The sequence below is a fragment of the Hyaena hyaena genome, unplaced genomic scaffold, assembly GCF_003009895.1.
Source record: "Hyaena hyaena isolate Hyena2069 unplaced genomic scaffold, ASM300989v1 scaffold_374, whole genome shotgun sequence".
In the NCBI taxonomy this organism is placed as follows: Eukaryota; Metazoa; Chordata; class Mammalia; order Carnivora; family Hyaenidae; genus Hyaena; species Hyaena hyaena.
This window is the reverse complement of record NW_024081007.1, coordinates 299153-432682: the sequence shown is the minus strand read 5'-3', so window position 1 is coordinate 432682 and position 133530 is coordinate 299153. Positions and strand designations below refer to the sequence as shown.

Below are 133530 nucleotides of genomic sequence, written 5' to 3'. Positions count from 1 at the left end.
GTGTGTGTGTGTGTGTGTGTGTGTGTGTGAGTTTCTTTGTGGGAAAGGGTTTTTTTTTTTTTTTTTTAATATCCTCATGACTTGTAAATAGGGCCTTGGCTGATTTTCCGACTGGTTTTTAAGAACCTGGAAGGTACCAAGTTTGGTGGGCTGTCTAGGTCTCTGGTTGTCTAGTGTAAGTTAGACTCCAGCCCCCTGTGTGCCAGAGCCGTCATAAGGTTGGTGAAATAAAAAGATGAAGTGCTTTGGGTGTTCTTAGACAAAAGGTATGAGGGAGAAGACACAAACTCACCTCCTGAGTGTTGGCGGCTGGTGTAAACAGATTATTTAATCTTGGGAGAGCAAGGAGCACAGAAACTTAATATAATTGTATGAAGGGAGCAGAAATTCTAGTAAGAGACTATTGTCAGAAGACCTGGGAAGGTATTTCAGAGGGTGCTTTTGTCCTGGCACACAGGTCATGCATTTAAAACGGAAAACGTGGTGTGAGGCTGCTGTCAGCATAAATGGTAACTTCATTTTGCATCGCAAGTGTGGTTTTAAAAAATAAAGAATTGATGCGTAATTTTGATTGGGAGACGGAAGGAGGTCAGAGGGGGAAATGAAAAACTGGTTAAAGTTAATCTTCAAGTCAAGTTTTGGCACAGAATCTTTCTAATAGGAGCTCTAAAAAGATTCTTGTCATCCAGTGTGTGAGTCGAGTGTGAATGAAAAGGAAGATAGATGATGACCTTTGTGTTTGTTAGTAAAACACGGTGTGCTCACCTAGGAAGGGCGGAAACGTACATTGTTTTTATTTTCTTTTGGGTTTTGAATAGTAAAGCTCTTTCTAGAAGTGTGTGTAAATGAGGCGCTTTTTACAGACACAGGATAGCATTGTAGGAATATGCATCAAGGAATAGTACAAAAACCAGCATCACAAGTTAAGAGCCCTTCCTCGCCAGAAAACCTAGTGGATTTTTAAGCGAAGCAGTAATCGTGTGATAAATGTTGTTGTATCCTCTGAAGATAATCGTGCTGTATAAACACATTTTCTCTGGTTCTGAACATGTTATTTCAAAATCACTTTTATGGTCTTCGTCCCCTGTCCTTATATGGTGTATGACTGTATCTCCATGTACCTTACTTTATCTAATTCTGATTTTCTCCTAATTGCCTAATATCTCCCAGTGTGTGGAAAGTATTTATGATTACACTCTGGCTGTTAATTTCTCAGTTAACGTGCGCTCAGCTTTATTTTTGAGCTGGAAGGCGTATAGAAGTCTTATTTAAATTAAGCCCTCTCCCCGCAAGGAGCTTATGGGAAATATAATCCCAAACTAATTGTGTACAGTAGAAAACAGTGTAAACAGGGCTAAATCGGTTTGTGAGTGCCATAGGTGTTTATCAAAGGGACGCCCAGGGATGGCTGTTAAGTCATTGCTGGTGTCTCTGTATTCTCTGGCCAGTATTAAATGTCATAATCCCTTTTTACTCACCTCTCCTCAGTGAAGTAAGGAACAAACCTACTTGTGAGCTAATATATCAGTGCCAGTAAGACCATCAAAGTGGACTTCGGCGTCATCTTCAGTTAAAGGGACGTATTTAAGAAGATGGTTGTGTATTTTCATATGACTGTAGAGGCTTCTATGTTCTTTGAAATATTAAGGACATAACTAAAAATACTCTTTCACTGCTAGAAATGTTTCAATTTAAACAGGGCAGTTTTAAAAACCATCTTTGTATGCTGTTGTCGTTTTCAGTTAATATAAAATTTTGTTTAGTCATCTGTGAGCATATTTGGATTTTGTATTCTTGAGAATATGTAATGCCTACCCCATGTGTGTCACTAATATATATTGAGGATAAATTCAGAGTTTCAAAAGAGGTGTGTCACACCACTAATCTCCTGTTACTACCACTGCATCTAGTAGAGTGAGCAAGAATTGCTTTTCTTTCAGAATATTCTGTGTGCACTTTTTCAGGAGTTATTTTCCTAGGTGAAGGGATTTGTGTGTGCCTTGTTCTAGGCCTGAAATGGCTAAATACCACAGAACAACCAATGATGAACCTTCATGCAATCATCACTCCATAACCAGGTAGAAAAGACATGTTACAGAGAATAGAATAATTAATTTATGCAAAATGTGTTTGATTTTTGGTTGTAAAGAATCCAGAAAAAGAACGGGTATTTGAAATGGTTTTTTTTTCTTCTCTTAGATTATACTTGGCTAGTTCCAGCATGACTGTAGATAATCTCTTACCATTACTCGTAGGTGCTTTTCAGTGAAGCGAGATAAATTGTTTTTCCGTGTTTTAGAAGAACTCTGATCGTGCTGATTTTGATGAATCCAAAAGGCCCAGACTAGCTCTCAATGGTGAATTTTAATCTATGTATAGAGAAAATGGATTTGACTCCTTCTGGGAATGTTTTGGCTCCACTTATTTTGAATCTTTTTTTTTTTTTTTTTTTATGTTTTATTTATTTCTAGGAGAGAGAGAGAGAGACAGCATGAGCAGGGGAGGGTCAGAGAGAGAGGGAGTCACAGACTGAAACAGGCTCCAGGTTCTGAGCTGGCAGTCAGCACAGAGCCCGATGCGGGGCTCGAACCCACAAACCGCGAGATCATGACCTAAGCGAAAGTCGGACGCTTAACCGACTAAGCCACCCAGGCGCCCCTTGAATCTTTTAATAATAAAACTTTTGAAGGTGATTCTTTGACTAGATGTGAAACTCACTCTGATGAGTATGGCAGGTGCTTAGCGCGTCTAAGGCGCCATCAGTAGTTTGCACTGTGGGAACATTGTTTAGTCGTGTGGAAAGGCAGGAGGGAAGCATGCCATTGCCCCCAACTCTGGGTCTCTGTACCCTGTGCGTGCCTCCAGTCACACAGTAGCTACCACACGGCACCCTAATTGCTGGCTTCTTTTGTCTCTTTTACTCTGTATCCCCAGCACCCAGTCGATAAGAACATTCCCCTTTTGAGTTTTTTCATTTATCACCAAATTATATTAGTGACACTGGGAAGTTATGGTCAACGTTGCAGAGGCCGAAGCCTTCAGAAAGTCAAGTGACCGCCCAAGGTTATGATCCCAGACGTGTTCCGCTGGAGCTGTACTCATGCGATTGCTTCTTAGGGGTGCTTTTTTGGTTTTGTCTTTGTCTTAGACATTTTAAAAGAGTATATGAAATGATACAAAACACATTATTAGAGAGAGAACGGGCTATGCCAGGATCATCTTTATTTTGAACCGTTGCTATTTTCTCTGTCTCGAGTGCCCTGCTCTTTCCGCCTTATCCCGAACTCACGAATCTTTTAAGATCTGGCTCATGCTTCTGAGAAGAATTCTAATACGGTTGCAGCAAGCATTGCTGGCGGTGCTGGAGCTGAACATCTGTCTGTCTGCACAGTCCGCACTCCTGGTCTGCAGGGTGGGCGTGCAGTACACCCTGTTGTCCAAAAACATCTCTACCTTCTAGTCCTTTCTGAGCAAAGCGCTATTATTAACTCTTCTTTTTTTTTTTAAAAGCCCAGATTGTTTAAAATCAACAACATGGTTTTTAAATTATTATTTTTTCACCATTTCTTCCTCCTCCTCAGGCTTTACTTTGGGTGTCATTTTCCCTTTTCCCAGTGAACACCTTTGAAGTTCTTTTGGAGGATTGTTAGTCATAAACTTTCTTTTTTAAATCTGAAATAGATCTCACCCGTATTATTCAATGATAGTTTTGCTCAGCCTCCAATTCTAAGCTGACAGTTATTTTCATTCATTGCTCAGAAGATAGTATTTCATGGTCTGCTGATTTCCATTCTGTTCAGAAGTCACCTGCCAGTAGCTAGGTGATCTGTTCCATCTGCCTCTTTAAGATTCTCTGCTTTCTTTAGGTGATGGACTGTTGCTACGGCATGTTTACGTGTGGGTTTCTTTGTTTCCTTCGTGCTTCCTGTGTCTGTGATTTCCTGTCATTAGTTCTGAATACTTAACCAACTTTTTGAAAATAGCCTTGTTTCTGCTCCCTGTAGAGGTTCACTTGGGGAGTAGGATTACATTACATTACATAACTCCTCGGTGTGCCTTAACTTCTCATTCGTTTTTCCCACGGGTTTATTGCCTCTTTGTATTACAAGCCGCGTGATTTGTTTGGACTTATCATCTGTGAATTTATATCTTTCATCACTTCTGGACCTGAATCAATCATTCTGTCTTTAAATAGTAACTTACCTCTGTTCTCTCTAGTGTTTCCAGTGCTCTGATTAGATCTGTTAAAATTTCTCACTCTATCCTACATTTGTCTTAAACTCTCCTTTTTCCCCGTTTCATTGTTTCTCTGTACTATGCAACAGTTTTTTTTAGCTGTGCAACAGTTATGGTATGTAATGTTTAGATTTATCTTTTCGTTGGCTAAATCTCTTTAGCCCTGTGTCAGTCAGTTAATCTTTCTGTTAAATTTGTGTTAAATTGTGGTAAGAAGCACATAACGTGAAATCTACTCAAACTCCTAAGTACAGTATTGTTGACTGTAGGCACAGTGTTGTACAGTGGATCTCCAGAACTTTGTCATCTTGAATGACAAACTTTATACCGTGGAACAGCAGCTCCCCCATTTTCCTCTTTCCCAAGCCCCTGGCAACCACAATTCTACTCTCTGCTTTTGTAAGTTTGACTGCATTAAATGGAATCATGTAACATCAATCTTTCTATGATAGGCTAATTTCACTTAGTGTAGTGTCCTCGAGATTCATCCACAATGTAGCATGGCAGAATTTCCTTCCTTTTTATTGCAGAAAAATACTCCATTGAATGTGTATAACACATTTCTTTATCCATTCATCCATTGATGGACATTTGGGATGTTTTCATACTTGGCGTTTGTGAATAGCGCTGCAATGAATGTGGGATTGCAGATATCTCTTTGAGATCCTGATTTCAGTTCTTTTGAATAAATATCTAGAAGTGAACTGCCAGATTATAGGTTCTGTTTTTACAATTTTTGAGGAACCTCCATATTGTTTTCCATAATGGCCGCACCATTTTACATTCCCACCAACAATGCACAAGGGTTCCAATCTCTCCACATCCTTGTCTGTTTTGGTTTTTGATCATGGCTCTCCTAACAGATGTGAAGTGATCATCTCACTGTGGTTTTGATAGGCTTTCTCTGATCATTAGTGATGTTGGGCATCTTTTCAGATATCTGTTGGCCATTTATATGGCGTCTTTGGAGAAATGTCTACTCGTGTCCTTTGTTAATTTTTTAAGAATCAGGGTTGGTTGTTGCTGTTGTTTTTAAATTGTAGGAGTTCCTTCCATATTTTGGTTATTAACCCCTTTCAGATATATGGTGTATAAGTACTTTCTTCCTTTCTATAGATTGTCTTTTCACTGTGAGGATTGTTTCCTGTGCTGTGCAGCAGCTTTTTTACTTTGATGTAGTCTCACGTGTCTAATTTTTGCCTTGATTGCCTGTGATATTTGTGTTAGATCCACGAAATCATTTCCAAGATCCATGTAATGAAGCTTTTCCCCTATGTTTTCTTTAAGGAATTATACAGTTCAGATGTTATATTTAAGTCCTTAATGCATTTTGAATTAATTTTTGTGTATGATATAAGATAAGAGGTCCCATTTTCATTCTTTTGCATGGGGAGATCTGGCTTTCCCAGCACCATTTGTTGAAAAGACTGTCTTTCCCCCTTCGTGTATTCTTGGTACTGTTATCAAAAATCATTTGACCATATGTATAGAGATTTTTTTCCTGCACTCTCAGCTCTTTTCCATTGGTCTATATGACTGTCTTTATACCAATGGCATACGGTTCAGATTATTACAACATTGTAATATGCTTTGAAGTCCTAAGTGTGAAGGCCTTCATCTTTGTTCTTCTTTCCCAAGGTTGCTTTGAGGAGTGCCTGGGTGGCTTAGTCGGGTAAGTGTCTGACTTCAGCTCAGGTCACGATCTCGTGGGTTCAAGGTTGCTTTGGCTTCAGGGTCCTTGTGGTTCCTTATGAATTTTAGGATGTTTTTTCTTTTTCTGTAAAAAATGGCATTGGGGTTTTGATAGAATTTTGTTGATCTGTAGATCTCTTTGGGTAGTGTGGATAGTTTATCCGTGTTACGTCTTCCAAATCGTAAACTTAGATGTCTTTCCATTTATTTGTGTCTCCTTTAATTTCTTGTAGTGATGTTTTGTAGTTTTCAGTGTACAGATTTTTGCTTCATTAGTTAAGTTTCTTCCTAAACATTTCATTCTATTTTAATGCTATTGTAAATGAAGCTGTTTTCTTAATTTTCTTTAGACCTCATTTGTTGTTAGTGATTTTTATTTGTTGATTTTGTAGCCTGCAACTTTATTGAATTAGTTTATAGTTCTTTTTTTAAATTATTTAATTTGAGAGAGAGGGAGTGCAAACAAGGGCGAGAAGCAGATGGGGAGAGAGAGAGAGAGAGAGAGAGAGAGAGAGAATCCCAACCAGGCTCCATGCTTCTTGCAGAGCCCGACACAGGTCTCCATCCCATGACCCTGGGCTGGGACCATGACTGGAGCCAAAATCAAGAGTCAGCTTTTCAACCTTCTAAGCCACCCAGATGCCCTGAATTCGTTTGTAGTTCTAACAGTTGTTTCTGTTTCTGGGTGGAGGTCATAGGGTTTTCTACATAGAAGATCATGTCATTTGCAAACAGAGATACTTTTACTTCTTACTTTCCAGTGTGTATGGCTTTTATTTCTTTTTCTTGCCTAATTGCTCTGGCTAAGATTTTCAGCACTATGTTGAATATAAGTGGCAAGAGGGGGCATCCTTGCCTTGTTTGTGATCATAGAGGATAAGGTTTTGGTTTTTCATCATTGAGCATGATGTTAGCTGTGGGCTTTTCATATATGGTATTGATTATGTTGAAATAATTACCTTCTATTCCTCGTTTGTTGAGAGTTTTTTTTTTTTTGTGATGAAAGGGTATTGAATTTTGTCAAATACCTTGTCTGCATCAATAGAGATGATCATGTGATTTTCATCATTTACTCTGTTAATGTTAATGACACTGATTATCTGTGTTGAACCATCCTTGAATCTTAGGGATAGATCCCACTTGGTCATCATGTATGATTCTTCTAATGTGCTGTTAAATTTGGTTTGCTAATATTTCATCTAGGATTTTTGCATATATATTCATCAGGGTTATTGGCCTGTGGTTTTCTTGTAGCATCGTTTTTTGGATTTGGTATTAGAGTAATGCTGGCTGGCCTCATATAGTGAGTTAGAAAGTGTTTCCCTCTCCTCAATTTTTGGAAAAATTTTAGAAAGATTGGTGTTAATTCTTCTTTAAATGTTTTATAGAATTTACCAGAAAGCCATCTGGTCCTGGGCTTTTCTTTGCTGAAAGTTGGTTGATTACTGATTCATTCTCCTTATTAATATAGATCTGTTCAGATTTTTCTTTTTCCTCACAGTTCAGTCTTGGTAGATTTTATGTTCTTGCGAATTTCTCCATTTGTTCTATGTTATCCAGTTTGTTGGCATGTAATTAAGGCAGTTTCTTACAATCCTTTCTAATTCTATGGCAGCAGTTGTAATGTTTCCTCTGATTTTATTAGGTTCTTCTCTCTCTCTCCCTCTCTCCCTCTCTAGTCTGGCTAGAGATTCTTTCATCTGTTGATTTTTTTCCCCAAAAAAACAACTCTTTGTTGACTTTAAAAATTTTTTCTGTTCTGTATTTCATTTATTACCTCTATAATCTTTATTCTAATTTCCTTCTAGTTTTGGGCTTAGTTACTAATTTCTTTTTTCTAGTTCCTTGAGGTAGAATTTGAGAGCATTCTTTTTGTTTTCTAATGTAGGTCTTTATTGCTGTGAACGTCCCACTTAGTACTGCTTTTGCTACATCCTGTAAGTTTTTGTATATTCTTTTCCTTCTTTCTTTCTTTTCTGGTTTGTTAATACTGTATTGATGCCCATGCTCAGGCCTTTACCCTTACTTCCCCTGTAGGCATAGCTGCTGTTTCCATGGCTGCTTCTTGGCCTTCAGGTTTTCATCCTTGTTCAGCAGGGCGTGCATGGCATGTGTCTTCAGCCACAGATCCGGGGGCTTGTACTTCCCATCCCTGTAGAATTTCCCGAGGTTCTCTTCCTGAGGCTGGTCAATGGTGGTGAGAACACGGGTGGCGGATTTGGAGACAGCTTGGATCTTGGAGAGCTTGGAAGCCAGGCCACCTATCTCCAACGCGCAACTGGGACAGCTCCACATTCAGGTCTCCCATCTGTTCAAGTAGCGCCCGCTCCTTGCCGCCAGGGTGTGGCGCCTTCACCTTGGCTGTGACTGCACAGTCTGCCTCTGCTGCTGGAGGAAGAGGATTGTATATTGCTTTCATTTGTTTCAAGATATTTTCTCATTTCTGTCTTGATTTCTTTTGGACCCAGTGGTTGTCCAAGAATATGTGGCTTAATTTTCATATATTTCCCAGGCTTCTTCTGTTCCTGATTTTTAAGGTGCACACCATTAGTTTGGATAAGATACTGGGTATAATCTCAGTGTTATTAAATTTGTAAGAGTTGTTTTTTACCTAACATGTGCCCTATCGTTGAGAATTCCTATTTACATTTGAGGAAAATGTGTTCTGCTGCTGTTCAGTGAAATAATTTGAATGTCTGTTAGGATCTTTCAGTCTGTAGTGTTGTTCACATCCTCAGTTTTCTTCTTGCTATCCGTCTGGATGTTCTATCCATGATTGAAAACGGGATGAGGAAATTTCCAACTGTTACTGTGTTGCTGTCTATTTCTTCCTTCAATTCTGTCAATGTTTGTTTCATATATTTTAAGCGTTCTGACGATGAGTCTTAAAACATTTTTAATTGTTATATCTTCATGGCCGGTTGACCACTTTATCATTCTGTAACGTTCCTCTTTGTCTTTTCTCTGTTTTGTAGTTCTTCTGCCTCTCTTAACATCTCTTGCTGTCTTCCTGTGTGTTTCATTGATTTTTTTTAATGACATGCTTTGAGTTTTGTTTTTGTTTTTTCATTTTCCTTTGTATCTTCTCTAGATATTTTCTGTGTGGTTACCATGGGGCTTACATAAAACATTTAACAGTAATAACAACCTGCTTTAAGTTGATAGCAGCTTAACTTCAGTCTCATACAAGAATTCTGCTTTTATCTCTTCCTCCTCCACACTTTATATTGGTGTTGTCACAAATTATATCTTTTTGTATTGTGTATCTATTAACATATTTTATTATAGTTTTATAAATACTTTGTGTTTTAATTTATATGCCAGAATAAAAGTGATTCACACACTGTATTACAGTATTCTGTGTTTGTGTATATATTTCCTATTACCACTGAAGTTTATATTTTCATATGCTCTCCTGTTACTCTTTTTTTTTTTTTTTAATATTTTTTATTTATTTCTAGGAGAGAGAGAGAGAGAGAGAGACAGCGTGATCAGGGGAGGGTCAGAGAGAGAGGGAGATACAGACTCTGAAATTGGCTCCAGGCTCTGAGCTGGCAGTCAGCACAGAGCCCACCGTGGGGCTCGAACCCACGAACCGCGAGATCATGACCTAAGCAAAAGTCGGACGCTCAACCAACTAAGCCACCCAGGCACCCCGTCTCCTGTTACTCTTTAGTGTCTTTTTGTTCAACTTAAATGACTCCCTTAAAGATTTCTTTTGAGGCAGCTCTAGCGGCGATGAACTTTCTCAGCTTTTGTTTATCTGTGAAAGCTTTTATTCATTTTTGAAGGACAGTTTTTCTGGATATAGCATTCTAGGCTAGCAAGTTTTTTTTCTTCCCCAGCAGTTTGAATATTTTATTGCACTCTTTCCTGGTCTGCAAGTTTTCTGCTCAAAAATCTGCGAATAAATTTATGAGGGTTCCTTTGTACATGACAAATGCATTTTATCTTGCTTCTTTCAAAATTCTCTGTTTGACCTTTGACTATTTGATTGTAATGTGCTTTGGTGTGGACTCTTTCGGATTCATCCTGTTTAAATTCTGGTAAGTTTCTTGCATCTGGAAATCTGTATGTTCATTTTCTTCCTCAGTTTTGGGAACTTTTTGATCTTTTTTTAAAAAAATGAGCTTTTTGTCTCTTTCTCTCTCTCTTTTTTTTTTCTTTCTGGGACTCCCATTCTACATATATTGGTGTATTTGACAGTATCCTATAATTCCCTTAGACGCTCTTCACTCTTTGTCTTTTTTTTTTTTTTTTCCTTTCCTTGCTGCTACTGCTGCTGCTATTGTTGTTGCTGTTCTTGTGACTGGATAATTTCCCAAAAAATTTCAGATTTGCTCATTCTTTCTTCTGCTTGATCTGTGATTTTTGCATATTCATTATGAATATGTAAATTATTGCATTCTTGAATTGAGTTCCAAAATTTGGTTATTTTCTATATTTTCAGTTTCTTTGTTGAAATTCTCATTTTGCTCGTTTATTATTTCATGACCTCATTGAGCATCTTTATGTCAATCATTTTGAATTCTTTGCGAGGTAATGCATATACCCCTGTCTTTTCAGTGTTGGGGTTTTTGGAGATTTATTTCCTTCCCTTGATTGGGCCATTTCCCCCTTTCTTTGTGTTCTTTATAACTCTGTGTTAGTATCTACACATTTTTAAAAAAATGGCTACCTCTCCCAGTCTTTCTGGACTGGCTTCATACGTGGAAAGATTTTTTTTTTTTAAGTTTTACTTATTTATTTTTTGAGAGGGAGAGAATCCCAAGCAGCCTCCACACTGTCAGCACAGAGCCCGATGCAGGACTCGAACTCACAAACCTTGAGATGTGACCTGAGCCAAAATCAAGGGTGGGCTGTTGAACCTACTGAGCCACCCAGGCGGCCCCATACATTGAAAGATCTTCACCGTTCAGTCCAGCTAGAGATTCTCAGGGCTTTCAAGTCTTTTCAGTAAATGTGTCTTTTCTGGATGCGTGCTTGTAGAGGGGTTTCCTGGTTGTGTTTCGAGGAGCTGAGTCTCTCGCTCCCTCTGGTGTCTGTCTGTCTGCTGCACTGTGTTCTTCTGACCCAGCAGGCCGCTGGGCAGCGCCTGTTCTCAGCAGCCCCCGGGCACCTGCATACGCCGGTCCCGTCGGCACCCTGTGTTGAGCTGGACAGAAACTAGCGGAGTGTTGGATGCGTGTTCCACTCTTCTCTTTCCTCATGGTTAGAGTCTTAGTTTCATGAATTTTATTTTTCATTCTCAAAGTTCTACGTTTTTCCCTCAAACCAGTCTGGCCTATTTTATAGTTTCTTGGTCCTTGCTTGTTTTTGTGATTTCATCTTCATTTTCCTAAAACATTTAATATGTATTTACTTCCTGTGTCTGAAAATTCCACTGTATGAAGTCCCTGGGCTTTAGCTTTATTGTTTGTGTCTGTTGATTCTCATCTACTGTGGCTTGTTTTTTTCTGTATTTGCTGGTGTTGACTTATTTTTATCTGTGTGAAACTTGGGTTCTAAACTGAGGATGACTTCTTCTAGAGAAGGTTTGTTTTGCTCCTACTGGGAGCCCCTGCTGACCTGGGACTTTTTTTTTTTTTAAAGATTTTATTTTTAAATAATCTCTACATCCAACATGGGGCTCAAACTTAAAACCCCGAGATCAAGAGTCTCACATGCTTTACTGACTGAGCCAGCCAGGAGCCCCTACATGGCACTTTTAGCCTCTGAAGGTGTCCCAAATTCAACAGAGGGGTTTTAAGTTCAGCTCTCCAGTGTGGCAGTAGATCCCAAGCTTAGTATTTAGACCCCAGGGCAGTGCTGGACTTTGTAATTGCTTTCAGCTGGAGTTTTTAAATGTTTATTTTTCCCTTGGATGTTTCTCTTCCAGCTCAGCAGTACACTTTAAAAAAGTGTGTTTTGTCTTAGAGAACCCTTCACAGTATCTTGCCTACTGTACTACAGAAAGACTGGAATAAGCTTTTGGAAAATGGGTGTTCGGAAGTGTCCATACTTACGTAATTTTACTACCCTTAATTGTATGTCAGTTTTGAAATTCTCACATCTACACACTTAAAAAGGTAGACAACTTTCTAACCTGTTTGTAAATCTTCTAGGTAAAAAATCTTAGTAGATTTTGGAAACCATTTGTTACAGATATTTAAATGATTGGTTTTCAAAAACTGCTGATTGTCCTCAGGAAAGTGCCTAACATGACTTCTGTAAGAAATTTTCATAGTTGGTGAATGAGTTGAAATATGAGTACAGTCATTGAAATCAAGTGTCAACATAAATTGAACTTATGATCAGGCCTTCATATCTCAGCATCACAAATTGTTAAGCCAAGATTTAAAAAATCAAGAACTCTATTAATATTGCATAGTGATGTTTTACTAATCAGTGAAAAGTTGGTACCATTGAAGTTTAATCTCTTTCCCCAAATTTTCATCTTTTTGGTATTATGTGTGTTAATATGTATAATCTGTTAGTAAAATAATACATAATGTAGTTTATGTAACTATTCCTATAGTAGCCTGTACTTAACACTTTTAAAGATATGGTACTTGATCTAAAGTTTGGAGACCATGTGGGGCACCTGGGTGGCTCAGTCAGTTAAGTGTCCAACTTTGGCTCAGGTCACGATCTCGTGGTGTGTGGGTTCAAGCCTCGCATCTGGCTCTGTGTTGACTCAGAGCCTGGGGCCTGATTTGGATTCTGTGTCTTCCTCTCACTCTGCCCCTCCTCCCACTTGCACTCTCTCTCTCTCAAAAATAAATAAACATTAAAAGAATTTTTTAAAATTTGGAGACCATTCTATGCCATAGATTTAGCATTGTTGTAGAATTATCTATGTGTAAACTTTTTCTTCCTAACTAAATTGAAAATACTTTGAGGTCAGGGACTACTTTTTTTTTTTTTATGTTTATTTATTTTGAGAGAGAGAGGGAGAGAGAGCGTGAGTGGGGGAGGGGCAGAGAGAGAGAGAGTCCAAAGTAGGCTCCACACTGTTAGCACAGAGCCTGACACGGGGTTCAACCCACCAACTGTAAGATCATGACCTGAGTCGAAATTAAGAGTTGGACACTTGAGGGGCGCCTGGGTGGCTTAGTCGGTTAAGCGTCCAACTTTCGCTTAGATCATGATCTCGCAGTTCGTGGGTTCTGGCCCCGCGTCGGGCTCTGTGCTGACTGCCAGCTCAGAGCCTGGAGCCTGTTTCAGTCTGTGACTCCCTCTCTCTCTGACCCTCCCCTGCTCACGCTGTCTCTCTCTCTCTCTCCTAGAAATAAATAAAAACCTTAAAAAAAATTAAAAAAAAAGAAAAAGAGTTGGACACTTGACCCACCGAGCTACCCAGGCACCCCAGGGACAACTACCAATGTTACTTCTGTATATCCTGTATTACCTATCATAGTATTTGGTATATTTTTGGCACACAGCAATTTAATAAATCAAGGTCTAGTTTATTCATTTATTCACAACTATAGTGAGTTTATGAGCCAGCTTGGGAGATCATTTCAAATTCACATTCCCTAACCCCTGCTCTGTCCCACTCTGTTCTGAATTAGTTTCACTAGGGTGAGATCTCTGACTTTCTCTTTGTAAACTTCTCAGTGATTGTGATGCTGGTATTCACTGGCCAGGCTTTGAAAAAACCCTGATTTACATGATGGTGATGAGAATAATTGCGTTGTAATAAACCTCATCTTTTGGTTAAAATGAAAAAAGGCATTATGGTTGCTGGTTATGTCCTAAGAACTGGGGTTGGAGAAGTGATAAATCAGCCCTTCCAGTGGGTAATGACAGCAGTAGAAAACAGCAGGGACTTGTCTGTCCTGGAGGTGATCAGGTGCACGTGTGTGGTACCTGTTTGTGTAAGACGGGAAGGAGCTAATGAGGAATGTCATGTTCCTTCCTTTCCCCAGGGCTATGTGGTCACCCATATTGGGGAAGGCGATAGCAGCAAAATGATGGAGTTCATGGTCTGGTGCCCTTTCTTTTGAGAAAGTATTATTAATACTGTTTTGACCACTGTATCGGTTTAGTTCAGGTTGTAAGCAAATCAGAAGCTGAGCAACAGTCCAAGGCGTTAATGAACTACCTGTAAAGGACATAGTAAAAGGTTTATTTTATATCTTTAAAGCATGGCTACCTTTCATTTTGGAATCAACAGTGCTACTTTCACAGTTTCAAAAGAGGGCTGCCTTTTATTTCCTTTTCTCTTTGTTTCACATCAACTGGAGACGATAGGGATACAAAGGCCAGTGAAACCTGTTCTGCTCTGAGGGACTCAGAGCCTGACGGCGAGATAGACACAGAGACAAACAAGTGCAGTAGAAAGTTACAGTTCTTGTCACCTGAGTGATCAGAATGTGGAATCAAGAAGGCTGGGGGAGAGGGGGAGGGGTGCTCAAGAGTCATAGCCTTTGAACTCAGGCTTGAACCGGAAGTCGTCCTTCACCAGGTGGCCCCGTGGAAAGCAGAAGAGGATACTGGACTGAAGGAGCATTATGCACAGAGGCCCCCAGTGTGGGGTGGAGAGGAGGGGGCGGTGGCCTAGGGGAGCATTTAGTGAGAGGGCAGGGCCTTGGCTGTCTCCGCGAGCGCTGGCCCTGCAGGCAGTGGTAGCCCTCGGAGGATGGAAGTAAAGCGCCAGCACGAGTACATTGTGTTCTCTATATGCTTGCGTGTCTTAGCAATACACCTGTTTTTAAACTAGTGACCTGGGCACCTGGCTGGCTCAGTTGGTAGAGCATGTGACTCTTAATCTGGGGATTTTGAGTTCACGTCCCACGTTGGGTGTAGAGATTACATAAAAAGAAAATCTTTAAAAATTTCATTTGAAAATGAATTGGAGACCTCCTTTCTCAAGGTTCACTAGAGGAGCTTTTAAAGAGGTATTTATAAGAACTTGGCTTGACGTATTGGGAGAAGGGTTTGGTAACCAGGAGATGCCAGTGCCAGTGGCAGACTCTCTCCTTGAACCCAACTTCAGGTGGCTCCTTGGGGCTGTTTCCTCAACTAGGTTTTGACTTTGGCCTTCATGTCTACCCTGTCCTCGCAATGCCTGGACAGCCTGATCTTAGCGAGGAATTCTGCTAAGTCAGTTAAGTGAGAATCCCCCCACCCTTGATGTCTGACCACCCTGGGTGTCCAATCACCCCCCACCTTGATGTCGAAGTTGTTGGCCTGCTTCAGCAAGAATTCTCTTCAGCCAGTTTCTCAGGAATCCCCTGACCCTGAGGTCTCCTCTTAGTAACTTTCCATCTGCTCACCTCCTCTCTCGATGCCATGACTCTGAATCCCCAGCTTCTTTACCATAATCAGAACTGGCCTCTCTCACCTGACCTAACACCTCTGCTGCAATAAGCTTGAAGAAAGCCTTCCTTACCCTTTAACAAATGTAAGAATAATTCTTTCTTTCTTTTTATTTATTTTTTTAAATTTATTTTTGAGAGAACGAGCGAGCACAAGTGGGGAAAGTGCAGAGGGAGACGGGGACAGAGGGTCAGAAGTAGGTTCCCTGCCAGCAGCAGAGAGCCCGATGTGGGGCTCGAACTCACGAACCGCGAGATCATGACCTGAGCTGAAGTCTGAGGCTTAACTGACTGAGCCACCCAGGTGCCCCTCTTTCTTTTTAACCCCAGTGAAGGAAAGATTCACGTTTCCTAATGAAATATTACACACAGCACTGTGGTTGTAGGTATTGAGGGTATGGTGAGAGAAGCCCACAGTAACCATAAAAATTCTGGTGGACCAGGAAGTAGAGCCTCTCCGTACTTAGGGCAGAGGGTAGTATGACCTAGAGGGACTGGGACAGGGATTTAGCGAAGGCTAGCGTTGCTAATTCATCATTCTTTCATGGTGTCCTGTCTGTGATTTTGGCAAGCAGGGACCACAGTTGACCCCAGGGAGATGATTATTTCGCCGGCTTATCTTGGGAGAGTCACTTAAGCTCTCTTTCTTCCTTCTGATGGTTACTGGAACGTCTCGTTTTGGTATTTACCTGTGAACCTGTTGTGCTCTGCTCTGGAGAGATTACTGATTGAATAGCACTACTAAGTCATGCCAGCGATCCTTCTGGCCGCTCTAAATTCTATTTTCTGCTTAAATACCAAAAACTAGAGGGAAATAAGTTGTGTACCAGTGGCCACTTGTTTAAACATGGGGAACTAACTTTTTAGTAAATTCTTAAACGCAAGTACCCAGAGGACATGCTAAGTAGGAAAGCCTTGAGTAGAGAAGGTTGATAACCAGCGTGGGTGATTACCTCTGCCTTTCTCTTTTCCCTTCCTCTCCAAGAAGGGAGAGAAATCAAGGGGAGGGAAGAGTGTGTTGGGAAGGAGACTCGGTTTTGCCAGAAGTGAATTATTTATCACGCTCCTGCTTCCAGCTCATATGCGTTTTGTGACCATACTTGTAAAGTGCACTGTGATTTCCTTAAACCTGTCCCACATATAATGCTACAGACTGCTTGGGACCAAGAGCTCTAGCTCTGAATCCCGTATCAATCCAGCTGCAGTGTCTGGCATAGTTGGCTTTCAGAAGTTACTGGAATTTCTTGCCTTGTTGTACAGAGAAGAGGAAGAATATGTTAGTAAAATACCTTCTCTCAAAGTACTTTAGCATGGTGCTGCACGCATAGTAGCTGCTTGGTGGGTGTTTAGTAAATAGATGCAGTTAAGATTCATTCATTCTCTGGAAGATTTTTAAGTACTTCACAAGTCTGAGGTGGTGCTGTGTGTACACAGTATTTACTTTTTACATTGTGGTCATTTTTTAATGAATGAGTTGTTTTGCAGAGAGATTTCCTTTCACCTCTGGTATTCATGTTCATAACTGAAAGTCATCAATTACATTTTTATTGCACTTTAAAAAATGTATTCAGAAAATGCATTGACATTTAAGTTGATTTGCGTATTAGCTTATGTTAGGCAATAATTACTGGATTTTTGTTAGATTTACTAAATATATCAGAACCTGAAGGCCTTAGAATAAAGCTTTGACTACTAGAGTGTTAAATTAAATCAAATCTAATGATTTAAAGAACAAACATCCATTGTGATTTCTGGCACGAGTTTGCTGTTAGGTTTCTGTACTCGTGGGAGTGAAAGGACTAGGAAGTTTCTGAAAGAATTTAATACCGTATTTTTAGATATAATTTAAGCAGATGTTTTCCTTTATCCCCCGGGGACTCTGCTATGTTAGCTCATAATATCTTGTGGCAGGCAGTAGTGAAAGGCCTCCCACAGGAGGTTTGGAGGCAGGGGAAATAAAACGCAGGCTCAGCCTCTCTAGGCCTGCCTCCTGAAGGGGAGTGAGTACCCTTTGTATACCCCCGTTCCGACGACATAAAGGCGGTATAACTTCTGGGCTAGGGGCACATGCTCTGAAGTCAGACTCTGTGGGTTCAAATCCCGGCTCTGCCATTTATTAGGTCTGTGATCGAGGGAAGCCACTTACTTCTTTATTCCTCTGGTTCTTTAGCTGTAAATGTAGTAAGGGCAATGACTACATTTTGGGTTGTTGTGAAGTGTAGATGATTGAATACATCTCATGCCCTTAGAACAGTGCCTGGCACCTAGTAGAAGGTACATAAGTGTTAGCTGCTCCTGCTGTTGTCATTAGTAGTAGTAGTTGTAGTAGTACATTTAGATGAAAGAAGTAAATATGCCAGGGGTTTAAGTGTTTACCTCAGGGTTACTGGATTATACATGATTTTAATTTTTTTTAATTCCTATATATTAAGTCATGGGTTTATATTCCTTTTTATACCAAAAATTATTAAAATTATAAATGTATAATGTGAACTATAACTTTATGGTGTACTAGAATACTTGTATTAGGTTTAGGAAAGCCAAGTGGGAAGCCGGATTACTCGTAAGTGGCTTGGTGAGCAAGGTATCGGCAGAGACAGAGGGTAGCTGTGTAGGGACGTCAGTGCTCTCAGTGGCTGCAGACGTACCTGCAGGGTTGTGTAATGCTTAAGAGCCCCAGCTTGGAGACTGGACATCCCCGGGGTTGATTTATTCCCAGCTTAGTCATTTATAAGGTGTATAGCATTAGGCGGGTTTCCTTATCTGTAAAATGAGAATAATACATACCTGGTCGGGCGGATTGTTGGTTTTCAGTTATTAGGTGCATATTACAAACTCTGCAGTAGCAGGTGTTCAGTGTTGGTACCGAAGAAGCAAAGAATTGAAACGAAGGTGATGAGGAAATTCACCTTGCTCGTCGAGATACATGTCTGCTCCTTCCCCACGGTAATGAAACGCACAGCTAAAGTCCTGTTCCTTGGGGTTCCCTGTCTCCCATGCTCACCATTTTCTTCATGTCAGTACGTCCTTTCTCCAGGCCAAGTACAAATACAGTTAGATTGATTACTGCTTTAAACATGCTAAATGGAATCTCTCTCTTGAGACTGCACTGATTTTATTGAACCCAAATATAAAGGCAAGTCTTAAGTCAGACATTTACATGTTGAAGATAATTTTGATGTCCTTGTGTATGCTGGAATCTAGCATCTTTTTCTGTCTTTTCTGAATTCTAGTGCTTATACCTTTTGCCTCTAGAAGTTTTAGAAGATAGCTTGAAAAGCAAGGTTTTGGTGGAGTTATGAAAAGTTCTAATTTTGTTTGGTTGCTGCTTTGGAGTCTGCTAGTACGAGGCTGAAATCCACAGTGCCATCCGTCAGGAAGGAGCCATGGATGTGATGGGAGAGAACAGGACACGGTGGAGTCGGTGAGGACAGACGGGAGCTCGTTTCTCTCTCTCACTGCTCTCCAAGCCGTAAGAGGGTGAGCTGCGGGCTGAGCTGATGCCCTGCTTCACAGGGCTCCCTGAGCATCTGGACCGGGATTCACAGCAGCCGAAGCAGGTGCTCCAGCAGGAGCTGGAGAGCCTCGAAGCCTGACTGCTGCCCGCTGCTTGCAGGACGTGCCAACAGATCATTTGAACCAGGCGTGGGCGGCAGCTGTGTCCGGCGTGGCACTGACCTTCAGAGCATATACGCGGCCGCTGTTGTAGTTCTGCCTTCCAGATCTTCTGCAAGTTTCTTGTAGAGGGAAGAGACTTTGGGAAATATAATTCCAGCTTAGCTAAATTTACCTTCTAGACGCCATCACAGCCCACCTTGGCCATCCCTTTGAAGTATGGGGTTTGGCCACATCTGTCTTAGTTAACTTCCGAATGAAGGTAATAGCAGAATTATACTTTTGCCTGATATGATGCCACTATTCTAAGTATACCAAAAACACACTAACCCTCTCCTCAAAAGAAGATATGAAGTCTCTTCATCTTTGGCTGATATTCGTTTCTCTTCTGCATCCCACTCTTGTTCTTATATTTTGTAACCTCAGTATTGAAATACAGAGTTAGCTAATGCTAACGCTTTAGCTTTGGGTGATAGGCAGATGAGGAAAAGGAATAGAAATAAAGAAGTAATTAATTTTTACACAAATATGTTCATACCACAATAAGAGGTCCTTTCTACAGTCCGTAGGTCTGCCACTGGTCACATGGTCACAGATGGTATTTATAATTTCCTTCTACTAATTTCATGTTGTATTTGTGCTCAGCAAATGCCTCAGCTGATTATAATTCCTTGTCTGGTGAGGTGCCCCCAAACTTGATTCCTGAGGAGTCTGACCCGTCAGAAATCATGCCTCTGTTGGGTTATTGTAATTTTCCATTAACACATCTCAGGACAAGGGAGAAGTAAGAGGTTCCCCAGAGGATCTGTGCATTTAAACATACGCCTCCTTACGCCATTATGTAATAGCCGCCCAGTTTCCCCTTGACAGTCAGGATCAGTCACCCCAGCCAGGACAGTAACCCCCTTCTTTGTCTGCCGAGTCCCTGGCGTGCAGCCGTGTCTGCTTGCAAGGTGCGAGACCACTGCTGTGACACCTGCTGGAGGAACTCCTCCCTTAGTGACCGAGACCCCGATGCTAGCAGAACACGGAGTTGTAGGAAAGAAAACCTTTTCTGATGGAAAGAAAAACTTTTCTGATGGGTCATTAAGGCTGATAGTGAGAGGAGCTATTCCAATTTCTGTCTCTTGATTCCTAGACCTCTGAATCCTGGCTTTGGGAGAAGCAGCCCGTGTATTAGTCCCCGACTCAGAGTACAGACTGCTTCCTGGAAGATGTTACCCCAGCCCTGCAAGGTGTCACCCAGCTGGCATCATACAGTCTGTAAAAGGCCTTTCCACTGGTTCTCACCCCAGCTGCTTCAGGGTCCTGTGGATATAATAAGAGGAGCAGATTCTCCAAGCATGAACCCATTGCCATGCTTCATTTGCTGTAAAATTAGTTCCTTGCTTAGAAGCAACGCTGTGTGCAGTATCATGATGGTGAAAAGTGTAGGCTGTTAGTCTACCCGTGGTGGTTGTGCCGTAAGTATTGTGATCAGGGAAGGCATCTTCATATCTGCAGCAAACGTTTATTCCAGTGAGATCAAAACACTGCCCCTTCTATGCTGAAGGTGGTCTGATTCAGTCAACCTGCCACCAGGTAACTGGCTAACCTCACCCCTTCCCCCTGGGAACTGTTACTTGGGGGAGCTCAATCTTATCCTTGCAGTTGGCAGATTAGCCTTGGTGAGTGTTAGTCATGTTGCTAGGAAGATGGGTGGCTAGAGAAAGAGGCTGATAGCTTTAGCATGAATCGTCTTCAGTGAGCATTCACTTGGGACACGGCTGTGTCCACACGCTGTGCTCTTCAGGGAGACCTAGCCCCATGCTTCTTCCTCGCCATTAATTTTCAATCCAGTTCCTTCTGGGTCCTTGATCAACTCAGCCAAGCTGCTAGCACCAGTCTGTGAATCTCTGTAGATCCATACTTTACACTCTCTTTGCAAGTGAGATAAACAGTTGAGTGCACTGCTTAAAGCTCTGCCCACTGTAACTTTGCCACTGTTCCTTCAGTGCCACCAGAGTGCGGCTGGAGTGTGCCAGTGGTCCCCTGAGCCGTCCCAGCATACTGTGCAGAACCAGCTATAAACTAGGCTTGGAGGCTTTTATTGCTCTTATCAGCTGGTCTCCCCAGGAGTCCACAGACGTGGGGTTAGACAAAATAAGCAGCGTAGCAAGAGTGTGGGTCAAGTGCCAGTCTACCACTTGCACACGCAGCTTGACTTGTGCCTTCAGGACTCGCTCAAGCCCTGTGTAACATGTGCCACTTCCATTGGGTCGTGGAATGTTGTTGCAGGAGCCCAGAAGGTTTTGGGTTGGTGACTCAAGCAACACCCGGGTCATGATGGGAAGCTCACATCGAATGGCACCTTGGTGGCCTGTGGTCCACTGTTCAGTCCCTTCTGCCTCTCAATAGCAAGCCAGAAGGTCTTCCCGCAAAGAGAATAGGTCTCTACAGAGGATGGCTTAGCTTTGCTCCAGCATGTTGAAAGTTTACCCTGTGATTCACTTGTAAGGGCCCACCGAAGGCTTCGTACTTGGTTTCTCTGTGCCGTAGTCTGCAAGCACCAGTGAGTGTTCTGGGTTCCAGTGGTAGGGTAGCCTGATGACAGCCTGAGACTTGTTACAGAAACCTGTTTTTCTGGCCCCCATTAAAAACTGGTAAGCTTTCAGGTGACCTGTACTGATAATGAAGTATAGTTTGCTTTCAAAATTCACATCCATGGTGTCTCATCTTTTTTAAGGGTAAAAGGGACCAGATACACCCAATTTGTTCTTCGCTCTGGAAGAGAGATCCCAACATATCCTAGACCAGTAGATTCCTAGGAATTTCACTGAGGAAGCAGACCCCTGAATTTCTGTGGGATTTATTGCCAACTTTTTGGCACATGTGTATCTTAGTCAAGGTATATAGACTAGTTGTTACTTCCTGCTTACCTGGTATAATCAGCATAATATCATCAACATAATAGACCCCTGTGATTTCCTGTGGAAGGAAAGGTGATTAAGGTCCCTATGGACTAGATCAGTGGTTCTCAACTGAGGGCGGTTTTGCCTCCCAGAGGACATTTGGCAATGTCTGGAGACATTTTTGTTATCACAAGTGAGGGGCAGGCATCTGGTAGTAGAGGTGTGGGATGCTGATAAACATCCCATGGTGCCCAGAACAGTCCCCTATCAAGGGATTATCTGGCCCCAAATGTCTATGGTGCTGAGATTGAGAAACCCTGGACCACGTTATGACATAGGCTGGAGGTGTGAAGTGCCCCACGGTAGCACAGTGAAGAAGCCACAATCCGTTCAAACGTTTTTTACTAACAAGCACAGAGAAAAACCAGGGGTTTCATGGATTTGATCCAGCAAGGAAACCACATCTAGAGTAGCAGTTGTAACTGGAATTACCAGCTGCTTTAAGCTTTTTTGAAATTTGCTCTCATTTCCTGAGATTTATGTGTCTGCACAGGACAGAGAGATGAGTCGAATGGGGGTGTGGGAATTAGCATCTCTGCGTCTCTATAGAGGCACTAATCCCTGCGGCCCCTCCAGGAGGCAGTATTGCTTTTGGTTTACTGTTTTGCTAAAGTCACATAGTTCTGATCCTTTTCACCTGCCCTTCCCCCGGCATTTTAGCCCTCTAATCACTCGTGGGTTAGCGAACCAGAGCATAGGTTTGGCAGATGCCAAGTATGTAAATTCCTACTGTCTCTTCCAGGACTGGGGAGGGAACCACAGGATGGATTTCGGGACCCACTGTTTCCACTATGAAATGGGCCCAATCCAGAAATTCAGTGATTATCTGATTTCCTTAAGCTCCTGCTCTGACTGGTTTATCATAGTGGAGTTTGGGTCTTGAGGAATTATTGTTAGTTTGGAGACAGTATGGATTTTTTTCCCCTCCACATCCGCCAGTGCATAGTCAGCCAAGTAAATTGCAACAGTAAATTTTGAGGAGAGTTAGGAGGAAGATTTACAGAATGCATTTTGGGGTAAATAGGATTGTCTTTCTTCAAAGACCCAGCCTTCCCCTCATTCAAGGGTCTCTGGGTCTTTGAACTGAGTCAAGTCTTGGAATTGTTTGAGGGACTATAACTGTATTTTGATTTAAGTCACAGTGAGAGCTACAAAAGCACCTGACCTAGACCCATACCATAACATTTCTACTTTCTAAATCTTGCACAAATTTCTTGTGGCCAGTAACTTGGAACCATCCTGAGAAGGGAATTTCGGGAAAACACTGCATTCCAGCTAAGTTGACAGGACCAAGCCACCACAGTTATGTTGAGGACAAAGGTGTTGTTGTTATTACTCATGCTGACTGTGGGTAATTTGACTTTTCTGATCTGTGTTGCTTATATGTACTCATCAGTTACTGCCTCAGTTTATTAGTCATTTTGGAATCGCTGAGATTAGGGCCACTAGTGTAACCGTGTACAAGTCCAGGAGCACCGTTCACACGGATTAGGATGCATAAGGCATGCTCTGAAGTTGCACAACACAGCGGCCTTGCTAGGGTTAACATGTGACTCAGTGTGTGACTGACAGATGATGAGGGTATTCCTGGCTTCTGATTGTTTGAGCTCTTTCTGATTAGAATGTTAACTGGTGATGTGCATTTAGAAGATTACAGCTTTTAGGGCGCCTGAGTGGCTCAGTCGTTTAAGTGTCTGACTCTTGATTTCAGCTCAGGTCTTGATCTCAGGGTCATGAGTTCAAGCCCTGTGTTGGGCTCCACACCGGGCATGAAGGCTACGTTAAAAAAAAAAAAATTGCAGCCTTTGATAACTACTCTCTCAAGGAAGTAATATTGTATGGTTTGTTTAGATAGCACATGGGAGATTTTTTTTCTCTAAATTTTTGGACAGTGTTCAAAACAGTAACTTTGGCAAATGAAATGACTCCAAATATATTCTCCCCCCTCCTAAAAAATGGATAAAAATCTATATATTTTATTATATGAATATTTAGAACAATTGGGTGTATATGTTTAGTGTTGCACTTCATGGTGTGGTTTTCACTGTCCTTAGTATGTAAGCATGTAATGATCATATAAAAACCAGATCTCTAAGTCACAGTCAAGTAAAAAGTTGGCGAGTGGCTGTTTCAAATTGAGGTAACTTTGACATACAGAGAAATGCACAGATTGTTTGAGTATAGTTCAGTGAGTTTTGATAAAAAGTATATATCACCCCCAGTAGAGATAAGGAACATTTACATAATATCCCAGAAAACTCACTTCTGCCATCTTTGGAGAGTTAATAAATGCAAAAACCAAAAAACTGATAAAACTAAACACACAGGGAAAGAACACTCCAAGAAGTGAAAATAATGGGACAATTTGAATGTAAGTTTGTTTAAAATAGTTTTTAAGACAGGAATTCAAAATCATAATCACAAATGCAAATAAATAACCTAATTAGAGAGCTATACAGAAATTTTAGAAATGTAATACATAGTCATTGGAATTGAAAACTCAGTGGAATACAGCAGCATTTAAGGCTCAGAATTCAAGCAGTAGGTTGTACCTACTTTCAAGATGGATGTGAAGGACCTGAGGAAATGTCTTAGAATGAATCATAGAGAAATAGACATTGAGAATATCAAACAGTGATTAAGAAATATAGAAAATAGAATGAAAAAGTACTACTTATGTTTGATAGACATTCTAGAAAGAGGTTATGGAGGAAATCTTTAAGAGGCAATTTTTGAAAAAGTGATGGCTAAGAATTCTCCAGAATTGAAGAAATGTTGATCTTCAGAGTGATGCATACTGAATACCCAGCAGAATAAATAAGAAGAAATCCATTTGAATTGCAACCTCAAAATAGAAGGAAAATCTGAATGGCAGTCAAAAAGAAAACATGATTTCCAACATAACAACAGTTAGACGAACAGTAGAGTTCTCATCAACAATAATAAATACATTAAAAACGGGTTAATACCTTTACATAATGTGACAGAAATAACCATCAACTTCAAATTCTCTTCTTGACCAAAGAATCCTTTAAGAGTAAGGACCATAAACTGGTATTTTCAGATAAATGAAGACTGGGCATTTTCTACTTACATAGCCTTAGTTCTTTAACTCCTAAAAAATGTAGCTCAGGAAGAAGGAAATAGAATCTAGAAGAAAGGAGTTGGGTGCAAGAGACTATAACAAACAAATTTTAGGTTGGTAAATATAAATACTGTAAAACCAACAAAAAGCAATTGCTTATATTTAGGATGTTGGGAGAAAAGTGAACAGAAATTCTAGATAAGAATAATTGTGGAAAACAACAGGAGAAACATTGGAGCTGAATCTTCTGGGATCTTCGGTTGTTAGAGAGGAGGATGGAAAATGGATTAGTTTTTATTTTTTTTAATGGTTTATTTTTTATTTTTTATTTTTGAGAGAAAGAGAGAGACTGCATGAGCAGGGGAGGGTCAGAGAAAAGAGGGAGACACAGAATCCGAAGACAGGCTCCAGGCTCTGAGCTGTCAGAGCCTGACGCGGAGCTCGAACCCTCAAACCAGTGAGATCATGACCTGAGCCGAAGTCTTACTCTCAACCGACTGAGCCACCCAGGTGCCTGTATTTTTTAAATTTAAGGTTATATTATGTATTTTAAAACTTTAAAGAAAGGTCCTCTCAGTGGATGCAAAGAAAGCATTTGACAAAATACAGCATCCTTTCTTTTTTGTTGTTTTTTTTTTATTTATTTATTTCTAGGAGAGAGAGAGAGAGACAGCGTGAGCAGGGGAGGGTCAGAGAGAGAGGGAGTCACAGACTCTGAAACAGGCTCCAGGCTCTGAGCTGGCAGTCAGCACAGAGCCCCACGCGGGGCTCAAACCCACGAACCGCGAGATCATGACCCAAGCGAAAGTCGGACGCTCAACCGACTAAGCCACCCAGGCGCCCCTACAGTATCCTTTCTTGATGACCTTCAAGATAATAGGATCGTACCTCAAGATCAAGATCATAAAAGCCATATATGGAAGACTCACCTCTTATATCATCCACAGTGGGGAAAAACTGAGAGCTTTCCCCTTAAGGTCAGATATACGACAAGGATGTCCACTCTCACCGTTATTCAACAGAGTGGTAAAGTCCTAGCCTCAGCAGTCAGACAACACAAAGAAATAAAAGGCATACAAATTGGCAAGGAGGAAGTCAAACTCTCACTCTTCGCAGATGATATGACACTCTATGTGGAAAACTCAAAAGATTCAACCAAAAAACTGCTAAAACTGATCCATGAATTTAGCAAAGTCGCAGGATATAAAATCAATGCACAGAAATTGGTTGCATTTCTATATGCCAGTAATGAAGCAGCAGAAGGAGAAATCAAGGAATTGATCCCATTTACAATTGCACCAAAACCCATAAAATACCTAGGAATAAACCTAACCAAAGAGGTGAAAAATTTACACACTGAAAACCATAGAAAGCTCATGAAAGAGATTGAAGAAGACACACACACAAAAATAGAAAAACATTCCATCCATGCTTATGAATTTGAAGAACAAATATTGTTAAAATGTTGATACTACCCGAAGCAATCTGCATATTCATTGCAATTCCTATCAAAATAACAACATTCTTAACAGAGCTGGGACAAGCAATCCTAAAAGTTGTATGGAACCAGAAAAGACCCCAAAAAACCAAAGCAATCCTGAAAAAGAAAACCAAAGCTAGAGGCATCACAATTCAGATGTCAGAATGTTGTGTTCATCCAGGCAGTATGGTACTGGCACAAAAACAGACGCAGATCAGTGGAACAGAATGGAGAACCCGGAAATGGACTCACAAAGTTAGGACGGCCAACTAATTGTCAACAAAGCAGGAAAGACTATCCATTGCAATAAAGACAGTCTCTTAAGCACATGGTGTTGGAAAACTGGACAGCAACATGCAGAAGAACAAACCTGGACCACTTTCTTACACCACATACAAAAGTAAACTCAAAATGGATGAAAGACCTAAATGTTAAGACAGGAACCCATTAAAATCCTAGAGGAGAAAGCAGGCAGAAACCTCTTTGACCTCGGCTACAGCAACTTCTTACTCAACCTTTCCAGAGGCAAGAGAAACAAAAGTGAAAATGCACTATTGGGACCTCATCAAAAGATAAAGCTTCTGCAAGGCGAAAGAAACAATCAGCAAAATTAAAAGGCAACCAACAGAATGGGAGAAGGTATTTGCAAATTACATATCATATAAAGGGTTAGTATCCAAACTCTGTCAAGAACTAATCAAACTCAACACTCACAAAATGAATAATCCAGTGAAGAAATGGGCAAAAGACATGAATAGACACTCTTCCACAGAAGACATCCAGGTGGCTAATAGACACATGAAAAAATGCTCAGCATCACTCATCAGGAAAATAAAACTCAAAACCACAATGAGATACCACCTCACACTTGTCAGAATGGCTAAAATTAACAACTCAGGCAACAACAGATATTGGTGAGGATGTGGAGAAAGAAAAACCCTTTTGCACTGCTGGTGGGAATGTAAACTGGTGCAGCCACTCTGGAAAACAGTATGGAGGTTCCTCAAAAAATTAAAAAATAGAACTACCTTATGACCCAGCAATTGCACTATTAGGTATTTACCCAAAGGATGCAGGTGTGTTGTTTTGAAGGGGCACGCGCACCCCAATGTTTATAGCAATGCTATTGACAATAGCCAAATTATAGAAAGAGCCCAAATGTCCATCAACTGATGAATGAATAAAGAATATGTGGTGTGTATATGCATACATATACATTATATTATATATAATGGAGTATTACTCAGCAATCAAGAAGAGTGAAATCTTGCTGTTTGCAGCAAAGTGGATAGAACTAGAGTGTGTTATGCTAAGTGAGATTAGGCAGAGAAAGATAAATATCATAGGATTTCACCCATATGTGGAATTTAAGAAACAAAAGAGATGAGCATAAGGGAAGGGAAACAAAAATAACATAAAAACAGGGAAGGAGACAAAAATAAGAGACTCTTAAATACAGAGAACACACTGAGGGTTCCTGGAGGGTTTGGGGTAGGGAGATGGGCATTGAAGAGGGCACTTACTGGGATGAGCACTGGGTGTTATATGTAGGGGATGAATCATTATAGCACTATATGCTAACTAACTTGGATGTAAATTAAAAATAAATAAATAACTTTAAAGAAATAGAACATATGCCAGCTTGGAGCAGGGAGGAAAACCAGTAGAAGGAAGAGAAATGGAGGGGTGGGGCGGTGAATGGTAAAATAATCACAAAACAAATATAAGAAAATTAAACTCTCCCATTTAAAGAAAGGGTTTCTCAGCTTGGATAAAAACTAATAACACCTCACTACAACTATTTAAAGGTGACTAAAACTTAATGGCAATGAAAGGAGGGAAAGGGTGATAAAAACCTGGTATATTAATGTTATTTTCAGACCAAAAAGATAAAGAACATCATTAGAGATAAAGTTAGTACCCTAAACCATCAAATATATTATTCACAAGGAGCTGTATTCAGTAATCCGTCAGTATGTAACAATGTGCCTCCCGTATATTAAGCAGAAAAAATTATATGTTAAAGAAATTGATAAATAGATGGTCTTTTAGAAACATCTGTAATGATAAAATTTGTAAGAATCAACAAAAACTGAACAAACAGAATAGGTTTTATTCAGTGGATCTGTGTAGATTTGTGTACTCCAGACAGAATATACTCTTGTCTTTGAACATATATAGAACATTTCAGCTAAAGTACAATTAGGATGAAAATTTATTACCCTGATGACACAAATTAGAAAATAAATGACTAAGAATTAATTCATGAGTTTTAGAAAGTAGACTAAATAGGTTCAGGTCCCTTTCGAGGCTTAAAGAACAGGGTAAACATAAGGAAAGTGGAAGGAAAGACATCATGAGAATTAGAGCAGACATTGATGACATAGAAAAACAAAGGAAACAGAGAAATCAGTGACACCAAAAGCTGACTCTTTGAAAAGATGCAGAAACAAGAAAGAGGTGCTCAGGACAGGGCGCTGGTGCGTGCCAAGGTCTTGCGCTGGAGAGGAGGTGCAGAGGGCACTTAGGAGGAGGATCTGGAGAGTCTTGTGTTGCTTCTAGAAGCCAGGAGAATAAAGAAAAGGGTCAACTGTGTCACAAGCAACTTGTATTGTTTGACCAGAGATAAGCGATAACCTTGACAAGACTGGTGGCGGTGAAATGATGGAGACGAGCCTGGCTGGCTTGGGTGGAAACAAAGATTGAGAAGTGGTGACAACAGCTTACAAACAGTTGCAAAACCTTCTTTGAAGAACTTTTTATGTGGACGAAGCGGAGCAATAGACTCAGAGTTGGGGGGGGGGGAGGGAGGGGAGCTGTCATCCTGAGAGAATCTTCTCTTGATATGACAGACAAGGGGGTGTTTGTATGCTACTGAAGTCCATTGGCGAGGGAGGAGTTAATGAGTCAGGGGAGCCGGAGCAAGTGCAGAAGCAAAGCCCTTGAAAAGGTGAGACTGAATGGGAGCCAGAGCAGGGGAGGTGGTTTGGGTCTTTGATAACAGCAGGGATGTTTCATGAAGGTTGTGGATAGACTGTCGTTCTGCTGTGAACACTGAGCATCTCTGTAATTGTTTATGATTAATAAACTATTATTAAGCAAAACATAGTTGGCAAGTGGGGCTGTCAGGGGGAGGGGGAGAAAGCATGCCATGAAGGTTGAGAGAAGGGTAAGGTGAGCGTCCTCACGGGAGAGGGGATTGTTGGAGGATTGAGGCCGAAAGCGTGAGTGCGGTCAGGTCGCCCCCTCGTAGGTGTGTGTCGCAGTGCTGGGTTGTTGAGGTGCGGGTGTGGGGCAGCAGCACCGAGGCTTTGCCAAGCACGTACAAAAGGGTTTGTGGGGGGCGCCTGGGTGGCTTAGTCGGTTGAGCGTCCGACTTTCGCTTAGGTCATGATCTCGCGGTTTGTGGGTTCGAGCCCCGCGTCGGGCTCTGTGCTGACTGCCAGCTCAGAGCCTGGAGCCTGTTTCGGTCTGTGACTCCCTCTCTGACCCTCCCTGCTCACGCTGTCTCTCTCTCTCTCTCTCTCTCTCTCTCTCTCTCTCCTAGAAATAAACATTAAAAAAAAATTTTTTTTTAAAAAAAAGGGGGTTGTGGGAAGCAGGGCAGTTAAGGATGTGTGCAAGGCAGTGCGCTTGTAGTAGAGGGTCCTGGCCCGCCACCTGGGTGCAGAGATGAGGCAGGACCTGCTGGGCGGGAGTGGTAGTGAGCAGGGGGCAGGACTCGTGGGTCAGAGGTTGCTAAGGTTGAGGAAGGCTCTGATGATTCCAGTGCAGGTTATCGGGGACAAGAGTTAACTGCATCAAATAAATGCTCTAAATGCTCTGAGCTTCTCTGTGACAAGGCTTAATTAGAGAGGATACGTGAAAAGTGAAAGTCACAACTAACAAAATCAGGAGCACAATTTGATTATAATATTCATGTCAGTTTGTGACAAGATTTAAGTACTTTTGGAAAGGTCCGTACCATTCTTACACACATGGTCAGAAAATTTTTCTTCATACTGTCCGAGTTATAATTAAGATCTGCTGGATAGTATAGACAATGGTTACAGACAAGTGGTTAATGAAAATTGGGCTTGGGTGAATGAAGGGACAGCGTGTTAATGAATAAAAGATCAAGTGTTCTGTGTTTGGAGTTCGGCCAGGCAGCTGTTCATTGTGTTTTGTTTACTTCTAGGTATTCTAGATTTCAGAATTTTACTGATAAAATTTGTAAAAACAAACTCCCCCCCCCGCCATGAAACTAAAAACCTTTTGTAAGTGGAATGAGGTTGCCAACTTTTTGCCAAATAAGTGGGGAAAACTTAGCATGAGCTATTAACATAAAGGACAGAACACCACCAAATGAATACAAAGACTTGGCCTTGAAATAAAAGATGGTCCTTTTAAGAGGGACCATTTGACAATTTTATACTAATATACATTTACATGTATACCCAAATATATTTTCCTTAGTTTGCTCAGGACTTGTATAAACCTCCACCCATGTGGGTACATTTCACAACCGCCTAACTTGGGGGGGGGGGCACCTGGGTGGCTCAGTTGGTTAAGTGTCTGACTCCTGATTTTGGCTCAGGTCATGATCTCACAGTTGGTGAGTTCAAGCCTCGAATGAGGCTCTGTGCTGACAGCGTGGAGCCTGCTTGGGATTCCCTCTCTCCTTCTTTCTGCCCCTCTCCTGCTCATGTGTTCTTTTCTCTCAAGAATAAAAAAATTATTTAAAAAAAAAAAAGAAACACCTAACTTGGGAGAATGTAGGCAGGTGCCTTTTGCTGATAATGTCATCAGCACAGACAGTAGCTAAGGTGGAATCTTAGCCATGATGAAGGACTTTGAAGTTCCTCATAGAATGGCAGGGTTTTCCACTAAATGGTCAAGATCCTCTATAAACTCCCACCCCCCGCCCCAAGCCAGTACATTCTGTACATACTCGTGCCCCTCCTCATACTGTGTTCAAGTAGGTAGCTTGGTCAGAGGTAGGCACTGGGCTTGAGGTACAAATCTCTTGGCTAATTGGGATGGTCTTTCATTGCCGTACCTGCAGAATGTGGTTCATAGAGTGGTGCTCAATAAATGTCTGAGATGAACCTAAATGAAATAACCTTTATGAATGTCAGCTCCCAACAGTGGAAGGAAAAAATCCTTTGAAGGTAAAGTAATGCAGTTTTTTTTATTTTGGTGAATAGTAAATAAAACCTGCAAAGACAATGAAGAAGATTACTTAAAGAGATAACACAAAAGCCTGAATTATTTACCTGAATTAATTACCTGGATAATAACGGGTAACATTTATTGAATGCTTACAGAGTACCTCACTGTATCGTGGATTATTCATCCATTTACTCACCAAATACTAAGTTCCTCCTTGGGTTTTCTGGGCACTGCTTCTAGCTAGGCATGAGGGATGTAGAGGAAAGTAAGTCAGACACATTTCTGCTCTTACAGGGGAAGGTCTATGAAAACAGGTACTTTTGAAAAGATAACATAATTTGAGATAGTAGTAAGCAATATCAAGAAAGTAAAGGAGAGTTAAAGGATGGAGAGAATCCCTCAAGAAGCTGTTTTAGAAATGGTGCTTGGAGAACGCCCCTCTTGCAGTTGGGTGACAGTTGAGCTAGCTCTTTGAAGGAGGTACTATCGTCACATCTTTTTCCACTTGTGGTGACCCAGGAATACTCATGCTCAGCAACCTGCTCAAGGACACACAGCTCATAAATCGCAGGGCCAGGAGTTAAGCCAGGTAGCCGGGCTCCAGACCCATTTCTTTTAATCACCACGCCAGAGGCTGTAGAAATGAATAATCAAGCCCTGCTTCCCCTGGAAATGTTTTATTTGAACCCAGCCATGTTTTGCTTTAGAAAACTGATGATCCAGAGTGCCTGGCTGGCTCCAGTGGGGCATGGGGCTGTTGGTCTCAGGACTGTGAGTTCTAGACCCATGTTGGGTGTAGAGGTTACTTAAAAAGAAAAATCTTCTAAAAAGAAAAAAAGAACACCGTTAATCCTATTTAGGTGGACTGAATGCTCTCCATTGTGTGGTCTTCCCTTTCGACCATTTCCTTGTCAATTAGCACTTCCATGAGAGGACATCAGTAGAAAAGAGAGGGGTTACCAAGTAAAATGGATTACATGCTTATTTGTTAAAAACATTAGCTTGATGAGGGACAGAGCAAAAACCATTGTGTTAAATGGCTTTTAAATAGCCTTGCAATTTAATTTCTCCCTGTTTTTTGCGATTTTAATTTAATACAGATACTTTACAGTTTTTTTGTTTCACGTTTTTTGTTTTAGGGGGCAGGGGGAGGTTGGTTTTTTGGCTTTTTTGTCCCGAAGCTCCTTTTGTGGCTCAGAGTGAAACTGTATTTTAACTAAAGGTTGTGTGTAGTCGCAAGAGTATCAGACACCAGATCGAGGGAACCCACAGACCTATGCATCTTTGGGTGTTTGCTCATGCGTTCTACACCTGAGAGAGCCTGTTGCAGGCCGAGTATCTTATACAAAGTGTTTTGCTTTGCTTGAGGTGAGACAAATCAGCAGTCTCTCTGCCCTCTGGGGATGTACAATTAATTATTTACTTATAGTGATAATTGCTGGAAAGTTGAAAGTCCAGATGTGTATGCAAATTGTTTCCTATACATATATTCTCCAAGTAGGTCCCATATGGTACAAGGTGGGTGAAAGAAGAGCTACTGAATTACAGCTCTGGCGGCCGGAGAATAACCGGTGCATGTTGGGAAACGGCCCTCGCTGCTGGAAAGACCGACAGAGTCCGCGTGGTACAGCCCGCTTCCCGACTGCTGTGTCACAGCCAGACTGTACCGCTTGTTCCCACTAACCTTGAATATCTAGGGCCATTTCCTGTCCTTGCATTTATTCCTTCAGCAGTTAATACTTCTCAATTAACATGATCAATTAATATTTGTTAAATTGGACTTAATAATGTGATGATGTTGAAGTGCAGTGGTTTCATTTGATTCCCGAGATAATACTATTTTTTTCATCTTTAAGACAGTTCATTCAAATACCAAAGGGGAAATTCTCAAAATACTTTCCTGTTTGTTCTCATTCTCTTCCTTACAAGATTGTGGCCTCTCTTTCTCTCTCATTCTGGTTTTTGTGTTTTTTTTGTTTTTTTTTTGAGGGAGGAAAATTCTGCTTCTGTTATAATTTAGGTCAGTACAAAGCTATCTATTTTATGCGAAAGGATATAAAATCCCAAGTGTGTACCGTTGTATTTTATATTTCAGTAAGGTATTGTTTATAACAGCTCTTGGACTAAGAATGGACTAGTAGATGTGGAAAATGGGCATAGTTCAAGGGGGAAATTACTACGTTTTAATCATATCACTCAGATATTTTTCCATCTCTTTCTCCCTGAGCATTTAAGCCATAGGGTAGATGATCTGTTTTCCTAGCAGTGACCATCACTTGGAGCCTGTGTATCAGCTAATAAGTGCTTTTGGGTTGATGCCACAACAGCGAGGTCATTCTGGAGGCCCCCAGCACCCTGGTGAGAGTATCTGGAGATACTCCTTTAATATTTGCTGGGGTGAACTGGCCCACAATCTCAACCTGTTGACGTTGTCCTCAGTGTTTTGGAGGAATAGAAGGAGACCCTGAAAGAGGAGAGTGTGCTTCTCTATGTGCTGTTCTGTGAGGGTTGGCTGCCTGCTGAGCCCTTGGCCTTGGGTCTACTGCAGACGGGTATTTAGAGCAACATAGTATACCTGGGAGTGGCAGGAGGCAACGGCTTCCCAGTCAGAGTTCTAGCTGAGGACTCTGTCATGTCACACCGGCCAGTGACAGAGACCAGTGGGATTTCTCCTCGTCCATATCCTTAAGATCTTCCATCGGATCTTTGATCTCTTCCTCCTGGCACCTTGCTTGTAGCTATTGGCGAGGCTGACCAACAGCAGGCCTCTGGCATCAGCAGAGTCTGCCTGGTAAATGATGAGCCGGTAAGGACACACGTTCTTTGTAAGCACTCAGCTCCAAAAGGGGGCCTCCCTCCCTCCACCCTCTGGTGTCTAAGCAGAGATACAGTGTTGGAATCTTGTACATACTGTTCAGCCTTTGAATGGAGAGTTTTATCTAGACTTTCTATGTGCTTAAGAATAGTGTGGGTGGATTCTCCTTGATTTACCTCTCCGTTTAGTGGAAATAGAACTCATATTGACAGCCAGGTATAAGTGCTCATAGGTTCATAGTCTCTTTTTAGTTCTTCAACAGCTTGAGGGACATGGTGAGTGGTAAGGGGAGGGAGACTATGGTGAGGTTGGGACAGAAGGGAACAGGTGACCTCAGGTAAGGTGTATTTTTTTTTTTTAGGTATATTTTCTTACAATGATTTTACTGAGTATTAAGGGTTTTGGAGTTACAACTAGCCCATAGGGGAATGCTTCTCAGATTTTGGTCTTTTTTAGAATGAGCAGATTGACCATCCTTTTCACTAGTTAGGAAGTTGAGTTGGAGAAAGGGGAACTTACCTACCACATGATTCTTTTTTCAGGCACCAAATAGTAGCCTTCTTGCCATTTCTCCTGCATTCCGCCTGTGTATCTGGTCATCACCCCTTCTATTTAGGGGTTGTTAATAAGATTTGTCTGAAATTGTTCAGTCACCATTTTTTGTTTAATTTGGAGTTTGAAGAATAGGGGTTGTGGCTCCATTGTTAGTATGCTGTAAGTGCTTTCCTTTTCACCTTTATTGTAGTGTTTCTACAGGAGTTATGCAAGCATGCTGTCATTGTACTTACCTTCAAAGCTGCACTTCAAATTTTAATTTTAATTTTTTAATGAGATTCTTAAAAAAATTTTTTTTAATGTTTTTTATTTATTTTCGAGAGAGAGACAGGGACAGAGCACGAGCAGGACAGGGGCAGAGAGAGAGGAAGTCACAGAATCCGAAGCAGACTCCAGGCTCTGAGCTGTCAGCACAGAGCCCAATGTGGGACTCAGTCCCTTGCACCACAAGATCATGACCTGAGCTGAAGTTGGACACTTAATCTGACTGAGCCACCAAGGAGCCCCTAAATTTTAATTTTTAGCAGTCCATTGCCTTAACCACTCAGCCACCTTGTCCCCCATCGGGGCGCCTGGGTGGCTGAATTGGTTGTGCGTCCAACTCTTGATTTCAGCTCAGGTCATGTCTCGCCTCTGACAACGCGGAGCCTGCTTGGGATGCTTTCTTCCTCTCACTGCTTCTCTCTCTCTCAAAATAAATAAACATTTTTTAAAAATTAAATAAAAAATAAAAACATCTGTCTTTGTTTATAGTAATAAACATCTGAGTTTGAATCCTAGTAATGCAACTAATTATTAGATTGAATTTTGGTAAGTTACTCAACCAGTCTAATACAACGTATAGCCCAGAGTGGACATTTAGTAAATGCTGGTTCTCTCTTCCTTTTGCCTATTCTTTTAAGATAAAAAAGTTTTAAATTGCTTGTTTCATTATATTGAATAGTTAATATATATGCATGTAGAACAGCACTCCAGGTATTAACAAGTTACATTAGGAAGCGACAGCGTTTCCACTTCTGTTTCCACATTTTCACCTTCCTAGAGAGAACTGCTTATGCCTGTGTCTTGCGTAACCTTCGGGGCATGTTCTGTGCTTATGCTTTTGAAGCCATGATGCTTCTACATCGCCGCACACACATTACACAGCATACTGTAAATACATAACCAGCCCCCTACAAATGGACACTTAATGCTGGTTTTAGTTTTTGCTGTTACAGAAGGTAATAAATATCTTTGCATGCATTTATTTTTTTAAGCTCATTTGTGACTCTGTAGAATATATTGCTGGAAGTAAGTTTTCCAGTACAATGATTATAGGAATTTCTTTAATAATAGATATTGCCAAACTCCTTTACGTAGAATTTGTATCAGTTTTCACTCTGAGCTATGATATGTGTATACTAACCAATGCTGTCAAACTCTAACCTTTTTTAATCTGATAAATGAAAAACAGTATTTCATTGTACTTTTAGTTTATATTTAACTTATGATTGACTGTGCTTTCCATATGTTTAAAAGTGCTGTAATGCCCTTTTCTGTGAACTCTCTCTACCTATCCTTTGCTTATTTTCATTTTCTCATGAGTGTTTTTTTTGCTGATTTGACAGATTTTACTATTAAAAATTAAGCGTTTGCTTGTTACATGTTATAAATATTTTTTCTCAATTACTGTTGACCTCTTTACTTTGATTTAAGGAGAGTTTTTAAAAGAATCCAGTGCATTTTTTTTCTTTAATTTTATGATGTCAGATTTAACAAAAAAGTCCTGAGGTGAGCACCTGGGTAACTCAGTCAGTTGAGCAGAATCTGACTGACTCTTGATTTTAGCTCAGGTCATGATCCCAGAGTTAAGGTGGGATCGAGCCCCATGTTGGGCTCCACATTGAACGTGGAGCTTGCTTAAGATTCTCTCTCTCTCCGCCCCTCTCTCTCCCTTCCCCCCTTTCCCCCTTTGCCCCTCTCCTGCTTGTGCTTGTTCTTTCCCTAAATTAACCACTCCTAAAGATCCAACGTACCTTGTGTCTAGTTGTTACAATACCATTTGTTGAATAATCTGTTAATTTCCTTACTGACACGAGATACTAACAATGACATTGACATATCACTGATTCTCCTTTGTATTTGCGTATATTCCTTAGACAAAGTTTTATAAGAATTTTGTCACCTGGAAATTATGTACAATTTCCTCTCCCTTTTATTGTTTTGTCATTCATGGGTCACAATTCAACTGTAATGATATTCTGCCTATCAGTAAATCATAACTCTAAAAAATTCAGCGTTCTGGAACAAATCTGGAAATAAAGTGGGGAAATGTTCCTTTCTACCTATTCTGTATCCGACTGTTTTATAAATAAAATTAAAAAGCTGCAGCAGTTCAGGAAGTATATCATCTGCCCACCTACCTGAACAAAGTTTGCAAACTAGAAAAAAGCAAGTCTGAGAAAGGGAAGTACAGGGGTGTAAGAAACTACCTTTGAAAACTGTAACCAGTGAAAATCATAGATAATTAAAGATCAGTTATAATAATGTGGCTATGATGTTTAATGCAGTTCTTTAAAACGTTTTAAAAATAGAACAGGCACGGGGCGCCTGGGTGGCTTAGTCGGTTAAGCGTCCAACTTTCGCTTAGGTCATGATCTCGCGGTTCGTGGGTTCGAGCCCCGTGTCGGGCTCTGTGCTGACTGCCAGCTCAGAGCCTGGAGCCTGTTTCGGAGTCTGTGACTCCCTCTCTCTCTGACCCTCCCCTGCTCATGCTGTCTCTCTCTCTCTCTCTCCTAGAAATAAATAAAACATTAAAAAAAATTTTTTTTTTTAAATAGAACAGGCACATGTAAAAATAAATCCTAAAAAAAAAAAAAAAAGATTCTTGGTGACTTTCAATAAAACATTCTCTACTAGATGCACCTGGCCTTCCAGTCCCATGGACCCAGCACACATACTTCCGACCGCAGGTACCTGGCCATTGAGCAGCTTTCTTCTTAGTGAGTCTTGCCGTAATTATTTTCTGATCTCATTGAGTCCTCCAGTGTGTTGGCCTCTACTTCTCCCTGTCCACCAGCTCTCTGTCTTCTCCTCCTTCACTCTCCAGCTTAGGCTTTATGATCCATCATTTCAATAACTCACAAATAGCTGAGCTCCTTGTTTGCCAAACCCCAGACCAGGTTGAATTCTCAGATCTGCTTCCTCAGTAACCTGTCTCTGGGCGTTTGGGTACTGCTGAAGGGAACGACACAGCGGCCCCGGCGAGGGCCACAGGAAGGCTGTAGGCCGTCAGGACCGCGCAGCAGCCCCACCAGGCTTCTTTGGGTCCCTTGTTTTTTTCCTCCTTCCACCGAGATTACACGAGATCTTTGCTACTCTCTGCAAACCTGGGTGGCCTCTCTTCACTCCTGGCGGATGACTTTACCTCCAGTCACACGGGACGTGAGAGCCGTCCGGCTAGGACTCGCTCCACTTCCTGCCGTCACGTGTTTGCACATTTCTACATCTGCACCTGATCTCTCTCCCTTTCTGCTCAGTACAGGCAAGAAGCGCCTCTCTTCCTGCATAAGGGCCATGTGTGCTCTGGGTCTTTCCACTTTCTGGGAACTCTGTCTTTCCCCTCCTGCCCCATCGGCTTCTTTCTCTGCTGGATCCCGCCCGTGGGATTTTAACATGTCCCAGGGTCTCTGCTCTAAAAACAAGCGAGTGGACAGGAACCTCCCTCACTGCACCCTCCTTCTGTCCCTCTGTCGCCTTATCCTCTGAGTCACACTTGTCAGGGCCCCTACCTGCCTCGCTACCTCCTTTTCACTTTCCACTTTGCCCCTCGCCCACTGCACCTTGACTTTTACCCTTAGCATTTTCTTCAATAACCACAGGAGGTGAGCCTAGACACAGGAGGTGAGGCTTCCGAGGTATTAGAAAATAAAGGAACAAAGAAAATGCAATGAATATAGGAAAAATAAAACACTTAAAATACAAGACAAAATTTAAAAGCTCCAAATACGTCAGTAATTACAGTGAACTTGCAAGGATAAGCCATACGGTGTAATCTGTTTCCTTAGCAGTCTAGAAAAGGCAAGAAGTGTGGTATCAGAGGGCTGATTCCTGAGAGGAGGGGGCACGGGGACTTTTGACTGTTTGTCATGTAAACATGATCACATGTCTTACATATTAATTGTTGTGTTTCCTGACTTTATGTTTGCCACTACTCGTATGTTTACATTTGGTGACTTTCATTAGTGTTATTTATCCCACCATGAAGCTGACAATAAAAATTTAACAGAAACGGGATCACATACTACTTGGCTCCCAGTAGTTTGTATTTACAAGTCCTAATCATGCAAAGACAATACTTTTTTTTTTTTTAATTTTTTTTTAATGTTTATTTCTGAGAGAGAGAGACAGCGTGAGCAGGGGAGGGGCAGAGAGAGAGAGACACACACACACAGAATCTGAAGCAGGCTCCAGGCTCTGAGCTGTCAGCACAGAGCCCAATGTGGGGCTCGAACCCACGAACCGTGAGATCATGACCTGAGCCTAAGTCGGACGCTTAACAGACTAAGCCACCCAGGCGCCCCAAAGACAACACTTTTTTAACTGAAAATGTGATTATATTGCATTGGGAGGATGATGGGGGGGGGGGGGAAGAGGAGCTAAAAGATCTTAATCCTAATTGACCGTCAGTGGGAAATTGAGAGAATGTCTAAGACTGAGGAGCCAAGAAATAGTGACAAAAGCAGTTGTTTAGAAACATCTAAGCAAAAATTGGAAGAAAATGCTAAAGGAGAGCCTCTGGGAGGCCGACTTGGGGTCTGGAAGGGGCTATACAGGGGCCGGTCATTTGTTGGCCGCCTGTTAGAGTTCCTTTACATATTTGACCTTGTGCCTGTATCATTTTTTAAAAAATTAATTTTAAAATGTGGGGCAGTACATAATTAAAAAAAAAAAAGCAGGGTCGCTTGGGTGGCTCAGTCAGCTAAATGTCTGACTTCGGCTCAGGTCATGATCTCATACCTCTTGGGTTCAAACCCCAAGTGGGGCTCTGCGCTGACAGCTCAGAGCCTGGAGCCTGCTTCCCATTCTGTGTCTCCCTCTCTCTCTGCCCCTCCCCCACTCATGCTCTGTCTCTCTTAAAAATAAATAAAACATTAAAAAAAAATTTTTTTTAATGTGGGGCAGTGCACTGCTAGAAATAACTATAGAGAGACCAGAAATGGGCATTGAACCCAGCTTAGCTGAAGGGCGTGTGGAAGCTCTGATAGGAGGGACGGTTTTTCCCAGGAGCTGATGTCCTAGCTGAGTGTTGAAGGGTGAGTTGGGACACACTGAAGAGTCCCGGCCCAAGGTCACTGGATGACATCAAGGATGTTTCTTCTCTCCTGTAACTTTGTTGAACTAAAGCAGTACTTGCAAAAGAGGCTTAGTGATTTATTGCATTTTCTAGCTTTATATTCATACCAGGGGTGGAAAGACAACACACATCTCTCCTTTGTGTATTTCTCTCCCTAAAAAGCATTGCGGTCTGTCTGACACTACTCTCACATCAAGTGTTTGATGGGATATTCTTACCTTGTTTCTGTTTTTTAGGACTTATTATTCAGTGCTACTCCATGTTTCTCTAATTTGGTGATAAATTGTGATGTTTCCGAATTGCCCTTTCCTTCTGGCCGTGTCCCTCATTGACTCTGATGATAATTCATGTTGTTGTGTGATATTGGCAGAGATTGTCTTTAGGTTCCTTAGACGTCTATTAATAAACTGTATTGGCCCCCTTTTTTCATTGGTATCATACTTTAAGGTTTTAAAATCACACCCATTTCTGACTTCTAAAAACAATCAGATGAAAGATCACTTAGAGTATGAAAGTTCAAAACACTATGCGGCCTCTTCAGGGCAGGCAGCATAACCTGATTCATGCAGCTCTGCCCTTTGCATTCAGGCGGTGCATAGCAGGGGGCTGCTAGGAAGTTTTGGGGGCAATTTATTTTAATAATGACCATCTTAACAAATTTGTTGGCATCTCATTGAAATAAGCTTTCATATATAAGGTAAAATTGATTTTTTTCTATTTGTAATTTAAATGGGCTACCTATAATAAAAAATAACATACTTAGTGGGTCCATTCATACAGCAGCCACTATTTGAATGATTAAGAATGTAAAAAGACAGGTGCTTGGCTGCCTTGAAGCTCATGGTTTAGTAGGAGGTAGTTTTGAGAAAAGAGGCAGTCACACTGTAAGATCTTAAGGACTGTGTAAAGAAACGTACTGGGGCGCTTGGTGGCTCAGTGGTCAAGCAGCTGACTTCAGCTCAGGTCATGATCTCGTGGCTCACAAGTTCGAGCCTCACATCGGGCTCTATGCTGACAGCTTGGAGCCTGCAGCCTGCTTCAGATTCTGTGTTTCCATCTCTCTCTGCCTCTCCCCTGCTCATGCTCACTCTCTCTCTCAAAAATAAATTTTAAAAAATGTCCCAAGTGCTGTAGGAACACAGGCAGAGAAGCTACAGGCCTTCCATTTTCAGTAAGTATTCTTTTTCTGCTGTTTACAAGTTTTTGGCACTCAGAAAGCTACTATTTTTTACTGAAGCCATTCACTTGTTTTGCCATTTAAAAATGAAAATTCGCCTTGAAACGCTGACTTGGGGAAGGAAGGAGGCATCATTATATGGTTACATAGCATAAGTAAGGAAGGAAAGCAGTTGAGAGAGTTTTTCTGCAACTAAGCTCAGGTTTATTGTCTGGCTCCTCACGAAGTAAGCATTAGTCATTATTAGTGATATCTTCAGTCATGTTTTCCTTAAAAATTTTTATTTTTTTAATTTTAGAGAGTGAGAGTGTGGGGGAGGGCAGAGAGAGAAGGAGAGAAAATCTCAAGCAGGCTCCACGCTGAGCACAAGGCCCTCCAGGCGCTCCATCTCCTGACTGATCATGGCCTGACCCGAAATCAAGTGTCAGACACTTAACCAGCTGAGCCACCCAGGCGCCCCTGGGATCGTGTTTTCTTAATAAGATATGACTGTTCTTTAACTTATTCTTTGATAAAAATCCAAAAAGGTCCTCCTAAAGAGAACTAAAATCATACCTGCATGCAGTGTTTCAGTAAAGTAAGTTGATGCGGAGAGCGACAGGCTGTGAAGACGGGGTCTTGACTCGGAGTCTGTGTCCCCTGTGCTTCGGGGACTTTGGGCGTGAGGTGGCAGCGTTGTTCAGGTCTCCTTTACTCTTCGTGTTCGTGTGTGTGTGGTTCTTTCGAGAGAGTGGGCTTCGAATCTCGTCATGATCGGGGATTTGTGTACTTTTTTTTCTTCTGTCATTTTTGCTTATTGAAACCCAGGTGTTAGGGACATAGATATTTATATTTAGGATAGTTGTGTCTTCCTGATGACTTGGCCCTTTTATCATTATATAGTGGGTCTTTTTACTTTGCTGGTTCATTTCTCCTTGTACTGAAGTCTGATTTGTCAGATATTATTAGTGCGTCTCTAGCTGTTGTGCTTAGTGTGGGTATTGTAGATTCACCCCATAGTTTTACTTTCAGCCTGTGTATTCAGAGTTACGGTGCATCTCTTGGAGACAGCATACATTTGGGCCTTTTTAAAAAATTCATTTGATAATCTCTTTGGATTGAAATTTTTTGTCAGTTTATGTTAAATATAATTATTGATCTGTTTGGTAGGCGTAATTTTCTCTTTTTGTTTATGTCCCATCTGTCTGTCATTACTGTTTTGTTCCTGTCTTCTTCCTTTCTTGCCTACTTTTGAGTTAATCAGTGTTTTTTAGTATTCCATATGAATTCCTCTGTCGACTTCCTACCCAGGCCTCTGCATTTTTTCAATGCAGTGCTTGCTCTAGAGATGACAGAATACATTTATATACTATTACAGTCTACACAGGGCTACTGTTGTACCAGTTCAGATAAAATGTGAGGATTTTGTAAGAGTATTTTAATTCCCTGACCTTTGTAACTTTTATTTTCACATATACTCACATCTGCTTACGTTACGTTATAAAGTCCACAATATGGTGTTACAATTTTTGGCTTTAAACAGTCATATGTCTTTTAAAGAAATTAAGAAATGAAAAACTCTGTACTCTTTTTATACTTACCCACATGTTTATTCCTTTCCAGAGCCCTCTCTTCCTTTGTATAGTAGCTTCAGTTTACCATCTATGGCCACTTCCCTTTAGCCAGAAAACCTTTCTTTAGCAGTTTATATAGTATGTCTTCTGGCAGCAAATTCTGAGTTCTTGTTCATCTAAAAATGTCTCTGTCTTCTATTTTGAAGAATGTTTTCACTGGATGAAGAATTTGGGGTTTCCATTTGGCTTTTTTGCAGCACAGCAAAAATCTTCCGCTGCCTCCTGACCTCCTCTGTTCCTGATGAAAAGTGGGCTGCCATTTGTCTTGTCATTCCTTTGTGTATTGTGTTGTGTCCCTGTCCCCCTCCCCCACCTGGCTGCTTTTAAGGTTCCCCCTCCCCGGGAGCCTAGGTGGCTCAGTTGGTTGACTGTCGATCTCTGCTCAGGTCAAGATCTCATGGTTTGTAAGTTCAAGCCCCACATCAGGCTTTGTGCTGATAGCACGGAGCCTGCTTGGGATTTTCTCCTTCTCATTCTGCTCCTCACCTGCCTGTTTGTGCTCTCTTCTGTCTGTCTCTCAGAATAAATAAATAGGGGTACCTGAGTGGCTCAGTCAGTTCAGCGTACGTCTTTGGCTCAAGTCATGATCTCACAGTTCATGGGCTCGAGCCCCGCATCGGGTTCTGTGCTGGAAGCTCAGAGCCAGGAGCCTGCTTCAGATTCTGTGTCTCCCTCTCTCTCTCTGCCCCTCCCCCACTCGTGCTCTGTCTCTCTGTCTCAAAAATAAATAAACTATTAAAAAATAAATAAATAGGGGCGCCTGGGTGGCTTAGTCGGTTAAGCGTCCGACTTTCGCTTAGGTCATGATCTCGCGGTTCGTGGGTTCGGGCCCCGCGTCGGGCTCTGTGCTGACTGCCAGCTCAGAGCCTGGAGCCTGTTTCGGAGTCTGTGACTCCTTCTCTCTCTGACCCTCTCCTGCTCACGCTGTCTCTCTCTCTCTCTCTCCTAGAAATAAATAAAACATTAAAAAAATAAATAAACTTAAAAAATAAGTTTCGCCCTCCCTCCCAGAGTTTTTAGCAGTTTGACTGATAAACAGGTACATAATGGTTAAACAGCTGGCCGAAGAATGCATAGCTAGTGAGTAGAAAAATTCATTTCATATCATTTGATATTGAAGGCAAAGAAAATTCTCTTATTATTTAAGAATTGGAGTGATGGATCCATGAAATGCAGACTTGAAGAGCCAATGGAACTATGGCGTTTAATGACTGCAAATATGCTGCTCACTCAGGGCCAGCTTGGGGTCCCTTTGCCACTGCCGCACTAAGAATGAGGGAGTCCAAGGTCTACTGGCTTGAGTGGACAACTTGAAGAAAGAAAAATGCCAAGATCTAAACTTGTATTTTCAGCTAACGATGGGGACTAAAACTTGGAGTGATTCTCTAATTAAGTTAACATAATTTCTTACATCTACTAGCCTTAGGGCTAAGGTAGTTCTTACACTCACTGTATCCAGCATGAGCTGAATTCATATTCTTGCCAGGTTTTTGATTTGAGAGTTAAGCTGTTGATCAGGAAGGAATGAGATCCGTTATTCCAAACTATCCTTCAGAGTTTCTTCAGGGTGAGAGTAAGCTTGTAAGTGGTAGTGTGGCAGTCTAGGAAAAGATGTGGCTTGGGGAAGAGGAGGTGTTTGGGTGTTTTATAGTCAGAGTTCTATAATATAAAATATTTTCCATATATTCTATTTTAATTTGTAATTTAAGACTCATATAAATGTATTCTGAATAAGTTGGATGGCTCATAAAATGATCATGCCTAATGTTGAAAGTTAAGAGATCTTACTTTTACAAAGGATTTGGGAGAATATGCTCCCTTTTCCAACATCAGGGGTGGGATGAGAAGGAATACTATTTCTAGATGAGCCCTTTGTCCTCTCCTTTGCTCTCCCGAGTACAGACACAGCCACACCTGTGTTTTCCACCAGGCTCCTACTCTTTTGGTAGAATCTGCCGGAAACCATTTAATCCTGCATCCCAAAGTATGATATATTGCCCTAGGGGTCATGTGTTATCCAATGGGCCAAATTGGCCAAATGGGGGGAATGAATATGCCATAGAGACAGCAGACAGCCTACAAAGCCTAAAATATTTATTACCCAGCTTTTTATAGAAAAAATTTGCTGACCCCACTTTTTCATCATACTTGCTGGGGTTACAAAAAAGTCAAGGATTCTACCCACATACAGCTTATTTGATCAAGAGTTTCTCATTAGGGAATTGACTACATAGCATCCCCTCTTTTCTAGTTTGTTTTTGAATTTGACCATGTCTGATAAGAATCTCTAAAATATTCATTGTTCCCTTATGTTTATCTCTGAATTTAAAAATAGTGATGGTTGGGGCGCCTGGGTGGCTTAGTCGGTTGAGCGTCCGACTTTCACTTAGGTCATGATCTCGCGGTTCGTGGGTTCGGGCCCCGCGTCGGGCTCTGTGCTGACTGCCAGCTCAGAGCCTGGAGCCTGTTTCAATCTGTGACTCCCTCTCTCTCTGACCCTCCCCTGCTCACACTGTCTCTCTCTCTCCTAGAAATAAATAAAAAAACATTAAAAAAAAAAATTTAAAAAAAAAAAAAATAGTGATGGTTGTGTGTATCAGCTGACATTTCTGTGTAACAAACCATCCCAACACTCAGAAACTTAAACTACCAAGCATATATAATTTCTGAGGAGCCAGTGGGTTACCTGGGGACCCAGTTGACTTAGTCTGGGCTCAGCTGGGAACAGTTCTGCTCTGTATCATCATCTTCTGGTGTCAGCCCGGGCAGGTCCTTCTCAGGGCTATAGCACAAGTCTAAGAGAGCAAGCTGAAACACAGTGAAGTCTCTTGACGACTAGCTTGGGACTGGCTATACTGTTAACCTCCAACTCATTCCGTTGGCCAAAGCAAATCATGTGAGTGGAGCCTCCAAAGAGTGGGTGCCCTCACTGGGAGGACATTAGAGAGTTACATGGCAAAGGTCATGAAAATTTGAGGCCAGTAATGCAGTCTGTCAGAATTTGGTTTAGCTTCAGGATGCGCCTTGCAACCAGCGTTGGGAGGTAGGTATTATACCCATCAAAGATCGGGACAGCAAGGAATCGTTCCTCAGAAGTCCTTCTCTGGGGCATCAGGAGCACAAGGGCCCTGAATTCCTCCAGCTTAGCTTTTATATACTGAATGTCGTCTTTGTGCCTAACACTGTACTAAATTATGGGACGTGAGGAGCTTCAGCTCAGTGAGAACAGACCATGGCCACACACTTAGAAGATGGTGTGATAGTTCCAGTAGTAAAAGTTTTTACTGGATATAGAAATAGCAACAGAAGAGAGAGGGAATCAACTCTGCTTGTGGAAGGAAGAGATAAAATTAAATCTTGAAGGATGGTCGGCCCACAATCCATGCAGAACAAGTTCAGGTAGAGAAGTACTGTTTATTGGAAACAGTACAGCAACTTGTTAATGTTAGAAAATGATTGTAATTAACATCTCAGATAATACAAAATTCTTTAAGAGCCAGTGAATAACTTTGTATTTACCCATTCTGTACATTATTTATTGCAGTAGTTTTCACACTTGAGCGTGCCTCAGAGTCACCTGGAGGGCTTGTTAGAACACAGATTGCGGGGCCTGCCCCTAGACTTTCTTACTCAGGAGACCTGGAACAGGGCCAGAGAATTTGCATTTCTAACAAGTTTCCAGATGATGCTGATGGTGTTTGTTCAGGGACAGCACTTCGAGAACTATTGATTTATTGAGTCTTCCCTCCGTGTCTGGCGGTCTGCAATGTGGTGAGTATGTAAAAATGAAAAGAAAACATCCCTGTCCTCAGATTGCCCTCGGTAGGGTGGCCGAGACAGAGAAGTAAGTGTGCAATGATAGTACAGCGGAGTGGATGCTGAGCTACGTGAGAGCAGGGTGTGCTGTGAGAATACACCAGTAAGCACTAGTTCACAGTGAGGCTGGGGGCTGCAGGTGTGTGTGAGACACAGAGAAAACCATTCAATTCCGAGCCGAGTTTAAAAACTGAAAGTAGAAGCCTCATTTTTTTTTGGAGCCCCTTTATTTGATATTCTCCTTTAAAAAAATCCTAAAGTAATAACAAATAGAAAAATGACCTTGAGTCATGCTTTGCATGATATTGGTAAATGGAGTCATCTTTAATGCTGCCTTTAAGAAATTTTCTGACCAAAAATTTTTTTTTTTTTTTAATTTATTTCTAGGAGAGAGAGAGATCAAGACAGCGTGAGCAGGGGAGGGCCAGAGAGAGAGGGAGACACAGACTCCGAAATAGGCTCCAGGCTCTGAGCTGGCAGTCAGCACAGGGCCCGACGCGGGGCTCGAACCCACGAACCGCGAGATCATGACCTAAGCGAAAGTCGGACACTTAACCGACTAAGCCACCCAGGTGCCCCTGACCAAAATTTTTTAGACCAGCTTTTATTCAGTATTTGCTTAAGTCATCTTTACCCCCAAAGTGGGGCTCAAACTCGTGACCCCGAGATCAAGAGTCTCCTGCTTTTCCTACTGAGCCAGCCAGGCACCCCGAGACAAACTTTGAGTTGTATGGGGAAGACAGCAAAGGCTGAAATCGTTACTTTGCAAATAAAAGATACCCCCTTTCCTTTGTTGATTTGTGCTACTCATCTTCAGCTATTTTAAAGAAGCTTGTTGGAGAAAGATGTTACTTTTATTAATGTGTGAGTCTGCATTTTCACAAAAACTGCTAGAAATGTGTGTATTTCAGGATGCAGACAAAACCGAACGAGAACAATCGGAAGTGATGAACCAGGTCACTGGGCAGCTTGACCTGAGCTCCACGTGCTGAGCCTGTACTTAGACCAGCTCTTCAGTGCGGTTGCAGGCTAGTGTGACACTGTGGGACCAACTGATGTCCTTGCCTCAAGAGTAGCACTGAGGAGGGCACAGGGGACGTTAGGTCACGGACCCATGCAGGGCCAACGCTCTTGGTCGGGCACGGTGAGCTGAGAGAGGAGGTTGGGAAGGAATTGACTAGAAGTATACCTGAGGCAGGCAGCTGCTTGGTCAACTGACCCAACTATATGCCAGCAAATCAAAGAGTGGACATGGCCAGTAGCCGGGCCAATTTGGAGAAACAGTTCTGTACTCAGGAAGTCGTTTGTCTTGGCAGTAAAGACATTCTGCCCCCGTAATGACGTGGCCCTGGGCTGTGTTGTCATCCATCCTAGAGGGATAGCACCCTTAGAGGAGTGATGGTCGGCGTGGCTTTTGTCTGTCTCTGTATTTTTTAATCAAAAGCTTATACCTAAAGTTATGCAGAACATTTCATTTTAAATAGTTCTGTTCCCTCTGGCAAAACGAGCTTAAGTCAAGTAAAAATTATAAATAGAACTCTTTCACCTTAAAATCGCATAATGCGATGCATTTTTGTTGAAGTTGAATTACTAATGAAAATTATTTGTAGTCTTTTTAACTGTCCTTTTCAAAAACATAACTTCAGGGGCGCCTGGGTGGCTCAGTCGGTTAAGTGTCCAACTTCGGCTTAGGTCATGATCTCACGACTTGTGGGTTCGAGCCCTGCATCGGGCTCTGTGCTGACAGCTCAGAGCCTGGAGCTGGCTTTGGATTCTGTGTCTCCCTCTCTCTCTGACCCTCCCCTGCTCGTGCTGTCTCTCTCTCTCTCAGAAATAAATAAAAACATTAAAAAATTTTTAAAAAACATAACTTCATTAACAATGGCATCTTTTTAACCTTTCTCGTAGCATACATCTGTCGATGGATACACCGAGCCGCACATCCAGCCCACCAAATCAAGTAGCCGACAGAACATCCCTCGGTGTAGAAACTCCATTACGTCCGCAGAAGAACAGCCGCATATTGGAAATTATCGTTTACAGAAAACAATAGGGAAGGGAAATTTTGCCAAAGTGAAATTGGCAAGACATGTTCTAACGGGTAGAGAGGTAAGTTTTAATGATGCTTTTTAATATTTACTTGGACCTCTCCGGAGTCTTAAAAGCCTCCCTATAGCTGATGCTGGGAATAAATGACAGTTGAAATATGGTCAGCGCTGGGGTACGTGTGAATGCGACATCCATGGACAGAGCTTATTATGACACAAAAAGTTGGCCTCTGTGTGTTTAGAAAAGACTCATCCCTTCACGTGGCATCTCTTGTAAGTCAGATGTAACTACAGATGAGCTTTTCTCAGACTTCTGTCTTCACCATACAGTTTCTATAAATAGCTCCGACTACTGCCGTTATTTGACCCCAGGAACAGGGCCGGGGAAGGTCTCATTAGTCATCGCCTCAGGTAAACTGGGTATAAATGTGTATCAGGTCACCCACTAATTTTTATCTATTTAGAGCCCACATTGCACAAATGATTTTTTTGTCAGGTAATAAGAGGATTGGGTTTCTAAAATCCCATGTGTTTTAAATTATGTGTATGTATATAGCAAAAATTTATGTATTTTTTATTATTACTAATATTGAATATTTTTTTATTTTGTTATTACTAATATATAATAACTTACATAGTAAAGACTTAAAAACCGTATCACTTAATGTTTCCCTGATCCAGTTAGGACATTGTGAAGATCTCAGTCATAATTTGTTTTTAATAAGTTTTTCTTTCTCTCTGTTCATAATGTCACTGCCGCTTCTGCTTAATTTTAGTCCCCTACCAGGAGCTGCTCAGACCCAGGCTCCATCAGGCAGAGCCCTCAAGGACATTCAAATCCATTTGCTTAGTTTGCTGCTATAAGTGAGCTTGGGCTTTCTATTTCTCTTACCATGTTATTCACGTGATGCCTAACCTGCCGAAAGCTCATCAGCCGCTCCCCTCTGATGATTACAACTTATTAAAATCATAAGAGATTACAGATGGTTTTTACTTTAAAAGGGGAGGCTTGGAAAAAATAAAAAAGGTGTAAACTGACTGACTTAGAATCGGATGTGTTAAAGGCTTAAGTCAATGGGATACACGGTAAAGCTGCCAAGTTATCACAACTTCACCATCTAGTTATGTGAACTCCAAATATAACTATTACATCTAGTTGGGAATGAAACAAAAGATCTCTTCTTTATAAGCATTTATCCATCAAAATATGTATTCTCAAACACAGTTTAATGATTCTCTTTTTTTAGGTCGCTGTGAAAATAATAGACAAAACTCAGCTAAATCCTACCAGTCTACAAAAGGTATTTAATTATTTTAATAGTGAGTGATTAGAATGTGAGTTTATTAACATATGATCTGTAAAGTGTTAACCTAAATTTCCTATTAGGTAAAATACTACATCAGTATAGGAAAAAAAAAAGACTTGATGTAAAACATTGTATTTAATAACATGTCAATTATATTTATCAAGTGTTTGCTGGAGAAGTATCTGCATCTCAGATGTGTGCACCATACAGAGGAATTTACGTCCTCTAATTCAGTAGAATCAAACTTTGTAACAAATGTTTTGAAGTGCTCAGGATTCTGCTTTGTTAGAAGTGTATTTATAGTTACAATGTCCATAGGTGGGGTTCCTTTTATTGCTCTACTTGCTTTGCTTTATTCTTCTGGAAGAACCAGCCTCTCAGCTAACTCAGAGTAAAAAATACGAACATTTCTTCCAAGAGCACAAAAAAAGAAAAAGGCAAGGGGAGGAGAAAAAGTAGTTAGGGTGGAAATTGTCCTTGTCAACCTGGAAAAGCTGTTTCAGGTTGCTTCATTACTTATGTGGGAAAAATTTCACATACTCATTTTAGTACTTTAAGAACGAAGCAAATCCTTTAACAGTTATGCCGTCTATGTTGTTTGGATATAGTGAGATAGTAAAATACCTTGTAATTTTTATTAGAATGTCATGGCATCAGGATCACATATGTAAATGTGACAGATAACTTTTGAGTTCCTCAAACAGAAACATTAGTGTAAGAACTTTTTAGTATGGTGTGTATAGCTATTCCTGCTGTGATTCTAACATTTAAATAAAAATTTTAAGTCTGTGGTAGTAAGACTTTCTGCTTGGCTCCATGCCAGGTAACTCAGTGTATTTTATATTTGTACTTTTACTCGGAGATCTGTGTTTGTACTACTTACTGAGACGCCTTTTAAGTTTAATTATCAAAGTGACTTTTCATAGCATTGCTATTTCTGATCAGGGAGAACAAAAAGGTTTGCTGCATTCTTTTTCCTCTGTGACTGTGAGATGGTATAGCTTATGCGTGTCTTTGGAGAGAAACTTCTGGCACCAGTTTTAGCTAATCGTGATGCAGTTGTATGAGTTACATAAAGGAACCCTCCCTGGGCAGATGAATTATCCAAAGATTCCCTTTTTTTCCCGGGCTGGGGCTGGAGTGGGGCAGATTTTGCCACCCTTCTTTCTGGGAATCTATGTACAAAGTGCTTACTTGTGCCCCGCAGCCCTGCCCGTCACCCATCTGGCTCTCCCACTTCTCCTGGGTTAATCTCTGAGCGACTCTGGTAAACTGAGTGATTTTAAGTGACATTTAGAGATAGTTAAGGCCTTTTTTGGTAGCTGGATGCACAGTAATATGACCCTCACTCCGTCTTTCCCAAAGGGGCCCAGAGAAGGGTGTAGAGCCACAGCCATTCTTGTTGAAACATGCAGACATGACGCTGACTGTTGCTTTATTCATCTGAATAACTAAAAAATGTACTTGGTGACATGTAATTTCTGTTGTAAATTCTGCTCATCTTGCTGATGAAGTGTTTGCTTTTCCAAACAGGTGTATAAAGACTGATGACAATTTTGTTTTCTTGAATCTATGAAAATAGAATCCAAGGAAAGATTAACATTCACTAAATATAGACTTTACCCTGCGTATATGTCGTTGTTTTTAAAATAATTTTCATTCATGTTCATAGATTTGCTCTCAGTTAAGAGTTTTGGAAAAAACAAAACAACCCAACATATCAAGGCTTGGTTAGTTCCCCTGCATTGTAGAATATTCAACACTTGGCCAGTAGTATCCCCCAGTCAGTCATATCTAAAAAAGAAATAATGGAATGAGAAGTAATCCATTTGTTCTCCTTAGCATTGACAGTCAGAACCTATAGGTAAAAAATAGCAAAATAAGTTCTCCACATAATAGATGTGCTCATTAAAAGGCAGATAATGGTAACACATGTGTTGGATATAAGAGTTCATTTTAATCTCATCTTTAGAAGTACTTGGTTATATCTTGTTCTGGACCTGATCTGAATTTAAGCTGATTCCCATCCTTTATATTCTCTTCTGTGTGTAACATATTTTTAGGAAATAATACTTTGCATTGCCAACGTCAGTGATAGACAAAGTAACCTAAATTTGATACCCCAACTGTTCAAAACTTCTAAAATACAAAATTCTCAAAACAGTTTAGTCTTTGGAATCATTAAGGATCTTTGGCTTCAACATGGTTCACATAAGATGCTCATATTATTTGTATGACATATTTTGAATTAGTGGGATCCAATTTAATGGATTGTCATAGTTTAAAAATTATTTGAGTTCGATGCTGTATTTACCTCTTCCTCTTTGGACCATGAGTCTCCCTTCATATTTTAATTGTTGTTTTTGGGGAAGGGTTTATGAACTGTACTGGTGATTCCTGGGGATCTTTTTAAGCAGCCTGATAATGTTGGAGTAAAAGCAAAATAATGAAGCAGTTTTGTTCATAGTTCATGTACTTGAAATGTAAGATTAATTATCATTTTGTGAAATTCCACTAGGTTTTTAAACTAGGACATGTTAGTTTATACATGGATGAAAAAGTAAACTTTGTGTTAGCTTTCTCAGTTCATAGCCAACCAGGGCACAATTTATCTTCTATGTATTCTTTATTAATTTGCATTTTTCTATTGTTTTACTATGTTGCGTTATATTCCTGATTCACAGAAATGGCTCAGTGGTTCAGAATTGATTTGCTGAGTAGTAAAGCCTGTAATGAGAGTAGAAATAAGACTGCCATAACTCAGAATTATGTCCATAATAAAGAGGACCGTTGTGGTGCAGTGACATAAACTGTGAATCTCTGTGCGAGGACAGTGGTTTGTACAAGCAGGGAAAGTACAGACAATTCTCAGTAACGGATATCTGAAAATTAGACTTATGTAATGAATAATCCGCGTACTCCTAGTGCCCCGTCTATTATCTGTTGTGTAAAATGTCATCAAATGATGACCTAAGCCATTTAAACTTGAGTGAGTTTACAGATAAAGCCCACCAGCCCCTCTGGTAAGCTCGTTAAGTTTTCCAGAGCATCTGCAAAATAATTTTTATCACTGTCACTCCAGGCAGAAAGGAGGACAGAACCACGGAAGCAATATTCAGAAGTAAATTTCTTTTAGCAACTTGTCAAGAAACCAGACTTGTAAAAGCAGTCGTAAAATTAGTGACGAATGTTTTGATCAAGCAGGAAGCAGAAGCTCTTCGGCAGTATCCCTTAACAAACATCTCTGTGTGACACGCTGAAATGCCAGTTGCTGTCACGTAGGCATGCTGTACAGCATATTTCTCTTTATTGTTCTTTTCACTCGTGCAGATCATTTGAGGGAAAGTCTTAACCAATCCTTTTGTGGGTCAGTGAAAATCTCAGTGATCAGAGAAGAGTTACTAGGACTGATGGGGTTGTGGACTGCAAAAATTGTCTTAGAATTAGTAGTGATGAAGCACCAGGAGGGCCTTTTCTTGGAGAGTGTGTGTATGGGAGGGTGTGTGTAATTCTGCAAGGATTGATAGTGCCGTGTGGACAAATAAGATCAGACCTAACGTCCAGTCACTCATTATTTCATTCTCCATGGAATTCATGGTTAGCCACGTACCTCTGATCTTGATTTGGCTTTGAAGGGAAGGCTGGAAACAAGTTATCATGAAATCATGGCTATTAAAAGATGTCTCATTGCTGTAGTGTGAAGAATTGGTGGGAAGCATATCTTTCACACTGAAATATGATAGATTTTGAGGGAAAAGGCACTTAAACAAGTTTCCCTTCAAAGGTGATACCAGTGTTAATATCTAGCTAAAATATCAGCAGTTTAAATGTTGAAGATAAGATAACCAAATTTTGTGAAAAAACCAAACCGTTTCCAGTAGTCTACTGACTAAATATTTCACTTTTCTAAACCTCGTTGGCCCTCTTTAGCTATTAGAGGGCTCAGTGATGTATCATTGGACGTATTTAACACAAATGCTATGTCCAAATATGAAAGATACCTTCTAGAGCAAGCGTATCCAAAGAGTATATTAAGAATCCATTTGCTATTAGCCTTCACCTGGGAACTTTCAGTCTTCCAGCTTTTGAGTGTGGTAAGATTAGCAGCCTAGACTGGAGTCTGTGTGTAATCTTCGGGGAGAAATATCTCTGTAGGGTAATGAGTCTAAATGTTGCTGACACATCATCTGATGCTGGTTCCTTTGTCCAATCAATCTGTGATTGTGACTTAGGACTTTTTAATTCAATAGAAAAAAACCCCTAGAAGTGGAAACTGTCTTCTGGTTCAAGCTCAGTGCAAATACATGTGTTCATTATCAATTCTTAATTTAACAAGAATTTATTGAAAGAAAATTGTATTTCTCCATATATTTTCCTTTCTTTTATTTATTTATTTATTTGGCTTCTCCTTTTGTGTTTCCTTTACGTAGAGTCATTGTCTCTTTGTTGGCCTCAATGTTAGGACCCCACAAAGTTCTGTCGTCTTTTCTTTCTGCATTCCCCTCCTGGGCTGTCTCAACTATAGGCAAAGTCACAAATATATGCCTTCAACTCAGGCCTTTCCTAAATTTGCTCATAACCTTTCAGAGATAGCCCAAACTTATTATGTCCAACACTGAACTCCTGATCTCTGCCCCATCTCCTCAGTACCTCACCCCCTGCTGCTCTTCAAGCATCCTCTCTCAGTAAATGACAGCTGCCCCCAAGTTGTGCAAGCCAGAAGCCCCAGAACTGCCCTTCCTTATTCTCACCATCTAATCTGCCCACGGGTTGTGTGGATTTTATGTCTCACATATCTTTTGAGAATGTCTGCTTTTATCTTTTTCTATCACTACCACACTCTAGACAAAGCTACTCTTGTCTCCCCCTTGGACTACCCCAGCAGCCTTCCCACCATTCTTTTTTTTTTTTTTTTTTAAATGTTTTATTTATTTCTAGGAGACAGAGAGAGAGACAGCGTGAGCAGGGGAGGGTCAGAGAGAGAGGGAGTCACAGACTGAAACAGGCTCCAGGCTCTGAGCTGGCAGTCAGCACAGAGCCCGACGCGGGGCTCGAACCCACGAACCGCGAGATCATGACCTAAGCGAAAGTCGGACGCTTAACCGACTAAGCTACCCAGGCGCCCCATTTCCCACCATTCTTTATGCATCCACTTTGTATCGCTCTGCACACGCATGTACACGCACACCCCCCCACACACGCACACACACGCATACCCAGTTTAAAAAGTCATCAGGGATACAGAATACCTCTCTGACTATGCCATCCTTCATTTAAATTTTTGACGGCATTCCATTTTTGGTGGTCTGGAGATCAAATTCATTAACAATTTGTACAAGGCCCCACCTTCCCCTTCCGCCTCATGGCGCACTAGTTCCCCTCAGCGTCTCCCCCGCTCTGCCTCCTGTGCTTCGGGCTTCAGCACTTTATTCCATCTGCTCCGAGTCAGAGTCTCATCCTTCCAGCCACCAGCCTTTGCAGCTCTTTGCCTCACCCTCCACGTAAGGCTTCTCCCTTCACTTAATGAATCCTTTATTCATTCATTCCTCATGTTTCAGCCTTAGAGTCATTTCTTCAGGGAAACCTTTGCTGCCTCATCAACAGTGTTAAATCTCTCTGCCCTCCTTAAAATTAAGCACCCATAACAGGATTATTCATAAAGAATTGCTTTAGTTCTTATTTGTTTTAGTTTGGGTAATAGTTTTGTTTGTTTTCTGGGTTTGATGTGTGTATTCTACCTCTGACAATTTTTTAAAATATTTTATTTACTTCTGAGAGAGAGAGAGACAGCGTGAGCAGGGGAGGGTCAGAGAGAGAGGGAGAATCCGAAACAGGCTCCGGGCTCTGAGCTGGCAGTCAGCACAGAGCCCGACGCGGGGCTCGAACCCATGAACCGCGAGATCATGACCTGAGCCAAAGTCAGACGCTTAAGTGACTGAGCCACCCCTACCTCTGACTCTTAACACCTCCAATTTGATTGCTTGGGCTTTATTGGCTGTAGAGCTTTCCATCTCTTTCTACATTCTCAAGAAACAACATAAGATTTACTGAAGAGTAGACGTGGAAGGATTTGCTCTTGGAAATGGAGGAGATGAAGAATCTGAATCACCCAAGAATTTTAGACTAAACCATCTGGTTCTATTTGTTTGTTTGTTTGTTTATAGTTTAGTTATTTTTGAGAGACAGAACAAGCAGCAAAGGGGCAGAGAGAGAATCCCAAGCAGGCTTCCACACTGTCAGCATGGAGCCCAACATGGGGCTCGTCCCGCAGACTGTGAGATAATGACCCGAGCTGAAATTAAACGCTTAACTGACTGAACCACCCAGGCTCCCTTAAATCATCTGGTTGTTTTTAAAAGTCATATTGTCATTGTTATTCGAAGAGTCATACTCTTATTTTCTTCTAATTTGGGCAGTTTGTTGACATAGTAAACTGGTCTATTTATAATTTTTGGATAGGAACTTCAAAATGTCTTTCCTATTTAAAAAAAAGTTACTTATGCTATTTGTTAGACTAAACTATTTCATTTCTAGTATTTTTTAAGAAATAAAATAGTACAGCTACAGTTAAAACCTTATGTTTTATTTCTAGGTTCTATTGCTATATGTTCTTTCTACCTAGAAATAACTACTATTCTGAACTTGATCTTTCTTATTCCCATTCGAATTTAAAACATTTTTTCACATGTGTGTTTCCATACAGAAAATACTACATATTATTTTTTAAACTTATTATCCTTGTACCACTTGCTTTTTTCACATAACGTTGTCTTACAGTTTTAGTCATGTTAGTCTATGTAGTGTAGCTCATTTATTTTCACTACTGCTATTCTATGCTGTGGTATCAATATGCTACAGTTTAGCCATTTTCTTATTAGTAGATATACTACAGTTTGTGTATTTTTTGTTAGTTGATATGTAAATTGTTTCTGATGTTTTTGTGTTTCAGTTTTATTTTCTACTTAGCTAGCTTTTTGGTTTTGCTACAGAAGCAATGATGCAATGGTCATTATTGTGTATGTCTATTTGTGAAGGTATAAAGAGGATGTTATCTGTCCAAGCAGAATTGCTAGGTTGAGGGTCATGCATATCCTCAACTTCACCAGAAGATGTCAAGTTGCTCCACATTTTTGCAAACATTTTATATTGTCAGATTTCTTCATTTTTGCCAACCTTATAGATGCATTATGATATCTCATTTTAATTTCCATCATTTGTAATTTAAACTGTTTTCAAATTTGATCTATTTTATGTTTAATATCTTCCCTCTAAAATTATTTGGTTTGTTATCTCAGTGCATTTACTTAACATCAACTCGAGCTCAGACTTGTATAAGACCATGGGAAGGACTCAAGCAATATAAAATTAGAACCAGTTTATAAGAAATTAGAATCTTACAATCTTGTAATCTGTCTAGATGAAACTTGGAAAGTGGCCCGGCCTGTCATTTAAAGAGCATTTCCTTCTCTTAATTTTGCAACAAACAATTGACTTACAAGTTGTCAAGGTTGGGAAGCAGTACTAACCAATGTTTTATTTTTTTAGTGAGATATCATCTAATATATATTCATTTAATTGTGTTCAGATCTCTTTTTGAACTACCATTTCATGGGAAGAACTTAAGAAATTAGCCTAAATTGTTAAACTGCTGTTAGCAATAACTTTATAAAATATGTGGTGTGCCAATAACATGTCAGGAGGCTTAAAAAGGAGTGAAATGGGTGCACCTGGGTGGCTCTGTCAGTTAACCGACTGACTTCGGCTCTAGTCATGGTCTCTCTCTTCATGGGTTCAAGTCCTACGTCGGGCGCTGTGCTGACAACTCGGGGCCTGGAGCCTGCTTTGGATTCTATGTCTCCCTCTCTCTCTGCCCCTCCCCTGCTGGCACTCTGTCTTTCTGTCTCAAAAATTAATAAAAACGGGGCACCTGGGTGGCTCAGTCGGTTAAGCGTCCGACTTCAGCTCAGGTCATGATCTCATGGTTCATGGGTTCAAGCCCCGCGTCAGGCTCTGTGCTGACAGCTAGCTCAGAGCCTGGAGCCTGTTTCAGATTCTGTTTCTCCTTCTCTCTCTGACCCTCCCCTGCTCACGCTGTCTGTCTGTCTCTCTCTCTCAGAAGTAAATAAAACAGGGCACCTGGGTGGCTCAGTTGGTTAAGTAGCCAAGTTCAGCTCAGGTCATGACCTCACAGTTTGTGGGTTCGAGCCCCACATTGGGCTCTGCTGACAGCTCAGAGCCTGGAGCCTGCTTCAGATTCTGTCTCCCTCTTTCTCTGCCCCTCCTCCATTCATTCTCTCTCTCTCTGTCAAAAATAAACATTTAATAAATTAAACATTAAAAAATGAATAAAAACCTTAAAAAAATTTAAGAGTGAAATGATGATCCTAGAAATTTAAAAGCTAGAAGCTTAATCTATAGGATTCCGTTAATAGACGCATTTCATGTATGAAACCCCTCAGTGCTGGAAGCCTCTGAGTGTAAACGGGGGCCCAGCATCCCCTGAACCTGAACGTCACTTGCAGGTGTCACCACGCCTCACAGTAACAGACCAGTAACCTGCTATCAAAGACAGAGAGAGGTTTCTAGAAAGATTACAGTGAAGGCAAGGAAGGGCCCCTGCCCCCCACCAAACCCAGATCAGAACAAAATGCTGGAAAGGCCAAGAAGGCTGTGTCAAAAGGCACAAGAATATCCAAATGTCACCACCTTCCTATGAGCCCAGTTCCCCAAGACTCATGACCGCCTGGGAGATCTCTCCCAGTGGGAACAAGCTTGACCACTCGGCCTTTGTCAAGTTCCCCGTGGCCACGGGGTGGTTCTCCATCTGCCTCCAGACCGAGGGAGCAGTGAAGGAGCCCTGTGACGAGGGCACCCGAAGAGCGGGTCGGGCGGACGGAAGAGGATGTGCCCTTGACCGGCCCCTGACTAGGATACTTGGGGTGTAGATAGAACGAGGATTGTCTGAGCCATGTCCACAGGGCTACTTCTAAATATAACCGATTTTTCCCACCATCAAGAAAAAAAAATTGAGAGGAAGAGGCAGGAAGGAAGAGAACAGTTGAGAAAAGGAAAATGCTCATAATTGCGGCAAATACTGATTAACACTAATGGAGTTTGATCCTGACCTTAAGCCCTAACAAGAAGAACCGAATTGAAAAGTAAATCTCTCTTGTCTACTAACTTCAGCTGCCTGGAACAATGCCAAGACCCAAGAAGGAAACAATAAAGGCCTCCGAGCGATTAGAATAGTTGTCACAAAGTCCAAACGCTGAGGTCCTCCCTGCCTTTTAGTTAGAGAAAACTCATCACAAGCCTTCCCTCAGCACTCATTTCTCTAAGTCAGCACAATTTTGAACAAACTCTAGCCTCAAACTTCCAGCCTACAGCAAAGTTGAAACAGTAAGTTTGGAGGCCATTACTGAATTCAGAGCTTTCCTGCTAAGTTTGAGAATTCTAGAAACATCGTGATGTCACAGCTTGGAAGCAAGCAAGGAAAAATGAACAACAAATTAGAATCAGAAACTCAACTAGTAGTGTGGGATTGTTGAATATATTTGCGAATTTTGGTTTTCCTGACTTGTACCTGGACGAGTGATACATGCATTAGTTGACTTTTTTAAACAATAACTGTCTATGTCAAGGTAAACTCACCATGGTCTAAATTTTCGGCTCTCCTTCACCCCTCAGCCCTGTCCGCCTTTCTTAAGGAAGAGCAAGCACTGGTAAGATAGGCACCCTCACTGATAAAGGGCGTCTCTGAGCTAAAAGATCCATCCATATATGTGGCGCTTCCTCGTTCTCTCTCCCTCTCTCTCCCCCTCCCTCTCTCTCCCCCTCTCCCCCTCTCCCCCTCTCCCCCTCTCTCTCCCTTTCTCTCCCTCCTCTCTCTCTCTCCCTGCTCCCTTTGACTCAGGCTTCTGAGACAGAGACTCAGACGTTAATTAGTCCCGTCTCCTTCCTGTGTGCAGCCAGCTGGAGTATTGCAGCTTAGGGAAGGGCGTGAGGGGAGTCATGAAGAGGAAGAGCCATCTGAGACCTTTGCTAAAGCCATGTGCTACTGTGCAGTTGTCCCAGCTCTCTGGATTTGGAGTGTTAATGACCCAAATCTAGCTGACAGTTGAAGTGTTTCTTTGGGAGGAAGGGTGATTGGTGGATCAGGCCACTGGCATTTCATTATCCTTCGTCAGGACACCCCTTAAAACACACCGATTGCTTCTTCCAACAGCAGCCGCTCTTCGTCTTTCCACAGGTGCCTGTCATTTTTAGCCTACACACACCCAGCCCACACAGACACCCATGCTCCTGCTTATTACAGATTTTTCCTCACTTCTTGTCAATGATTACTGACGGAGAGGAAACTAAGGATAGAACAGTGTATTTAAGACATCTTTGAGATACAGGAGCCCAATGACTGTGTCTTAACTTTTTAACTGAAATAAGAAATTACCTTCTGATGAGAACTCTGGCCCTTCCTATAACTGTTTCTCTTGCTTCATCGCCAGATGGTAGTAGAGTGATACTTCTATTCAGGTGCATTTTCATTAGGTGCCCCAATTTTCACAAGATAATTTTAATCCCCTCCCCAGCTCATCTCAGTTCTTGGTAGGACAGAATGGCTAAATTCTAGGTTCCCATCAGGGACTGCGTTCATGAATTCAGTGCCACTCAAAACCCAGCTTATGAAACAGACAAACAAACAAACCCCAGTACCTGTGGAGAAATGCTTGAAGGACGTACAGCTGCTCCATTCCTTTAGGTTCCTTACTGTCAAACTTGGAGGTGCCAGGAGACACCAGTATGTTTTCATTAGTTATATGCTATGTCTCAACCAGTTTGCTTCCAACAGTAAACTACCAAACTTGCCAGTAAATACCATTAAAAATTAATGAGAATAACTTCAAGATTACCCATGTGACAATATTGTCTACACACTTGAAGTCTGATGTGCTTCCTTACGGCAGAAGAGAAGGAAGAGGAGCTGGAATTAGAGCTTGTGTGGCATGATCATGCTGCACGCCCTAGGCCACCTTCTGGAAAGTATCCAGGCCAGGGAGAAAGTAAGGTGGAAACCATCTTCCGCATGTAAGAAGGAGCTATTAATTGAAAAAGTTTGTTGGGGCGCCCGGATGGCTCAGTCGGTTAAGCGTCCGACTTTGGCTCAGGTCATGATCTCACGGTTTGTGGGTTCTGACCCCGCATCGGGCTCTGTGCTGACAGCTCAGAGCCTGGAGCCTGCTTCGGATTCTGCGTCTCCCTTTCGCTCTGCCTCTGCCCGGCTTGTGCTCTTTCTCTCTCTTAAAAATAAAAATATTTTTTAAAATTAAAAAAAAAGAAAAAGTATGTAAAAGGGAGGAATTATTAAAACTTAAGGGATATTTAACATTTAAATTGAACACATCAATGAACACCATTGAACAATCTTTTCATTTAAGGCCAAAGTTTCTCCCCCTGCCCCCTTCTTAGTTTGGGCCTGTTGATTGACATTTAGCTTTATTTGTCTTGCACACATCTGACCCCTAAGCTCACATTTGCTGCTATTTGCAGCTTTATTTTATTTTTTTAATTAATGAGGGAGAATTTAAAGATACCCAGGAACGATCCGAGAGCAGACCCCTAGATTTTATTTTAATCTTTGACATTTATTCTGCCTACACTTAAGTGGGCAGCAATTTCTTTAGCAGCTTTTATCAAGAATTTTTTGTGTGTTTTTGGTTTTTGGTGGGGTTTTTTTGTTTGTTAGGCAGCAAACTTGAATTCATTGGTTTATGTAACATTTAATTGTATTGAACAGACTTTAAGGCAACTCCCTGTGATCCTCACTTCTGGTGTTCACACCTTTGTTCATCCCTTCCCCTTGAATGTGGGCAGGACCATTGACTTACTTCTAACCAACAGGATATAGAAAGGGTGATGGGATTTCACACTCGTGATTATATTGTGTTCTGTAGGACTGCCTTGTTAGACAGCTTGCCTTACAGATTATCCGTGCTGGCTTGAATATAGCAAGCGGCCATGTTGGAGAAGCCTAACTTGGCAAGGACATGTGAACAGTCTCCAAGAGGTAAGGGTGGCCTCCACTCCAGAGCCAGCAAGAAGCCAGCACCCTCGGTCCTACTGCTGCAGCCTGGATTAGCTTGGAAATGGATTCTTCCCCGGTCAGGCCCCTAGAGGAGAGCACAGCACCTCGGTGGGAGCCAGGGGACGAATGACTCCCTGCTGATGCACAGAACCTGTGAGGTGATAAATGTGTTGTTACAAGTTGCTCGGATGTGGTCATTTCTTATTCAGCAGTACAGAACGAGTATATTAGTTAAATTGCCTATTTGCAGTAACACACGTCCCCGACAGATATGCTTGGGACGTAGATCGCCTCTGGTAGGCATGCTGTTCCACGTGGGCAGCACCGGGGCGCGGGGCGCACCGTGGCCTGTGAACGGGGAGGGTGTTCGGTGGTACGCGTTAGGTTTGCAGGGGTGGGGCCAGCTGCAGGCTTCTGCCCTGCAGAGCTGGTGGCTGCGGCCTTACAGCCAGATCCAACAGGTTAACAAAGGAAGTCTTCATAAGAAAGCAGGACTAGACGAACACAGCCAATTTATTTACACGTAAGTATAGAACAAGATTGGCATTGGGCACCTTTCTGTTACAGAGACACAAGAAAAGGAAAGAATGCAAATGAAACACCATTGCTGCTCATATTGATACTCTCACATGTAAATTTTATCTACTCATGTGGGAATTTTAGATGCTAATGTGCTGTAGTGAGGAAAAAAAAGGTTAAAACCAGAAGTATACATTTTCTGAAAATCTAACCCACAGAGTCCTGCCCCTGCCATCAGCCCAGCGAGTCCCTGGGCAAAGGTGACCTGATTCTGGGCCCCCTTACTTCCTCTTTGGGGTCCCAGGGAAGTGAAAGTCTTGTTCAGAGGAGGGGGGCCATCAGGGAAGCAGACAGAGGAGGCCTGGATGGTATGAGCAGCTACGGTGAGAGCACAGGGGATCTCACGGGGCCCCTCCCCTGCCGGCACGCCTCGCAAGTCTGGGCAGGGGCCGCATCCCCTCGGTCCTGCCTCTGGATGGATTCTGGTACCCCCTGGACTTGCTTCCCTCTGCTGACCTGCGCACCCCACTTAGACCAACCACTCAGACCAGCAGCCTCCCTGACACCCCTAAGAAAGAAGTGAGGCTGTGGGACCTCTGGCGCCCTCTGCCCAGGGCCTCCAGCGCTGCTCATGATGTTTGATGAACGATCCATGTTCACCACTATCCACAGGCGTCTGGTATTGTTGGAGATTGGGACAGGCTCAAAAATTGGCTTGAAAAGACTCAGGAAAACAACCAATTAAGAAGTGGTCAAATGATCTGAACAGATATATCATCAGAGAAAACCTATAAATGGCAAATAAGCATATGGAAAGATGACCAACGCCATCTGTTATTAGGAATTGCAAATGAAAACAACAGTGAGATACCACTACACACCTATTAGAATGTGAAAATCCAAAACACTAACAACACCAAACACTGCTAAGGACATAGAGCAACAAGAACTCTAACTGCTGGTGGGAATACAAAATGGTATGGCCACTTCGGAAGACAGTTTGGTGGTTTCTTATAGAACTACACGTACCTACCATAAAAATCCACCCGTTCTTCCTCCTTGGCATTTACCCAGATGAGTTGAAAACTTATGTCCACCCAAAAACCTACACACAGTTTATGGCAGCTTTATTCATAATTGTCAAAACTTGGATGCAATTGAGAGGTAGGTTAATGGATAAACTGGTAATCCATACAGTGAGATATCATTCAGTGCTATAAATACTCTGTTAAGTCATGGGAAGACATGGAGGAAACTTGAATGTATATTACTAAGTGGAAGAAGTCAATCTGAAAAGGCCACATATTCCATAATTCTAGCTATATGACCTTCTCAAGAGGTAAAACTATGGAAAAAGTAAAAACGATTAGTGGTCACCAGGGATTTATTGGGGGGGATGAGGATGAAGAGGTGGAGCCTGGAGGATATTTAGGGCAGTGAAACTATTGTGTGTGATGCTGTAATGTCGGATACATGTCATTTTACATTTGTTGAAGCCCCTAGAAACCCCAAGACTGAAACCAAATGTAAACTATGGACCTTTGGTTAGCATGTCAAGAATATTCATTATCGCACTGATTGCAATAGTGAAAATATATAAATAAGTAGAACAGCATATAAACTGTGGTTTCTGCATGTAAGGTAATGGAAAGTGTCAATTAAAGTAAATGGACCAGATCTATACATAACAGGGATAGAACAAAGACACATAATGTTGAAGAAAAGTATAGGGAGAACGGGGCGCCTGGGTGGCTTAGTCGGTTAAGCGTCTGACTTTCGCTTAGGTCATGATCTCGCGGTTTGTGGGTTCGAGCCCCGCGTCGGGCTCTGTGCTGACTGCCAGCTCAGAGCCTGGAGCCTGTTTCAGTCTGTGACTCCCTTTCTCTCTGACCCTCCCCTGCTCACGCTGTCTGTCTGTCTGTCTCTCTCTCTCCTAGAAATAAATAAAAATATTAAAAAAAAAAAAAAAAAAGAAAAGTATAGGGAGATATAGTCAATGTGACTCCACTTATATAAAGTTTAAAACACAAAAAAGTAACATTGCTATTTATATATGCACTATAGAAAATTAATAATAGTTTATAGCTTGTTACATACCAGCATTAGGGTAGTGGTTGTATCTGGGGTGGGAAGGAAGAAGAAGATAGAGATGGTACTCTAGCTATGACTAGAATGAGTAATGTCTTAATATTTTATTAAAATTTGTAATTAAAAAAATCTCATTAAAATATTGCAGAACATTAACATAAGTTGTTTGACCTCGGTGGTGAATACAGAAATACATGCTAGATTTGTTTCTGTACTTTGTAACAAATTTGAAATATTTCATAATTCAAAAATGAATGAAGAACATTCATTCCAGGCAGAGGGGGAAGAGTTTGTGCAAAGGCCCTGAGTAGTGAGGGATTTTAGCAAGTTCTGCTGAGAAAGGCTGGTTGCCTTAAGTGAAGCCCATCTAGGAGACCTCTATCTGGGTGTCATCTAGTGTCATGAGATAAGCCTGGCAGGGTAGGCACAATCCTGATTTTCAAGGCCTGGTAGCTCATGTTGAAGATTATGGGCCTGGTCCTAATGGCACTGGGAAATCACCAGCGGATCTCAAGTAGTGGAGGGCTGCACAGGTAGTGGATTGGAGGATGGAGGAGAGAAAGGATGCAGGGTGGATGTGTAGAGACCGGTGGGATCCCGTGTGACAGTGTTGTCTGTAGAAGCTGCCAGTTGGGAGATGAATTTGGGAGGTTGAGTCAATAGGTCTTGGTGATAGACCTGACGTGCAGACTTTGGGGAGACATGTAGTTAAGGATGACTCCAGAGTTTCTGTAATTATGGAGGAGAGCAAGGACGAGATTTTTGTGGTAGATAAACCTTAAGTAGGTTTTTCCTTGGTGTGAAATTTTTTGAAACGTATCAACACATTATATTCTGTTTTTAACTTATGTTAAAATATACGTAAGATTTACCATTTTAATTATTTTTTAAACTTGCGGTTCAGTGGTGTCAAGTACATTCATATTATTGTGCACACATCTCTACCGTCCATCTCCAGAACTTTTTTCATCTCCCTAACTGAAAACTCTATACCCATTAAACAGTGAAACTCTTTGCCTCCGTCACTTCAGGCCTGGGCTACCTTCTGTGTCTGTTATTTTGACCTTATTCTACATACCTAATATACATGTGGAATCATATGGTATTTCTCCTTCTGCATCTGGTTTATTGCATGTAGCATAATGTACTCAAGGTTTTGTTCTGTTGTTTTTTTTTTTTTTTTTTATCTTACAGTGTATGTCAGAATGTCCTTCCTTTTTTAAGACTGAATATTATCCCAGGCACCTGTGTGGTTCAGTCCGTTGATTGTCAGACTCTTGGTTTTAGTTCAGGCTGTGATCTCGTGGTTTGTGGAATCAAGCCCTGCATCAGGCTCTGTGCTGACAGCGCAGAGCCTGCTTGGGATATTCTCTCTCTCTCTCTCTCTCTCCCTCCCCCTCCCTCCCTCCCTCCCTCCCTCCCTCTCCCCCTCACTCACACATGCTCTCTCTCAAAATAAAATTTAAAAATATTTTTAATTAAAGACAGTATTATTCCACTGGATGTACATACCACATTTTGTTCATCCATTTATTCACCAGTCAAAATTTGAGCTGCTTTTCCCTTTTAGCTGTTGTGAACACAGGTGTACAACATGCCTGTTTGAGTCCCTGCTTTCAGTTCTTTGAGGTATATACACTTTAACCACATCCTTGTCGAGACTTGCTGTTTTCTGGGGTTTTTTTTTTTCTGTTGTTTTTTATTTAATAGTAGTCATCCTGAGTCTGGAGGGTTATCTCATATTGAGGTTTTGATTTGCGTTTCCCTATTAATTAATGATACTGAGCATCTTTTCACATTCTTTCTGGCCATTTGTATATTTTCCTTGGAGAAATGACACCTCTGAAAGCATTAATTTTAGATCATGTGTCATAATATAGACGTTTTTTGAATATCATCAGTTGGCTCTTCTGTTTTCTTGAACTGGATGCTTGATTTTGAACGTAACGTGTACTCAAAAGGCAGAGAGGAAAAAAAAAATTCCAGGTGACACTTTGGAAAAATGGGCCCTGTATTGTGAAATAAAAGGAATGTAATTTTTAACATTTGTGTTTCAGGTGACTTGTTTTCAGTATGTTTTGGTTTTATATAATGTGGTAAATATATTTTTATTGTCCTTTGCTATTATACAAGTCTCCTTAAAAATGCTACTGAAAATAGTCTTGTTTCTTTTTCAAATTTTTCTTCATGTAGGTTTATATCATTTAATCCTTCATAAAGTGCCTGATCAACCAGTAGAGATGACTAAAGCATCAGAACCATCTCCCCCTCCACCCCCAGCCTCCAAGGACTCTTGGTTTTGAGTAATCATGTGAGGGAACATTTAGTTTCATTTCCACAGTACTCTTTTATTGCCAATAACGAAGAGTAGTCAAATAAAAATGTAAGTTTTATTGTATATGTGTATTCACACACATGTACACATGCAAACAGAGCCATCTGAGTTCATCTCATTATAATTGTCCTGAAAATCAAGTGACAGCAAAATTAGAGGTGAATTTGAGAAACAAATCTCTTGTTTCTTTCTTAGCTCATTACCAGGATCTTCTAGTTCTTGTATGAAGATGAATTTCTTCAAGTGAATGGTTTTAACAGAGATATGTCTACCTGTTTTCTTTAACAGTTGTTCCGAGAGGTACGAATAATGAAGATATTAAATCATCCTAACATAGGTATGAAATTTATATGTTCAATTAGTGATGAAGTATATTCGTCCATTTGAAGCTATTTGAAAAGGTAGAATTTTATGGAAATTGAAAGCTGCAAATGACTATTTTCTATTACCTTGCTGTCTTGAGCTCTCCACTAAAAATATATATATATGATTTGGAGTTAACATATAAATATTTTTTGTATCTCCTTGCTAAATTGCTCTAAATAGATTGCATGCTTTTGCAGTATTTATAAATGAATTCCAGATAATTTGATAATATGCAGTTGGGTTTGATCATAGGGCAAAATAACTAATTTGAATTTGAACAAAAATAGGGTTGATTTCAATTTTAGTGAATTTATTCCCATAAGTTCTGATTTTCCTCTACATTTACGAATAAATATATTGATTACACATAATATATGAAGTTATTGGATTATAAGAAGTAAAAAGTAATTCTTCTTTTAGTCTGCTCACTTTCTAAATAGTTGTTTCTTTCACATTTAAACATCTTATATTTATTAGAGATATTAATGTGATTATTTGTGGTATATAATTTCAGCTGTGTAAGTCTGATAATTTGGTGGTGTTTTAACCAGAAACTTTTATAATAGCACACAGTTATAGAATATTTTTGTTTCTGTACCAAAGATTATTCAACATCTTATAATGCAACATACATATTATTATAATACAGTCTCTAAATTTTTAAGCTTTAGTTAACATTTATTATTCGGATTTTAAGCTTCTCCTTTTTATTATATTATTCTCATTAGAAAAAGTAATGATTTTTTAATCCCAGAAACTTAACTCTTTTGACCCAATCATTGGTTCCAAATCACTTTGTGTAAGTAGTTTTCTTCCATAGTAGTAACTACCTTTGAGAGAATTTTTCAGTTTAAAATTATAAGTAATAATTTTTAGGAAATACTCAGATTTCCCACTGGCTTAGGATTACCTTAAATTTTCTTAAAGCATATCCAATATATGCTAACAATAACAGAGTTATATTTCTCATTTCTTTTTTCAGTAAAATTGTTTGAAGTTATTGAAACGGAGAAGACCCTCTATTTAGTCATGGAGTACGCGAGTGGGGGTAAGGATGAGAGGCATGGAAAAGTTATCTTTGATGATAACACCCAAAGGTTCATTATAACACTTATGCTTTCACTGTTGCTAATGAATGTATAGTTTTATTTAAAATGCCTTTAAGTAGTATATCTTAAGGAAAATTCAGTGTTTGGTTTCAAGACCTATTGACACTACATTTAAAAGTTGGATTTTTGGCTTACATAAAATTGCCTAAAGACATTTTTCAAAGCTCTAAATTTGCATTGTTATGAATGTTTTGATTCTCTTATCTAGATATTATATTATAATATATCATATTATTGTGATTAGAAACACTTGGCTATAAGGAAATCTCAAATTCACAATGTATGTAATAAAGTTTAGTAAAAGTGTGTTTTAGGCCAGATGGATGTTGGTCACATATGGCAGATTCTCTATATACATGGATTTTCAAGATAATCCATAATATATTTCAATTTAAACAAGTGTCAATTTATACATGTTATAAGGTAGAGGCCTGAGTTTACAGAGAAGTAAGATGCATGTGTAGGATATAATGTATACTCTGACTACATAGTGTCACAAATAGGAATGATTTTTAAACACTGGTATATCATAAATCATTTTCATCTTTGGCACTTTCCTACAAATGAGAGATATGATGGTCACAACAGTAAATTTGAGGCATAGAACTTTCTTAGAAACACATTGAAAAGTTTTTGAAGCTAAGTCATTTAATAAGTAAAAAAGAATGCTTGAAGGCTTTAAAGAATTGAAAAATTAAGAATTTAAGCAATTAAAAAAGAGGAGAGCAGCAAAATTATGTAAACCCACTGTGGCTAATTAACTTTTTTGCTAATCAGTAGTAAAACTTAGGGTTGAATTTAGTTTTGAGTCCTTTTAACTAATGTATTGATTTTTATGTAAGTAGAATAAAGAGGATTTATTCTAGTCTATTGTACCTAAACTATGTATGTTTCTACTGTTTCTTAGATTTCTGAAATTGTGCTATAAATATTACATATATTTTAAAAGCTTTTTCAGGTTTTAATGCAAATTGAAAGTTTTAGTAGATTTGGTTTTTTGCAAGGCCTTTTCTCATCCTGGAAGTATTTTAATGTAGTTTTTTTGACTTAATGTGAAAACCTGTGTCATTAAGGTTTATTATTATAGGATTTTTAAAAAATATTAATACGGCCATGTGAATTTGCATAAGATGTAGGTCTGTAATAAAATTAGTGAATGTACAGATACCACATAATGAACTATTTCTCTGTCTATCCTTTAGCTAGATTTTATATAACAATTTGTCAGCGTGGGAACCCTGGGTGTTATTTGTAGTTCACTTAGACTCTCTTTCCCGTTTGGTGATCTAAAGTCTAGAGAAAGAGACTAGGCATGCTTTGACATGAGAAATTACAGACTGCTAAAACTCGGTGGATGCTTCCGTTTTTAGGAAGGTCCTCCACAGGGCTGTGTTAATATTAATATGTATGCCAGTTAACGATTAATGGTAAGTACAGTCAACTCTCTATTGGTGCTAATGAAGGGGAGCAGTGGCTGGAGTAATGGAGAGCAAAGGGGTCATCACTGCTCTCCTTGAGTAGCATAGGGAGGAGGGGCCGTGGGGTACAGTGTACAGAGGTGGATACTGGAGTTCAGCCCAAACCAGGTGCTCTCTCATTCAGTTCTGATTTCTAGCAATAGGTTTTCTTTGAATCTTGCCCATTAGTGATCCTCTGACAAAAACATCATGGTTCTGTGATGGTAAATCTAGAATCATCTTCTTGCCTTTTTACTCTATAAGTGGCAAGGTAATGTTTATAATCAACACTTAATATTTTTCCTCTGAAATTTCTAGGTATTTTAGGATTGAATCTGACATAAATTTGAGTCAGACAGCTGCTTCTTTGTCAGGAGTATTTAGATCAGCTGATTCTGGTTCACTAATTGGAGTAAAAGATGTTTGGTAATTAAGTAGGCAGGGAACTCCTTTATGATTTGGAACTACATTTAATCCAAAAGAACCTATTAGAAGTATGTGTCGGGGCTGTTCTGGAATGGTGTGTTTTCTTCTTTCGTTCATGCAAACATTATTTATTAAATGTTCACGATGTACCACATGTTATTCTAGGTGCTGGGAACACATGGGTGAGCAAAGACAAAGTCCCTGCCCTCAAGAAAATTACATTCTTTTGGGGAAGCAAGTCATGAACAAGCAGTATATAATAAGTGAAGGACTAAGTCTTGTAAACATCTAGGCTGTGGATGTTCTAGGCAGAAGTTAAGAGCAGTCCAGATTTTTGAATTCTTGCATATGTCTTTCCCAGACTAAACTCCTGTGTTTAGAATTAACCACTGTGATGGGCCTATTGGAACATCCACTCTTCTGTTTTCATCATCCCGTTCAGTCATTTAAGTACGCCTGATACCGTGTGTTGTCTGACATTGTAGATGTGTTAGTTTCATCTGACATACGTCATTACATATTTGGTTCTTAATGTTTTATTTACATCTGAGGATTGATATTGCATATATATATATATAATTTTCTGTATACTGAGATACAAATATGTAATTTATTGAGTGCTTACTATATGCCAGTTACTGTGCAAAGCACATACATTATTTCATTTAATCCTTTTGTAACAGCCATGTGAGATAGGCATTAAACAGAAACGGGGTCTTAAAAAAGTTGAGAAGTCTTCCTTATGTGTCTCCCAATAGCTACTTAGGGCTAACCCGGGATTCATAACAAAATTGGTATGATTCTAGAGTTTTTAACCACTTAGCTATATTTATAAGAACTCCATTAGCCATTTTATGAGTTATAAATATACATGTACATATGGTATCAATTAAGGACATTAAAAATAAATTTCTCCCTTATATGGAGATATTTTATTTTTAATGTTGTAACTAAATAGTAATTAAATTTTTTTTTACTAGTATTGACCAGAGAAAAATGAAAAAAAAAAAAAAAAAAACCTTACACACATGTAAGGTAATCCATGTTAAGTAATGGATCTAATAGGAAATCCATGTAAAGTCATGGACTTAATAGGAAATGCCCACAGTTTCTAGTTTGAATTACTTCAGCCAGTATGTATTGTCTATCCACCTTGTGTTCTGTCATGGGGATGGGGCGGATATGATCATTGAAGTGCATTTGTAGTAATAGCAGATGCACACTGGATGATTTGAGTCTGCATAAGTAGTTAAGTACCGAAGTAGATGAAATAAGAACAGTGAGACGAGCATAATCAGAGTTTAGGAAGGAAAAGCATGAAATCAATGTGAATGGAACAGTGAGAAGGAATTTGACCAAGACTCCAATACAAGTAGAATGTGAAAGAGAGAGAACCAATGGAACGTGACTTTTGTTACTTTGTTTGACACGTAGCCCCCAAATAAAATGCCAGGGTAAGTTTTGTTTGCTCGTGCTGTGGCTTCCCTTTATTAGAACGCATAATAAAGAGTTGACTGTATTTTTGTGTAACACTTGAAATCAGAAAGCAAGTTTTCTTGGTTATGGTTTTATGACTTATTTTTTAAAACAGTTTTGCTAAATCATAAGCTGCTACAGATACTCAGTTCTATGTGTAATTTTTTCCTTTTTTCTACTCACGTAATAGTTTGTGATTTACGTAAAACTCTTAGAAAATTGTGGGCCAAAACCTTCTCTAAAAACAAGGCAAGAACTTGACATTGCTTACATTGTTAATTGAAAATCTTTGTATATTTTACTGCTGCTTTACCTTTCTGATTCAGGTGAAGTATTTGATTACTTAGTTGCCCATGGAAGAATGAAAGAAAAAGAGGCCCGTGCAAAATTTAGGCAGGTATGGAAAGTAGTTTTTAACTTTGTTTTGCTAATGTTTTTAGTGGAATACAATGGACAGTATAACAAACTGGACTTCAGAGTACATGGTATTTTAAAAAGTGCTCTCTTGTACTTTTTAAAGAATGGGAAACTTGAAAAGAAATTTGTTCTTCCTGAATTTAAATTTAAAACAGTTGCATATGGTTATTTTTAGATGATGCTAAATAGTGAAATGTTTATAGGTAAGACTCAATTCGTTGATAGTTTTGGAAATACAGACTAAACTAAGATAGAAAAGAGATATTTAATCCTTTATCCTAAAATTATTATCAAGTATTGTTAGCTTAATGTATGCAGGATATATGCATAGTGCTTAAAGACATTATTCTCTTTTCTTTTGTCATTAAAGATGTCTTGATATTGGAACTCATATTTTTGTAGATTGACAAACTGTGGTCAATTTTATTTAGTCAAATAGGCAAGAAGCCTTACAAATGTGGGAGAAGAATATGGTAAGATGTTTGTATTTCCAGTTCAAATTGAGCATGACTTTTTATAGAAAATATAAATTAAGAAAAAGTAATTTCAGTTCATCTAGGATTTTTACTTCTAATTTCTAGGAGTAAAGTGATTAAAGTTAGCACACTTTATAAATGATGTTAGAAGTGACAAATTAATGAATTGTAAATTGTTCATAAAATTTATGGAAGTAAGATTGCAGCAGGCAATTTGCTGTGTCCCAGGCTTTCCCTTAGGGCATTTAAAATAGTTCAGTTAAAACCAGCTCAGTACTTCTTCTGCATGGACGCCCATTCTCCAGTTAAAAGTCTGGGGGACACTGAACACTGACACAGGGTCCTCCTGTAAGATATGTTATATGTATGTTAGCATTCAAACAATTTGAAGAAGTTAAAAGTTCTGGAGGAGAGAGAAGAATAAAAACCTTTTTTTAACATAGTGTTCTCTAAACTTACTATGAAGTGAGCTTATTTTATAAAACTCTGTTATCGCAATCCCACAGAGTCATTACTTTTTGGAACATAAATTGTGAAATGCTTTATATCAAAGATAGGCATAGCCCTTTTATTCGGGACGGATTTCTAGAAACATACATCCTAAAATGTCTGAAATCTAAAGACAGCTGATAATGAGGACGCAACATTGAAGAACTGGACCTGCTATTCAGGGCTCTCTGGCCCTGGGCTGGACGCTCACCTTAAGTTAAGCTCTGGTCATCACTTTATTTATTTTTTAATGTTTCTTTATTTATTTCTGAGAGAGAGAGAGACAGCATGAGCAGAGGAGGGTCAGAGAGAGAGGGAGACACAGAATCTGAAACAGTCTCCAGGCTCTGAGCTGGCAGCACAGAGCCCGATGCAGGGCTCAAACCCACAAACTGAGATCATGACCTGAGCCGAAGTCAGACGCTTAACCGACTGAGCCACTCAGGCGCCCCTCTGGTGATCACTTTAAAAGCCATTGTTCTCTCAATATCGGCCATGCAGTTGTGTAGTTAGTAGCCGACCAGCAAGAAAATTACAGTTGACATTAAATGTTTCCACTGGGATCTTAATGTATATTTTATAGACTGCTGCTACTCACTCTTGTTCTTTTTAGTCAGCTGACTGTGGCTGTGTCTGTTTACTGAAATCATACTGTGTGGACAAAACTGTGTTGGGAACTGTATGGAATTAGAGAAGGTGACAGTGCCTGCTGTTATAAAGAACTGCCCATCTTTACTGATGGGTCGGAACAGGATAGGAGGCTAGAACGTAGATATTGTCATAAAGATCCACATAATTACTAATGGGCTCGTTTTAAAATAGTCTTGAATTATTTTTTGAAATCCATTTCATAGTCTTCATGTTGTATTTAAAATGTAATATAATAGGAAATATTTTCTTTATAATTATCCATTTATTATAAATATTAAATGTATTTGCTATCCATTTGTCTTCCTTCAGAATTAAAAAGGTAACTCCTATTTTTTAAAACCAGTGATACATGCACACACAATTTTGTAGTCATTTGACAAAAGGTTATATTTTTTAATTGTTGGATTGAAAAATATTTTCAACAATATTTGTTTTTCAGTTTGCTTTTGAGGTACATGTTTTTCTAATAAATTTAGTTAAGACAAGAATTAATAAATGTACATGTATTTTTATTTGCTCTGTATCACGAAATTACTTTCAAAATTTTTAACAGTTTGGGAATGTACTCTATTAGCAAGTATATACGTTTATATGTCCTTGACTTTACTGTTAAGATATACCCAGAGACAATTTAAGAGCACTTTAGCAGTCATTGACCACACAGTGCCTCTCTATTCCTGAAGTTTTGAGGGCCTAGGAGAAAATCATAGTATTGATTCAACTCTTCCAATAACAGTAACTTAAAGCTTGGGAATTCCTGACTCAATTGTAAGTTAATTGCAAAGCAACCCAACATTTGCACCTCATGGCAAAACACTGACATGTCTGGTTTTGAGGGTCAGTGCAGGGCTGATTGTAAATCGTGTTTTCAAGATCCAAAACAGAACAATCACAAGGAAGTTCCTACATCCCACTTAAGGAGGTACAGAATATTTGGGGAATGGAAGGATCTGGCCATAGAAGAATACAGTAAAATTGAGCCTTGTGTAAAGGGGTCCTTGCAGTGAGTCAGACAGAAGGCAGAACTTCTCTTTTGTGGCAGAAATTGTACCTGCTAGATAAATTTAGTAATACTATAAGCCACCATATTTAATTGATAGAAGCCAGAGGTCATAGTGTTTGGGGAAAATGAAACATTTAATACAGAGCATTCTCTTTAATTATCTTTCCATTCTTAAGATTTTAAGGCTCAGGAGATTTTTATTGCAGAAACGCCTGTAGAACTGCTTTCATAAAGATCGTTCTGTCTACTGTGAAATGCATGTTTCGTAACCAAATCATGATCTGTAACATGCCTTCTTCACTGTGACCAAGTCAGAGTGTCTTGGAAAGCAGTATTATCAGCAAATTTCTATCATCCATGATACACAAATAGCCTTATAATATATTCATTAAGATGTACTAATATTGGGTGTCTGGGAGGCGCCTGGGTGGCTCAGTCAGTTAAAGCATCCGACTTCAGCCCAGGTCATGATCTCATGGTTCGTGAGTTTGAGCCCTGCATCAGGCTCTCTGCTTTCAGCACAAGCCTGCTTCAGATCCTCTGTCTCCCCCTCTCTCTGCCTCTCTCTCTCTCTCTCTCTTTCAAAAACAAATATTTTTTAAAAGATGTATTAATATTTACATATAAGTGTTTATATTTCTTGGCTAATAAACATGTTTTAATGAAAATTGGATATTAGAAATGTAAAGCATGTTAAGAAAACTAATACAGATATTCATTACAAGATTCTGCTGTATTTTGGGGGATTTACACTTCAAATTGATCATAATCATTCACAACTGCTCTGCCTAAAAACATTTAGTCGTTCTGTAGTACCTGCTTAGTTTGGAATTTGGAGGTTTTTACCAAACCTGTCAACATTGACTCCCACTCTTCCCATTTTCCCACCTACTTTTCAAATACATTGCGTTGTCTCAACATCAGTACATATCGCCCCTTACCCCTCCCTCCCCGTCACCAGATCTCATCCTGAAATACTTAGTACCGCCATTCCAGGATGGCTTCGATCGAATACCACCTACTCCAGGCAGCATTTCCAACTGAAATTGTTCTTTATGTGATATGACTACCCTCACTTCTTTGTACCTCTGCTTCTATGATCCTGCCTTGTATTATGGTTGCTCATAGACATGTAAAATATACACATATATTCTCCTAATGAGACTTTCAGCTCCTTAAGGGCAGGCTCCATGTCGTGTTCATTTTGTATTCCCCTAGCAGCCAGCACATTTTCTCGCACATAGCAGGTACTCAATAAACTGTTGAATCAAAAGTGAATTTAATTGAATTACATATTGCTCATTGTGTGTTGATTTTACTTTGAATTCGTGTTTCTGTCTGAGCCATGTTAATGTGCATTAGAATAATTTTATAGTGCTGAACTATCCCATCTCACTTCTGCTTTGAACTTTTTTTAACCCATATTTCTCTTAACATGGTCATACTTCACATCATCTTTAGACTTTTCAGAATCCCATTTCTATCTCCACTCATAAATGCCTGACCAGTATTCAGCATGTGTAGCCTGTTTCCATTTAACTGAATCCACAGAAGTGAATGTTTTGCTGTGCATTAAAATGGCCTTCCTCCTGTACCTCAAATATCATTACATGTACAAAATAGTTCTTTACTTGATTACTATCCAATTCTTTGAACTTCTTTATTTTATGGAGTAAAATAACTATCATAGAATCGTTTATAACCTATTTCTCATTTGTATCTTTGGTTCTTACCATTGGGTTCCTCCTTGTTTAGTCTTTGTTCCCAAAGAACTCTATGTAATGGTTAAAAATGGTGATTGCAGGGGCACCTGGGTGGCTTAGTCGGTTAAGCGTCCGACTTTCACTTAGGTCATGTACTCGCGGTTCATGGGTTCGAGCCCCGCGTCGGGCTCTGTGCTGACTGCCAGCTCAGAGCCTGGAGCCTATTTCAGTCTGTGATTCCCTCTCTCTCTGACCCTGCCCTGCTCACGCGCTCTCTCTCTCTCTCTCTCTCCTAGAAATAAATAAAACATTTAAAAAAAAATTTTTAAAAAAATGATGATTGCATACAAAATCTAGCTACAGGGGTGGAATACTTTGTCTGACCGACCTACTAACAGCTTTAAGATCAAATTTTATTTTTCTGTCTTTTTTTTTTTAATATTTGGGTTTCGTTTTTAAGGCCGAACAATTTTCCCATTTCATTATATATATAAATAGACACAGGACAATGCCAGATACCCTTTGATAGGTTTCTAGTAAGTTGGCCTCACTTAAAAACCATGCCTTGAACACATTTGATAGTGATTCCTAAAACAGACTGATTCATGTGTGCCAAAGCTCTTATCTCAACATTGGATTAAACCATTTGATCAGAACTGCAAATTGTACACACGTGATCAGATCAGCAGAGAAATCTCACAGCCCACAGAAATCTTCATGGACTCTGACAAAGAAATATTTTAGTGTCTTTTAGTGAGAGAATGCTGCTTGTCTACACTGGAAAAAAGTGAACTTTTCCTCATTTTAACTTGAACATAGGTAGTTTTCAGAGCTGAAAGAACAGGGAAATTATGAAATCATTACTTTGAACTCTGAGGTGGTCATTTATCTAAGTTGGAGGTGATCATTGGAGGAAAATTGCAGTGTTTTTACCATAAAATAATTTCACATCTTTTATCCAAATATTTATTTTAGATTGTATCTGCTGTACAGTATTGCCATCAAAAGTGCATTGTTCACCGTGATCTCAAGGTAAGCCACTGATCTTATAACAAAAAGTCTAAGTCATTAACAGATGCTTTGTAGTAGGAGAGCCATTATTTTGGTTGCTTAATTGTGCCAGGCTCTATCCGAGGAAAGTGGTTTTTATGTGCCTCCTAGCAACTTCATGAAAGGCAATATTTCCACTGAGAAAATAAGGAAAATTCGAATTAGGAGTTACCTGGCATTAAAGGCTAGAGGATTGGATTCACCATTAATAAGCTTGTTGTAATAGATCAATGTGGAACTTTTGTTCCCATCTGAAACTGCCTAAGATCTCGTTCAGCCTGAAGGAAGGTAGAGCACGAGGTCGGGTTTGTGTGCTGTGCGCCAGCGTCCAGTCTCTACATTAAAGCTCGAGGGAATGGGAAGTCTCTCAGTGTTCTTGCGAGCATCCAGCACAGGTGATGAGTATAAACTAGCATACTTTGGAATAAGGAATGGTGACGGTCAGGAAAGGTTTGTGTCCGTGAACGTGGGAGCACGGATGTCTCTTCAAGGTACTCTTTCACTCCCTTCGGATCCATACCCAGGAGAGGACTGCTTTCGGTTTTCTGAGGAACCTCGGTCCTCTTTTCCATAATGGCTCCGCCAGCTTACATACCCACCAGCGGTGTGCAGGGCCCCCTTTTCTCTGCATTTTTGCCAACACGTCTTATCTTTTATACTTTTGATGATAGCCTTCGTAACAGGTGGAAGGGGTTCTCTCATTGTGGTTGTGATTCACAGTTCCCTGGCGGTGAGTGATGTTGAGCACCTTTTCATATACCTGTTGCCCATTTGTATGTCATCTTTGGAAAAATGTCTATTTAGGGACTTCTCATTTTTTCATCGTGGTGTTTGGTTTTTTGCTACAGAGTTGTAGGAGTTCCTTGTATATATATATATTTTTTAATATTTTTATTTATTTCTAGGAGAGAGAGAGAGAGACCGCGTGAGCAGGGGAGGGTCAGAGAGAGGGGGAGTCACAGACTCTGAAACAGGCTCCAGGCCCTGAGCTGGCAGTCAGCACAGAGCCCGACGTGGGGCTCGAACCCACGAACCGCGAGATCATGACCTAAGCGAAAGTCGGACGCTTAACCGACTAAGCCACCCAGGCGCCCCCCTTGTATATTTTAGACATTAATGCTTTGTTAGATGTAGGGTTTGCAAATATTTTCTCCCGATCCATAGGTTACCTTTTGTTGATTCTTTCCTTTGCTGTGCAGAAGCTTTTCCATTTGATGAAGTCTCATTTAGTTTAGTTTTAGCTGCCTGGGCTTGGGTGTCCTATTCAAAGAGTTAATAATCTTGTACTGAATACTGGGAAATTTGCTAAGAGAGTAGATTTCAGATGCTGCCATCACACACACAAAAATGGTAACTGAGTGAGGAGGAGGTGCTCTGTTAACTAGCTTGGCTGTTGTAATTATTTCACTGTGTATGTATATCAAGTCATCGTGTTGCACACCTTAAGCATATATACCATTTTTACTTAAAAATATAAAATAATTTCAGGGGTGCCTGGGTAGATCTGTCGGTTAAGTTTCCAACTCTTGGTTTTCACTCAAGTCATGATCTCACGACTTCATGGGTTCAAGTCCCATGTCTAGGCTCTGCACTGGCAGCGTGGAGCCTGCTTGGGATTCATTCTCTCTCTCCTCTCTCTCTCCCCCTCTCCCCCCTCACCCTTTGCCCCTCCCCCACTCATTGTCTCTCTCAAAATAAGTAAACTTAAAAAGAAATTTAAAAATATAAAATAATTTTTAAAAAGGAAGAAATGGTGTGACCAAATAGGTGTGCTTTTTTTTTTCTTAATGAAAGTAGAATGTCCTGGGGCTATAATATTTGTCTTTTTTTCCCTTTGTCTCTCTTCTTCCAAACTGAACATTTCATTTCTCCTTACGTAAGAGTCTGTTTTTCTTTTTTATACTTTTTCCCAGGTCTGTTTTTCTTTTTTATATTTTTTCCCAGGTTCGTGTTATACTTAAAAATCATGTCTTGAGCAGTTATCAAGAGTCTAATCCCATATTCTGGCCCCCATTCTTCTGAGCTTGTGGATTTTCTACTGCTCCCAAATTTTCTTTCTCCATTTCCTCCCACAGCTATTTCAGTGAGAAATCACTTCCACAAAGAAAGAGAAAGTAGAGGAGTGTTCCCCTGGCTGTATGTTTGATGCCCAGCGTATCATCTCATTTCTTATATGGAAAGAAATCTGAAAAACTAAAATCATGTTCAGCACCCAGAGGTTCCCTCCAGTCTGGGGCTTGGGGTTTCCCACATGCTCCTAGAGTGGATCTCAGACCCCCTCCAGCTCTGCTCTACCGAGGCAGCCCGCACACTTTGGCCTCCATCCAGACATCTTCATAGTCTCCAGAAAGGTCCAGCTTGCTCACACGTGGCCCCAGAAATTTACAGTGACCAGGCTTTTACATCAGAATATCAGAATAACCTGGTTTTGTCACACCAGCCAGCCCGTAAATGTTAGGATTTAATATAAATGTCTCAAATTTATGTGCTGTTATAATATTCATGTCAAAAATGATGCCACATTATTATCACATATTTTTGGGTGCTAGCCGTACCTCCGGTTTTCAAAACGGATCTCCCATGCTAGCACACCTGTAAGAGGGAAGAGAAGGAACGTGAGGGAGAGAAATGCTGCGTGGTGGGTAGAGGGCTTGGGTCTCCCCGACGTACAGAGAACTCTGCTTCTTATTTTAGCCTAATTTTAATCCTTTTTGTGACCTCACACAGCACACCTACAGCGTAATTAATAATTTCCTTAGTCTATTGGTTATAAAGGAGTTTGAAACGAAACATGTACAAAAGCAAAGCCTTTATTGAATTGCTTGTGTTTACAAAAGGCACATTTAAACCTTTTTTTTTTTTTTTTTTTTTTTTTTTTTTTTTTTTTTTTTTTTTTTTTTTTTTTTTTTTTTTTTTTTTTTTTTTTTTATGATTCTGATTTAGGATTTTGGAAAACCAACATCTGAAAACATGGGGGTGGAAATCACTGCTTTCTACCAAAATATACCTCCAGAAGAAGAGAATCTAGTTTTAGAGCAGCAAAAAGAAACTTAAACAAGAGTTAGTGGAGGCTGTATTGTATTGTTTTGTTTTACTGAAAGAACAGAACTTTGGTGCGGAAGCATTCTGTCAGAGAGGACAAAAGATTGAATTCAATAGTGCAGAACCCCCAACCGCAGTTATTTTACATACACTCTTGAGCTTTGCATTAACCAGTGATGCCCTATTAAAATAGAGCACTTTGAGAAAACTTGTTGGTTGTTTTTTTTAATGTTTATTTTTGAGAGAGAGACAGCGTGAGCAGGGGAGGGGCAGAGAGAGAGGGAGCATAGAGTCCAAAGCAGGCTCCAGGCTCTGAGCTGTCAGCACAGAGCCTGTTGCAGGGCTGGAACTCCAGAACCGTGAGATCATGACCTGAGCTGAAGCTGGACGCTTAATAGACTGAGCCATCCAGGAGCCCCTAAACTTGTTAGTTTAAGCCCAAGAAGGGATAGTGTTATGCCAACTTACATTTCTTGAAATAGGTCCTGTTAAGGTACAGTTCCAGGATGTTTCTTACAGTGAAGAAAAAAATGGGTTTAAAATAACTAAACAGGTGCAGAGACTCCTCTAGAGGACAACTCCCCTTACAGCACTCAGCCTTCCATGGGTGTGATCCTAACACTTATGCCCTGACACACCATCCCGGGCTTCTAAGTCTGATACTGCGCTTCAAAATGAGAAGCAAGAAATACATGTTTGAGATCTGAAACAGTTATGATGAATATTTTGTTTTGCGTAGGCATTTACACTGTCCTTTCTTTTTAATTTTCCTCTCAGGCTGAAAATCTTCTCCTTGATGCTGATATGAATATTAAAATTGCGGACTTTGGTTTTAGTAACGAATTTACAGTTGGGAACAAATTAGACACGTTTTGTGGAAGCCCACCCTACGCCGCCCCCGAGCTTTTCCAAGGCAAGAAGTACGACGGGCCTGAAGTGGATGTGTGGAGCCTCGGCGTCATTCTCTATACGTTGGTCAGCGGCTCGTTGCCTTTTGATGGCCAGAATCTGAAGGTATCTGTGAGATTCGGTACTAATGTTTTCTCTCAAGCCCGATCATTTCAGTAGCCAGTTAGGAGAACTCTCTTTGCCTTCTTAAGGAACTACGGGAGCGAGTCCTGCGAGGAAAGTACCGTATTCCCTTCTATATGTCCACCGACTGTGAAAATCTCCTGAAGAAATTATTGGTGCTGAATCCAATAAAGAGAGGCAGCTTAGAAGTAAGTAATTTTTTGTATTCCACCTTTAAAGTTTAACAATTAAAATCTTCCGAGAGCATTCTAAATAATTTTCCCCCTGTGGTCTTTGTGGGGTTTTTTTGTTTTTGTTTTTGTTTTTTGGCGTTTTGTTTTCTAGAAAATTGGTGAATCATGTAATTTGTTTAGTGCTGGGGAAGGTGCCATGATTCCTTCATTACTCCAAAGTTGTCATGGCCGGTTTCTTTAACGACTGTTATTTCTTCTTTGTCCTGTGGTGAACTGTTAAATTAAAACAACATAAAAATAGGAATGGAATAGACTTTTTGTGGGAGAAGGAGGAAAACCTAGCCATTCAGAAATTGCTCCGTGTGGGAGCCTTGTATACAGCAGAAAATACTGATATTTCAGATAAAAGAAAAGGTAGTGAAAGTTCTAATCCAGTAAATGTTTCACAACCATATCTGACGTTAGTAACTGACATTAAAAATTTTTAAAGAAAACGCTCAATATCGGTACAGAGAATTTACAGTTTAAGTAGGACGTACTGGAAACAGGGATTTCATTTCTTAGCACACTGCTGTGTTGCCTACATACGTTCCACGTGTGAGGTTATTTGTAATAGATGCTATTGTGTTGTTATAAATATACTCCATACGTTATAGCCACATAACATCAGAGGTTCACAAAACCAAAATGTCTAAGCTTTTTTCCTTCTGATGCCACAGTTAAACCACTTACTTTCTAAGGATTTCACCCGCCTGTTTTTAAGAATGATATTTTAGCCTGTGCTAAGATCATTTCAGAGATCCAGCACGTATTATCCACTAGTACTTTCTTGTCTTCATTTCTTTGCTGTAATAGATGGGGTCGAAAATCTAGGGAATTACCCTTGTTTAAACTATACATTTCAGGCAGCAGTGGGGCTGTCTACCACGGTCTCCACGCCAGGGGGCCGGGCAGCCTTAGAGGGAGTCGTCCCCAGACAGAGCTCTCAGGGCATTCTGGGCCTTGTAACTTTACCTCCACAAATATTTTCCACCAAAAGGTACAGTAGGTTTTGATAGAAGTTAAGGGATGGGGACTACCATTGGGAAATCATTTTCAATGATTCACTTTATACCAGTGAATCAAATATCAGATATTTGTTACTAACTTATTTGTTTAAATGTGATTACTTCCTTCCTATAATTTTTGTGGGTTTTTTTTTCCTTTGAGGGTAAAAGAATATGTTATCAGTGTTTTCATAGAGAGGCCTGTGAAGTAGAAAAGCCTTCTTTCATATTATTACTTTTCTAAAATTATTTTTAACCATAATTCATAGAAAGTTACATGAAATAGTGAAAAAAAGTTAGAATTGTTGACTCTCCTAGCAGTTCTAACATTTTATGGCAACAGGGGCAGCTGGCTGGGCTCAGTCAGGGGAGCGTGCTGACTCTTGATCCTGGGGTCATGAGTTCAAGCCCCAGGTTGGGTGTAGATCTTACTTAATTAACAAAAATAAAGACTATTTTAAAAGTAAATAAAATTTCATGGCACCTTAAGTCTTTCTTAATCCTGCTTTATGACCCACTTTTATCATAGGAACCTAGTTTTCCTGAATGTCACTTAATAAAAGCTTCATACTTGAGGCATCTGCTCAACTAACTAAAAGAGCACAAAGAACATACAAAAATGATTATAGATGTTACAGATCTCTTAGACCGTGTATATGATGTACTCAGTCACTTAAAGATGATTCATTTACAGTAGCCACGTATTTAAGTCATTCATCCTTAGCATTAAGATGCAAAGGATTAAAGTATTGAAATTCTGGGTTGAATTTAAAAGCCCAGTTATTATATTAAAACATTTGATCATCAGCATCTCAACATATGTATTTGAGTTTGGCTGGGACCTTCTGTTCCTGGCCTATCAAACCTAAGTTTTCCAGCCACAGAACCATGAGCCTACATTGGAAATATTATCGTAATATTGCAGATATCACTATACAAAGGCTAGTTCTCAGAAATAACTTTCCAGAGAAACCTGACACCACTTAAAAATAAAAGAAAGATTTCTAATACCAAACCTTGAGTAACTCCCCTTGAAAAAGCAATAATGTGAAAATTATTTGAGCCTTCCCTTTCATTTTTCATACCAACTTTAGTAGCAGCTGTACAGCAAAAAATCCTTAAGCTCTAAAGAATAACAGCTATTTTCAAAACCCTAATCTTGAATGTGTAAACATAAATTTTTGTACAGTAGTAATGTTTCTGTGTCATGTTGTGTTTTTTTTTTTTTTCTTTTAACTTAAAAGGTTTTGGGTTATGTACTTTTCTTTTTTATCATAAAAGTGAGCTCCTTCCTTGCCAATACCAACGTTGTTCTCTTTGGGTTAGTTGTTTCCATTGTCTTCACTAAAAGTAATGTGAGAGACTTGTTTTCCCTTTGGGATATATGCTTAGATATAGTCTCCAGAGTGTAATTAGTGCGTCAGAGGGTGTAAACAGCCTGATAGGGCTTCTGTATCATCGCGACAAGATTGTGTGTGACCAAAGGCATTTGAAGCTGTCTGCTTTCCACCTGGATTCAGTATTCCATATAATAACTTCTCATATTTGTTGCGTTTATGGTAGTTATATAGCTTGTCATAATCGCTTTAATTTATATGCATTTCATCTGAGATAATGCTTAGTGTTTTTAATGACTGGGTTAACTGTGCTTCTTTACTTAGAAGCTCTCTGTGTCTTTGAGCTGCTTGTCTAAACTGAGTCTGGTTAATCAGCCTTACACCAGATCTGTAACAGCTTTGTACATCTTCATATGAAATACTTCCTCTGTTAATTCTTACATTTTAGAAAAATGAAACTTTTTGAATTTTTTTCAGTGCTACTCTAGTATCATGAGTTACTACTGATTAGAGCAAACACTAGTCTTTCTTCACTATATAATTTGTTAATATTGAAAGTAAATTTAAGGAATTTATGTGGCTGCTTATTACCTTACTAAACTTCTAATTTAACTCCAGTATCTCCCCGCTGCTTCTCAAATATGATTGCTACTTCATTAAAGTATTTCTTAAAGCCTTATGTGTTATCCCCCAGAAAACAATATGAATGAAATTATTGCTTGACCTCTATTTGTTTCTAGGTCTAAATGGCTGCATAGTTCTCTCAGTTCTCCCATTTAGTAACGGGAGAGGGAATCACACAGGATTCTTAAAGGATTTGTGTTTTCTGTTCTACAGTGTGATGCTTTTTTCCCTACTTATTGGAATATTGCTGTGTCTCGGTTTTTTTGTTAGAAAGAAACTGATCATGTTTTTCTGCGAGCCCCTCTATGTATGTCTTCTTTAATTTTCCCAGCCCTTAACCAGAAAGGGACTGTGTTACCTTTCAAAATAATGCAAAATCTGAGCCTAAGGCAAAGCTCCTCCTTCTTGCCCTTTCTCTGTCATCGGTGTTCCTCCTCAAAAAAGGATTTATTTTTGCTTTAACTCCTTTTCAGCTGCTGCTAGGACAGTCTTGAAAATCTTGCTTGTGTCTGCCCAATACAAGAGGCAATAAAGCAAAAAATAATAATACTAACAACCGTTTTTTAAAAAATGAAAGATTTCGGGGCGCCTGGGTGGCTTAGTCTGTTAAGCGTCTGACTTTCGCTTAGGTCATGATCTCGCGGTTCGTGGGTTCGAGCCCCGCGTCGGGCTCTGTGCTGACTGCCTGCTCAGAGCCTGGAGCCTGTTTCAGAGTCTGTATCACCCTCTCTCTCTGACCCTCCCCTGCTCATGCTGTCTCTCTCTTTCTCCTAGAAATAAATAAAACATTTTTAAAAAAATGTTTAAAAAATGAAAGATTTCTACATACTGATTCAGAAGCATATGGTGAACTTTTACAGGGGTTGAAACCATTTAAGAAAAATTGTTTCCATCTGGCAATCCTAAAGTCCATAAATTTTTAATGTGCACCTAAAGTACAGGGTATGTATTTCCATTGTTAATTTCTTTCTCGATAATTCATCTGAATCAGTTATTTTGGAGGAATTTCTCAGCAAGTAGTCGTCTGTGTTCACTGGCAGTGATGGCTGGAGCGAACTTTGTTGTTCGTTTGGAATCTCGTGTGACCTCTTGTTTCCCATTTTGAGACACCTCCGGGGCACCTGGGAGGCCTTATCGGTAGAGCGGTAGAGCGTAGGACTCTTGATCTCAGGGTCAGAGTTCAGGCCCCACGGTGGGCAGAGAGATTACTTCCAAAAAAAGACCGGGAAAGAGGGAAGTGCCCTGGCAGCCCAGTCAGTTAGGGGCGTTCGACTCTTGCTCCTGACTCGGGCCCTGATCCCCTGGTTCGTGTGATCAAGCCCCACGTCGGGCTCTGTGCTAGTGGTGCAGAGCCTCCTTGGGATTTTCTCGTCCTCTCTCCCCCCTCCCTCACCCGAGCTCTCTGTCTCTCAAAATAAAGAAGCATTTTTTTAAAAAAAGAGAACCCGAGATCTCAAATGAAGTCTGAAGTGGACGAGGTTATTCAGCTGGCCTGGTGCCGTGTGCCGCACCTGCAGCCACACAGTGAACGCCCCCCTGGCACGCGGCACCTCCGTTTCTGGGGGCGCTTCTGCCTTGGCCTCCATGCAAACTCTGGCTCCCACAGAAGAAGGTTTTAGGGCATGAGGTTCACACGACTAAGAGCGGCTTCTTGCACGTGCGTCCCCTCTCTCACACATCCACGCTTTCTTGCTCTCTGTGCCTTTTTCTTGGAAAAGACCTTCACGTTTAGAATTGAGAGTTAAGGCCTCTACATGTTCCTTCAAGCAGATTTTCTTTCCCTCCTTTGCCTTCCATTCCTTTTACCAAAGGAAAATTTTCCTCAGATTATTTTCATTTTGCTTTGAAATCCAACCACTTTGGTGACACAGGCTCTGCTGAGTGGACTCTTGGCAACGCCAGTAAGAAGACTCAGTATGAAGAGGGGACGGCGAAACCGTGCCGCGCTCTCCTCGCTGCCCTGCTGTCTCCCCGTCGCCCTGGGGTTTCCCACTCTCCCTGGGTGGGTCTGACCTCGTGTGGGGCCCGCGGAGCCGAGCTCCTGCCGCGTCTCCTCCGATCGCCCCCCTCCCAGCGCCCGGGTGGCTCAGTCGGTGCAGCATCTGACTGACTCCCGGTTTCAGCCCGAGTCGTGATCTCATGGTTCCTGAGTTTGAGCCCCTCATCAGGCTCTGCGGGACTCTCTCTCTCTCTCTCTCTCTCTCTCTCTCTGTCTCTCCCCTACTCTTGCTCTCTCTGTCTCTCTCTCTCTCTCAAAGAAACATTTTTTAAAAGTCAATTGTTGTATCACATCCATGTTGGTAAAATGTAGCCTTTCTCCATCACCCACCAGATCATGTTTAAATTGGTCATCTGAAGATACTGCCTTTATCTCCCATTCTTCCGTTGCATCTTACCTGCGTCCCGAGTCTGAGGAGAGAGCTCCCTTGCTAGTTCCTCCTTAATTTCTCTGCCTTGACTCTTCCACCAATGCAGATTCTACTGGTATTTGCAGAGTCACCGCACATTCTCCCTCCTTGTGATTTCTTCCCCGAAAACCCCAGCCCACACTGCAGGTCGCCCTCTCGGCACAAATAATTAATATGCACAATAAGCACTGCTAATAGCGCAGTCTTGAATAATTAATTCTGTTGTGGGTTCAGATATCTTCAGGCTTCATTAGTAAATTTTATTTCCCCAAATAAAAAACAAGTTGCCTGAGGGCTTTGATCCACGTACCGTTTTCTCCTTGATCTGGACAGACACGTAACGGTTATGAAATGAACCCCAAGCAAGCGCAGTGTCAATTGAGAAACACCCGAAAATTTGGATTATCTTCATTTTGCTTTTAATTGCTTATCTTCCAGCGATCACATCTGTTTCTGCTCCAGTATTTCTCACCTAATTCAGGGATACCCGGTTTATTCCACCAGGCACCTGAGTTAAAATCCTCAGAGCGCTCTTGGATTCCAGCCTTTCTTCCCGTCATTCCCAGAACCAATTCCATCATCAGGGGCTTCGGATTAGGCCTCTGCAGCTCTTCCTTCTCCCACCGCCTCACACCCAGCGCAGCCCTTGGTGGGCCGTCTCGCGCAGATTCTAGCGGCTTCCTCCGCCGTCTTCATTGCTAAGCTCCTCTCAACATGGCGGTGTACCCCGGGCTTCTCGAGCAGCCTTGTTTTAAAATACTGCCCAGGGGCGCCCGGGTGGCTCAGCCTGTTAAGTGTCTGACTTCAGCTCAGGTCATGATCTCATGGTGCGTGAGTTCGAGCCCCGCGTCGGCCTGTCTGCTGTCAGCACAGAGACTACTTTGGTTCCTGTCTCCCTCTCTCTCTGCCTGTCCCCAGCTCGTGCTTTCTCTCTGTCTCAAAAATAAGTAAAAACAACAAAAAAAAAATAAAATAAAATATTGCCCAGTTCAAAAGCAGCACCGAGCATGTGTGCCGAGCAAGGTCGTGAAGGCACAGTCTTTCACCTCAAGGGCTCCGACTTCAGTGAAGCAGACCCGGGAGCCTTGTCAGAGCTACCCCCTTCAGAAGAGCTCCCCCCTTCAGAAGAGCTCCCCCCTTCAGAAGAGCTCCCCCCTCTGCACCGTCCAGCCTCCTCTCTGCCGGCGCCTGTGTCCCGCAGCCTGCGCACGTGCGTCCTCCATTTTAGAAACAGGCGCCCTTCCAGCCCGCGGTCCCTGCCTACAGTCCCTCTTGTTGCCCCCTTTCTGGCCCGACTTTAAAAAAGTATCTCCACTGCCACTCAGCGCGTCCCCGCCTGTGCCGTGTCTCTCAGCGGCCCCGCTGCGCCCCTGAAACCTCCCTCAGGGGCGCCACCCGTGTTTGCTCCTCAACGCGCAGGTCACTTTGTACTACCACCTGTTTTGACAGGACACCCGGCGTCCTCGTATAAACGTGCCTCGGGGCGCCTGGGTGCCCCAGCGGGTTACGCACCCGACTCCTGATTTCGGCTCAGGTCATGATCGTGCAGTTGGTTGACAGGATGGAGCCCCTGGTCAGACTCTGTGATGACAGCGCGGAGCCTGCTTGGCATCCCCTCCCTCCTCCCCTCTCTCTCTGTCCCTCCCCTGCTCATGCACTCACTCGCTCTCAAAATAAGTAAATAAATACATTTTTATTTTTTTTAACGTTTTATTTATTTCTAGGAGAGAGAGAGAGACAGCGTGAGCAGGGGAGGGTCAGAGCGAGAGGGAGACACAGACTCTGAAACAGGCTCCAGGCTCTGAGCCGGCAGTCAGCACAGAGCCCGACGCGGGGCTCGAGCCCACGAACCGCGAGATCATGACCTAAGCGAAAGTCGGACGCTTAACCTACTAAGCCACCCAGGCGCCCCAATAAATAAATACATTTTTAAAAACTAAAAACTCTCGCCTTGCCTTCCACGTCGCACTGTGCAGCTTCTCCCCCGCCACTTACTTTTTGGGTCACTTTTCTGTCTGACCCTTCACGGCTGTGGGCCTCCGTCTCCCCCTCCCCACGCTGGCCAGGATTCCCGGAGAATCCGCCTGTCAGCTGCTGCCAGCGTGTGCGGCTGCTTCCTGCATCTCCATCCTCAGCCCGGATTTCCCCCAGCCGCTCTGGAGCTTACAGAACATGACGGAGCTTGTCGCTTTGGGTCCCCTTCCCCCAACCCCTCAAACCCCGCTGCGCCAGCACTCAGCCGCCTCTCTCCCCACCCGGCCTCCTCTTCTTTCCGAACTTGCTCTCCCATGAAGTGGTGTCCACCTCTGCTCCACTGTCTACACCTCTGCTCCGTTGTCTACACCTCTGCTCCGTTGTCTACACCAGGAACCTGGGCATCATCCTCCCTTCTTCTGAATGGTCTCACCTCCTCATCCTCCCCCCTCTCCCCCCCGTATCCAGTCACAAAATTTTGTTGATTTATACCAGACAAATACTGAAAATGCGTCTTTTCCCACTGCCACTGCCTCCGTTTAATTCAGACTGGCATCCTCTCTGTCCTGTTTTCTTGCCAGCGCCTCTTGGCCGATTTCTGGGCCTCCAGTCGTGAACCCCTCCGGTCCACTCTCCACACACTGGCCAGAGAGACTTCAAATCCTACTCCCCAGACGGGCTATTACATGACTGAAGGAAACCCTATTAATATTCTGCCCCCATGTCGCCTCGCCACCCGTCTCACACCGTGCTCCCCAGTCACGCTGAACTTGCCGTCCCCCAGACACGCGCTCCTGTCGTTTGCACTTGGGCGCCTTCACACGTGCGTGCGTGGCCTCTGCCTGTGTCGCCGTGGCCTCCCTTCCACTTCCTTGTATGATGGGCTCAAACTCTTCCAGAAGATAACTTTCACTTATCACAGATCGGACTGTGATGAATCTCATTCTGCCAGTTGTTGTTTTCAGACTCTTCATTGTCATCTTAAATTTGAGATAATCACCAAGGACATAATTTGAGTTCGTTTGAAAAACTAGAAGCTTCTCTCTTAGTTTTCTTCTTTGCCCAACCTCATTCATCACAGTAACAAAAAACATGCAAAGAACGCCCATTAAAAAGTAATGTGTTGCTGAAAGGACACTTAGACTTCTTTCCTTGTATCAGGGTGTGTGTGAGTGCATGCATGCGCACATGTGTGTGGAGTGTGTGCATGTGCCCGTGTGGAGTGTGTGTGCACATATGTGAGCACGCACACATGCACATGTGTGTGGAGAGAGATGGGATTTGTTCTGTTTATTTTAAACACATTTAAAGGAAGATTTTCGGGGTACCTGGGTGGCTCAGTCTAAGTGTCCGACTTCGGCTCAGGTCATGATCTCACAGTTCGTGGGTTTGAGCCCTGTGTTGGGCTCTGTGCCGAGAGCTCAGAGCCTGGAGCCTGCTTCAGATTCTGTGTCTTCCTCTCTCTCTGACCCTCCCCTGCTCACGCTGTCTCTCTCTCTCTCTCTCTCAGAAATAAAATTTTTTTAAAAATAACAAATAAACACATTTAAAGACTTTCATTTTGGGGGCACCTGGGTGGCGCAGCGTCCAACTTTAGCTCAGGTCATGATGTCACAGTCCATGAGTTCAAGCCCCAATACGGGCTCTGTGCTGACAGCTCGGAGCCTGGAGCCTGCTTTGGACTCTGCGTCTGTCTCCCTCTCTCTGCCCTCCCCCACTCACTTGCGCGTTCTCTCTCTCTCTCTCTCTCTCTCTCTCTCTCTCTCTCAAAAATAAACATTAAAAACCTTTTTAAGGCTTTCATCTTTAAGCCTCAGCTGAGCTGCCACCTCTGTGTGCCTCCCTCACCTGTGCACAGGCCAGCTGTACAAGTGAGTCCGTACAGGTGTCGGGGAGTAGACGGGTTCGAGCTTGATAAGTCCTGGAGGGATTGCATGGATTGTGTAGCTGTCCTGATTCAGCCCGTTGTGTTCTTCAAAGAGTTTTATGTATTCCCCTTCCAACCTAGGAAATTCCACCAACCACAGAATTTTACTTCTGCAGATACTGGGGCCTGACTGCTTTCTAGGCTTCTGTAAAACACACTATTTGAGAAGGAGGAGGTGGGGAGTAGCAGGAAAGACCTTAATATTTTGAGAAATCATATAGCTGGTATTTACAGCTCTGCTTTTTCCTTTTTTCCCCGCTGATGTGCAGCCTTCCCAACACAGTGGTTTTGTTTCCTTTGGGTGTATACCCAGAAGAGGCAGAAAGAAGGAAATCCTGCCATTTGAGACAACATGGATGGACGTTGAAGGCATTATGCTAAGTGACATAAATCAGACGGAGAAAGATAAAAACCTGTATGATCTCCCTTACATGTGGCATCTAAAAAAAAAAAAAAAAAAAGGAAACGGGTGCCTGGGTGGCTCAGTTGGTTAAGCTTCCGACTTCGGCTCAGGTCATGATCTCATAGTCCGTGGGTTCAAGCCCCACATCAGGCTCTGTGCTGACAGCTCAGAGCCTGGAGCCTGCTTATACTTCTGTGTCTCCCTCCCTCTCTGCTCCTCCCCGGCTCGCTCTCTGTCTCTCAAAATAAAGACCTAAAAAAAATTTTTTTTAAATAAATCAAAAAATTTTAGAAAGAAACAAATTTAGAGAAACAGAACAGATTGGTTGTTGACAGAGGTGGGGGGTGGTGAGTGAGTAAAGTAAGTAAAGGTGGTCCGAAGGCATAAATTTCCAGGTCTGAGTTCGTTCTAGGTCCGTAATGTACAGTGCGGGGACCATGCTTAACAGTACTGTTGTATATTTGAAAGCTACCGCAAGAGTAGATCTTAAAAGTTCTCATCATGAGGAAAAAAATTGTAACTGTGTGAAGTGACGAATGTTAAATTATTGTGGCGATCATTTCACAATATATAAATGTATCAACTCATTGTGATATATACCTTAAACTAGTACAAAGTTATATGTCCATTACTTGTCAATAAAATGGGAAAAAGGAAGAAAGTCAGTGGTAATCTTTTACGAGTTACATGTCTGCATAATTTTAAGCATATATGAATTATGTACGAGTTTTGAGTGAAATGTGTATCATGTGACCAGAGCCTCTGGAAAGTTCCTGTCGTCCAGCACAACAGTATTCTTACAAATCCCAGTTCTTAGAGGCCTGCTCCGTACTTCTGTCTTCTGGTAAATGATTTTAGCTAAATATTATTAAATGAGAAAAAGGTATCTGGGCACACAGCCTGAAGCCTCAAAAGGATCTGTATATGGAATGTTATTTTTCTGGTTAGTAGAATGTTGGTAAGTAAAGTTTAGAGATGGAAAATAACCCTTTGCAGGACCTGGAAAAATAATATTAATATATCAGCACCTAGAATGTTCCTAAATGAAAACCTGGAATTCAGTAGCAATAAAATGTTAAAAATTTTTCTAAATTAATACAGAATCATTCCCCCAGAATTATTCCCCACTAGTTGCCTTTTTGTGTGGATAGTAAAAAATCACATAAATTTGCACTCTTTACAGTTTTAAGAGTACAGCACAGTATTGTTACCTCTACGCACATTGTTGCACAGCCTGGCCGACCCTGTTCTCCCTCCCGTTTCTGAGTTCAGTTACTCCAGATCCCTCGTGTAATGACTGTCATTTTGTGGTTGGCCTGTTTCACTGAGAAGTGCCCTCGAGTTTCATCCCTGCTACAGCATATGGATTTCTGTCTGTTTTAAGGCTGAATAACATTCCAGTGTGCATAGAGATGACTTGGTTTACGGTCTCATCCATCAGGTATTTAGGTTGCTCCACATCTTGGCTGTTGTGAGTAAAGCTGCGATGAACACGGGTGTGCAGATACCCCTTTAAGATCCTATTCTCAGTTCTTTGGGCATAAATCCAGAGGTGGGATCACCAGACCACATTTATAGTTGTGACATTAACTCTTTGAGGAGCCTGCCTACTGTTCGCCGTGGGAGCAGTCACCCCAGCAGCACCCATGGGTTCCTGCTCTCCACATCCCTACCGACACGTGTGATTCTCATTTCTGTATAGTAGCCATCCTGACGGATGTGAGGGGATGCCTCATTGTGGTTTTTACTTCCCCGATGATTAGTGATGTTAGATTAGTGATCTTTTCATAGGCTTGTTGGCTCTTGGTATATATTCTTTTGGATAAATATCTATCCAAGTCCTTTGCCCATTTTTTAATTGGGTGGTATTGTTACTGAATCGTCAGATTTCCAGTATGTATTCTGAATATTAACCACTTCTCCAATATACGGTTGTGAATACTTTCCCCACTCTGTAGGGTGCCCCCAAACTAGGGTGCCTTTTAACAACCTGGGCCTGCTTAATTTTGACTCTAATTCACACCAATCCCTGTTTTCACCCCGCTTCTCACTCATCCCTGAGTCTAGGCTTCCATTCTGACCACTCTCTGCTTCCACCTTCTCTAAGCTGTCTTTACTTACTAACCCTGTCTTCCAATCCCCATGATGTGTGTTTTCCAAACGTTTTTGTAAGTGATGATTTTAAAATACTGGTGTATAAGTATACATTTGGTAGAAGACCAGGAAAAACGGAAAATCTCTTCTTTAATCTTAAATGCAATAGTACGAAGCAGAGGTTGAAATCAGTAGGTTCTGAGATTAAAACTTGCCAATGAGATAATATTCCTTTTAGAAGAACAGGGGCAGCAAGTTACTTTGAACTGATCCATTCGCTGAGTATGCACGATGATAGTTGTCATCGTCGCCAGGCATTTAAGTGCATTCCAAAGCCTCACTCCTCTTGTTGGCCTGATAATCAAACTGGAGACTGACGTTAGATGGAACACATCACGATTCTTGTTGAGCAAATCAATATATTTCACATTTACTAAGAATAGAGTTAAAATCAGTGGTGGAATGCTCTGATTGGCCAAACATAATGTAAAGTTTATTTCCTAGCAAATAATGAAAGATCGGTGGATGAACGTTGGTCATGAAGAAGAAGAACTAAAGCCATATACTGAGCCTGAACCAGATTTCAATGACACGAAACGGATAGGTAAGTATTTAAATACCAGGAGCCGCGCTGTCCCTGCGCTATAAGAGACCTGCATGCTACTGAAATAGTGTTTAAAAACATAAATAGGTAATTGTTTTTCTTTGAAAAACACTTGCATTGTCATCTTTTCTTTCCCTGAGTTTTCACCAAATACTACAATTTCAAGTCAGTCCTCAAGTATATTATGATCCATTTCAGTTATTGACAACAGTGATATAGAAATCAAAATGATGTAGATAAACCTCGTTCTTTTCTTTCAGCAAATCCCTAACGGGAGGAATGGTTTAAGTATCTGCACTGATCAGACTGATAAGTATCAGCAAAACATAGCATGTATTTTAACCAGAAATGAGGCACTTGAGGGGATGAGCGCTCTGGCTCTCCCTTTCTGTTTCCCGGCGTCTCGGCGGGGTGCATCCTCCCACACCCGGCCAGCGCTCTGCTTCCAGCCTGTTCTCTGCGCTTTTCTCTCCGTCACCAAAGCCAGCAGAAACCCACAGCTGAGTCATCTCAGCTCTGCTCCTCTCTGTCTTGAGAGCAGAGGGGCAAGTGAGGCGTGTTCTAGAGTGTGAGGAATCCGCTCAGAACAACTGTGGACTCCAGGCCTTATAAGAAGAAGCCACCTTCAGATCAGAAAGTAGAAGTTGTTAAGAGATGAGAGAAACCACTCCGGGCACAGCGGAGGGTGTATTATGGGGGGGGGGGGGGGGAGAGGGAGAAAACAAGAGAGAAGGGGTATGTGTATGTTTCACAGATAGATGTGTGTCTCTGGCTGAACAAAGGAAGTCAGCTCAGGAATGTGTTAGGTGATGAGGAGCAGACGAGGCGCATTTATATGGATCCCATGGTCCAGAAGTTTCTGTATGAGAAATTGTGAATGTATAGGATCTGAATATGCAGTATCTGTGTGTTAATAATTCAGAAGTTTCTGTAGTTAATGTTACACTTTAAAATTCTAGAATGTCTCATATCTTGTGTTGGCAAATGTACCCACATTTGTTGGTTTCTTTACTAGAGCAGACCCATTTTCAGAAATTTTGCATTTTGTTTTTTATTTCTAGACATCATGGTCACCATGGGTTTTGCACGAGATGAGATAAATGACGCCTTAATAAATCAGAAATATGATGAAGTTATGGCTACTTATATTCTTCTAGGTAGAAAACCACCTGAAGTAAGTTCTTTTCCTTTTTAGATTAATGTCACCTCTTTCTTGAGACCAGTGACAGTTGACATATAATGTTAGCACATCTGTTCTGCGTGGTGTTGAAAAATCATATAAAGGGCCCAAGATTCTTATTCTTAAGAGTTCAAACTCAAGATGCTACGTTATGACCTGATTTCATTTCCAAGTACTGGGGGGGATTCGGCTGTGAGAGAGCAGACCAAGTGCCTTGCCTGGCTCTGAGGGGCACACGGAGCTTAGTCTTCAAAAATGAGAGCCCCCCAGACTTGGGTCTGCAGAAACAACAGCTCTGCCTCAAGGAGCATGGTTCTTCTGGGTATGCAGAAGACATGATGACCAAAATGGAAGGAAGGGGTGGCATTTAAAACAAAACATGTATCGGAAGTGATTTAAGTAGGTGGGAACCCAGGAAAACGTTGTTTCGTGATATTTTGCCTTCTAGAATATCCAGTGGCTCTGATACTTGCAATTGGAGATTCTCAGGACCAGGAGAGACCTGTTTAATATTAGGAGATAGATTCAGGTCAGGAAATAGCTGTGTACAGGTGGTGGCTGAAACCTAAAACCAAATGATCCTTTGGGCACAGCAAACATAAAGGTATGAATTGAGAGTCAAGAACAGAGCCGAGAGCATTGACAGTTTGTTAACGATTAGACACCTGTGGAAGGCATTTTATGCAATAGGCTGAAGTTATTTTTAATTAGATAGTAACTGTTGGTGAAGCAGTACATTCAGCTGACATTTACTGAATCCACTGTGTCCTGGAGACTCCGCTGTGTACCGCTCGCAAGGAGCTCTTGCTCTGCCCACTGCCCCCCCCCCCCCCCCGCAGTCAGCTGGGCAGGCGGTACAGTGTGCCGCCGCTCGGGGCGGGGGCGGGGACGGAGCACTCTGGGACAGAGGGTGACAACAGGCACAGCAGGGCCACCACGTCAGAGGTAGAATTGACAGTCCTTGGTAACCTGTTGGAAATGAGGCTGAGAGACCCTCCGATTTCTAGCATAGGAGACTGGTTTTGGAAGAGGTATTTGCCAGAATGTGAAGAGTGGATTTCAGAGGGAAGATAGGGGTGTGTTCAATTTGAGATGGGTGACTTTGAGAGTCCTGTTGGGTGGAGCTGTTCGGGAGACATCTGGGTACAGAGGGCTGGCTTGGAGGGAGTGACGGAAGCAGCAGTAACAGATTTGCGAGCGTCATCAGAGGAGCCCGGCACTAACGTGCCAGCCTGTTGTGAGGGCTCCGCGTAGTAATCCCCCCTCCCCCGCCCAGCCAGCAGCCACTGCTCTTCCAGGGAGACGAGCCTCAGGGGAGACCCCAAAGGCTGCGGAAGTGGCATCAAAGAAGCCAAGTCAAGAGAATTTTAAGAAGTGCGAAATCATACAAATGGTTATTTCTAAAGTTTTTGACTTGTTTCTGCATGTGTTTCAAGATTTCACACCTGAGATCTTTAATGTTCCTCTTCATTTAAATATAAAGGAAACACTAGCATCATAAGTATACAGCGCAGCCCATTCCTTAATTAAAATGAAGTTTGAATTGTATTGAATACAAACAAAAGAGGCTACTGAAAGTAGTAAGAGCCTGAGCTCCGGGGCCAGGTTCACTGGTTTGAATCCCCACCCTGCCTCCACCCCCGCACAGCCACTGACTGACTGTCGACCTGGACACTTTCCTTCATGTCTCTGTGCTTCAGGTCCCTGCTCCATGACCTGAGGATACTAGCACGTACTTCTGAGGGTCATGGAGAGGGTTAAATGAGCAAATACTCTGCAGTTCCTACAGCAGTTCCGGGCACATTACCGGGCGCTCCATGTATCTGTTACCGCTTATTTCACTGTAACTCTGCTGTTTGTCGTTAGTAACTTTACAGACCAAGTTAGCGTTTCCATCGGGATGCCAGCGACTCAGTTGGAAGTTTGCCAGCAACAAACCTCCTGTGGTCACAAGGAGAGGGATAGTGGATCGGCCCCTGTTTACGGTGCCTAGCTAAATAGATGCAACCTCTTAATCAGAGTCAGCAAACCAAATTTTGTTCTGTAAGTGTGGTACAGGAAAAAAAAGCTTATGTGTGAAGTTAAAATTTTAGATTTTATCCTAAGTTTGAATCCCAACTATGTCTGAGTTTGAGATGTCCCTGGGTCCTCCTAACCTCAGCTTTTCCACCTATAGAGTTCAGGTTAATAAACAGTTGGATTTATTGTAATGGTTACACAGAGTAACATATAGAAAGGGCCCGCTTATAGCAAGGCACCTGGTATATAATAACCATTCAGTAAGTGGTAGCTGTTCTTTGGTGTTTTGACTAAACTAAGGATCCAAAACCACTTGTACAAGGTAACCAAAGGGACTCAGACTCATGGAAACACCCCGTATCCAGTTCTCTCCCTTCCTGGTTGTGTATCCAAAATGATTTCTCTTCTCAGTTCTTTTTTTTTTTTTTAATTTTTTTATTTATTTCTAGGAGAGAGAGAGAGAGACAGCGTGAGCAGGGGAGGGTCAGAGAGAGAGGGAGTCACAGACCGAAACAGGCTCCAGGCTCCGAGCTGGCAGTCAGCACAGAGCCTGACGCGGGGCCTGAACCCACGAACCGCGAGATCATGACCCAAGCGAAAGTCGGACGCGTAACCGACTAAGCCACCCAGGCGCCCCTTTCTTCTCAGTTCTGATTACTCTCTGTATGGCTTGGGATAAATGAGGAAATCAGGAGGGCATATTGTTTGCGTAACCAGTTTTCTTTTAAACTGCTTGCGGTCTTTCTTCTCCTCAGTTTGAAGGCGGAGAGTCGTTGTCTAGCGGAAGCTTGTGCCCGAGGTCGCGGCCCAGCAGTGACCTGAACAACAGCAGCCTCCAGTCCCCGGCCCACCTGAAGGTGCAGAGAAGCATCTCAGCAAACCAGAAGCAGCGGCGTTTCAGTGACCACGGTGGGGAGAAGCCAGACGGTGAAACAGCACCGTCCTGCCCACGCTTGCGCTTGTCGAGAGCTCCGACTGTGTGTCCCCGTGCTGGTCTTGTGTGCCATCCCAGATTTCTGTTCCCGCGCGATTCATAGCAGCCCCCTTGTAGGGCTGACCTCGTTTTTGTAATCAGCCAGTTTCTGGTAGTTCCAGGTGTAAAATACACAAGGAAAGGTGTTTTTAATTTAGAGGCTTTGTCCATGAGGAGACACCGTGTCCGAGGATTTTCAGCTAACTGTGCTTTTTAATGTTTTCGTAGCCGGGCCCTCCATTCCCCCGGCCGTGTCATACACCAAAAGGCCTCAGGCTAACAGCGTGGAGAGTGAACAGAAAGACGAATGGGACAAGGACTTAGCTCGGAAACTTGGCAGCACGACAGTGGGATCCAAGAGCGAGGTGACTGCGAGCCCGCTTGTGGGGCCGGAAAGGAAAAAGTCTTCAACCATCCCGAGCGTGAGTGAATGTCCTGGCACGTTGCACTTGGTGTCGGGCTTTTTTGTACAATCTTTGAAACTTTATCCTTTCTTAAAAACCTGTTCCGGGGCGACTGGGGGGGCTCAGTCAGTTATGTGTCTGACTCTTGATTTCAGCTCAGGTCATGATCTCATGGTCATGGGATCAATCCCCACATTGGAATCTGTGCTGACAGCGTGGAGCCTGCTTGAGATTCTCTCTCTCTCTTCCTCTCTCTCCACCCCTCCTTTCTCTTTGTCTCTGTCTCTCTCTCTCTCTCTCTCTCAAATAAAAAATAAAAATAAACAAGATTCAGAAAGGCAGACAGAAGCCAGAGGGAAAACCTACTCCTGGATTCACCAAAGTGGAACACACTCGCCAAACCCAAGTGAAAACTTCTGGAAAGTTTCCAGGGTGAGGCAGCAGATGACCTTAATAGGAACAAAATTCAGACTGACATCAGATTTCTCTGCAGTAGCAGGGATGCAGGAAGCTGAGTGGAGTAATATGTTTTAAGAACTAAACAAGAAATCACACAACCCAGAATGTTCTATGTAGCCAAATTGCCATTTCAGTGTGAAGGTGTGATGAGCATGTTCTTAGGCAGTAGGTATATCCGCGATCTTGTCACATGGTGACCTGTTTGAAAACACTGCTGTGAGGGGCACTGTACTCTCACAGGAAATGACACTGTGGTGTTGCTGGACAATACATACAGTTGAAAGTGATCAAATAACTGACTCAGGTGTGTATGTGATCACACACACACACACACACACACACACCAAGAATTCAGAACCGACATTCTGGATATTATCCAGGAAGTAGGAATGGGGTGGAGATTAAAAGAAAAGGACCCCACACCTTTCAGCAGAAGATCATATCAGGATCAGTTTAAAAACTCAGTCGTCGGGGGCATCTGGGTGGCTCAGTGGGTTGGGCGTCCGACTTTCAATTTCAGCTAAGGCCATGATCCCAGGGTCATGGGATCGGGCCCCATGTCAGGCTCTGCACTGAGCATAGAGCCTGACTAAGAGTCTCTCTCTCCCTCTGCCCCTCTCCCCAGCTTGTGTTCTCTCTCTCAAAAAAAAAAAAAAAAAAAAAAAAAAGGAAAGAAAAAAGCAGTAGCAGTGAGCAAACATGAGTTCAGGAACTTAGGGATAGAGAACATAAGAACAGGAGTAGAATTTATCGCTTTTAAACCAACAGAAGAAAAAAACTGATTTAGCCTGTGGAAAGTAGGAAAGGAGAAGAAAAAGGGAAAAAGTGCTTCAAATAGCAACGTGAAGTCTAATACCAGAAGACCCAGTACAAAGTTAATTGCAAGGGAGTTAAAACCCTAGCACCAACTGGCTCAAGCAGTTCATGGAAACTGTATCTTTTTAAACATGTGATTTGATGCCTAGACTCTGAAATAGGTGTGAATGACCATTGTCAGGACTGAGAAATAGAACCACTTTACCTGCCAACTGATCTGTGTGGAAATGCTTTTTACTATAATCGGGTTTAAGACACTGTTAGGAAAAGTAGTTTTCCTAGGCAGGCCGTCGTTTTCCCTCACCTCCACGTCGGCTAGGGGACAGTTTCGGGAGCATCATTACCCCCAGGACAGAAAGAGAATTTGGTCCCCCGTTTTCTGCCCCCGTCCTACAGCAGCCTGTCATTCACCTCGGGTGGGGTCACTCTCCCAGGGGTCTGCTCAGCTGCCTCTTCCGCCCTGTTTCATGTGGCGCTCTTATCTGAAGGCCCCGCTCACGTTATGAAAATGCCGTTTGTACAGATCATTTCCGGCCCCGTCTCCTGGGTCGAGATCTCATCAGTCTTTCTGACGGGTGTCTCATCGAGCTCTTAGCTGCCTGCTGTCTTGTGTTGTTGGCTGTCACTTCCCCCGTAGACCTTCTCTCCCCGTATTTATAATCTCCTCCTGTATGTCGACGTGGTGATCCCTCAGAATCGTTATTGCTGAGGCACATATGGCTATTCAAAGCATATTTATTAAAGAGGGCGTAAAAACTAAAACATTGCTTTAAATTCAACACTCTTTATTATCTTTAAGGGGAAAAAAATAAGCGAAAAGATTCTTCATAGAGAAATTTTGGTCTGAGCCACTAAGTACTAAATTTATCTTCATTTACTGTATTAATTTTGGCAATGTGTGAAACCAAAATAATATCTTCTGTTTAATTTTAACAGGTCAAAGATATCTCAAGTAAAATTAGTTTACCCTACCTTCCATTCTCCACTTCCAGCTTAACTAGTGTGATCCTTTGGGATGAATTCCTTTATAGATTTTCCTTTCCAAAGAAAACATAAATGAATATATGTTTACATATGGGATTTTTTTTTCTTATAAAAATGAGATTGTACCATATCCGTCACATTGTAATTTTTCTCACTAAATATATTACCGGGTCCTTCTACATCCAAACACCTGGAGCCACTGCAGTCTTTTGAAGTCCTGAACGCCCTCCCGTCGGGACCGACGGACGCGTGGAGGGACACCCTCCCATCGGTACTAACAGATGCATGGGGTGTTCAGAGTTTTCAGTTTTTCAGACTATTCATCCTTGTACATGTAACGTTACTATTGTATTTCTCTTAAATAGCTTCTGAGAAGTTTGGTTTCTGGGTGACCATGTTTGTCTTAACCTCAGGTGTTTGCCTTTCACCCCTACAATCTGAGAGAGAGAGGGAGAGAGGGGAGTGTGTGAGATCGAGCTTGTTAATGGAAGGTTCTGATAAATGAAAATTCTACCATGGATTTTTTTTTCAAAGTCCTTTGCAGCTTAAATTCATTTAACTTTCCACAGCTACAGCTAGAATTTTAAAATGGCTCTTTTTCCTTTTTTTCTTAAAGAGCAACGTGTACCCTGGAGGGAGCATGGCAAGAAGGAACACGTATGTGTGTGAAAGGAGTGCAGATCGGTACACGCCGTTGCAGAACGGAAAAGACAGCAGGTACCTGTCACGGCGCCACGCAGTACTGCTCGTGCCCAAACCCCTGTAGCCACATGGCTCAAGAGGAAAGGGGATACTAGAGAGTACGGTTGGGAAAAGAGGAAACAAATCTCTTACCCCGAGCATTGCTGGATAAAATCTGATAGTAAATGTTCCCCTGTAACAAAGCAGGTCATCCCATCCTAATCTGACCTTTTTAATTTAAGTCTTCTTCTCTTATACTTGCTGCTTCCTTTTTATCTTCGACTTCACTTTTTTTTAACCTTTCTTTTTACCCTTCCCCCTCCTGGCAGGCCATTGTTGTATCCAAATAATGAAGGTTTTCTTTTTCTTCTTCTAAAGAAATGTGGCCGTCTTTTTTTAAAATATAATTTATTGTCAAATTGGTTTCCATACAACACCCAGTGCTTATGCCAACAAGTGCCCTCCTCCGTGCCCATCGCCTGCTTTCCCCTCTCCCCCACCCCCCATCAACCCTCAGTTTGTTCTCTGTATTTAAGGAGTCTCTTACGGTTTGCCTCCCTCCCTCGCTGTAACTTTTTTCCTCCTTCCCCTCCCCCATGGCCTTCTGTTAAGCTTCTCAGGATCCACATATGAGTGGAAATATATGGTATCTGTCTTTTTCTGACTGATTTGCTTCACTCAGCACAATGCCCTCTGGTTCCGTCCACGTTGCTGCACATGGCCAGAAGAAATGTGGCCATCTTAACTGATGATTGAGAACCACAGAATTCTCTACATGTTTTACTTTCAATAATGATAACTCATACTATTTTTATTATTTAAAAAACTTAGCTGCTTTTCATTGTGAGTGGTAAGGACTATTCATCAACATAGTACAAAAGTGCAGGGAGCCTGTTCAAGTCAAATTCCATGCTTAGCTCCATTCCTCATCATTTCAGTGGACTGGACAGGCCGTGCTTACCATTGGTTTCTTCTCCATTAATGGACATGCAAAGTGTGATTATAAGGCATACAAAGTAAATGTGTTTTCCTCAAATAGAATATCCTTCAGGCTAGAGAACAAGTTGGGGATTGATTTCTGACTTACTACTTTTCCTATACCCAGTCCTAACCTGCAACTCCTTTAACCTTTGACAGTTAACCTGTTGATTAATAATATGAACTGAAAGCACTTTGATGACGTTTCCAAATACTGTATTTTTTCTTCAATTACGAATTCTTATTGTATAAAGGACAGTAAGCCACAGCAGCCCGTTACACCAAACTCGGACTTTTGGGAAGTGGAAAAGGTGTCCCATCATAACAGTAATTTCATACCTTCTCAGATGTGCATTTGTAGAGCAAGTGTGTGTGAGATCTTTTCTATGGAAGGTGGTGGTAAATTCATTCTGTACATTTTTGGCGAGAATACCGTTTTGTTAGTCACAGATAACACCACTGGTGTTCATTTAAGTGTCTCAGTCATGAAAGATGTAGTCGATTTAGATTTTTAAAAATCTATTTCTCGAATTTTAGTAAACTGCAGTTTCTCTTCTTTTTTACCTTTCCATGGTCTCCTCCACTGTTTTCTGTCGAAAGCCTTATGGAGATGTCTGCAAGTAGCATATCTTCTGCAGGCTCTGCCGTGGCTTCTGCTGTCCCCTCGGCTCGACCGCGCCACCAGAAGTCTATGTCCACTTCCGGCCACCCTGTTAAAGTTACACTGCCAACCATCAAAGACAGCTCTGAAGCTTACCGGCCCGGGTAACGCACTGAGTGCACCTCATTTCAAAACATACCACCAGGGGCACCTGGGTGTCTCAGCTGGTTAAACATCCGACTCTGGATTTTGGTTTGAGGTCATCATAATCTCACAGTTCGTGAGTTTGAGCCCTGCATCAGGCTCTGCACTGAGCGTGGAGCCTGCCTGGGATTCTCTCTTACTCCCTCACTGTGTCTCTTACTGTCTCTCTGTCTTTCTCTCTGTCTCAAAAATAAGTAAATATTAAAACAAAAGTTTGCGATAGGCACCTTCACATTAAGAACTTTCTAAGAAGATTCAGTGTCTGTAGCAAAGGTAGAAGTTGAATCCTAACATAAACATACCACATTCGTGTTTTCAAAAATGTTGCATATGACTTAAATCATTTTCTAGAGGGACTTTCTGTGAGGATCTTGTTTTAACTCCATCCCTGACATATTGCTGCCTATTTTGTCATTCAGGTACATTGAAATTTTTGTGATTTAAAAACAAAAACACATGAGACTGGGAATGGAGACTTCTGGGTAACCCTGGCCAGGTGCCTTTTTTAAGTAAAACCAGCCTTTTCTCTGTCAGAGAAACATCTCAAAGAGCCCTTTTAGGTATAAAATTATATGCCTGTTTTTCTAGTATTTGCCTATGCTAGATTCTCAAACTCAGGAACATCTTTCTTTAGGTTTGTTATTCATATTGGTGATGTCATGTAGCGTCGTGCTGTCCCTGAGGCCCCTAGCTTGTAAATAGGAGAGGACTCCATTCATATGCTTTGTGATAATGAGATACACGTTGCACGTTGCTGACTGGTTGAAATTAAGAGAATAGTAAAAAAAACACCTAGGCGGCAGCCCCAGTCTGCCATTCCCGATATTAAAGGGTATTCGTTTCCTTGTTTCAATAACTTCTTACTCCTTAATAACCGTATTTTTATAAAAGGCATTTTGCTGTAAACCGAAATGCCCTCCTTCTCCATGCAGTGATGCCCTAACCGCAGTTAACCGCGCGCGTCCCTAACGCGGGGCCAAGGACAGTGGCCGTGGTGGGGGGAGGGGAGGGGGCTTGGGTGGCTTTGTCAGTGGCCGTGGTTGGGGGGAGGGGAGGGGCTTGGGTGGCTGTCTCTGTCACGATTCCGAGTAATAGATCTCCTTCCGTCCGTCCCCCCAGGGCCGCGCAGAGGGCGCCCGCCGCCTCCCCCTCGGCTCACAGTATTAGCGCCAGCACCCCCGACCGCACCCGCTTCCCCCGGGGGAGCTCCAGCCGCAGCACCTTCCACGGCGAGCAGCTCCGGGAGCGCCGCGGCGCCGCGCACAACGGGCCGCCCGCTGCGTCCCCTTCCCACGAGCCGGGCGCCTTCGCGCATGCGCGGAGGGGGACGTCCACGGGTATAATAAGCAAAATAACGTCCAAATTCGTGCGCAGGTCAGTACCAAGGCGCTGCGGTTGACGGTTAAGACGGTTCCTCTCGGAATTACAGAGGAGACTTGCTTCTCTTCCATCTGTGCGGTCATTTTCCAAAGTGGTGTCCCGGCCTTTGGCCAGAGCTCGTCGCTTACGGAAGTTTGAAGAAGAAAACCAAAGCGGATAGAAAGTAGCTCTCCCCTCAGAGAGAAAAGAACAAGCAAGATAAGAATTTTTTAAACTCTGTAACATAGATTGCAAAGAGCAGAACTTCACATTTAAAAAAAAAAAAAGTGTGTGTTTTAACAAAAAGATTATGCCCAACTCAAAACCCTGGGTTTACAAAGAGGAAATCGTGAGTTTCATTTGTCCTTCAAATAGTATGTCTTGGGAATGCTTTTAAATCGCTCACTAATGATAAATAGTTCACCTTTTTCTCCCTTCCCTGTGAGCAGCCTACATCCTGGGCTCACATAGACGACCTACGTCATTTTATGTCCGAAAAGCTTACCACGGAAACACCACAGACACAAAATGCGTGCCAGCGTAGTAGACTTCTAATCAGATAGGAGAATCGTCTGAAACGTAAGCGAGAGCGCACAGCACGCACTGACGGTGGAAGTTGCCGAACACGGTGCCCTGGGTGTCCGTCTGATCTATTATTAGGTCCCCCTAAAAGCCTGCGGAAATCCCGTACGTGCACAGCGCTGTGCTAGGAGCAGGACGCAAAGGTGAAGAGACAGCGCCTGTGCGCCGCGGCCCGGGACGCGATGGGGGTGCCCGGGAGCGTGCGGGGAGACCAGGGCGAAGCTAGTACCGTGTAGACGTGTGAGCAGAGGAGAAGCTGTTACGCTTGCTTGCAAAGATACCAACCAAATACTTAATTGTCCAGGTTACTAGTGTTTCTAGGATTTCAAAGGTGCGTGTAGAAAACAGAAGAAGCCACTTTAGTCTCTCGCCTTCTCGCGGAGCTCTTCCCGGACCGGTTTGCCCAGGATCACAGCTGGAGTTAAAAACTTCTCTTTTTTATATATTTATTCATTTTTGAGAAAGGGAAACACACAGAGTGAGCCGGGAGGGGCAGAGTCTCAAAGAGGGAGACAGAGCCTGAAGCAGGCCCCAGACTCCGAGCTGTCCCCACAGAGCCCGACGCGGGGTCACAACCGCGAGATCGTGACCTGAGCCCAAGTCGGACGCTCAACCGACCGAGCTGCGCAGGCGCCCCTGAGTTTAAAACTTTACTCAGACACAGCATCAATTTCTAGCCATATCAGAATGACATTGTGGCCTGTGGGCGGTGACCCTGTGGCGTGACCCCTTGAGAGAGAGACCCACAGGCTCAGGACCGAGTGTGCGTGACCGACTGTAAGGCTGGCTGGCCGTCGTTTCTGCTGTTGGAATTTGGCTGACGATTTAAAGCCCTTTTTAAAAGCCACTGCTTTCTCTTGAAGAAGCCAGACTTGATTTCAAAGCGAAGGAAAACTGTTTTGAGTTTCAAATCTGATTACTAATTGTACATTAAGCATTGTGTAAAATAACTTCCCTTTACTGGGGCGCCTGGGTGGCTCAGTCGGTTGAGCCTCGAACTTCGGCTCAGGTCATGATCTCACGGTGTGGGAGTTCGAGCCCCGCGTCAGGCTCTGTGCTGACAGCTCCAAGCCTGCAACCTGCTTCGGATTCTGCCTCCACCTCTCTGCCTCTTCCCTGATCTCTCTCTCTCTCTCTCTCAAATATAAAAAATAAAACAAATTTTTTTAAATACATTGCTACTTTGCAATGAAAATTGCGATTCTAAAGAGAACATAGTAAAAGGCCCCTTGACAAGAGAGGTCAGGACAGAGTGTCAGAGCAAGAAAGCGGCCTGGGGACGGTGTGATGGGCGGTCGGGATGAAGGGTTGCCCCAGAGCCATTTAAGGGAGACGCGAGGCCCTGCCGCCTGCTGGGCTCCCCACGGGGTGCTGCCGTCTGGCCTTGGGGTTCAGACGTCTGGCCTTGGGGTTCGGACGCAGCCGCCGCCCCGGGAGCAGCTGGCTCGGTGCTGCCGCCTTGCACACAATGGAAACATTCCCCCCCCCCCCCCCCGAGCCAGCTGTTCCTTCCCAGGCCGTCGGCAGGCTCTCTGCAGGTTCCCTTGCCTTTCCCCCGGACCTCTGAGCTTCCGACTGCCCCAGGGCGCGGTCCGTCCTCTCCGGCCGGCCTCACTCGCGGTGCCGCCCGGGACCCTGCCTTCCGTCCCACGGTAACAGCTCCCAGACTTGGGTCTGCAGCCCGGGCCTCCCCCTGCACCGCCCACTCCCTGCCCGCCCCACACGCCCACGTGTCCCGGACTCCCCCACAGCGTGCCCGGAACCCGGCTCTGTGCTGTCCCTCGTTCTTCACCCCCTCAGGCGACGCAGCGCCGGCCCCCTGCTTCCCCGCAGGCCGGGGCTCCCTGAACCCGCTGCGAACAGGGGCCCCCTCCTCCGTGCGCGGCGTGCTCTGGCCCCCTGCCTTTGTCCTGCTCGGAATATCCTCCGAAGCCCGCACGGTGGCCTCCCGGGCCCTACGCGGCCTGCCCGTGTGTCTCCGCCCTGACCCCCCTCCCCCCTGGGCCTCGCGCCAGGCCCGGCCAGGCCGCTGTGCCCGCTGTGCCTGCCGCCCCGCCGCCGCGGCCGCCCCTTGCGCACCTCCTTCCGGTCTCTGCCGCAGTGGCGTCTTCCTCAGTCCCCGCCTCCTCCCGACACCCCCTCTCCCAGCTGCGGCGCCCCCACAGCCCGGCGCCCGTGTCCTCTGCCCCCACCCCCCACCCCAGCTCGGAGACGAGCCCCGTGACAACCGAGATGTGCTGCTTTGCTTTGCTCTCTGCCGAGTCTTCCGCTGAGTATCTAGGGCCCGATGACACAGAAGACGACATTCGAGAAACATTGGTTTCTTGGGTCAAATAGTGTAGGGGACACATTTTTTCTTTTTTACAAATAGTTTATTGTCAAGTTGGTTTCCATATAACACCCAGTGCTCATCCCCACACATGCCCCCCTCCATGCCCGTCTACTCCTTCCTTCCCCTCCCCCCATTCCCATGGGCCCATCAGTTTGTTCTCAGCATTCAAGAGCCTCTCATGGTTTGCCTCCCTCCCTCTCCCCCGCTATTTCTCCCCTCTTTCTCCCCCATGGTCTTCTGTTAAGTTTCTCCTGTTCCAAATATGAGTGCGAACATACGATATTTGTCCTTCTCTGCCTGACTTATTTCGCTCAGCATAACACCCTCAAGGTCCATCCATGTTGCTACACATGGCCAGATGTCATTCTTTCTCATTGCCATGGAGTATTCCATGGTGTAGATAAACCACTTCTTCTTGATCCATTCGTCCGTTGATGGACTCTTAGGCTCTTTCCATGTTTTGGCTACCGTGGAGAGTGCTGCTTTGAACATTGGGGTCCACGTGCCCCTATGCCTCAGCCCTCCTGTGTCCCTTGGGTAAATCCCTAGCAGTGCTGTTGCGGGTCCTAGGGGAGTTCTGTTGTTAGCTTCCTGGGGAGCCGCCACACTGCTTTCCCGAGGGGCTGCGCCAGTCTGCATTCCCTAGGAGACACATTTTTAAGAGGAGCACTGAGGTCCCGAGTCCCGCTCAGTGCTGTGCGGGAAGCAGGCCTTCGTTGCTCAGAGGCGGCTCCCAGGGGAGCCAGCAGGGGCGCTCCTGAAGTCCGCGGCGCCCTTACGTTAACTCCCGCACGCGCCCCGTACCGGGGGCCCGGGGGGCAGCTGGGGGCGGGGGGGGCAGGGAGGAGGGTGTTTGCTGTCCTTGGTCAGCAGTTCAGTACCATTTTTTAATGTCTTTTGATTTTTAACGTAATTTAGATAACTCTGGGTCTGGTTAGAGAAGAGAAGCGCGCGCTCCTCCTGTGAGGTGACCCGTCCCCACGGGACCAGCCTGGGCTTCGCAGGTGGCGTCTGTGGCCACTGCCGAGCGCGCGGGGTGCCCTCGCGGCCCGCTCGGTCGCTGGAGCGGCTGCGTGGTGCCCTGCGGGGAGTCCTGGAGGCTCGGAGGCAAACTGGAAGGTTCCTGCGAGTTCAGGGGCTGCTCCAGCCTTCTTGCCTGTGGTTCTCCTCGGCTCCCAGTCAGTCCTTCCCACTTGCGTCCATCCTGGGCGCGAGCCCCGCCCTCTGTCCCCTTTGCTCTCCGCACGTGCTGCGCCTAAAGCCCGAAGGCGGGGAACCCTGGGACCGGCCAGGGCCAGGGCTGATCCCGGCACTGCCTCGCCCCCGCCACCTCGGGACTTTGGGACCGACCAAGTCGTGTGCCGCCAAGTGCTTAAAAAGATGAAAAAATAGGGGGCGCCTGGGTGGCTTAGTCGGTTAAGCGCCCGACTTTCGCTTAGGTCATGATCTCGCGGTTCGTGGGTTCGAGCCCCGCTTCGGGCTCTGTGCTGACTGCCAGCTCAGAGCCCGGAGCCTGTTTCGGAGACTCCTGTTTTCGGAGTCTGTGACTCCCTCTCTCTCTGACCCTCCCCTGCTCACGCTGTCTCTCTCTCTCCTAGAAATAAATAAAACATTTAAAAAATTTTTTTTAAATGAAAAAATAGGATTTTACAGGCTAAATAGTAAGGGAATCTGGGTTGTTGAACTTTAAGAAGGGACGGATAGAAAGTAGCTCAGAGTTAATCGTTCATGTACTTGAAAACCGTGCTCACTGACAGGAAGCCGGTTAGTGGGCGCCCCCTGCCGGTGAGAAGGGCTGTAGGCTGGACCGGCCACAGGAGAGAGTGGCTCTCTGGTCCCAGGAAGGAACTTTCCAGTTAGGAAAGTGCCTTTGCGCTGGAGTCCTCTATCAAGGGAGGATGTAGACGCACTATTTCAAAAGCCTTTTAAATAGCATTTAGAACCATTTTTTCTGCACAGGTTCTAGCTGTAGAGCTGCTGTGTAGACTGGAGATCAGCTCAAACCTCGAGAGTTTTTAACCTCTCTTATTAGGGAATAACCACATTAGTTCAGTTGAGTGTATCTTCCTACGTGGAAGATATTTAGCTGGTTTTTTTTGACAGTCTTAAGGGTCGGAGAGCCCTGCCACAAAGCAGCTGGCCTTCCGGATCCCCAGCCGCCTCCCCCCATGGCTGCTGGACTGTTTGAAACCGTTTCCAGGTAGCAGACAGGCTTCAAGTCAGTGTTGCCGTGTGGCAGCGCTGTGACGTGTCGGTGACAATTTCAGCGCTCACAGCAGGGGAAGTAGTGCCAGAGGAGGGTTTCGTTCCTAATGCCCACAGTTGAGCAGCAGCGGGATGGGTGTTTGCTAACGGTGACTTACAAGGCAAAACATAAATAAGAAAGCCCCGTGAGACATAGATTCCTCTCTAGTAAAGCAGTGGCCTCACTGTCTTCCCCGGCTGCCGGGCTGCCCTCCGGCATCCACTGGTACTGAAAATGTACATTTCAGTGTTCTCTCTATGTCCCTGTGCTATAGTAAAGATCCGTTTTCTGCAGGTGTCGCTGAAGTATTGCACTTCCCATTGAAAATGCCAGTTATTAAAAATACAGATTTAAGAGACCACATTTGAATGCAAAAATACGTCGTCTTTGTCCTTTTCGATTCAGAGAGAAATACGGTTTTTACACAGTATGTTTGTCAAGAAAGGCGATGCATAAAGCCTTGATATTTTTAACCTCAAGTTCAAGTAGTGGAGCTTAGTGTATGGATGTGATTTGTTAATTCAGGGAATGAGGAAAGAGCCCCTGATTTTATTCCTATTGCATTCATTTTACATAAATAATATAAATGTTTCCGGAATGGTTAAAACATTAAGAAAACATTGACGTAAGGGTTTGAGTTGGTTATTATCTTCTCAGCGATTTAGTAATATTTTGCTATCCCGAGTCATCTCCATACATTTAAACTGGTGTGTAACTTGATGCTCTTGTGTCAGTACTTAATGACAGTTGAAAATGACAAAGCAGTTAAGATTTTGGTAGACTTAAAAACTATTAATGATGTTCAACAAAAGGACAATTAGTAGAGTGTCCCTGGTTTTATTTCACAGGTGGATATCCAGGTAAGATCGATGTTTTGTTTAAGATTGATTTCATGTTTTTAGACTCACCTGCTTGGATAGGCCGTTGGTTTGCTGTAACATTTCATCACGTGCATGAATCATGAGTGTGACATCTGAAGTTAATTAATTGCTTATGTAAAAATCAGTACTTATTTTTAGAAATGCTTCTGTATGTTGAACTTTATCTCTAACTACAAGGCTAGTTTATATGTTTTCTAAATTGAGCGACTACTAGAATTTCGTTTCATAACAAATATGAAGTTGGATCTTGCTGTTGAAAATCATGACATAGTTTTAACTGTAGATTGAACTAAACTCAACCAAAACATAAATTCTGACTTTAAAATTGTGACTGGGAATTGGAAGATCCTGCTTAAAACGAAACAAAACAAAACAATCCTAAGCCGTCAAGCTAGCATCTCCTCTCTGACAATACCCAGTAGACGCTCAATAAAATGGCAGCTAAGCTGGTTCCATGATATCGTGCGAAGCGGTGTCCGACTGGCTAGTGACCGAGAAGTGTCGTGCTAGAAGTTTGCTTAACGAATTAACTTTAAAATCATTTTAGATGTAGGTTTTCTTGATCTCTTTTTCACTCTTATCATTAAATCTCCACCTTCACTTTGTTTTGAGGGATCCAAGTGAAGGCGAAGCCAGTGGCAGAACAGACACCTCAAGGTGAGGAGCCACTATTAACCCTTCGCTGCTAGGCCCCCGTGTGTGAAGCCGCGCGCTCGAAATGCCCACAGCACCTCACAGAGCTGACTAGAACTAATAGCCAGATAGTATGTGTGTTTTAAATTTTTATTTCGGGACGGGTCTTCCTAATGTTGCCTGGCGTTGAATGAGCTTTACGTTAATCTGAGTTTGTGTTTTCTAAACATTACTTTGACTTGTGCCCTTGTAGAGAAGTAGCCTACAAACTATGTCCTACCAGGAGAGAATTCATAGAGGGACATGGATCAATCTTTTTCTCACTAAAGTGATGTAACTAAAACTACTCAGATAACCCAGGACAGCGGGGTGACGGGATACACGGGAAGGTTCGGTAGCAGTAGTATGTTCGGTTGAGGGTTCCATGGTGGGCCACGTTTTAGGACTCTCGCCCAGCCTCCCTGATGGCTTTTGACATTCAGTACTGGCTGTGTCGTCACGCTGACAACAGGCCTCAAACATGAGCCCCATCGAATTGGGGGGGTGGGGGGGCTTGACAAAACGGCTGGGCAGGAGGTACTGATGCTGCTGGTCTGGAGAGCATGTTACTGACGTGTTCGCACCTGTGCTCGTGTTTATGAACGGGAAGTTGAAGAGAGGAAAGCAGGAAGTCATTCTGAGCAGATCCCAGCATGAAAGGATCCCACGTACATCGCAGAACCTTGACCAGCAGCTCCTCAGTGTGACAGAGGCCCCTTCATTCAGGGACTATTTTTGACCCAGCTGAGCACAAGCCCCAGTTTAATTTCTACTTCTCAAAATTAATTGAAATATAAAACACAATGAGCTTTGGAAAAACTTTATCAAGCATTCCTACACAATCTTTTTTTGCCAAAGGTGCTATATTTGCTTAGTCACAATAGTTGGAATGTTTCTTTATTGAGTTAGGTGCCTGAGTCACCCCGGTGGGCAGCCAAAGGGAGGCAGGACAAACATTCTGGACTTTTCTTCCTCCTGCAAAACAGACATGAAGGACATTTGTTTTCAGCTCCTCCCTCACTTAGTCATCACTTTTGAGCCTCTTGGGTCTCTTTCCACTAAATCCTACCCGACCCCAAGACACCTGAGAGTGTAGAGTCACAGGTAGCTGCTGGTGGTGCAGCCTGTCTGCATACATGTTATCCTCGGAATGTGACTACCTGTCCCTTTGGGTGTTGCGGGGGGAGGGAGTTGTTTTCGTTTTTCAGCAAACTTCTTGATTCCCTACTGTCTACAAGGTCCTGGTTGGCCATTTAATTCTCACAGCGGCCAGGTGAAACGTATCCATTTTATGTGGAAGAAACCGCAAGGAGCATGTGGCCCTGTCACCGCAGAACCACGGGTGGGCGCCACCGTGAGCAGCGCAGGCTCCCAGGCCACACCCCGTGGGTCCGGGCTGTGTCCTCCCACTCGCCTGGCCACGTGACTTTAAGAAGTCACTCGAACTCTCCTGCCCCCATTTCCTCAGCCCAACTGCCTCTCTAGAGCCATTAGAGAAGGTAAATGGGTAGATAATGCGTGTTAGGCACTTGGCACAGCTCCTGGCACCTGGCGAGTGCCCAATAAATGTTGGCAAATCTAATTAGTATTAGCATTTTCTGGAGCTTTCCAGTTAACGTCACTAGTGGCAATGCCTTTGAGATACACTTAGAGAAGCATCTTGTGTGTGCCCGTCGTCCCAAGGTCACCAAGTTTCCCCAGTGGAACAGAAGGAAAACCTGATACCTGGTCTGTGCGTTTCAGCTCATTAGCTCTGTGTCCTTAGAAAAGTAATGTACGTTTCCTGGCCACCAGTTCTGTTTTTAAAAATGAGTGTTCAGTCACGTGTTCTCTTGGGTCCCTTCCAGCCCTAGCGTGCCCATTCCATAACCAGACTTGTGCACGTGGCCCTCACGAGATCCACACGCCCAAGGAGGTGTGCGATGCAGTGGCTTAGACTCAGTGAACACAAAGAACACGATAAGAAGACAGTGAAATAAATCCTGTCCATATTTACCTAACAGTCTTTAGAAATTCACTTTCTCTACTTACTCCTCACCTCATTTTCTCAAGCTTGTATAGTTTGCAGAACTGTGGGCTCAGGTACCAGGAATGAGGAGGAAAACATATATACAAATGTATGCATAAACATTCACATAGACAAATATGTACATGAATGCATATTATAGGATATTGTTGATATAAAGTGTATAAATACAAAAAAATTATGTAGTAGGTTATAAATCCCTCTCAAAGTATATTATCTCTTATTGAAATCACATATAAGTGAGACAGGTTAACAAGTAAAAATGCAACATCTGTATTTAGAAAATTGCTCCACAAATTTAGTTACAGGGTCTTCTGAATCAGAAATAATCTAGTTTAGCTTTCTACAATTCTTTGAAATAGGTTTTCTGGTTCCATGATATTTATGGGAGCCCTACAGTAAGGACAATTCACTCAAGTTGATTCATTTAACAACGAGGTGTCCGTCAGCCACCGTGTGCCACACACAGTCCAGAGGCCCGGGCAATATCCGTGAACAAAACAGAACTCCTTGCTCTCCTGAAATTTACAATCTAGTGGTAGAGTCAGTCAGCAAATAATAAACATAATGAATTAAATAGTATATTAGAATGTAGTAAGTGCTATAGAGGTGAAAATTGAGCAAAGTTAGGGGATGGCCAGGCCGTGGTAGGGGCTGGGGTGATCGAGGTGGACTGCCTGGAGAAAGTGAGCAGAGGTTTAGGAGGAATAAGGAAGCCAGGCTGTCATCTGAGGGAAGAGCATTCCAGGCAGAGGGAGCGGCCTGTGCAGATGCCTCAAGGCAAGGACATATCCCGTGTGCTCCGAGTCTAGCGTCAAGGCCAGTGTGTCTTGATAGGGGTGAGCAGGGAGGAAGTTCATACGAGACAGTGGGGGCGGAGGGGGGGAGAGTGTAGGTCATGTGGAGCCTTCTAGACTACTTTAAGGATGTCTTTAACAAAATGTTGGACCCATCAGAGGGCCTGACGTCTACACTTCTTCTACACGTGGTGTGACCTGATGTCTTTAGCTCACTGAGGTACAGTCTCTGTCCGTGCTGTCAGGTATAAATAACCCCTCTGTAGCCATCGCTGCTGTCCTTGTCCCTGGTCTTTTTGCTACTCCCAAAAGAGGGAAAAAAGGAAATTTACATTTTTAAAAATGTATTAATAAGCAGAATGGTTGAGGTTTCTGTCTGTGTAAATGTGCAGAGAATGGAGAATCTGCTTTTGCAACGTAGAGAAATACAGAAGGAACTGTCAGAGTATTAAGTTCTTCACTTGCAGCTGTAAACTTGTTTCCCACAAACAAAGGCAAAGTAGACGGCATCCCGGGGTCTGTTTTTACATCAGGATGACACAAGCTTCGTATCTCCCTGAAGGCAGTCTGTAAATTGGGTAGTTTGGTTAGGCACTGAATTGTGACCGCTTAGATTTGATGTGTGCTTTGATTTCTTTGCTGAATGGATTTTTTTGTCTCCATTCTCTCCCTTTGCCCTCTTCTTCTAGAAGTACATCAGGGGAACCCAAAGAAAGAGACAAGGAAGAGGGTAAAGATTCTAAGCCACGCTCTTTGCGGTTCACATGGAGTATGAAGACCACTAGTTCGATGGACCCCAATGACATGATGAGAGAGATCCGGAAAGTGTTAGATGCAAATAACTGTGACTATGAACAAAAAGAGAGGTTTTTGCTTTTCTGTGTCCATGGAGATGCGAGACAGGACAGCCTCGTGCAGTGGGAGGTGGAAGTCTGCAAGCTGCCACGCCTGTCGCTCAACGGGGTCCGCTTCAAGCGAATATCTGGGACATCGATTGCCTTTAAGAACATTGCTTCTAAAATAGCAAATGAGCTTAAGCTGTAAAGAAACTCACATTTCCAGGATCAGGGAAGATACGTTCACATATGAGGTCCAGTTTTTGAATGTATTGGGAATGCCTAACGTGATTGGCTGTGAATCTCCCCAGGTAGAATTTGCCCTTAATGCAATAAGGTTATACATAGTCATGAACTGTACAATTAAAGTCAGTATGAAGTATAATAAATATCTGTAGCTAAAAAAGTAGGTTCACATGTACAGGTAAGTATATTGTGTATTTCTGTTCATTTTCTGTTCATAGAGTTGTACAATAAAACAGATGATTGCTTAAAACCTTGTATAGTTGTCTAGATTTCTGCACATAAATGTATGTTCGATGCTTTCCATTGGAGGTGTCCTTCCCTGTTATTTACATTCTGGTGGGGTTTTTTAAATTCTGACCTCCATCATGCAATTTTGAAAATTGTGTCCAGAATTGAAAGTGCACAGAAATAGTCTTTAAAAGTGTAGCATGGACTTTTAAAAATTATTTTTAAAATCATATTTAAATGTAAACCACAAGCTGATAGGTAGATCAGCTCTACTCTACACAGAATGATTCCTGCTTCTCTCTGCTCTTACCCTTGTTCTCAGACAAGGTTTAGTCGAGAAACTACAACATGTTTACAGTGTCGGCACTTAGAGTTTTTCAAATAAATTACACGAAAATAATAATAGCTTTGCCTGGAGCTCGCTAAGAAGTGCTGGGGGAAAAGTTCAACCTCTGTCACGTTTCTTTTAAACTTTAAAGTGTTTCCTGGCCCACTGCTAAACGTAGCAGCAAAATTAAAAAGAATCAGCACTCCGTCTGGCTCTCGTAATGCAACCGCCGCTGAAAACCGCAGCGTTAAAGGTGGAAATGTGAACATCGGGACATAGCACAAACCCTGTCTCCAGCGTGGAGCAGTGCGTCGGTTAAGAAGTAATGCCACCTCGGGAAGTAACTGGCGTTGGGAGCATTTGCCGCGTGTCGTCTCCTCCTCACCCGCCCCCGACGCAGTCGCATCTGTAAGTACTTACGAGACTTCTGAGCAAACCCTGCTATTTATAACTGTGTTATTGATTTACGCTTAGATGGTTGATCTGTTTGTTCCCATGTAGCCTGTTTGTTTTTCATACCCTGCCGGCTTTCTTGTATTTACGCCACGTCATTATGCCTAAAACGTGCGGCTTTGTACTTACTTGGGCGTTTGCCTACTTTTCTTTCATGATTGGTGATAACATGCGATGTAAAACCACGAGTAAAGGTACATTTGAATACTTGTTACTTTATACTGATTAGCCTTGGAGGTTGACTGTGCAATGTTATTTAATGTTGTAATTACTGTAATATCGACATATGGGCCCCATCTGCACACTCCTGAGAAACAGAACGTGTGTTGAAACTTCATCAGATTAGAAGAGAATAAAGGTGTGATAAATACTGTGATCCTCACCCGCGTGGAGCGCGCTGCGTGTGGGGGACGTGCTGTTCCGTGATGACTTCCCGACCAGGGTGGACCCTGCATTCTGTACTGTACTGTGACGTAGCTTTCTTCTGTACCAGTTCTGTTCTAAAATGAAGTGTATTTTTGCCTTAGCAAAGGATGGTGTTTGGAAAAAAGAAAAACAAAAAACAAAACTGTGTAGCCCCTTTTTAACCTAGTGTTCATTCAGAAAACCTGATGCGGATCTCCACTCACTCTCACTGGTGCACACTGATGTTTTACTTGAACGGTTCTCATAATAAAGCACTTGTCTTCTGCTCTTTACCGGAATGTGGCTTACCTGTTTTCTAGCACGAAAGCATTCTGCGTGGGGAGTTCATTCCTTGTGCCCTGAATTTAGTTGACAGTGGGGTGAAGCTGTGTAGGTTTTCAAAATGTCATCAGGACAAGAAAAATTTACTCTTTTTGTAGGAATTCCTATCACCAAAACACTTTTTAAAAAATAGCCATCATGCCTTTTCCAAGGTAGAAACTGACGGGTTGAGTTTTTGTTTTGTTTTTCACATTTTCCCACTCTGGTTACCTCTGCTATGTTTGTGGCAAGGAGTTTCACTATATTTTTTATGAACTAAAAGTGAATTCTTGATACTCCCTTTAGATTTTCCCATTTTATATGACAGTGTAAGTATTTTTTTGAAGCTTTGGAGGAATTCTACAATATGTTTCCATAAATAAATTACAGTTGTGTCCAGCAGCTATGTGATATCAGGGCTTCCATGGTCTCCATTTAAATATTATTTGATAACAACATCCCTAATATTAAATATTTTGTAGAGGCTGGGGCACAGTATTTAACTTGATAAGTAAAAACTTGACAAATAGTAAGATGAAATATACTCTAGAAACTTGGCCAAATAATAATTGTTCAAGGAAGGAGTTGATTTAAAATCTACGGGCGCCTGGGTGGCTCAGTCAGTTAAGCGTCTGACTTCAGCTCAGGTCATGATCTCTTGGTCCTTGACTTTAAGTCCCATGTAGGCCTCTGTGCTGACAGCTCAGAACCTGGAGCCTGCTTCTGATTCGGATTCGGATTCAGCATCTCCCTCTCTCTCTGCCCCTTTTCTCTCTCTCTCTCTCCCCCCCTCTCAAAAATGAATAAACATTAAAAACATTTTTTCACAAACCTGAAAGACCTTTTATGCAGTGATCTTCACCAACAGTAACATTTCAAAGCAGTGGCAACAAAAATAACATGTGGTGAATGAGACACCAATTTACTGTAAATAAGTGATTGCATAGAATGTATACATTGAGCACATTGGTCTCTGCCTTCATTTGTAAGTCTGTTGAGGTACCCACTGTGCCTTAAGACATGTTAAGGGATTGAAAACCTTGGTTCCCACTTCTGCAAGATGTTGGTCCATTTTGGAAAGACAGAATGTAAAACACACAAAACCAAAAAAAAAAACCCACACCCAAATAGGAATAATGAAAGGGCTCAAACAAGCACAGACAATAGATGCTATAGAAGTTCAAAGAAAGGTGAGTTTTGCATACACAGGAGAAAGAAAGACCTGAGGGATTTTAAGGGATCAAATTTAAGAGGCAGAATGGAAAAGATCGTTTAGGAAGGAACATGTGAGAAAAGGCTTCTAACTAGTAGTGGCTGTAAGACACGTGTTCGAAACAAACCACTTAGAGGGGGCACCTGGCTGGCTCAGCCAGTAGAGTGGGGGCTCTCAATCTCAGGGTCACGAGTTCAAGCCCCACATTGGTTGTAGAGTTTACTTAAAAAATAAAACTTATTCTAGGGAGTGGTGGGGTTCAGATTATATAAAGCACTGATCGACAGCCTCAGCTTGGACTTGACCTGTGGTTAGAAGGGAGCAATTAAAAGGCTTTTCAAGCCAAGGAAATATTAGTAAATCGTGTCTGAGCAATTAATTAGCAACTTTGCTGAGGGTCAGTGTACATCAGATTCTAGGTTCGGAGAAAACAGCAGCCAAAAAAAAAAAAAATCTAGATCTGATAGAAACGTGCGGGCTCCTAGGAGGCTAGAGCCAGGCGGATCTTTTCAGAGATTTTTTTCAGGATCAGAAAGGGTGAATGGGGGTATATTTGAGAGTCATTTCGAAGGATGTGTCAACAAGATACCACAAGTAGGATGTGGACTATAAAAGGGTGAGTGGGTGGCAGGGAGAGCTGCCTGGCTTGTGATTCAAGTTTCGGCTTACATATCAAGACTTCCACTTTCATCTAACATGGATCACAAGTACCATAGTTATCCTTCCACCTCAAACAAGAAAAAAAATAGACAAAATATATGAAACAACAGCCGCGTGCAGTGTGTTCATTTTGATGAAATGTTCTCAGGACACGGGCTATCAGTCGGTGAAGGACAGTGATCCCCGAGACGAAACAAATGAAATGAACCCCGCGATTGTTGACCCAGCTATTCCCCTTGAGAGTGTTTCCGGGCTGTGGCACAGGGGGTGGGGGGTACAGGGAGGGGGGGTGGGGGAAGCCCAAGTACGACCTAGTGTTCACCCTCATTCAGGAGCCAGAGCTGAGACATCAGGGAGGTCAAGGCAGCTAGAGTCTGGAAGGGAAAGAGCTTTACAAAAACCTCAAAGATCTGTAGAGATCAAGCATGTGAGGAAACGTGAGGCCAGTGAAAGAGCGTCCTGGAAGGATTAGAAGAATCAGACCTCTTCCAGAAGTCGTGCCCTTTCCAACCAGCCATAGTGAAAAACCTCACGATTCACAGGTCAGTGAGTAGAGGACTCAGAAGTTTTGCCTTAGTTGTGGAAACTGTTTTGGTCCCGTTTAACCAAACGTAAGCAATATTATAGAAGGATAACTTTCTGGGGCGCCTGGGTGGCTTAGACGGTTAAGCGTCCGACTTTCGCTTGGGTCATGATCTCGCGGTTCGTGGGTTCGAGCCCCGCGTCTGTCTCTGTGCTGACTGTCAGCTCAGAGCCTGGAGCCTGTTTCGGATTCTGTGATTCCCTCTCTCTCTGACCCTCCCCTGCTCACGCTGTCTCTCTCTCTCTCCTAGAAATAAATAAAACATTAAAAAAAATTTTTTTTTAAAAAAAAGGATAACTTTCTGAGTAACTCAACTATGTCCCAGAACAAAGTTTAAGAATATTTTTTAAGTTTATTTATCTATTTTGAGAGGGAGAGCATGAGCAGAGGAGGGGCAGAGAGAAAGAAAAAGAGAGAATCCCAAGCTCTGACAGCAGAGCCCAATGCAGGGCTCGATCTCACAACCACATCATGACTTGAGCCAAAATCAAGAGTCGATGCTTACCCCGACTGAGCCACCCAACAAAGTTTTAGGACATTAATAGGAATACAAAATGTGCACTCCCCAACATAGTAATAATGTTTGCAGTACCTAGCATCCATTCAAAACTTTTCCTGTATGCAAATATGCAGGAAAAAACATCAGAGGATGCCAGAAGTGGCAGAGGTGAGAGTATTAGTAGGCAGGGACATTGAAACAGAGTAACTATATTTTGTACGTTCAGAAAGCTGGAGAAAAGATTTAAAATGTTAAGTAGAGACATGAGTGGTATAAAATAGCACAACTCTGACACTTCGAAATGAAAATTACAATTTCTTTTTTTGTTTGCTTGATTATTTCTGAAAGAGAAAGAGAGAGACAGTGCATGAGCAAGGGAGGGGCAGAGAGAGAGGGAGACACAGAATCCGAAGCAGGCTCCAGGCTCTGAGCTGTCAGCACAGAGCCCGACGCGGGGCCCAACCTCATGAACTACAAAATCATGACCTAAGCCAAAGTCAGATGCCCAACCGACTGAGGCACCCAGGCACCCCGAAAATTACAGCTTCTGAGGAGAAAAATGGACTGGGTGGAACTAGATCCGACATTGTAGAAGAAAAGGTAGTGAACTTGAAGACACAGAAACTATCCAAAATGAAACAGAAAAAAAAAAATAGCTGAGAAAGAAATGGAGAGCGCATCAAATGAGCTAAAGGACAATGTCAAGCAGCCCAATGTTTGTGGCTGAGGAAGTTGAAGTAGAGCCACAACTGAAGTTACTGAATTGATGTTTCTAAATTTGCTAGAAACTATAACACGCCCAAGATATGTAACAAATTCCAGGGTCAAGAAACATGAAGGAAATGATACCAAGGCATACTGAATATAATTGCTTTAAAATCAAGAATAAAAAAATCATAAAATTAAAAAAATCCGTGATAAAAAGACAACTTAAAATCAGCCACAGAGAAAAGACATATTACAGAAAGAGGAAAAAAGAGAGAATGACAACAGACTTCCTGTCAGAAACAATATAAGATGAAAAAAACCCCAGTACTGGAAAAGCTGTCAAACTAGAATTCTATACTCAGATATGATATTTTTCAAAAACAAAGGTGAAATAAAGATTTTCAGACATACAAAAGCTAAAAGAATGTATCACCAGCAGACTTGATACTGTAAGAAATGTTAAAGGAAGTCCTTCAGGCAGATGGCAAACTATGCCAGATGGGAATCCGCATCTACACAAAGGAATAAAGAGCCGAATTAACAACTATGTTTCATGCAAAAATAGTAACAATGTTGTTATAGGATTTATAACATGGAGAAGTGAAACTTATGAAAATGTAGCACAAGGATCTGAAGATTTTTGCAAGGTTCTTATACCTTATGCATAGTGGTATATGTTAAAGATGCATACTATAAATATTAAACCACTGAAAATACACAGTAGAGTTGTAGCTAATGAAAAACAAAGGAGATGAACTAGAATTTTTAAAAATCCAAAAGAAGACAGAAAGAGAAATAAAGGGAATAAAAAAACAGGTGGGAAAATAGAGATCAAACAGCAAATGGAAGCTTTAAACCCACCATGTCAAGAATTGCATTAAATATAAATGCCCAAAAGCCCCAACTAAAAGGCTGAAATTGTCAAATTTTATTAAAAAATTAAAAGCTATATGCTACCTATACAAAACCCATTTTAAATATAAAGACACATGGAGCACCTGGGTGGCTCAGTCAGTTAAGCATCCAACTCTAGATTTACACTCAGACCTCACGGTGTTCATGAATCAAGCTCCACGTTGAGCTCTATGCTATCAGCGCAGAGCCAGCTACAGATTCTCTGTCTCCCTCTCACTCTGCCCCTCCCCTGCTTGCTCTCTCTCTCTCTCTCAAAAATAAATAAATAAACCATTTAAAAAGTAAAAACCCAAGTTAAAAATAAAAGAATCAAAGAATGATGAGCTATCTGGTTTAGAAGTAAAAAAAAAAAAAGTTCACTTTCAGCCTTAAAATCCTAAAATCATAGAATAAAGATCATCAAACTTAACCACTCTGTTTCACAAATCAGTGGATTGCTACTCAGGACAATAACTTAGATGCCAGCTGAGGTGACAGACTCAGAATGGACATGTCCTGTAGACAGGAGACAGAACTGTGGCCTGCAGGAGAAGCGGTATTTTACCGGCAGTGATCAGTAAGTGAAATAAAGCCTATGTAATCATAGTACGATGATGTACTCTGCTTGGGGGCTTAGTAAGTAAATTTGTAGATGTTTTCAAATGTGAAATTCATAAATCCTGTGTCTGTAGGTTTGGAAACATGAAAAATTAATTCCCTTTCTTGAGTAGCTAATTTAATATTTTTCTTTCTCTAAATGAATATTCTGAATTATTGTCTCCTTTTTAGGTTTATTTGATTATTTTGAAAGAGATACAGTGCGAACAGGGGAGGGGCAGTTAGAGGGAGGCAGAATCCCAAGCAAGCCCTACACTGTCAGCACAGAAACCTGACATAGGGCTCGAACCCATGAACCGTGACATGACCTGAGCCAAAATCAAGTCATGCTTAACTGACTGAGCCACCCAGGGGGCTCCCTAGATAAGTCATTTTGGGGTTTTTTGGAGAGACAGAGAGAGAGTGCAAGCAGGGGAGGGGCAGAGAGAGACAGAGACAGAATCTAAAGCAGGCTCCAGGCTCTGAGCTGTCAGCAGAGAGCCCAACACGGGGCTCAAACTCACGAGCTGCGAGATCATGACCTGAGCCGAAATCGGACACCCAACCAACTGAGCCACCCAGGCGCCCCTTGATAAGTCATATGTTAATTTAGATGGTGCCATGAAAGTAGTAAAGCAAACCCCACCTATTTAATGTTTGTGACAAATCAAATTTTCCTAAACATCTTAGGCGCTGTCCAACTCATGTCTTGTTATATATAAACAAAGCCAAGCTCGTTATAGATTCTGAAAATGCTAATATTGTCAAAATGGGACCTGAGTTATGTTGAGTTGATTATTTTTTGTTTATACCATCAATAGTTAAATTATTCTCTGTGAGATATTCTGAAGTTTAGTATCATTGCACCCACTTGAAATAAATTTTTCCATCCCAGTTGTAATTTGTACAATTATTGTTATCCATGCCTAGAGTAATTGGTAATAAACTTAGCCCAAGAATCAAAATACCATGGATCAAAAAGCCTCTTACGAGGACCCCTGGGTGGCTCAGTCGGTTAGGCATCCAACTTCGGCTCAGGTCATGATTTCACAGTTTGTGGGTTCAAGCCCCGCATCAGGCTCTTTGCTGACAGCTCAGAGCCTGGAGCCTGTTTCAGATTCTGTATCTCCATTTCTCTCTGACACTCCCCAGCTCACGTTGTCTCTCTCTCTCTCTCTCTCCCTCTCTCTCAGAAATAAATAAAACATTTTTTAAAGGCTCTTATGATGCTGGGTCTCCTATAGGCTGACCCCCCAAACTGGTCATGTTGCTGCTGCCTCCACAGCACCACGGACAGGCCGGCCTGCCATAAATATTGACGGGGCAGACACAGGAGCACAAAAAAAATGATTGTTTCAGAGTACGCCCCTCTTCCCTCTCTCCCTCCTCCCCCTCCCCCAGCTCCATCCTGTGTCGGGAGGTGCTTAAAGCACAAGTATGTTAAGTCTAGTTTTTTAAAAAATTTTAATGTTTATTTATCTTTGAGAGAAAGAAAGAGCATGAGTTGGGGAGGAACAGAGAGAGAGACACACACACAGAATCTGAAGCAGGTTCCAGGCTCTGAGCTGTCAGCACAGAGCCTGATGCAGGTCTCGAACTCACAGACCACAAGATCAGGACCTGAGCTGAAGTCAGAAGCTTAACCGACTGAGCCACCTGGGCGCCCCCTGTTAGGTCTATAATTGACCTCACGCTTCCATGTTTTGATTTTGCCAAATGTTTAGCTTAAATCAGATATACTTTCCATGATAGTCCTTAATAATAATATTTAAAAGGGAGAGGAAGGAAAAATTATCTACTATGTTTTTCTTAGTGAACCCATGCTTATTTTTCATAATTATTTGTTTTCCTTCCAGGTCTCTCTAAAAATTTTCTAGAAATCTGTGTTTACTTATTTTGTCTGTCCCTTGGTGGCCTCTTCTGTTTGGCTCGGTTTTGCAAAGGACACTTACAGCAATTCAGAAGTTTCATCCTGGAAGCCGTTCCTGTGCCCGTGACTTATTTTTCTATCCAGGAGCCATAAAATAATTCAGAAGATGGGGCACCCAGGTGGCTTAGTCGGTTGAGCGTCCGACTTCAGCTCAGATCATGATCTCGTGGTTGGTGGGTTTGAGCCCCGCATCTGGCTCTGTGCTGACAGCTCAGAGCCTGGAGGCTGTCTTCAGATTCTGTATCTCCCCCTCTCTCTGACCCTTCCCTGCTCTCTCTCTCTCTCTCTCTCTCTCAGGAATAAATAAAACAGGGCACCTGAGTGGCTCAGTTGGTTAAGCGGCCGACTTCGGCTCAGGTCACGATCTCACAGTTTGTAGGTTCGAGCCCCGCATCTGGCTCTGTGCTGACAGCTCAGATCCTGGAGGCTGCTTTGGATTCTATGTCTCCCTCTCTCTCTCTGCCCCTCCCCTACTGACGCTTGTCTGTCTCTCTCTCAAAAAGAAATAAACATTAAAAATTTTGTAAAATGAAAAAATAATAAAATAATTCAGAAGAGTAATAAGGGGCACGTGGGTGGCTCAGTGAGTTAAATGGCCAACTCTTGATTTTGGCTCAGGTCATGTGATCCAGCCCCATGTCAGGCTGTGTGCTGAGAGTGTGGGGCCTCCTTGAGATTCTCCTCTCCCTCTGCCCCTGTCCCCCACTTCCAAGCTCTCTGTCTCTACAATAAAATAAAATAGGGGCGCTTGGGTGGCTCAGTCAGTTAAGCATCCGACTTTGGCTCAGGGCATGATTTCACAGCTGGAGGGTTTGAGCCCTGCTTTGGGCTCTGAGCTGACAGCTTGGAGCCTGGAGCCTGCTTCCAATTCTGTGTGTGTGTCTCTCTCTGCCCCTCCTCTGCTTGCACTCTCTCTCTGTCTCTCTGTCTCTCTTTCTCAAAAATAAATGTTACAAGATAAATAAATAAGTTTCTTAAAAGGGCAATAAAGATAATCTTCTACCTCTCTTGTTTAAAGAAATAACAAAATGTTTTCTTCCTTTTCTTAAAAAAGTGACTTGTTCAATGAAAATTTGGAAAATAAAGCCGGTTCTGGTTCAAGAAGGCAAGGGAGGAGGCTCCTGAAGTCACATGCTCCCATGGACACATGGGGTCACGTGTACCCACCAAACAGTCCCCTCTGAGAGAAAACCAGAAACCAGCCGTGCAGCTCCTACGCTCTGGGCCAGAAGTCCCTCACATTGCAAGGGAATGGAGAAACTGAGGCACACTGATGCCGTAAACCACACCCCCTGCCCTGCAGCCTACCATCAGGGGGAAACTCTACCTGCAGCTTCTCTCTAGGAGGCGAAGAGTTTGAAAACCACCTCTGGCACCCCAGCTTTTAAGAGCTGAAACCATAAAACTCCTAGAAGAAAACAAGCCGTAAGCTCCTTGACATCGCTCTTGGTGCTGACTTTTTGGATCAGACACCAAAACCAAAGACAACAAAAGCAAAAATAAACAAGTGGGACCACATCAACCTAAAAAGCTTCTGCACAGCAACGGAACCCATCAACAAAATGAAGCAAACCATTGCAAATCCTCTCTAATCAAGGGCCAATATCCGAAATATATAAAGAACTTATACAACTCAGTAGCGGGGGGGGGGGGGGGGGGGGGGGGGGGGGGGAGGCGGGGAATACAATTTAAAAAAATGAGCAAAAGATCTGAGCAGACATTCTTCCAAAAAAGACATAGGAATGGGCGACAGGTACATGAAAATTGGTTTTTAACATCAGGAAGATGCAGATCTGCAATGAGATGTCAGCTCACACCCGTTTGGAACGGCTGTTACCAGAAAGGCAACAAATGCCAAGGGAGTGGAGAAAAAGGAACCTTTGTGCACTGATGGTGGGAATGTAAATGGTGCAGCCACTGTGGGAAACAGTATGGCGGTTCCTCAAACAAGATGAAACAGAACTACCGTAGGATCCAGAAATCACACTTCTGGGTATCTATCCAAAGGAAACAGAAGCACTAAGTTGAAACGATGTCTGCACCCCCATGTTCATTTGGGGCTTTATTCACAATAGCCAAGACATGGAAACCACCGAAGTGTCCGTCGGTGGGTTAATGGATAAAGAAAATGCGGCATATATACTGTAAAATAAGTCAGAAAAGACACATACCATGTGACCTCCCACGTGGAATCTAAAAAAGAAGAAAATTGAAAAATGGAGCTCGTAGGTACAGAGGAGAGATTAGTGGTTACCAGAGGTGGGGGTGGGCAAAATGGGTGAAGATCGTCCTCGGTACAAACTTCCAGTTATAAAATATGTAAGTCATGGGGACGTAATGTACAGCACGGTGACATATTGTCTTGTGTATCTGAAAGTTCCTAAGGGAGTGGACCTTGAGGTTCTCATCCCACGAAAAGAAGTGTAACGCCGTGTGGCGGATTCTAACTAGAATCCAGATCACTAGGATGGTGATCATCTCATGACACATATAAATATCGAATCAAGGTGTACACCTGAAAGAAATACCATATGTCAATTATATCTCCATTTTTTAAAAAGAAACTATGGATAAGCCAAAAGAAGGAAAAAATTAGATGTCTCGCCGTCCATAAACTACTGTTAATACTTTGCTGTATATCCTCCAGACTTTTTCTGTGGGAAGTTCTATAGATAATTATAGTGAGTTGAGGATCCGGTACTGATCAAAGGAAAGGCATGACCGCCAGATGGCAATAGCACACGGTCAGCTTTGGACTGTGCTTTAACCTGCAGCGTGGGAAGGGAAGTCCCTTGTGGCAGGAGACCTTCCAGCGACAGCATCCTGGGGCCTCCACCCAGAAGGAGAAAAGGACAAGAAAATCCCAAAGAAGAGAGGAACTGGGGGGTGGGGGCGGGCAGCCTGTCTAGGTGATATCTCTCAGCAGCACATTGGGGGAGTCTCTGAGTCAGAATTCGGAAGGGCAGAGGCAGCTTGGGGTCTTTAAAAGCACATATGTGGGGCGCCTGGGTGGCTTAGTCGGTTGAGCGTCCGACTTTCACTTAAGTCATGATCTCGCGGTTCGTGGGTTCGAGCCCCGCGTCGGGCTCTGTGCTGACTGCCGGCTCAGAGCCTGGAGCCTGTTTCAGAGTCTGTGATTCCCTCTCTCTCTGACCCTCCCCTGCTCACGCTGTCTCTCTCTCTCTCTCCTAGAAATAAATGAAAACATTTTAAAAAAATAAAAAAATAAAAGCACATATGTGAAATCTAAAAAAAAAAAAAAGTCAAACTCAAAGAAGCGGAGACTATACATGTATTAAATCATCATGTTGTCCACTCTAAATATGTTATAATTGTGTTTGTGAATTATACTTTAATATAGCTGGCCGGGTGGAAAAAAGAAGAAAAATAAGATTACCGTGTGATCCTGCAATTCCACTCTCAGGATGTACTCAAAAGAGAGAAAGCAGGTGCTTGCCCATCCACGGTCATAACAACATTCTTCACAACAGCTGAAAGGTGGACATGCTCACTGGCAGGTGAACGGATAAACAAACTTTGGCATAGACATGCACATACAGTATATGCACATACCATCGGAATGGTAGCCGTACAGAGGAAGAAACATGGGTGAAGCCTGAAGGACATTATGTGAACTGAAATAATCTGGTCACAAAAAGAAAAATACTAGATGATTCCATCTGACAATGTAACTAGTAGTCAGTTGTGTAGAGATGGAATGTGGAAGGGGTGTTTGCCAGGGACTGGGGGAAAGGGAAATCGAGAGTCGATGTTTAAATCGGTACGGAGTTTCAGTTGTGTACAATGAGGAGCTGTGGAGACTGGTTGCACACATCGTGGATAGAACTGTTCTTAAATTACTGCTGTTTTCTCCAACCAGAATGTGTAATCCAAAGCCTGCACCTCCATTTAGTGGGTGTCTTCCAATGTTCTTCTTTCAAGACAGGTGACCCCAAATTTGCATATTTTTAGGTAGCATCTTAATCTACTTTTGTCCTCTCTTTAGAGTGGGATGATTTGTGGAGGAAACACCCGGTAAGTACTAGAAAACAAGACGCTGGAGACGCCTGGGTGGCTCAGTCAGATAAGCGTCCAACTTCGGCTCAGGTCATGATCTCATGGTTTGTGTGTTCAAGCCCCACGTCAGGCTCTGTGTTGACAGTCAGCTCAGAGGCTAGAGTCTGTTTCAGATTCTGTGTCTCCCTCTCTCTCTGACCCTCCCCTGCTCACACTGTCTCTCTCTCTCTCTCTCTCAGAAATAAATAAAAAGCATGAAATTTTAAAAAAGAAAAAAGAAAACAAGATGCTGGTGATTCCCTGTTGCATCTCTGCTCTGCTGACATCAAAATGGCGCCTGTCCTCTCTCTAAAACGACAGCCCTCTTGGGCACTTTTCCTACAGCCTTCTTGCCGTCCTTCTCACCAGCAAGTGAAAAATGCATTCTTACCATTATTAATATTCGAGAATTAAATGGCCTCAAAATAGGCAGACATCATCTTTTTCCTCAGCCCTTTCCTTCACAAACAGCCCCTTTAGGCTGGAAGGGATAACGTAAGCACTTTGTCTTCAGCTGTGAAGTGCAAAATGAGATCTAACACTTGAGCTGTGATGTTTTCTTTAACCTGCTTCACTTAAAAGTGTGATCCTAGGGAGCCTGGGTGGCTCAGTCAGTTAAGCGTCCGACTCTTGGTTTCAGCTCAGGTCATGATCTCACTTCCTGAGTTCGAGTCCCACATCAGGCTTCACACTGACAGTGAGGAGTCTGCTTGGGATTATCTCTCTCCTCCTCTCTCTGCCCTTCTTCCGCTCCTGCTCTCTCGGTCTCTCTCTCAAAATAAATAAACTGTAAAAAAAAAATTAAAAATAAATAAAAGTATGATCCTGTTGGTTAAAAGGATTTTACTTAACTGTGGAAAGACATGAATCCGTGACATGAAGCCGTGTAGTTTGTAGAATATGTCCGGCACTTTGTAAGCCCCTAATAAATGTTAGCTATCTAAAACAGGATAAAGGTTTTAAAATAAATAAACAAATACAACAAAAGTTTGCTATTACTGTTTTTCTTATTTGTTGTCAATATTTTGCACTTGCTGCCTTTTGTTGTTTTTCTTTTTTTTGTTTGTTTGTTTTTGGCTTTTTTTCCCCCTATGTTTTATTTATTTCTGAGAGAGAGAGAGAGAGACAGCGTGAGCAGGGAAGGGTCAGAGAGAGAAGCAGAGACAGAATCTGAAACAGGCTCCAGGCTCTGAGCTGGCAGTCAGCACAGAGCCCAATGTGGGGCTCAAACCCATGAACCATGAGATCGTGACCTGAGCCAAAGTCGGACGCCTAACCAACTGAGCCACCCAGGCGCCCCATGTTTAAGGCTTTTTAAAATGTATTTATTTTGAGAGAGAGAGAGAAAGAGAGAGAGAGCATGAGTAGGGGAGGGGCAGAGAAAGAAAGGGGGAGAGAAAGCGAGAATCCCAAGCAGGTTCCGCACTGTCAGTGCAGAGCCAGACATGGGACTCGATCTCTTGAACTGCAAGATCATGACCTGACCTGAAACCAAGAGTCGGATGCCTAACTGACTGAGCCACCGAGGTGCCCCTGTCTTTTCTTTTTCTTAAGGTGGCTTGTGAATTATTGGTCTTTCCTTTATTATTTCTTTCATTATCCTCAATCAGAAAAAAATCCTCTTCAATCCTGAGATTTAATAAATATTTATTCTCTTGCAGTTAAAAAAGAGAGAGAGAAATGAATCCAGACTGAAGGATTGGTTTGGATACTTAAATTCTTGTCCACTTTGTGTTCTCAAAATATCAGGGACAGATGTGTCCTGACAAATCATTTCTTGTACGCCCCCATTTCTCTGACGAGGAAGTTGGCTTCAGAGGTGTTATAAGTGATTTGGTTCAAAGTCTGACCTGCAAGTTTTCACACGTGGGCTTCTGAAATCCCAGCTTGCTGTTCTGCTAATGCTGCCAACATTTTCATCAACAGCAACCCCTTCTACATGTTTCCTGTGGACCCAGTTTTAGAAAAGTGTGGTCCGTCAAGCTGCATTTAAGTCATACCACATTTGTCGATCAAAGACTCTGGTTCGGGTATGAGTTGACCTTGCCAGGCTGAATGGATATCATCCCAGCCCAAAGCCCAGAAATGGGTACCGTTTTCTTTTTAAATTTGTGACAAATTGAAACTGTTACTTCCGGTTATTACCAGAGACAACCACTAGAGGTCAGAGAAAATCCCGTCAGGGATCCAGTGCTTCGGTCTGACTACGCACCACAGAGGGGAACCCCAAGCACCTGTCTCTACATCGGGCACCTCATTGCCCCCTGAAAAGTGCTTGGTCTCATAGCCCACATTATCTAGGCTTAACCAAGAGCAAGTTTATTTCTTCTGCCTACTCACGGAATCTGAGGTAACATACTTCACTGCCTTCAGTGGGATTTTGCACTTTTTAAAATTCTTCAGTTATTTAAATCTTTCCATCTGGCGACAAAGACACCTTAATTTCATGCCATTGGATCCCTCATATCCAAAGAAGTTTTGGAACTTTATAGAATACTGCAGTTTTTTATATTGTATGCATCTACCAGGGCCGACACCCATAAAGATATTAAAATGGCATCCAAAAATAACAATATTTTATAACCAACTTTTTATACCATATACTTTTTAAATGTTTATTTATGTTGTTATTTAAAATTTTTGTTAATGTTTTTATTTTTATTTTTGAAAGAGAGAGGGAGAGAGAGAGTGCAAGGGAGACCAGACCAAGAATCCAAAGCAGGCTCTGCGCAGACAGCAGTGAGCCAGATATAGGGCTCCAACTCATGAACCATAAGATCATGACCTGAGCCGAGGTTGGATACTTAACCAACAAAGCCACCCAGGAGCCCCTACTTTTTTTTTTTCTTAGAATACTGTGATGAACCAATGGCTCTACACTGACTGTTTGTTTCAATTATTTGTAGTCATTAGTTATTTTTTAGTGATTGAAATGTCACAAGTTAGCCAAAGCAATCCCTAGCCCATGTAGCCTTTGGACAAAACTGGGCAAATTCTTTTTAAGTATCTTTGTTTTCTGGTAACAAGGGATCCCTGGCCCATCTTATACCTGCTTTGTCCCAGACATGCAATTGGCTAGTTTTCTAAGCCCCAGTTCCTTTCCATGGAAATCGATATTAGAGACCAAACAGTAAATTCTGTTTTTTAATTTTTTTATGTTTTATTTATTTCTGAGAGAGACAGGGTGAGCAGGGGAGGGTCAGAGAAAGAGGGAGACACAGAATCTGAAACAGGCTCCAGGCTCTGAGCTGTCAGCGCAGAGCCTGACTCAGGGCTCGAACCCATGAACCGTGAGATCGTGACCTGAGCCAAAGTCGAGCGCTTAACCGCCTGAGCCGCCCAGGCACCCCGAGACAGCAAATTCTTAATCGTATATTCAAACTATAATTAGGCCTCAATTTTTTAAATCCTAGATGACTCATGTAATTGTCACTCTGAAGCTCTTGATTTATAACAAACCTAACAGAATGACTGACTTATTTTACTTGCCAATAAAAGAACTAGATCCAAAATGGTGATGCCAGAATTAATACTTATTATAAAACTGCTACATGAAATTCCGATTTGTTTTTGTATTTGCCTTTGTCCTTAAGGCACATCATAAGACACGGAGTGAAATTACTTTGCTTGATTGCTCTGAAATAAACCCTCACTGTGTGGGTTATGGAAGTTCTGTCCAAATGTTTCCAGTTTGTTTTCAGTTTGAAGGGGTCAGAGTTTGACAGTTATGAGCTCCTATATTTTAGCTTCTGCTTTCCACTGGCAAAAGAGTTAGTTTTATTGGTTCACGTCATGAAGATAAATAGAAATACCTCAACAGTTCAATCTTCAAAGTACTAAATGAGAATTTCATTTAAATCACTGTCTGGATCACCAACAGTGCCTCGTTGCACTGTTACATGTGCATTGGATGTGCATTCTGAACAGGGCTGGGCAGACCTGGTCACACTTCCGCTACTCAGTCTCTCTTAATGTATTCAGAAGCTGCAGCTCCTTGTCTCCAATTAGACTTATATTGTACTAAATCCTCTCCTAATATGAGAACGTTTCGGTTATCTGCTTTCTCCCCCGCTCCCTGCCCCAGCCAGCTTTTCTGCTCCCAGTCATATGTGAGAACATTCCCTTCTGCTCAATATATCATGTGTTCTAAGTATTGTCATATCAAACCGCAGGTCTAAATAATGCTTTATTTAGTTTTACGATATATATAAGCCAAGACAGTTTTCTATATTACTGTTTTCTCGATACAGTACCATTTATTAATCTACCTCCAAGAAAAACACACACACACACACACACACACACGTAACAGAATATACATATGTATTAGATAGGTATACTATTGGGAGAATATATACCAATTCAGGTTTTGTCAGAAATATTCTTTTCACTCATAAGGTCATAACGCTGACATTTTTCTACACATACATGTTTCTTTTTTTCCTTTTAATTTTAATTCCAGTTAACAGCACACACACACTTTTTTTTAAAATTTTTTTAATGTTTTATTTATTTCTAGGAGAGAGAGAGAGAGAGAGACAGCGTGAGCAGGGGAGGGTCAGAGAGAGAGAGGGAGACACAGCATCTGAAACAGGCTCCAGGCTCCGAGCTGGCAGCACAGAGCCCGACGCGGGGCTCGAACCCACGAACTGCGAGATCATGACCTAAGTGAAAGTCGGACGCTTAACCGACTAAGCCACCCAGGCGCCCACACACACACTTTTCTATTGTCAGCATTATTAAGGGCAAATAGCTCAGTAGTGTTCCAAATCTTCAGTGGCTTTTGGATAAAAAGCACCAAATGAGATCTAATCCCATGACAGTGTTGAAGAGTTAGTTCCGATGTTGTGTATGTCACTTTAAAGCTTTATCCGCAGGTGGCTTGTGACTCATT

At 42.2% G+C, this 133530-nt stretch overlaps 1 protein-coding gene and 1 pseudogene across 1 annotated transcript; one reads left to right on the top strand and one right to left on the bottom strand.

Annotated features, from left to right (window-relative positions):
* Positions 1-7950: 7950 nt before the first annotated feature.
* Positions 7951-8347, bottom strand: LOC120244209 (annotated as a pseudogene).
* Positions 8348-13646: 5299 nt separating this feature from the next.
* MARK1 (microtubule affinity regulating kinase 1) lies at positions 13647-117471 on the top strand. Its single transcript, XM_039250604.1, has 19 exons — positions 13647-13895; positions 19716-19943; positions 48732-48932; positions 50119-50172; positions 67488-67536; positions 68548-68613; positions 72360-72430; positions 77748-77804; positions 81642-81878; positions 81965-82084; positions 94387-94486; positions 95548-95660; positions 98441-98594; positions 98887-99080; positions 101938-102038; positions 103581-103745; positions 104905-105159; positions 111797-111841; positions 115369-117471. The coding sequence occupies exons 1-19, from the start codon at positions 13647-13649 to the stop codon at positions 115721-115723; spliced, it is 2814 nt and encodes a 937-aa protein (XP_039106535.1). The 3' UTR covers positions 115724-117471.
* Positions 117472-133530: the final 16059 nt, after the last annotated feature.

Excerpts from the sequence above, each read along its gene's own strand:
- MARK1 (XM_039250604.1), top strand. The coding sequence starts at position 13,647 with ATGGTTGCTGGTTATGTCCTAAGAACTGGGGTTGGAGAAGTGATAAAT. Across the intron at positions 50,173-67,487 it reads ATCCTACCAGTCTACAAAAG|TTGTTCCGAGAGGTACGAAT; the intron begins GTATTTAATTAT and ends TTTCTTTAACAG. Across the intron at positions 77,805-81,641 it reads TTGTTCACCGTGATCTCAAG|GCTGAAAATCTTCTCCTTGA; the intron begins GTAAGCCACTGA and ends TTTTCCTCTCAG.